This window comes from Amblyomma mixtum, chromosome 8 (genome assembly GCF_055824585.1).
Source record: "Amblyomma mixtum isolate Tamu chromosome 8, ASM5582458v1, whole genome shotgun sequence".
NCBI classification, from domain to species: Eukaryota; Metazoa; Arthropoda; class Arachnida; order Ixodida; family Ixodidae; genus Amblyomma; species Amblyomma mixtum.
In genome coordinates this window covers 97,419,908-97,564,086 of record NC_143019.1, presented here as the reverse complement: position 1 = coordinate 97,564,086, position 144,179 = coordinate 97,419,908, and the positions used below count along the sequence as shown (strand labels likewise).

Genomic DNA, 144,179 nt, shown 5'->3' with positions numbered 1-144,179 from the left:
GTGCTTATCGTCTTGACTGGTGAAAATCAGGGTGCATATTCCTAGGTAGTGAAGCTGCCTTGAGTTATCCTCTCTATGAGGCTGGGATGTAGGTTTTGGTGTCTAGCTGTCGGGGGCAATTGATGTTTAAATCACTCAGAACTTGTCGGCCAGTCCGAGTAGTGGAGAGCCGCACCACCTGCACCATAAGGTGTGCCTCTATCAGCTCATCGATCGTGTTGTGCATACACAGTCGCAAGACCCGGTCCGGCGTTGTCGCAAGAGGGAGTTCCAGGGCCTTCTTGTACGCTTTCCTGATTATGATGTCTAGGTTTTTGATGCCACGCTTCTTGAGGCGGAGGTAGGGCGCTGCGTAGACGATGCGGCTTACAACGAAAGCCTGCACCAGTCGCAGCGTATCTTCTTCTCGCATCCCTGATTCTGCGTCGTTATCCTGGCGATCATCCTGGCGACTTGCTGATGACGCATTTAAAACTTTTCTTGCGGGCAATTTATCTCGCTCAACAGAAACAACCTTCCTGGAAAGGCTCTCGAAAGATTGGCTGTGGTTTAGCTATGGTTAAACCTGGAGGATTGCCAAAGCAACATCTGTGCGTAGCCATACATTGTTGCGTGAGCTACATTGCCTGCAGTCTCGCCGTTTCGGGTGTTCCTGCACGACCATACAGCGCTTTCGCGAGGAGCAATTGACAGTGCATACATTTAGGTATGCACTGTCAGTACAGACCCACAGTGCATACCTAAATGTATCCACTGCAACGGCCCGCACCTCACGGGCACATGACCCTGCAAGGCACGGAACCCAGGCACAAAACGGCTTCAGTACCCTGCGAAGCAAGCATTCCAACAAATATACCAGCATCCGTCGTCTTGGCCTGCACTTACCCAGCCGCAGCAAGACCTCACGGGGTCCACCGCAAGCAAGCAGGATACATGGGCGCAGAAAGTGGCGCAGTCACCGCGAGGCTCTACACCGCCGGCGCACAGCACAATACAGCCAACCTCAACGCCGGAGAATGCAGCACAACGGCGGCTTCAAGAAGAAAACGCCATGCTCCTCCAACGCATCGCATTACTGGAAGCCAAGCTAAGTGCTACCTCTGGGGGACCATCCCCTTCTTCCTCACTTCCTTCCCCCAATTCTAACCCCACTCACGATCCTGTCTGACCAAACCGACAAGACAGTAACCCTCAAAGCAATGACCATCCCCCCACCACACCCATGCATGAGGACCCAGAGCCCGATCTCGAACCGCTACCCTCCCCGAGCAATAGCGCTAGAACAAGCGTAGCTCTCTCGGATGCAGACCTCCAAGCAGTGGCAGATCGCCTTGAAAATATTCTCTGTGCTCGGCTAGAAGCTCGCCTGGTCGAACGTATTGAACACACCATAGTAACTAAGCTAGAAGCAGCGCTTTCGCAAAAAATCGATCAAATGTTCGTCCAAATTTCTACAACCTTCCATAAAGCGCTGGAAGAGCATGCAGAACGCACAGCCCGCAGATTTCAGGAAATAGAAGAGCATCTGGCTGGATTTGACAGTCACCCCTATCGTAAGCGCAAACCAAAGACACCAGAGCATCAGGACCCCCCAACCCCGAATATAAGTCATACTCCTCCCACTTTAACGCAACAGGCACTCCCATCGCTGCCACATGATGGCGCCCTCTAAACATTTATGCACGGTCTGGCAGTGGAACTGCCGGGGTTTTGGGAGAAAACGAGGGATCCTCCAACAACTTCTACAACGTGCTTCAGGCCCGGATGTCTTGGCGCTACAGGAACCGATTAATCGCATTACCCTGCCGGGATATACGCCTTATTTACCCTCATCGGAGGCACCACACAACGTAGCATTTCTTGTTAAACGTACGTGTCCCGTATCGGTGCACAGCCTCCCCGTTTGCGACATTGACCATATCTGCATTGAGCTTGTACGCAATAACCCAAAATTCCACAGTCTCTTTATTCTAAATATTTATAGCCCCCCTAAAAGAGCTCTCCCTAACTTAGACCGGCTTTTCTCACTTGTAAAACAACTTGCGCATAAGCAACCCTTGCTAATTGTAGGGGACTTCAATGCCCCACACACAGCATGGGGGTACCCTACAGACACTCCAAAGGGCCGCCGGTCTGGCTGTCCGCACAGCAGGAAAGCTTCACACTTCTTACTGATTCCGATCACCCCACTCGTGTGGGAACAAGTGTGAGCAGGGACACCACACCAGATCTCACATTCACACACTCCATTCCTGATGCAAAATGGTGCAACACTAATGAAAATGTAGGCAGCGATCACTACATTATAGAGATTACGCTCCATAGCCAAATTGGCAAACCCTCCCCTAAACACCCAGCTATCACGAAGTGGGAATCTCTCAGGAAATGCCGCAGCAATAGAACGCACACATCCATAACGGACATAGAGGCGTGGACCACAAAACTACAACAGGATATACGAGCAGTTACTCGCACTACCCCCCGCCCCCCCCCGGATTGCCCCAGTGAGGCGGTAGACACACGCCTCTTGCGTTTGTGGGAGGCAAAAACGGGCCTTGAGCGCCGCTGGCATAAACAACGGTGGAACCGAACTCTTAAAAGAAGACTTTGTAGACTAAATGCAGAAATAGAGAAGCACGCAACCACTCTGATGAGGCAAAATTGGGAGACCTTATGCACTCGTCTGAATGGAAACATAAGTCTCTCTCAGACATGGCGCCTATTTAGGCATCTTCTAGACCCAACGCAGTCCAAAACGACCCAGAACCATAACCTCACTAAACTCATTCATGGCAGCACAGTTCAGCCACAGGACCTCTTACAACAGCTTAAAGACCTCTACCTTCCACCATTCCCTGCCCAAACTCACCCCGACTACGAAGGCGCCCCAAACGCACTCTTAGACCAGCCCATTTCAGAAGCTGAGGTAAGGGCAGAACTCCACAAACCGAACACATCCTCCGCTCCGGGACCGGATGGGATCACGAACAGGGCACTACGAAATCTGGACACCCCCTCTATCGAAGTCTTAACAGCCTATTTCAACGAGTGCTGGGAAAACGGTTCCCTACCTCCTCAGTGGAAAACAGCGAAAGTTGTATTTCTGCCCAAGCCAGGCAAGCCGCTTCGCCATACTAATCTCCGACCCATCTCTCTTACTTCATGTGTAGGCAAGCTCTTCGAGCATGTCATTCAGACGCGACTCAGCAACTACTTGGAGGATAATGAGCTCCTCCCTAACAGCATGTATGGTTTTAGACCAGGATTGTCAGCGCAGGATGTATTCCTCCAACTACAACATCAGATACTGGAACCCAAAACAAAGGATACGAAAGCCATATTAGGAGTAGACCTCAATAAGGCCTTTGATCACGTTACCCACGCGGCTATCCTAACGAACCTACAATCCCTTGACGTTGGACAACGCATGTACAACTTCATTCGCGATTTCCTCAGTAATCGCACGGCCTATCTCTCATTCGGCCCGCATTCCTTAAACGACATCAACATCGGAGCACGAGGCACCCCACAGGGAGCGGTTCTCTCTCCGACTCTCTTTAACATAGCCATAATGGGATTACCTAAATTACTCAAGTCGATACCCAACCTACACTTCAGCTTCTATGCCGATGACATTACACTATGGACATGCCGAGGTAGCGACGCGGAGATAGAACACCGCTTACAGACAGCACTAAATACCATTTGCACGTACGTCCAGGATAGAGGGCTCTCATGCTCCCCCACGAAATCGCAACTTTTCATATACAAACCCCACCGAATGTCTGGCACACCACCGAATATTCAGCTCGTTTTGGGCAAGGAACCGATTCCCACAGTGCCAAAGGTTCGCATACTGGGAATGTTTCTCACTACTTCTGGCTCTCACAATGACACGATCCAAGCGCTACAAACGCACACACAACAAGCAACTAGGCTCATCAAACGTGTGGCACACAGAAAATCGGGCCTACGGGAACCAAACACGTTTCAACTAACACAGGCTTACATCACCAGTAGAATAACATATGCACTACCGTATCTGCCCCTCTTAGCGAAAGATAGAGAACGCCTAGACGGCCTCATTCGGAGCAGTACGCGCACAGCTTTACGCCTTCCCCCATGCACTTCCACAGAGCGCCTTCTTCGAGTAGGAATACATAACACTTTCGAGGAACTCTGTGAGGCCACCAAAACGGCACAACTAGCCAGACTCACACGCACCCCTGCAGGACGAGCTCTGCTGCAGACTCTTCGCATATCGCCTGTCGGCGTTATACCCGGCACTGACACAGTCCCCACTCCCATAAGAGCTGCAGTTCACATACCCCCCCTCCCTAAACACATGCACCCGGAGCGCGATAAAAAGCGCAGAGAGGCCCGGGCCTTAGCACTACACAGAGCTTACGGAGAGGATCCCAATGTAGCATATACTGATGCCTCGCTCTACGCATCAGGCGCACAGGCAGCTATAGTGGCTGTTCGCAGTGACGGCCGCCCCATCACGGCAGGAACCATTCTTACCTCATCCATAACCACGGCAGAGGAGGCGGCTATCGCTCTAGCCATCTCCTCTTCAGCCGCTACCAAAATTATATCCGATTCGCAAACAGCAATCCTAAATTATAGCACTGGTCGTATCTCTCGGCAAGCCAGCAGCATACTCCGACGCTGGAATCCCTCCAGAACCGTAACGCTCATCTGGGCGCCAGCACATGCCGGACTACCCGGAAACGAGGAGGCGCATGCCCTCGCCCGAGATCTTACCCTCCGGGCGGGTGAGCACACCGCCTCCTCCGTCGAAGGGGAATGCCTGTTAAATTTCAGTGACATCCTACAACACTATCGTTTCAACAGACAGATATACGCACCTCCTCACCCTTCGCTATCAACCACGCAATCAACTTTCTGGCGCAGGCTTCAAACTCGCACACTCCCATACCCGATAGTCATGCACGGACGCTTCCCTGACCTATTCTCCTCCTCCTGTCGACTATGTGGCAAACCAGGCGACTTTCTGCATGTTCTGCTCACCTGTTCCACTTACCCGCACCCCCCTCCCCCAGAGGTGGCACTCACTTACTGGGAACAGCTGATGTCCAGTTCAGCACTCCAAGACCAACGACTCGCCATCACCAGTGCCTCTAACAGGCTGGCCCTCCAGGGTCTGGCACACCATTTGTAAGGAAGGAACCCACTGTGTGGGCCACTCCCGCAGGCCATGAGGGGGGCTCTGCCCCCCACCTGTAATTTGTCGTGGCCAATAAAGTTTACACCACCACCACACTACGTACAGCTGGAGTGCTTCACCACGCGCGCTCGTCTTCCTTTCCATAAAATGATCGGAGTGTAAAACGTTTACAACGCAAACACCAATGAACACAATGAACGCCGATGGGCTATAGCTTCAGCATCGCGTTTTTGGCACAGCCTTGTCAATGCCTGCAGCTAACATCTCTCTCTCATCACCTCACGTACCTATAAGTAATATTAAGGCGTCCACTGACCCAAGGATCCATTACGCGCACTTCCTTTCCATAAATTGAGCGGAGTGTAAAACGTGGTGAACGCCAACGCCAATGAAGAAAAAGAACGGCGACGGCCTACTACAGACCCACCTAGGAAGCCCCGCTTAAACGTGAAGGGGAGGATGAAGAAATGTACATATCATCATCATCATCATCATTAGCCTGACTACACCCACTGCAGGGCAAAGGCCTCTCCCATGACTCTCGAATTAACCCTGTCCTTTCTCAGTTGCCGCCACTGTATCCCCGCAAACTTCTTAATCTCATCCGCCCACCTAACTTTCTGCCGTCCCCTGCTACGTTTGCTTTCTCTTGGAATCCACTCCGTTACCCTTAAGGATCAGCGGTTATCTTGCCTTCGCATTACATGTCCTGCCCAAGCCCATTTCTTCCTCTTGATTTCAACTAGGATGTAATTAACCCGCGTTAGTTCATTCACACACTCCGCCCTCTTCCGATCTCTTAACGTTACACCTATCATTTTCCTTTCCATAGCTCGCTGCGTTGTTCTTAACTTAAGAACCCTCTTTGTTAGTCTCTACGTTTCTGCCCCATAGGTGAGTACCGGTAGGATACAGCTGTTGTATACTTTTCTCTTCAGGGATATTGGTAAGCTACCATTCATGATCTGAGAGAACCTGCCATATGCGCTCCACCCCATTCTTATTCTTCTAGTTATTTCCCTCTCATGATCCGGATCTGCGGTCACTACCTGCCCTAAGTAGACATATTCTCTTACTACTTCCAGCACTTCGCTACCAATTGGGAACTGCTTTTCCCTTGCTAGGCTGTTGAACATTACTTTGGTGTTCTGCATGTTAATTATTAGCCCCACCGTTCTGCTCTGCCTGTTTAACTGATTGATCATGCTTTGCAGTTCTTGTCCTGAGTGGCTTAGCAAGGCAATGTCATCAGCGAATCGCAAATTACTCAGGTATTCTCCATTAACTCTTATCCCCAACTGTTCCCATTCCAGTCACCGGAATACCTTCTAACGGACATATGGGTGGTACTAAAGAAGGAAGGGTAGCCCATAGAGCAGAGATGGCGGCAATTCGAACAGAACTACGAGAATTCATGACGCAGGTGTCGCTGCAATTTCAGAACATGAACCAGAGATTCGAAAGTATGATGGCAGAACTTAAGGCCCAGAGAGCCGATATAACAACTCTGGTGGAAAGACAGAGGACCTATGAAGAGCGCCAGGCCAGATGTGAGGAAGCATTAACTCATTTTGCAACATGGCCAGACGCACTAAACATAAATCCATAATCTGACAATGGAATTGCCGAGGGTTGAAACGCAAGCGAACGCTGGTGCAACAGTACATAGAAACCCTGCAGGAGAAGCCGCTAGCAATAGCGTTGCAAGAAACTGGCAAAAAGATAACACTCCCGGGCTATCAAGCCTCTCATAGCGATCGGGGGGAAAACTCACATTTAACAACGTTGGGTTAAAAGAAACATTGCGACAATAGAACACGAAATTCACTCGAACACGATAGAAGGAGTCTTAGTGGAGATGATTACGGGTAGGAAAGAGGAGCCCAGCCTCTTCCTACTAAACATGTACTCGAGGCCAAGACAACAAAAAGTAAGGTTCAGGGCCCTCTTTCGTGCAGCTTTGAAGGCTGCAGGAAGGAATCCTCTTGTTATAGTTGGAGATTTTAATGCGCACCATGAAGAATGGGGCTACAAGAAAAAAGATAGCAAAGGCAGACAGCTGTGGGAGGACATCCAAGAGTTAGGCCTCACGCTGCACACAGACTCTGGCTGCCCGACAAGGAAAGGAAATAGCGTAATGGCAGACACATCTCCTGATCTGACGCTCTACAAAAACGCACCTGCGATTAGATGGGAGAATACAGAGCAGGACTTAGGAAGCGACCATTGCATAATAGCAACTACCCTGGAAACAGGACTTTCGGAAGATCGCTCTCAGCAAGCGAAGATCACGAAATGGGAAAGGTTTAGGGAAATGCGGGCAGGTATCCCGGCTGAAGACATTACTGACATAGAAAGCTGGACGAGCAAGCTTAAAGAGCATATAGCTAAGGCAACAGTAGCTTTAGAAGGACAGGACGCCCCAGCGATAGCCGACAGCAAGCTACTCAACATGTGGGAGGCAAAACGCGGGTTAGAACGCAGGCTTAAAATCAAAGGTGGAACCGAAACCTCAAAAGGAGGATAGCTAGACACAATAACGAAATCGAGAAAAGTTGAAAGAAATCGAGAAGAAATCGAGAGGTACGCCATGCAGCTATGTGAACAAATTGGTGCTGCGTATGCGATGATATGGAGAAAGGAATGAGAAGAGCCAAGACGTGGAATATCCTACGCCACCTGTTAGATCAAACTCAATCGAAAACTCAAACGAACATTAAGCTAAAGAAAACTAGACATACCTACCAGGTGGAAGACAAGGAATTGATGAAGGAAATAGAACAGACCTATATAGAAAATATAACTTGCTCTGACTTGCCGGCTTATAAAGGTGTAGTAAGAGAGGAGCTCGACGCACCCATAACGGAGGCGGAGATTAGAGCGGAGTTAATCAGACTTAAAACAAAGTCCGCCCCAGGGCCGGATGGTATAACAAATAAAATACTTAGAAATTTAGATGACGAGTCCATCATTGCTCTCACAAATTACATGCAACAAGTATGGGAAAAAGGAAAGCTACCCAAACAATGGAAAGAGGTCAGCATAATTTTAATCCCCAAGCCGGGCAAGCCACCCAAGCTGGAGAACCTCAGGCCAATATCCCTGACCTCATGCGTAGGAAAGCTGATGGAACATGTAGTTCAAACGAGATTAACTCGCTACATGGAGGATAACAGCTTATGGCCTGACAAGATGGTCGGATTCAGACCAAAGCTAATCACTCAGGATGTAATGTTACGACTGAATCATGACATCATAGACTCCAATTCTAGGGATGCAAAAGTAATTCTTGGGCTGGACCTCAAAAAAGCTTTCGACAATGTAAAGCACGAGGCCATCCTAGAGGAACTCCAAGAGATAGGAGCAGGCCAAAAAACCTATGACTATATAAAGGACTTTCTGACAAACAGAACAGCGAAAATAAGATATCAAGACATAGAGTCGGAGTTTTCCGCTAGGGAGTAGGGGGCCCCCCGCAAGGATCGGTCTTATCCCCGCTTCTATTTAACCTTGCTATGAGAGGTGTCCCGGAAAAGCTCAAAAAGATTGGCAACATACAATTTAGTATGTATGCTGATGACGTAAATATCTGGGTCAATCAGGGCAGCGATGCCGAAATAGAGCATAAACTACAGGAGGCAGCGGACGTAGTGGTAAACTACGCAGCGAATAGATGGCTAGCTTGCTCACCAGAGAAATCCGAGTTTCTGGTGTATAACCCTAAGCACTTGAGACTCAGACAGAGTAACAACTTGAACATCACGGTCGGAGGAAACCCCGTGGCGATGGTGGATAGGATTAGAATATTAGGACTGCATATTGAGAGCGACAGACACAACGGGGAAACCCTGAAGAAGCTCGAGGGATATGGGGCGCAAGCCATAGGGATATTTAGAAGAATAGCACTCAAAGGACGAGGGCTAAGAGAGAAAATATTGATCAAGTTGGTACAAGCATACGTTATCCGCCGGATAAGCTATGCTACACCCCACTTGAAGATCCGCGCCTCAGAACGGGATAAACTAGACACGATCATAAGGGGATGCTACAAACGGCCTCTAGGCCTGCCCATAAGCACCTCCACTGAAAGACTCCTAGACATGGGTATTCACAATACATGGAGAGAGATTGCTGAAGCCACGAGAACGGCGCAGCGAGACAGATTAAGCCAATCAAACACAGGAAGGGCGATTCTAAGCATGGTAGGACTCCAGACGGAAAAGGGCATTCTAGTAAAGCGGGACATCCCAAGGGACATCAGAAAAAAAAGATCAGGGTAGATCCTTTACCCAGAAACATGCACCCTACAATTCACAAAGAAAGGAGGGGAAAGAGAGCTTAGGCGCTTACCAAACGCTTCGGCGAAATGAATGAGAAAGCAGTGGCCTACACGGATGCGGCTAGCGGGAAACTGGGAGAAGCGGTGGCAACGGTCGTTAGTGGCCGGGGTACAGCTGTCTCTTCCGCAACCATAGGCAGTCGAAATCCAGAGTCGGCTAAAGAAGTTACAATAGCGCTCGCTTGCGTGGGAACGGAGGCACAATACATAATTAGCGATAGCAAGTCTGCTATCCAAAATTATGCCCGAGGCAGAATAACACATGAAGCACTGCGAATCCTAGAGGGACGCAGAATAAATAGAAATAATAGTCTCGTTTGCACACCAGCTCACGAGGAAGTTCCAGGAAACGAGGCGGCAAACGCCCTGGCTCGAGATCTCTACTTCCGAGCCGCGGCAGAACCGCCCGATAACAAGGAACTGGACGAGAGACTGATAAATTACACAGAAATAGTGGAAAATTACAAACTAAACAGGAGACTTTTGCCTCCCCCGGACAAAGAGCTCGCTAACACAGAGGCTACGGCTTGGAGGAGACTACAGGCTAAAAATTTCATAGATCCAGTGTGGGCATCGCATGTCTTAAAAGATGAGGATATTGATGATAAGTGTAGGAAGTGCGGGGAGAGGGGGGCCCTCGACCATGTGATTTGAGAATATGCGGATTCTCCAGGGTTCTGAGAGAAAATAGACAGTAGAGAGGCCTGGGAAACCCTTCTGCAAAGCACAGAGCCCGTTGTGCAGAAGAAAGCGGTCCATCTGGCGATAGCTGCCGCGAGCAGCCAGAAGCTCCTTGCCTGTCTCTAGTCGCGTAGGTCCCGGCCCCTGCCCCTCGGCCTGCGTGCCGCAGGTAGGGAGTAGGGGGCCTCCATTCTGATGGAAAATAAAGGTTTATCAACAACAACAGCAAGTATATCCTGGCAGAGCAGAGCTACGACACTGACACTCTTATATACACAACAAACCACGCAGATGGCGATGCGCAATAGCTATTGCGCATCAGACAGATGTTAGAGTGGGCTTGTCTAAAAGGAAAGGAAAATAATAGAGCCCAGCCCGCACCGCTTAGAGCACAACGGGCTAGACAGGGAGAGAGAGACTGTCGGCGAGGCGATGTAGATGGCGCGGCGGCGGCGGCGGCTCCGGTGGCGGCACCGGCGCGTCAGCTGTGCGCCGTGTGACGTCACCCGCTCCTCGCGCATGCGAAGCTTGGCCTATCCAGAGCTCCGCGAAACGGCTTGGCGACTATCGTAGTGTTGCTTTCGGAACAAAACGCAACAAAGCTCAAAAGCCTTGGGTTAGAGCAGATGTGCTTAAAATGAGTTCTAAAAAAAATATGTTGTATCAATAACTTCCGTCAGACAATGTGACGCTGAGGCTTCTGCCTCATTCAAAACTTTCCGCAACAAACTTAACACTGCATTAAGAACGGCTAAAAATGCTTAGCACATAAATATATTTGGTACCATTGAAGACGCTAAGAATGCATAGTAAAAACTTACTGTCCTCCTTCAAAGAACCACTCCTAAAAGACCCCACACAATAATAGTTGATGGCAATACAGTGAGTGGTTCTGCGCTCGCGGACAAATTTAATGGCGTTTGTAGCGAGACATAAATTAACCGTATACGTCACCTACTTGGCATGCCGTCAGAGGACAAGCCGGCGAAACCGCATTGCAACAACACAGGAGGAGCCGGCGTTGCATCGTATATTAGATGGGGAGGCTCGGTGGGATTTGTCGGCACATATGGAAAGTGAGACGGAGAGATATAAAATCTAATATAAAAAAAATGAATTTCGGTTTCAAAATTGACTCACTTTAATATTGACTTTCCTATAGTTTATGCCCACTGAGACCTTCAGCAGTGTCTCAGAGGAGTGAACTCACAAGTGAGGTTATTGTCAAAAAGCTGCGCAGATTTAAACTTTTACATGCGTTTCTCTGCTTTTATGGTGACGTCAATTTTGAACTTTTAAAATCGAAACCACCATTGAATAGTTAAACTGTCTTGACGAAGTGGGCGTTGTAGTTAAAATCCATCTTCCAACGCGTGCAGAAACGTTTGTCAAAACGAATCACAAAAAAACTACTGCCTAACGAAGCATGTATATCGTACCGTTGTGCTTAAAAAAAATTGCTCGATCTTTGCTGATCGCCGTGTTTTTCCACTAGCTGTTATCACGCCAGCACAAGTCCAAATATTGGCCATATCGTAATTGTCCATCAGGATGTCATATTAAGTCCGGCTTCAAAAAGTTGACTTAAATAAGTTGCCTTTAAATTTGTGGTCATCAACAAGTGCTTGTTGCTTCTTAAAAATAAACCATTAGTGTGAAAAATACATAAAAAGGATCACGTAACTTTTTCTGCTGTATGCAGTATCCTTTCCGGTAAGCAATTTTTTCTTTTATGTACAACTCCCTTCAATAATGGGCTTTTGGTCATTTGGATATCGAACAAAATTCACGTAATTGATTTCTTTGTTTCATTCATTTCGCATCAAAAGTAATGAGTTCCTGGAGAAGTTACTGTCCTGAAAATGCACTGCTATTGTTTTTTCTGCGGAGGTTTGGTCTCTGTCGTGCGTCAGCTTTACATATTGTGAATAATTGTGAGTATAATGTGAAGGTGAACAAAGTGCTCACAATATATATATATATATATATATATATATATATATATATATATATATATATATATATATATATATATATATATATATATATATATATATATATATATATATATATACAGTTGGCTCGCGCGAGCGAGAGCCAACTAACTTCTTCCTCTTCTCGTGCATGCACTACGTCTGCCTCTTCGAATGCATGTATTACTGCTCCCCTCTTCCGCAGCATCGACACGATGCGTCTAGGAGAGAAAAGTCACCGAAAGGGGAGAACACAGCTGCAGTGAACCGCAGTTCAGTCAGGTAGCCGGTCGTGGTAAGGCTTCATGCGAACAACGTGTACGACTTCAGTTCGGTGCGACCAGCGCGATGAACAAGCTGTCGGGGCGGGAGCAACTGCATAAGTCACATAACTGATGCGGCGCACTACTTCGTAAGGGTTGAAGTATCGGCGCAGCAGCTTTTCAGAGAGCCCGCGGCGACGAACAGGTATCCAAATCCACACAAGGTCGCCGGGAGCATAACTGATGAAACGTCTTCCACAGTTGTACCTAGTGGCGTCAGTCTCCTGTTGCTGGTGGATGCGCAGGCGGGCCAGTGTACGCGCTTCCTCAGCACGCTGAACGAAGATATCTACGTCGATGTCAGAGTCAGAGTCGCAGTAAGGGTCGACGGGCAACATAGCATCCAACGGAGTGGTCACCTGGCGACCGAAAACAAGCTGAAAGGAGTCAGTCGGATTGTTTCCTGCAGGGCGGTGTTGTACGCAAACGTTACGTACGGCAGAATGGCGTCCCAAGTTCGATGCTCGACGTCAACGTAAATTGATGGCATGTCGGCTAGTGTGCGGTTGAGTCGCTCGCCCAACCCGTTTGTCTCCGGGTGATACGCCGTAGCACGTCGGTGGCTCGTGTGCGTCAGAGTCATCACGGACTGGGTTAAGCGGGCCGTGAAAGCAGTTCCCCGGTCAGCAACAACAACGGCGGGTGCTCCATAACGCAAGACAATGTTGTGGACGAAGAACTGCGCCACTTCAGCAGCAGTGCCTTTGGCAAGAGTCGTGGTCTCAGCGTACCGTGTGAGGTAGTCAGTCGCAACGACTATCCAACGCTTTTCACACGAAGACTTCGGAAATGGACCAATGAGGTCCATGCCCACTTGATGGAAAGGGGTCTTCGGTGGATCGACGGGGTGAAGAAATCCGGTCGGTTTCAATGGAGGAGTCTTCCGACGTTGGCATTCACGGCATGTTTTGACGTAGGCCCGCATCGATGTGAGTAACCTGGGCCAATAATACTTTTGTCTAATCCGCGCGAGTGTACGGCTGACTCCAAGGTGGCCGGCGGATGGTGCATAATCAATCGGTCGAGCGCGCTCAATCGGTCGAGCGCATCATCTATCCTGGGCAGCGGGTAAACGGCCTTTTTGGTCACGTTGTTAAGTTTCCTGTAGTCCACGCAGAAACGCAGAGTATTCTCCTCTTTTTTGACAAGAACCACAGGCGATGCCCGCGGAATGGAGGACGGCTGAATGACATCGTCTGCAAGTATCTCGGCAACCTGATTCTGAATGGCTTCTCTCTCCACCGGAGAAACACGATATGGGCGCTGGCAGACGGGTCGCGTAGTGTCATCAGTGATGATACGATGCTTGGCGAGTGGAGCTCGGCCGACCTTCGAGCACGTAGCGAAACAGTCCGCAAAGTCTGCTAAGAGGTCCGACAGAAGATCCCTCTGAACCGACGGCAGGGCAGGATTTATTCTGGCTGACGTGATGTGGGCCAGCATACTCCGGAGTGGGTCCTCCCACGGTGCACAAACTTGGAACCTCAGCAACGTCGTGGAGGAAGGCAATATCCATGCCTTTGGCCAGGTGCTGATATTCGTTGGCAAAGTTGGTCAGGAGGACGTGGGTGCGGCCGTCACGTAGTTGGACGAGACCTCTTGCAACGGCAAGTCCCCGCTTAAGCAGCAGTGGACTATGTCTGTCCGCTAGGCCCTCGTAGTCGTGAAAGAGGTCGTTCCGCACGAGCACCAGAACACTGCACTGCGGCGGCACCGTAACGTCGTTCTCGACAATGCGCAGAGCGTTGCTGCAGGGATCACGGGAGTCAAAGCCCGCGACGGCCTGTTTGGTCGAGAACGTGACACGTGCCTCCTGAAAGTCAATCACAGCGCCGTTCGACTGCAGGAAGTCGATCCTTGGAACCAAGTCTCTGGAACACCCGGGGAGTACGACAAATTCCCCAACATACGTGAAACCACTAATCACAACTCTAGCCGTGCACTTGCCCACAGGGGAAATTAGTAATAAGGGAGTAATTACTCATTGACGTCCACGCGAGCGCAGCCATACGGCTAGAAAGGAAAGCTATACAGCTTTCTCAGAAACTTAGCAGTTAAAGAAAAATTCGTCCAGGTCCGGGGTTTGAACCCGGGACCACCGCTTCACTGGAGCAGTCGCTCTAGCAATTGAGCTAACCGGGACGGTAAGCTTATGGTAAGGCAAGCGCGAATTGATCAATAACTCGAAGTGGGAACAGTGTTGACCAAATGATTTAGGGGAATCCCCCAAGGTGGAGTAGATTTGTAATAAGGGAAGAATTACTCATTGACGTCCACCCGAGCGCAGCCATACGGCTACAAAGGAAAGCTATACAGCTTTCTCAGAAACTTCGCAGTTAAAGAGAAATTCGTCCTGGTCCGGGGTTCGAACCCGCGACCACCGCTTCACCGGAGCAGTCGCTCTACCAATTGAGCTAACCGGGACGGTAAGCTTTTGGTGAGGCGAGAGCGAATTGATCAATTGGTCAATACTGTTCCCACTTCGAGTTATTGATCAATTCGCTCTCGCCTTACCATAAGCTTACCGTCCCGGTTAGATCAATTGGTAGAGCGACTGCTCCGGTGAAGCGGTGGTCCCGGGTTCGAACCCCGGAGCAGGACGAATTTTTCTTTAACTGCGAAGTTTCTGAGAAAGCTGTATAGCTTTCTTTTGTAGCCGTATGGCTGCGCTCGGGTGGACGTCAATGAGTAATTACTCCCTTATTACAAATCTACTCCACCTTGGGGGATTCCCCTAAATCATTTGGTCAACGCTGTTCCCACTTCGAGTAATTGATGAATTCCCTCTCGCCTTACCATAAGCTTACCGTCCCGGTTAGCTCAATTGGTAGAGCGACTGCTCCGGTGAAGCGGTGGCCCCGGGTTCGAACCCCGGACCAGGACGAATTTTTCTTTAACTGAAAAGTTTCTGAGAAAGCTGTATAGCTTTCCTGTGTAGCCGTATGGCTGCGCTCGGGTGGACGTCAATGAGTAATTACTCCCTTATTACAAATCTACTCCACCTTGGGGAATTCCCCTAAATCATTTGGTCAGGGGAAATTAGGTGGCCACCAGCGGTGCGAATGGGGGTCCCCGTCCACGGTGTCAGAACCTTCTTCAGTTCTCCAGCAAAGGCACGGCTCATAACAGAGTAATCAGCACCGGTATCGAGCAGCGCGGTAATCTCAGTGCCATCAATTGTCACACACAAATCAGATGCAGCGTATCTGATACTGTCGCTGCCTGTCTCTGTCCGGGTATCGTCGGCTCGAGGGTTTCGCGATAGAGGATCTTGACACGTCCCGACATCAGCGGCATTGCCTTCAGAGGTCGCTGGTGTTAGTTTTCACGACGCGGACTCGGAGAGCGACGGCCAGCAGAGCTACTCTGGCGGCCAGGGCTGGAAGAGCGATAACGGAGAGGCGAAGGGGAACGGGACTCGCGCCTTCCAGAGTAGGCAGGTTTCTGGCGTGCCCAGAGATGCTGCGCAATCTCATGCGGTCGTTCGCCGTTCTGTAGGCAAGGTGCGTCGGGATGGAAACCGTGAAGGCCCACTTGGTGGTACGGACAGGCGCGGTAGAGGTGACCAGGCTCCCCACAGTGGTAGCAGAGAGGCCTGCGGTCCGGTGTACGCCACAAATCCGACTTGCGAGGGCGTGGTCCAGCTGTAGCAGATACGGTTGCAGAATATGTGGCGATGTTACGGGGGTCGACGGGGTCACACCGTAGCCAGGCACGCTCGCGTGACATGTGACGATGTTGCTCACGCCAGGCGTTGGGGTAATGGGACCGTAGCCTGTCGTGCGACGTACAACAGATGCGTACGTGGGTCGGTCATCGATCCGGGACGGCGCTTCGGGGACAGGAGGTGCCTGCGCAACCTGCAGATGGATCCGTTGAAGTTCCTCCCGGACAACTGAGCGAATTAGTTCGCGCAAGGTGTCTGCAGTGCCTCCGAGACACGACGAAAAGCCTTCGGGCACCATGCAGTTGATGTCCCGGTTGTACTGGCGGGCCAGTTGTTGCAGCGTCGTGTCCATCGTGGTCGCCTCGGTTAGAAATTCCACCACCGTGCGGGGTGGGCTGCGATCGAGGCCCGCAAACAGCTCCTGCTTAACCCCACGCATGAGATGGCGCAGCTTCTTCCCCTCTGTCATGTTTGGGTCGGCGCGCTTGAAAAGACGGGTCGTGTCTTCGGTGTACATGCGCACGCTTTCGTTCGTACGCTGATTTAGGGAGTGCAGCGCAGCTTCAGCCTTCTCCCGGCGGTCAGCATTGGGGAACGTGGCCACAAGACTCCGGCAGAACGTCTCCCTGGTGGGAAGGGTAGCCTCATGGTTTTCAAACCACATCCGAGCAGACTCTTCAAGGGCAAAGTAAACGTTATTGAGCAGGCACCAGCCTCGTCGCACCAGCCGTTGTAGCGTGCGACCCGCTCGAAGGTCTGCAGCCAGTCCTCAGCGTCTTCGAACACGTCACCGTGAAAAGATGGCGGTGTTCGCGGTGGGTGGCAAAGGATCGGCGCCAGGGGCCTGGTGTCAGCGGCCATGGCAATTGGACTCGACGGTAGAGGCTGGGTCAGCGGCGGGGTCCTGGTGTCAGTGGACATGTCAGTTGGACTCGGCGGTCGAGGCTGCGTCGTCCTTGTTGGCGGGGGAAGGGGCCCAAATTCAGGCGACTATCCGCGGAGACGGCGGCTGGGTCGCTGGTGGACCGGTGTGAGGTCCGTAGTGACGCTGCACAGAGTGCGCAGGTCGGGAAGCGTACCCTGCACCTCCACCAAACTGTGGCGTGCACCGCGAAATAGAACACCGGAGCTGAGACGACAAAATTGCGGCGGTCTCTCAGTGGCCAAGCGCACGAGGGAGAGCCAACTAACTTCTTCCTCTTCTCGTGCATGCACTTCTGTCTCTTCGAATGCATGTATCAATATATATATATATATATATATATATATATATATATATATATATATATATATATATATATATATATATATATATATATATATATATATTGTAATGGCATACGACCTTCGCAACCAAGAGCGCGCTGCGGTATACAAATAAAGAAGAGGCGCGGCGCGAGCGCGAGGGGAGAGCGCGTGGCGCTAGCGCGTGAAGCAGAGAACAAAGGGGAATCGCCGCGCCGGTTATGTCTGAGTCTCCTGTGTCTGAGTCTCTGTGCCTTTCTCTGCGCGGGCCTGCCGTCCCGTAACATTTGGTGGCAGCGGTGGGATGTGTCCAGACCCTGGCTGCTGCTGCCGCGAGATGAGTGGTGGGACGAGGCAGCTCCGTCGGACTCGTCTCCAGGCTCCTCGGATTCGTCGTTCGTTGTGTACTCGCCGCTGGCATCGCACGAGCTGTCGACTCGACCTTCGCCACCCCCTGTCACAGATGCTTCTTCTTCCTCGTCCTCGGCAGCACTGGCTGCAGTCAGCGGAGCGGCCTCACAGGTCTGGAGCCAGTGTCGAACTCGGTCTGACTTGCCATCAGCGCCTGTGTTGCAGGCACTTGCATCACCACCAAGTTTTTCAAGCTCTGCAAAATCCATCAGCTCATCGCCAAGCTGTCCAGCAGCCCCAGTGGCATCATCCCCATTCTGGTCCGAGAATGGAGTGTCTTCCAGGAGTGTCATCTTGTAGAAGTCCACATTTGAGACGTTCGACTGGATGAGTGGCGATGCCTCATACTCTCCTTCCTCAAACTCTTCTCCCGCTAGCTGGTACAGAGTGGCCACACCATTGTCGATGAGACCAGAACCACAGTCGTCAATGCCATCCCTGGCCATGCCACTGTCGCGATACTCCCGGAACAGCGAAGACGGCGATGCCGGTGCCTCTGGGCTGTAGCTGTATATGCGGATGCAGTCCTCGCTGGACAGCTGCGTAGAGCTCTCGCTCGAGTAGCCGATGTCGTGGAGGAGCTCAAAGCGCCGGCTGCCCTTGCAGCCATTTTGAGGTCTGCGATGCCGGTCCGCCCCACCATGACTCCCTTCTCAAGCCGTGTGGGAGGCTGTGGCTCTGGCACGGTGGGAGGCACAATGATGGAGGACTGGTGCTGCTCCTCAGGACTACGGGGTTCCTTGTTGGTGTTGCTGCCGATCTCCATGGTCCTGTCGCTTGTCGTGCTGCTTCCGTCCCATTCACAGCTCAGGCGCGGCTGCTTGGTCTTGGGTTCATCGCCGTAACAGCAGTCACTGCCAGTCTCCCAGAGTCCCCGAGAACCCTGCAGGAGCTGCTCCAAGAAGCACTGCCACTCTAGAAGGCGGAGCCACAGGGCATGCCAACGTTTCTCGAGGTTCGCAGCAACGCGCCGGATACGATGAGCATCGTTGGCGAAAAACGGCTGGAGCGGTGCGGAGCAGTCCGCAGTATTCTCTCTGGCTGCCTGCTGTGGTGGTGCTGCCGGCGCTGGCTGTGTGGCATGGGATGTCGAGAGCTGTGGGTTCGGAGTCGAGCTCTTGCCAGTTGCGCTTGTACCCGTGCACAGTGCCTCGCACTGCCTCAGCAAGGACTTCACCTGCACGCTTCGCGACTCGATCTCCTGCTGAAAAACCTGCTGGGCGTGCAGCTTCTCCTGGATCTCGGCCTGCGTCCACGATGAAGACATGGCCATCTGGGTGGGCAGTCGTGCCTCCAGCTCCTTGAGGCAACGTCTCAAGCAACGCATCTCCTGAGCCACTTCTTGAAAAGCTTCTCCGAGCTGCCCCCCCCCCCCCCCCGGTGGAAAGATGTAATGGCATACGACCTTCGCAACCAAGAGCGCGCTGCGGTATACAAATAAAGAAGAGGCGCGGCGCGAGCGCGAGGGGAGAGCGCGTGGCGCTAGCGCGTGAAGCAGAGAACAAAGGGGAATCGCCGCGCCGGTTATGTCTGAGTCTCCTGTGTCTGAGTCTCTGTGCCTTTCTCTGCGCGGGCCCGCCGTCCCGTAACAATATATATATATATATATATATATATATAAATATATATATATATATATATATATATATATATATAGCGAAGTATACGCTTCGTTAAAGGAAACATATTTATTTATTCCACTCGACGTTTCGATCGGAAGACCGATCTTCTTCAGGAGTGATATATATATATATATATATATATATATATATATATATATATATATATATATATATATCCTTGTATCCTTATATATATATATATATATATATATATATATATATATATTGTCCTCAAGCGGCAGATTAACCGCAGTGTTATTCTTCATCACCATAGATCAGCAGCGTAAATTAACAACAAGATATAGGAACAATCTCCTGTGCACCTAGGTTGCTTTGGCTATTGGCTTCATTCCTGATGCCACGCACTCATGGAATCTTTTTTAATTAAGAAAAATTATTGAGAAACGAACCAAGCGCGAGCTCCACCTAAAATTCCTTCAAATATATCGCAAATCACAAACTGTTCCGACAAGCCTTTTTGTATCCTTAATTAACACCCTTCGATGAGTAAGCTTTCAGAATCCCATCGGCTAGCATGGAGAACAGAACTATTCAAGGCATCCATGAACCTTTTAAAAATGGCATTTCGTCTCTTTGAACAGACGTAGGCATCACTAATACTCGAAGAGAGGCGGGCGCGTCACAACATGATACTTTCAACATCAGAGGCAAATCAGCTTGAAGTATTCATGTTGAGCAAATCTGCGCAAATCAATAAACTAACGGATGAGGGCGATTACCACCGCAAATAAATAGGATGATTAAATGTGATTAAAAATCTTAGGTTGTCATTTTAGAACGCTTGAACGATATGGTTGTGACGCATGTGATTTGAGGATGTGAAGAAGTTATGAGAAGCCGTGTTTCTTCGAAATAAAAATGAGTTTAAGTCAACGCTTGTCTCTTGTCCCGGTGTTTTTCGCTATTCCATCACAATTGAGTAACCAACATGCCCAAGCTGTTGTCCTGATTGATCTACTGTGAAGGAGTGGTGGTATTTTCGGATATTTGCGTCACAGCAGGCCTTCTCTGCAAGGAACAGCAGTGAAAGAGTCTAAAGCATTGTTCAGCAAGTTTTTTCTAGAGTGCAAAATATTTTATACGCCCATAGCTCTGACAAAGTTTCGGAATATTTGTCTTTCGCATATGTGAAACGAAGCTGTTTTTTTTATTTCGCCCAAACGAAACACTCTCTGTGAAATATGTTAGCACAGGGACGGTGTAGATGGATCGTTTATTATCCATTATCTTCGACTTTCGCCTTGTGCTTTCGTTGAACTTGGTGGAAATTTAATCTCGGTGCAAAGCAGCGCACTGCAATATGTCTATTCAGCTTAGTCCAGCCTGCCTCACCTCTATTTCCAGCGTTATTTAAGGAAAGGGCAGATTCTAAAATAACTTAAAATCATTTTAATAATGTTCTTGTGATCCTATTTCTCAACATTATTGAGCTCCAGTCATGGGTAGTATCGAAGATTCTGTAAATCCTGGTTACTATCTTTCGACATATCTTGTGCATCGTTATTGTGTATCGCTTGCTGAAAATATAAGATTAGTTTCGTTTACTGGGGTTTAGCGTCCCAAAGCAACTAAGGATATGAGAGACGCCGTAGTGAAGGGCTCCGGAAATTTCGACCACCTGGGGTTCTTTAACGTGCACTCACATCGCACAGTACACGGGCCTCTAGAATTTCGCCTCCATCGAAATTCGGCAGCCCCCGCCGGAATCGAACCCGCGTCTTTCGGGTCAGCAGCCGAGCGCCGTAACCACTGAGCCACCGCAGCGGGGCTGAAAATATAAGGGTTGAACTATCGTTCTCGTAAGTACAGGTTTAGTGTATTGCGTATTTTGGCCGATAGGCAATAGCAAAAAAAAAATGAGTGCACTGCAGATTTGAGGTCGCTATGGGTCAGACTTTCGGCCAGTGAAGCTCCTTCAAGTGGTAAAGTTCTGAGAAAAGGAACTGAGTGCAATAACTAAGAGAACACGGTGCTCCCGTTTTCCGGTTCAGTTTTCTTTCTTCCTACGTTCCTGGTTTGGCAAGTAGGTGACGTATACCTTGCGCTTCTGCACGCTTGGCAAACGAAGGGATCCGGAGATAAGGTCTCCGTTGTCGCAGAAACAGCACCCCTGCATTAATATTTCAGGTTGCGATGAACATTAAAACAGAACGATTTGCGCCGCAGTTCTTAGTAGCTTACGGAATGTTAGTTGTTTACATTCTCGGCACTATAAACGTAAGGCATTGGTCAGTTGTGTAATCAGGGTCGGAACCTTGAATTGCAGCAGATGGAACATTTTTTTCTTTCAAAGAAGCAGGTGCTAAAACATACAATATTTCTCGAGGAGGTGCTAGTGAATATAGAGTTTGTGTCTGTGCGTCCTTGTCCTGCGTCTGTTTTGTTGGTTCAACCTTAGCGCATTATGAACCAACTAGCCCGACAATTCACACTATTTAACTATACTATCACGATCTTAGAGTCGATGTCTCTATATCCTTAACTCTTATGCGCTTCTAAAAGGCAACTCCATAAAATACAACACAGCACAGCGCTCGTCTACCCTGTACAGAAGCTAGTTTCAATTTCCTTCTCTTAAAGATTTGGCGAATCGTATTGTTCCTTCGGACCGTACGTTTCAGGAAATCATGTCATGTAATTAGGTAAAAGCAACTGTTAACTAACACATATAAGCAAAATATGTTATAAGTAAACATAACATCTCACCCTTTTAGTTTTGTTCTTTTTCTTCCAGGATTCAACGGGCAGTGTTCATATATATATTATTCATTGAGTGAAAGAGGACACAATTTCAATAATTTCTTCGTTTCTTTCCTTTTTTTTGTCCCTGCTGAGGTACTTACCAATTACACTTTTAAAGTAATCCGCATAACAAATAACACCGGCTGAGATTCCTTTACTTTGTCGTTAATCTTGAAGATTAGGAAATTAAGAAGATTAACATTAAGGTGGAAGAAATTCATTTTTCAGATTTCTATGTTGAACACAACTTTCAGAGAAATTTTGACTACCTAGGAAGCTAATCATTTTGATGTAAAATGAAATTCTTCACATTTGTGGTCACGAACGCATTCATAGGCAGCTAAGCAGTAATAGATTTCGAGATGTTCGCACGAGTGCAGATTTTTTCTGAGAGGGACAATTGCCAAAGAATTGGAGGCGTTCTTAAGCCAATTGTTTGTAAGTTCTAAATTGTTTTACAAGCACCTTGCTTCGACAAAGATTACCATTATTTTAATCTTTCTGACATATCAGAAGAAAGTATCTTTTTTTTCCATAAACAACAGTCATCATGAGTTGCGGTATCACCAGGAAGTTTATTTATTTTTATTTATTTATATATTTAAGTAATACTGCCAGCCTTTTAACCAAGGCAGTTCGCAGGAGTGCGCACCGCATAAACTGCACGTTGACAAGCAATGACAAGAAGAAAGAAGTTTGTTACTAAAAATTCTTAAACCATCTTGAAAAAGACTCGAGTGTTGGACATTCCGTGAGAGCGCGCCTCCGACTATTTCATTCTCTAGAGATTCGAGGCAAGAAGAAATTTTCGAAACCACAAGTGCTGCATGTAAAGTCCATTAGTGGTTCAAAAAGATGTGATCGTCTTGGGGTTCGAGAGACGTCTCGGATGTACTGCTCGCTATTCACTTTCATTTCACCATAGTAGATTAATTGCTTGTATTTTAGTCTTTCTCGTCATCTTCTTTCCTGCAGTGTTTCTAGGTTTGCGCTGCCTAAAAGGAGGCTCAGTGATGCTTCCCAGCAATATGAATTATGAATGGATCGATGTTATTTTTTCTGTGCACTTTTAAGTTTGGTAATGCTGGCTTAGGTGTACGGATCTGAAATTACTGCTGCGTATTCCAGGATGTGCCTAATAGACGTGTTATAGGCGAATAACTCAATTTAATGTGTGAATTGTCGCAGCTACCTTCTTAAAAACCTAGCTTACACATTGCTTTCTTATTTTATGTAAGTAATATTGTCAATTAGTTAAGATTTACTTAAGATCTGCTGCGGCTACGACGGCTAGGTATGTGCAGATTTCTACGAAGGATAAACGCTAATCATTAGTGTGCCATGAAAAATTCAAGGATGCTTTTTGCGTGTTATCCTGATGGCTACTGTCTTTTTCTCATTTATTTTCATCTGCCATTTTGACCAGCAGGATTCTGTTGTTAATAAGGCTACCGGTAGTAGGGAGAGATCATTTGGGCTTTTGATTTCCTAATAGAGGATGAAGTTGTCCACAACTAGCTTAACCTTCACTGGTATATGCCAAATAATCTCATTGATGAAAACAAAGAAGAAAAATGCCTCAAGCACACATCCCTGCGGTATGCCGGACTTGACTGATTGCTGCACTTGAACCTACGCCTCCAAGAAATACACTCTGTTGCCGAAAAGACACGTATGCCTCTATCCATGCAACCAATGTCCTGTTCAGCAATATGACATACAATTTTAGAAGTAGCTCCTGGCGGGACACACGATCAAAAGCCTTTTGAAAATCTAGATATGAGACATCAATTTCACCTTGCTTATCTAAAACTGCGGCTAAATCATGAATTGTTTGCCGTAACTGCCTTATTATGGAGAATCCTATGCGGAAGCGAGTTGCCTGCATTCAATTAAGGTAATATTTTCACGAAAAGCCCAGATATGCATAAAGATAATGTGTTCGAGTGTTCTGGCACAGGGGACTGGTCATGAAGTCGGCCTGTATGAACAAAGAAGTAAAGTGTTTCCTGATCTCGGCAGAGGCACCATCTTTCCATATTCCCAGAGAGTTGGAATCTCTGCTGCAATAATGTTTCATTAAAGAACACACACGTGTATTGTGCGCACCCTTCAGCATATCTGACAATGTAGGAATTAACTTACGCGATCTATGCATGACAATTTTTTTCCATCACTTTTTAGCGGGAGCAAGAACTCACCTTCGGATATAGTTACATCATCGATCGGAGCAACGTCATTATACATTTTAAAGTTTGGCCTTCTACTATTATCATCATGAGCTCTGAGCAGAAAAACATCTTGAAAGATTCTGCGATTAACGAATTATCAGTTATAGTTATTCCATATTCACAAAAGTTTTTTACTGGAGTCTTCTTTGGCCTGAAGTGCCACCGAAACTTTGGTGGGGACGAGAGGAGAAGAATCAGGGCGGACATTGACGATCTAACGTGCGGCAGACGAACGCCTTTTCGCGCCGATTTTACTGCCTCTGTTCTGTTAGTCGCTTGCGCTGTGCTTCACTACCTTTTCAACTTCGCTGCCGCCGGCTGAGTCCGGTGCTGTCTTTTTTCTTGCGCCAGTCGACATTCTTTTATGCCGTCGGTGCTCAAGAAGAGTTGGGCCCGGCTGCGAGGCTAGGCCCGCCGCAGCGCAGAGGGAGGCTAGGTTACGGCGTATTATATCATTGTTGACGTCATCAGAAGACTGACAGCTATAGTGTGACAGACGGACGGACGGATGGAAGTAATGATGAGCCATTAAAGGCTTTCGCCTTAAAAGTTTTCATTGAAACGTTATGGTATTACTCTTTGGCTTCATTTATCGATTGCTTTAGCTGCACACACGTTTCAGCAAGTTTCCTAGCCGTGTACACGGATGGGAGCTCCCGATGCTGTTTTCTTATCTTTTTCACCTTTCATCCCTGCAGCACAATCTCTTTGGTCACCCGCGGGGGTTTGTAGTCGTACTAAAGTTTTTTTTGCGCACTTCAAAACAATGTTTTTAAAGAGCATCATAAGTCATCAACAAAAATTTCGTTTGTGTGGCAAAGAACAAGGAAATAAGAAAAAGATGTAAAATGCGTCCAAAATTGCAACATCATCAGCGCGGCTAAACAATATTCCCATGCGTTCTCTGGGTTGTTTTTGGAAACAAATTTCAATGGCATTTTCAGATAAACGATACTGTGGTCGTATATGCCTTTCAGAACATTCTTTTTTGGGGCCTCATGAAGAATGCTGTTACCAACCAGGAAATGGTCTAGAATAGACAAAGTGCCACTTTGAGTCCGGGTGGGCTCTGTAACTAATTTGGTCAAATCGCGAAAAGCCAGAAGGGTGACAAAAGCTTCCGCGCTATTACACAGCGGTTTGGGGAGTTGCGTGTCCCACTCAATTGACGGAACATCAAAATCATCACCGAATTAGTACTTTTAATGGGCGATCAGAATTCATTATTCCTATCAAAAACACATTATCGGTTCGGCGGTCGGTAAAACATTATTATGATCAGGCTAAGCTCGTGCAGAAGCACCTTTACAATGACGCACTTGACATGCGGTATATCAGGAAGCCTCGTAATTTGTAAACATTCTCCAGCCATTACTCTCCATCCATAATAGGCCACAAAAACTGCCACGTTGGCCACATAACTGAATATCGGTTCAGATCAACGCAGATTGCACCTCTGAGTTGGAGGTTATTAACACTCAGCTCTGTAAACTTTCAGGCAGTACCTGGTAAAATACGTGCTCCGTGTAATGGAGCTCTTCTTAAATCAAGTGAGCAGGCTAAATTTTTGTTCACATCAGCAATTGAGAAATTCTTAACAAAAACGCCGCTCGTTCAATGCTTGTAAGGCCGCTGGACTGGCGTTATTTTTTTTTATTGTAGACTGCAGGACAGGATACTAAAGCAGTTTAGGTTGAACACCGACCGGCCGATAAATGAAGTTCGCAATGTACACTACGAATTTGCATTTATATCTTTCATTGTGCTCTTTACTGTGCAGACTGCAAACGTTGCAGTGCGTAAAGACCATTGCAGAATATACCGGGTGTTTCAGCAAAGGTGAACAAGCATTTTTGCAAAAAAGCCTATTGTGAGGTATAAAGGTGGCCTCCGTGCCACAACTGTACGTGCTTTGGCCGGCACAAAAAAAAAACAGGCGAATTTTGTTTCCTAGTAGCACCGTAAACTAATTATGATAATTTACTTTTTAACTTGCATTTGAGAACTTCGAAGATACGTTTCCGTCAATTAGTAATGGCCATATCAGTTGATTAGAATTTCAAAACCAGGCTCATCCATTCTCTATGCCTCCGACAAATTTTTAGGGAGGTCACTATTAACCTCACCAGCACTGTTATCTTCGGGGCCTAGGCCTGCATGGCCTCTGTCCTTTCCATCGGACGCAGTGCCATGCTTCCCGCCGCCCGCGTACCTCAGCTGGAGCATCTTTAGATGTTCCTGCTCCTTCCTCTCCATCTGTTTCATCCGCTCCTGAAACTTCAACTCAAGGCAGCGAATAGTTTTTGCCCTGCCTCTGAGAGTAAAACGCCTTGAAGCGTTTGCAGTTGGCGTAATTTAGAACTGAAGTTCTTACTGGCATCCACTGTTCATCGTCTGCACCCTAAGCCTCAGAGGTGGGTTGATTCCATTTTGAGATTAGGTCAAGCCTGTTTACACCCGTGAACAGCCATGTTCATCGGCAATCAAATTCGGCCAAAGTCATACCAAGGAAAAATTTTTGGGCGGAGCATGCCACATTCCGGCATGGGCCGCGTTGAGGATGCTTCATGCTACATCTTAGCGACCCATAATTCAATTTTCGTCGGTTTCATTCAATGTCACTTCAAGGTCAAAATCCGGTGGTTAGTGGTTGGTGGGTTGGTAACAATGTTCTTTAAAAATTCGGTGGTTAGAGCGTTGTTTATGCAGGGCGCACGTTCTCGACGCACCTACTGCTTCTCAGGTAGCAACCCTTTAATGTTCGTTCATTTTGGCCCAGAACAATTCAAGGACACGTTTCGGGTAGTCCATGCAATAACTGAGCAAAGACCATGCGAGTGTGTGCCATTTTACATTTCCGGCCTTCAGAGCCGTTTCCAAATGCCTTCACAGCAGTTTTAGAGCAGAGGCAAATTCGTCCACGTGAGTCGCAAGAGGCTTCACTCATCGTACGGCCTTTGCCGAGAATGCAGCTAGAAGTGCTTTTTCACGCACAAAAAATGGGGTTTCTTGCCTGACAGTCGCAAGAACAATACACTACTATTGGAACCATCCATTCATTCAAAGGAAAGATTCACTGTAGGCTGAGTGACCCGTTTACTATGCAGAGACCCTATTTCCACGCAACGGCAGTCCATACGCTCTTATAGTGTATAGAAGGTTCAGAATATGCAGCCCTGGTGGTAGACTGAGAAGTAAAGGCTTCCTAAACTACATCTACGCACACTTGGAACCGCCCGTGCACCCGTTTCAACCCAGTCCGCAGTTGTGTTATCTAAGGCACAGCCAATAGACTCGACGAGGGGAATGGTCGTTTGGGCACGCGCAGGTTAAGTTGAGGGCCAACAAATGGCACAAGAGTGAGAGTCGAGGAAGTAGAGGGCGCGTCGTACGAAGGAAAAAGCACAGGGGCGGGGAAATGTTCTTATCGGGATTTCCGCAGAAGCGCCGGCGCTAAAAGGAATGAAAAGATGGTCACTGTTCAACGGTGATCCCGGTGGGGCCATGACTGAAGGTGCTGTCGAACCAAAGCTGTCGAACCAGATATCTACGCTGAACTTCAAGTTGAAGGCTGACCGCTAGTTTGTTTGCCATAGCACAGCACTTTATTTGAATTTTAGAAGACCGAAACCCCCCCCCCCCCCCCAAAAAAAAAAAAAAAGAAATCAGAGTATACGTATGCAGCGCCATCTCCGACAGCTTCGGCGAATTGTCGGCATCATTCGGGTGGGAACTTTGAAGCCAATATTAATTCCAAGTTACCACACGCCTTCTGGTCACTTACCCAAAGGTGGGAAAAAAAGTCTCCCACCGCGGCGTTCATCTCCTTTTTGTATCGTGAGCAGCGACCGAGTTATATCTGGAACGCGCCTTTAAGTAACTCGATCCTGTGTTCCACATATAAGTTTCGTGAAAAAACGACTACTTGGCTCTTCCAGTACTATGAACGTGTTCACTTTAAAATGCACTTACAAAGGAGTCAAAGGGGCTCCAAAAGAGTGTGCCCCACTTAGAAAAAGCCAAAAAGACTTTCTATTTAGATAAAATAAATGGAACATGGCTTTAACCGGAACATATGTGTAACCTATAATTAGGGTGTATCATCGAGCACTTCGATCCCTCCGCGCGAGCGCATGTTGAAACGGGTGAAAGTGGCCCTGGCACTGATGCTGAATAACAGCAAAGGGGCCAAGAGAAGGAGTATGATAATTGGATATCCGAGACGTTTCCTAAGCTATTATGATAGCAACTACACCGTCAAAGAATAGGAATGCCTTGCACTAATCTTCACATTCCAGCGGCTTGTCTCATTCTTTTACCGACTTCCATTCACTATCTCAATTTAATGGAACTCTGTCTACCGGCTGATCAACCTTCATGATCCCTGGACAGCAAAGGGAGACAAAGACGCTGTAGACACTGCAAATGCTGGAGACAGCGCCTTTGGTTTCGCCTCACGCGAGACCAAAGACGATCTCTCAAGAGAGTCTCAAGAGATGGCCTGTCAAGAGACTGGCGTCCGGCACAGCGCCTCTTACTGGACCCTGTCGTCCGTGAAGGCTAAAACTGCTAAATATATAATGAGCTGAATGAAATGTTCTCCAGATCAATGAGTACTCCACCGAAAGACGTTATGAGTGATGGAGAAAAAGCTGAGGATGAATTTAATAATGTGGAAAGCGACCGGAAGAGTTTGTTTCTATAGAAATAAGCCATTACGAATAGCCTACAGGATTAGTGGCCTCCGAAAGCAATGCCCTGTCGCTAAGACTTGGTAACTACCTCTTCAGCCCAATACGCACTTTTCGGTAACAGCATGTAGAACATACGCCACCTGCGCACAGAAAATAAGCAGCAACACCTTGTATCAGTATTGTTCAACACCACCCTGCATTTTTGTAAAGATGTGGATTTGCACTGTGAGCTGGTTGAAGTATAAAGTGTGGTCGGAATGGTAATGAAAACGAAACAACTAATCACACTAATCATTTGCTGCGTTTTCATTTTGCGTTCTTATGCCGCGGATTGACTTGGCAGGTTGTAGGAAAGCATTTAATATACGTTATTCTTTGTTCATCATCAATGAGTTCAAAAACATATCTTCATAGGTCGTGCTCTTTGCAAGAAAAGGAAGAAAGTGAATGGGCTCATTGCAATGTTTTGGTGGATCAGCTGTGAAATGAAGTTATCACATGCAGAACCCAAAAACCATATTGCAGCAACGCAGACGCAAGAGATATATCACCTCGGCCTCTCAAAACATAGGACAAATCGGCTGTGAACGAAGTACAGAATATTGCACTTTTAATAGGATAAAAAATTGAGGATTTGTACCATGACCCCTCGCCAACAAATTGAAGTATGGCAATGGAACTGCAGGGGGCTCCGCAACAAACGGGGAAACCTGCAGTTTCACATCTAAAACCTAGGTAGACAACTGGACGTGATAGCCCTTCAAGAAGCTAGCGGCCCGGAGAAAAAACCGGGTTATAAAGCATTCATTCCCCCCTCGAACGCAGTGACGACGGCGACGACCCCGTTCACCGGAACCTTTGTGCAACGCAATATTACGGCGATACAACACGCTATAGACAGTTGTAACGAACAATATACGTAACTAGAAATTGTGCCGAGGAAAAGGGAGGCACAAATCTATTCATTCTTAACTTATACAGTTCAACGAAAGACAGAAGGCCAGTAATTCCCCACCTACTGCATAAATCAACGCGCCTGGCCGCCAGGACACAACTCCTGGTGGTAGGCGACTTTAACGCCCAAAATTCGGTTTGGGGTTATCGCAAAAACAACCCCAAGGGCACAAAGCTGCGGCAAACGATCCAAAACCTGGGCCTTACAATTCTTAACGATACCCAAGAAAACACACGGGTCGGAAATAGCGTTAGCGTAGATACCTCACCGGATCTCATGCTCTCCAAAAACATTCGCAACGCCCACTGGTCCAACACGAAACGCACGCTGGGAAGCGACCATCACATAATAGCCACGTTTGACACTAAACTGCATAGACTGCCCCGCATGCGCACCCGTATTGCCGACTGGGATAGGTTTAGACGCTGACGATAGTAGACTGCCCCCGGTCAGATCAGCAGCCTAACGGAGTGGATCGCTGCACTCACAGACGACGTCAAGACCACCACGGTCGAGACGCCTCTTGAGGAGCCGCATCAAACGACAGACTCTAAACTCCTCCACATTTGGAAAGCGCAAGCCAGCCTGCTAAATCGCTGGAAGATACAGAGACACAAAAGAAACTTAAGCAAGCGTATGGCGCTACTCGAGCACCAAATTGAAGCCTACTCACTAGAACTGCAAAAAAAAAACAATGGGACCAAATTTGTCATAATATGAATAGGAAGATGGGATGCAAAAAGATATGGCTCTTGCTCTGCCACCTGCTCGATCCAATAAACACAAAATGCACACAATGCGACCAACTCATGCGACTAATTCACCAGCATCAGGGTATAGACGCAGAGATACTCGCCGAACTGCAAAAACGCTACCTGAACATGTCGCATACGGACCCCCGACCCGCATACGAGGTACTTCCCAATGAGACCCTGGACGCAGACGTAGTAGATGCCGAGGTCTGGTTTGCTCTGGGCCAGCTTCGTACCACCTCCGCGGCGAGACCGAACGGAGTCTCAAACAAGACGCTCAGAAACCTGGACCCCAAGTCTGTCGCGGCTCTGACACACCTAATGAACACCTACTGGAGGGAAGGCGAGATCCCCCAGGAATGGAGGCATGCACGTGTTACCTTCATCCCTAAACCGGGCAAGAAACTCTCGATTGAGAATCTGCGGCCCATCTCTCTCACGTCTTGCATCCTAAAAATCCTGGAGCATGTCATTCTTAACTGATTGCAAAACTACGCGAAAGACCCCGCCGTACTTCCTCTCACAATGATTGGCTTTAGGGCTAGCTTGTCCACGCAGGACGTGATGCTCCAGCTTAAGAAGGACGTGCTGGACCCTCCACGCGGAACCGGGACGAAGGCAGTGCTCGGGCTAGACCTGAACAAGGCCTTCGGCAACGTCTCGCATGAGGTCATCCTCACGAACCTCTCCAAACTAGACCCGGGAGAAGGGACATTCAATTACTTCCGATCATTCTTATCCGAGCGGACCGCAGAGCTTGCGTTAGGTGGCCTCAAATCAGAGCGCATTCCTCTGGGAAGCCGAGGCACGCCACAGGGCTCGGTGCTCTCGCGTTTCCTCTTTAACCTTGCACTCATTACATCATCATTATCATCAGCCTGTCTACACCCACTGCTGGGAAAAGGCTTCTCCCATGTCTTTCCAATTAACACTGTCCTTTGTCAGTTGCCGTCACTGTATCCCCGCAAACTTCTTAATCTCATCCGCCCACCTAACTTTCTGCCGTTCCCTGCTACGTTTCCTTTCTCTTGGAATCCACTCCGCTAACCTTAAGGACCTGCCGTTATCCTGCCTTAGCATTACATGCCCTGCCCAAACCCATTTCTTCCTCTTGATTTCAACTAAGATGTCATTAGCCCCCGTTTGTTCCCTCGCCCACTCCGCCCTCTTCCGATCTCTTAACGTTACACCTGTCATTTTCCTTTCTATAGCTTTTCATTACATTGCCCCCAAACTCGCCGCCTTGCCGGGCCTGCAGCACACCTTATACACGGGTGACATTACCCTGTGGGTAACCACTTGAAAAGACGGCCAAATAGAGGATACCCTGCAGCAGGCAGTTGACATAATTGAAACTTATGCGTCGGGAGCGGGCCTTGAATGCTCGCACACGAAATCGGAACAGCTAGTTCTTAGGGCCAAGCCACGCGGTAGAAACGCAAACCTGACCCCGCCGACCCCTCTGAATGTATATGTTCAAGAACTTCCGGTCAAGGAAGTCCAAACCATACGCATACTGGGCATGTATATACAGAACAATCGCAAAACACCGAAACAGTCAAAAGACTCACGACCACGGTCAATCAGACTGTAATCAGAGGGATCTCCAGCAAAAGATGAGGTATGAAAGAGAAAGATCAGTGTCGACTTGTGGAGGCTTTCGTGCTAAGCAGGATCGTCTACTCCCTCCCTTACCGGTAACTACATCTTGCGGAAAGGAACAAGGTTGAAGCTACAATCCGGCATGCCTATAAGGCAGCCCTTGGGCTCCGGCACAGTACGTCTACGGAAAGGTTTCTGGCCCTCGGGGTTCACACCACACTCTCCGAGCTGTGCGAGAGGCACCTCGGTTCGCAGCTCGGACGACGATCGCGGGAAGGGCCATCCTATACGGACTGAAGATGTGCGAACAGCTGCCAGAGAGGGACGCGAAAACACAGTTACCCACGCACATCAAGAGAGCTCTTTTGATTAATCCCCTACCCAAGAACATCCATCCCGCGCACCACGAAGGCCGACGCACAGCGAGAGCTCGCGCTCTATACACCAAATACGGCCGACACGAACGTGGCGTACTTGGACGCAACGGAATACCGACAAACCCCGAGAAAAGCGCTTGCACTGGTCGCAGTGAACGGGAACGGCGCCCCGTTGGAGGCCACGTCAACAGAAACCAGCTCCTCCGAGAGTGCAGAGGTAGCGGCGATAGCCTTAGCTATATCGAAGACGCGTGCTGATATTATATTCAGCGACACCAAAACAGGCATTCGCAATTCCGCGAGGGGCCATATCACATCCACCACACTCCGCATGTTTCAAAACACCCCCCTTCCGTTTAGAGAAGTTGAATTGATCTGGGTCCCGGCCCACTCGTCGAATCCGGGGAACGAGGCGGTGAGCACGGGCAGTGAGCGCGGCCTCCGAACCGAATTTCACCAGTGACGGGTTGATCTCATTTCATGACATCACCAATCACTCTAGGCTGGAGAGGCGCGCATATCCCCCCCCCCCCCCCCCCCCCAAATCGTTAAATCGTTAACAGTAGCGCAGGAAGTTACCTGGCGCCGACTGCAGACACGCTCCCCTTTTGAATCCGGCAGTGCTTGCCGTCATGTACCCTGGCCAATACGACCCAAACTTGCATAAATGTGGCGAAAGCGCCACATACGACCACATTCTCTGGAACTGCGCAAATGATCCGCCTCCGGCGGACTTGATACAGCTCCCTTCTCCCGAGCGGATCGAGCGCGCCAATGAGGTCGCCGCCAGCCATGGGCTAGCGGCCATCTAGTACGTGTCTCCTGCAACCTGCTCTCGACGCAATAAATGTTTTCCAATCCAATTGTACTTGTTCTCTTCCTAAATTATATGCTCTAGGTATTGAGCGCCGAGACCAACATTTTATTTCGCTTGTGAACTGAAGGAAGAGCACTGGCGATGGCACTCATTTTAGGAAGGTATTGTCGCGAATTGGGTGACGCGTCGCCAACTGCCGTAGGAGAACGCTATCGCGTGTAGGTTCGAAGAAGAAAACAAACAGATCAAACAAAAGAAAACGAACCCATGTTTATGCCTTAAAAGAAAGAAGCAAACAAAAGAAACGAAAACAACAACCTAAAAACACACACGCGACACGCGTACAACACTACAGATGAAAGGAAAGAGTTCAACAGATAAGAAGCGTCCTTGGTGAAGCGGAAATGCCTTGCAGGCAGCAAGGAAACGGGTTGATCACTTGTGATGCGTCGCTGGCGCTGTGGAGAAGAAAGCGGTGGTAGAGAGACACGTGGTAAGGAGCGGAGATGAACACGGGAAGACACTTATGAACTCCTGTCAGCCGCCCCAAGTAGTTGCAGTAGCAGCAGGGAAACCGTAGCAAAGTACCATCGACCTTATCCCGAGACCCCGTAGGATTATGCCAGATATCCAGGGAAGTCGAGAATAACGGCCTGAGGGGCGAGTTGATGCATGATGAAATGAACGCCGGAGCAGCAAGGACACTAACATGTGGTGCCCCCTTCTTTTTAGTGTCCTTGTTGCGCCAGCGTTCATTTGATCCAAGGAAGCCTCGGAAGTCGGGACCCTCAATCCATCGAGTGCCACCGTCAGACGGACGCAATAGGCTTGCGTCGGTATCCAAGGGAGTCCACGGCAGCACGGACCCAACGTCCGACGGCCGCCACCTCCACGCTTGAAACGGACGCGATAGGCTTGTGTCGGTGATCCAAGGAAAGTCCACGGCAACACGGAGCCAACGTTCGACGGCTACCACCTCCACGCTTGAATGACCAGACATCCACTGCGGTGTCTTCCATCCCACCTCGGTTTGCTGACACGTCAGCTCTCCGCTCCTCGCGCCCGCCTCGTGTACCCCCCAACGCAGGGCTGGCACGCGCGGCGCTCCGCTGTCCGACCCACCACCGTCGACGCGCCGCGTTCAAAAATCCCTGGACGATTCCGTGTGCACATCACAGGTACGCACACAGTCTGACAACTCGTTCCGGCTTTGCAGCTTTTTCCCAGACACTGTGTTTCATTTTTAGACGTTGTTAGTTTACTTCAATTCATAAATCCCTGAAATCATAGAGCAGCGGTTATAAGAAGCCAGATAATTATTGCCACAGCCAACTCCCATCTTACACGTTAACGTTCCTTTCACGCCTTTTAGAATGCATATGGCAAGGTGCATCACCTTTTCCTTGCCTATTATGTGGGTGATAATTATTTTCTACATTCTACTAATTGCTCCAAAGCACTAAACATATCTTTTCAAACATTGGCCCAATTCAAAGAGCATGTGCAGAGGAAAGGTATTGCATGACAGTTCAGTAGTGTAGGAACTAAAATGAAAAGTCAAATTGCTGCCCCAACAGATTACCCCGGTAAAAAGAACGGGGTGCATTACTCCCAGCTTTTTCTTTCAGCAGTTAAATATTAAAGCAGCGAACCCTTAGAGCTGCGCACCACGGCTATTTCGTCACCACCATTCGCCACCTAATGAATAGAGAGGAGAAAAAACGTACAATGCATGGCGCCAATGTCACTCCTGCGTGCATCATTTCTTCATTAGAAGCAGAGCTGGCAGCCTTCTGGCGCTCAGCACACATGATAATCGTTTCTGTGACAACTGCTCCACGATCGAATTGACAACGTACCTCCGCTGCGGGAAATAATGCTGAATATTCATGTATGATCAAAGATGTTTGCTCACATTCCCAGACCATAACGATATGATCGATAGTTGCAAAGAAGAAAGTATTCTATGCGAAAGCCGTCAAAGCGCCAGCATGACTGGCTGAACAAAAGCGACTCACTGGCGCCGCTATATTCGCAAGCTGGTGCACTTGAATCCTCTCTGAAGCACAAACGTCGTTGTTGTGACGTGATCCCTTCTCCAACGTCCCACAATCCTTACGAAAACGCACTTTTTAACGCTGTAACTCTCGCAGAATCCGCCTGTGGTGGTCGTTAAGCAGCACGTTCTTTAATTGCTTTCAAGGAGTCAATTTAAATGAGCCATTCTGAGCAGCCATAATAAATGTTGCACTGTTTTGAAACAGCTAAACCGAGTACACGTGAAAAGCGTTTGTCCATACTGGTTGGCTCATGATTTGCTTGCCTTCGTCGTCGCCACGTCTGGCAACGATATTAGACTCAGGTTAAGCTCAGATCGAGGTCAGGCTTATAGATATGGTCGTGCCGCGCACAGAAGTTACTTCAAGACGGCGATGAGCAATGCAGAGCACGAGGGTATATTGCAATTTAACACTAGGCGCGATGGGATGCGGAGATTTCACAGTACTCTCGTGTAGAGGCCACCGAAGGTTATCTCTTCGTGTCGCCATGAGTTCGACATCCAGTCGGGGCCATATTTTATAGATGTTCAATTTTTGCATAGTCCAAGGCCACCCCCAAGGTCAAGGTTCGCAAAATACTGGATGCCGATTAGAGGTCCTTAAGTTGTGCTTACGCGATAAAAAACGAGAAATCGGCGTTTTCGTGTCAATGAACTTCGCCGTGGAACGGAAATATGAAGCAGAAAAACTGTAGCCAGAAATTTGCTTATGAGAAGCATCCTGTCATGCCTCTCGGAAAGCAACCTTCGCCAAGATTTTTCTGTACACTACGAACTCCTAAACACAAACTATAAAATAAGCACACTGCAGAAGCGCGGCGGCAGCCTGAATTGAACCTAATTTCCTATAGTTCGGCGACGGAATCTAAGGGGTCTCAAAGATAGAATAAAGCACTAGGGCTTTATTTTGCAGTCTTCTATTTGGTACAGTCCAGCAAAATTTCTTTGAGAACTATTCCTGTTCAGGGTCCTGAACAACGCAATTGGCTGACTCGGTTGTGATGGAAATTTATTGCAATAAAATTTCAATAACGAAAGGGTGTCACGCATTGATACAAAATCTCCCCAGTGCTGTTCATCGCCTATTTATAGGAGGTGTTCCGAGGCCTGGATTGGAATAGTTGGGAATAAGAGTTAATTGAAAATACACAAGTATATTGTGATTCACTGACCACATTTCCTTGCTAAATCACTAAGTTAGGCATGTAGAGCAGAACGGTAGGTCTTAAAATTAACATGCAGGAAGCCAAAGCAATGTTGAACAGTCTCGCAAGTGAACAGCAGCGCAGAATTTGTAGCGAGCTCCAGGTCTGTGGTACGGAAATACGACTACTTAGTTAAGGTAGTGGAGGGTGACTGATAATGACAGAAAATTACGAGAAGAAAAAGAATGGACTGGAGCTCATATGGCAGGCTTTATCGGGAAACGAAAGGCAGTTTAACAATGACCCTCGAGAAAACGGTTGTGAAGAGTCTTGTGTTTTACATTTCTTTCATTAATCACATTCCGCTTTGCCTCGCGCGGCATGTTTGAGAAGTCGATGACGCACGCTCGTTGATGTCAGCCCCTGACGCTAGCTCGCCGGCTGCGCAGATTTTCCTCTCCCCGCACTCGACGGTTTCCTGAGCGCGCTGCTGCGCGCGCCACGCCGCCTGAGCAGGCGAGATTTTTCTTCTCATAAAAGGTGCCGGTAAGTGCATAGAACACGGTGTGTGCTCTGCAATGTCAGTGTTTGTGAAATATTCCTAGCTCTTGTAAATTTGTCAGTGCCAAGCAATCAAAATAGCAGAGGGAAGCAATGTGGTCATAGAATGAGATTTTAAAGCACCTCACGAAGCGTAGGGAAAGAAATGTCTGCAGAGAAGAGAAAACACTTCACGAAAGTCTGGAAGAAATGCAGTACACTACATAAACTCTCACAACAAGACAGACAAACGCTAAAAACGTTGCCCGTACAACTGACGCAAATGGGAAACTCCAAGAGGAGAGACAAGCCAAGAGCTTAAAGTACTCAAGAACATCCGCCATCTGGAATGAAGGAATACGGAGGACACCGTTATTAGCAATCATTGCATAATAGAAACAGTACACAAAGCAGATATCACGGGCAAATCTAACGAAGTAAACTAGAAGATTAAGAGGCACTTAGGGGATAGCGGCACGAGAAAGATCTTAATAACATAGAAACTTTGAAAGGCTGGGGAGAAGAACTGTCTAAAGCCAAAGCGAAATTCACAAAGTAAACACCGATATCTACATAACTCCACGCTACAGGTAGAAACATTGCTCCTGAGAGGTATTCTCTCATTCTCATCGGAAGGCCATCTTCGCCTAGATTTTTCTGTACACCACGAACTTCCAAACAGAAACTAAAACAAAAGCGCGCCGCAGAAGCGTGTGGCCAGCGTGAATTGAATCTAATCTCGTTTAGCTCGCGAACGAAACTTAGGTGGGCATCAAAATAGGATAAAGCTGTAGAATGACGGCAGATTGGGCGAGTTTGTATTCCATTTTAAAAAGAAAATTCAAACAGCGTTACACAGCTGGACCAGAAAGGGGAGGAGACAAACAGGGCGCCTCGTTTTCCTCCTCCTCTTTCTGGTCCAGCGGTTTAGCGCTGTTTGAATTTTCTTGTTACCATAGAATAAAGCACTTGGGATCTTTTTTCCAGCCTTGTGTCTGGTACATTCAAAGAGAATTTGAGAATTATTTCGTTTTCAGGGCCCCCAACGCCGCAGTTCCCCGCTTTGGTGGTGGTAGAATTTTACTGCCACAAAGAGTAGATTGAAATCTAACGTTCGACGAAAACTCGTCTGGTCGGGAAGAAGATTCATGAAGTCAATAGAAGGAACGCCGACCAAAAGGTTGTTGTTTAATATGAAGACGAAGACGTTTCGGCTTCCATACGGAAGCCTTGATCACTGGGCGGAAAGCCCAAAGCACATCGCTTAAGTGCACTGCAGTAATCGCCCCAGGCATCTTGCATACGTAGGCGGGAGATTGCCTGCGTTGTGGTTAAGAGTTTTTTCTGTTGATTGAATTATTAGGGATTCTAGATACCGACGTGACAGCCAATTCTTCTCTCTTGCGATGACTGAAGCTTCTTCCCAGGCTATTTTGTGCGTCGCGGCTTCCACGTGTTCCGCAAGTGCATTAGAAGCAATCCTCTTGTTCCTGACGTCGTTCTTGTGGTCCCTCAATCGTCTCTCGAAATTCCCGCTCTCGCCGATATAGCAGTAGTCGCAATCTGCGCAGGGAATCTTGTAGATGACGCCAGGAAACTTCTCTTTCTTTATCTTGTCTTTGACAGACACCAGCTCGTGCCTCAGCTTGCACGCCGGAACGTGAGCGACGTGTACGCCGTAAGTGCGTAAAACGCGAGCCAGAGACTCGCTCACGCCCGGTACATATGGGATAGCGGCTCGGGCTCGGCGCGGGGGACCAACTGGTTCTGACGGGCGTGATGACCGTTGAAGAACGGAATCAATGAAGTGCTTCGGGTAGCCGCATTCACTCAGTTCTCAGCGCACTTGGCGTAGGTCAGCAGCCCGATCTTCTGGTCTTGGGCAGATGTTTTTGGCACGTCGGACGAGGGAAGCCACGACGGAGCGTTTGTGCCAAACTGGGTGCACGGAATTAAAATGAAGGTACCGGCCTGTGTGGGTGTCCTTTCTATTAACTTTGAAAGAAAGGCGGGGGTTATGGCGTTCGACCAAAACGTCCAGGAAAGGAAGACGGCAAGCAGCCTCCTCCTCAGCCGTGAATTGAATGGAGTCTTCCATGCTATTGATGTGATCTGTGAAGGCACCTAGCGCATCCTTCTTGATAATGCAGAAACAGTCATCTACGTAACGTGCAAAAACTTTCGGGTGCGGTTCGAACGTGGCCAGTGCACGGTATTCTATTGCTTCCATGGTAAGGTTTGCGGTTGTCACCGATATAGATGCGCCCATCGCGGTTCCGTGAACTTGCTTGTAGACTGCATCCCGGAAAACAAAGTAAGTGTTCTCAAGGCAGAACTGCAACAGCTTCAGGAGATCTGATGTTTCGATAGGGGTTCGTTCACACAATCTGTCGCCATTCTGCAGCGCTGAATGGCACACATCCACAGCCAGATCAACGGGTACGCTGGAGAACAGCGACTTTACATCAAAGGACACCATGACCTCGTCGTCCTCAACCGTGACGTCACGTACTTTTTCAATGAAATCGAAAGAGTCACGTATGAAAGTCGAGCTCTTTCCATCGAGTGGCGCCAAAACCTTGTGCAAGTAGCCCGACAAGCGATATAAGGGCGACCGTGTAAAGTCAACTATCGGTCGCATCGGGACATTAGGCTTATTGCTTCTAATGCACTTGCGGAACACGTGGAAGCCGCGACGCACAAAATAGCCTGGGAAGAAGCTTCAGTCATCGCAAGAGAGAAGAATTGGCTGTCACGTCGGTATATAGAATCCCTAATAATTCAATCAACAGAAAAAACCCTTAACCACAACGCAGGCAATCTCCCGCCTACGTATGCAAGATGCCTAGGGCGATTACTGCAGTGCACTTAAGCGATGTGCTTTGGGCTTCCCGCCCAGTGATCAAGGCTTCCGTATGGAAGCCGAAACCTCTTCGTCTTCATATTAAACAACAACCTTTTGGTCGGCGTTCCTTCTATTGACTTCAAAGAGTAGAATAATAAGGGGCGTCAGGTAAAAAGACAAATTGTCGACTAGGCTACTTAGCGCCTGTTTATAGGAGGTATTCCGAGGCCTGCATTATGAAAAGTTTGTGGTAAGAGTAATGGAAAATACCTAAGTAATTTCTGATTTGCTGTTGCTGCTGACATTGCCTTGCTAAGTCACTCAGAAAGGCAGTGTAGAAAGGTAGGGAATAAAATGTTTGGGGTGTTGAATGGGAGGGTAAATACCTTTCCCCCGCTTAACCGCAGCTGACACAGTTCGAAGCCACCGGTCCGAATCCCGTGATCGCGTACGCTACCGAACGCACGCCGACCACTGCGGACCTTGCTCTGAGGGAACAAAGGAACGACACTAGCTGACACAAACAAGGCATTTATTGCTACAACAATAGCGCCCGCTGGCAACAGAATTCGCTGAGGAATCGAGGACGTCCGGCTCACCAGCACAGTTACGAGCGAACGTTCGCCAAGACTAGGGCAAGAGGAAATTCCGAGGCGGAACGGGACGAGCTGGCGGGAGCATGTTCCCCCCACAAGGCGCCCGCCGACGAAGAGCGGATCGTCGCGCTTGAACGTGAGCGCGCTTCCCAGGCCCGCGCAGAAAAGGGCCGTCTACCCCGCGTGCAGCAAACACGCCATCCGTGGCGCTCGTGTCGCTGCGAGACCGGCGCCCTTCCTTGTTATTTCAAGTAACTAACACGACTAAGAAGGGTACCTTGCGGGGAATCGAACCACAGGGGACGAGTTTAGGGTGCATTGCGGGGAAGCGAACAAGAAGGGACGAGTAAAGCACGTCCCGCATCCCTCCAACCTTAAAAAGACCCACCCGGCTGCAAGTACAGCCGGCCAAATCTTTAGCTGGCGTGCGCGATGGCCGCGTTTTCCGTGCTCCTGCCCCTTGTGACGGAGCAAACTTGCGAAAATATCAACTCTAAACACAGGCTCACTAAGCCCGTGCTTAATAAGGAGATTTCCGAAAGTTTGCTTCGTCGTAAAGAGCAGGAGCGCAGAAAAAGCGGCCATAACGCACGCCAGCTAAAGATTTGGCCGGCTGTACATGCTACGGTGGCTTGTCCTGGCCTTCATGCACTTGAGGTAGGTCTGGCAGCAGAGGTGACGCGGACAGCGTCACCTTTGCTTCGCGAAGAAAAGGCTGGTTGAAGCAGGCCATGATTCTGCAGTAGTCGCCAGGCTGACAGCAGGCGGAAGTGACTGCTGACTTCTTGCCACCGCTGCCCCGGATGGATGCGCCAAACAAGATGAAGGCAGCTCCGTCGCAGCAGGCGGCAGCAAGACGATGTACACAGGGCAGGAAGCCTGGGTGGCTCCACTGTAACTGCAAGGTTTCCGAAACACACTTCGCATGCCTTTAACGTAGTTCACGGGAGGGGGAACGGCGTCCGGAAGGGCCTCGTGGCTCAATGCTTAACTCGCTAGCAAAACGTGTCGGGCGATTGTGCAACGCAAAGGTCCAGTGAACAAAGCCCTTTCTTGAGTTGAACGAGACAGCCCAGTTCTTGCGTGGTTACAAAACGCGTGGGCAGCAAAGTGCGCCCCCTCTCAACACCACGGACCGCTGGTCATTCCTCTTCCGACTTGGTGCAGGCAGCTCTGAAAAGTCTTAGGCCTAGATTAGGCCTAGATCTAGATTCCAGGAAAAGAAAGTAAAGTCAAACTTGTACACCCACAGGCGGCTGGATGAAATTCGTAAAGTACAGTCTGTAAAGTAAAGTAAAGTGTAAGTAAAGTATAGAAAAGCGAAATAATATTTAGGCAATTAAAAGAGGTGCTCCGACAAAGAAAGGCATCATAATCACGCAAATAACCCGTAATGTGTTAAAAACATCGCGCGAAACAAATACTTTACTTTGAAATCCTGACAAACTTATGTGTGCAGAAAGCAAACGAATACGAGTTACATCACAAGAATGGCAAGAACTAATAAACATCGATTTAGCAAAATTTCACTATTGCCTGTTGGCAACATTCTGCATAAAAGAGTGATCGTAGAACATTTTCGCATTTGTTGGTCCGTAAGCATTGCTTATGTAGCGAAAAGATATTGATCGAAGTCAGGCCTCAATAAAAATTTTCGTGCCAGAAAGGCGCCTCTAAATTCAGGAACTCGTCGGCATAGCTAGTTTCAACAAACGAATAAAGCTTACAATAATGTATCATCAAACTCGAAAACAACATAAGGATCCGTTGTCGTAAAGTACGTCGTTCATAGTGAAAATCGGTTATTTTTCAGTGCAGTACAGTCTAGCTGCGCTTAATGTTCTTATACAGACCAGGACAAAACAGGCTCCTGGTTTTCCATAGAACACAGGTATGAGTAGCCGCACGCATACACAAATAAAAAAATTACTCCGGCTTTGGCACGGCCTCCCGAAGTATTGCGAGAGCACTGTGGAATACCTGAACTTCTGACATGAACTGTACAGTAAGTTCATGTCAGGGACCGGGAAGAGCCGTCGGGTGGAGGGCGCGGGCTCAGGTGGACGAGCCTGGCTGCTGCGCAACGGGCGAATGATGCAGGGTGCCGAGCTGACAATGGACATCGGGGCAGGGGAGGCCATGGTCGGGCCGTCACCGACTGTAGTGCTGCCCGCTGACACAAGTATCATCGGTGCTGGAACGTTGCGGCTGATGTCCATGGGGATCTGACGCGCCGTGTACGCGGTCACAAGCACAGGAGCGTCCGAAACGGCTCTATGGACTGACAGAAGATGTGGTGGGACCGTCGACACTACGGTGACAGCTCTGACGATGCCGGAGCAAGTTCCTGTACTCAATCTCAGGTGCTTGGGTGAAACGGGAGTGACAGTCCGGAGCACCTCGCCAGTGTCAATGCGCGTGTGGGCATGGTCGGCTGTGGGTGTCTGCAAGAAGGTTGTGGCAGTGACAGGCCTTGTAGTTGAGACTGCTACATCAGACGGCTGGCGGACAGCTGGTGGATTGACAACTGCCGCACTACTCTGTGTGGGTAGCTCTACCAATCGTTGCTGAAGGTTGCTCAAGTCAGGCACCAAAGCAGACGCTTGCTGCGACAGTGCCGAGCTGCCAGGGTCAGACTCCGAGAAGCGGTTGACCGTACTGAGGGCTTAGGGTGGGGCCCCTTGGGCAGGCGGTGTGGCCGCCGGGGTAGTGGGGCTGGTATGTGGCATATGCTGCGGTGGCGGCAATTTCACTTCGCCTTTAGCACGATCGCTCAGGTCAGTGACTGACGGCTTTGGCGGAATGAGCGGTGAAATCTTTCCCAATAACTGTAAAATGAAGCAGCAACAGCAATGACAGCAATTACGCTTGGCAGGAGCGGGACATCTGTGCGATATCCTCTGTTTAACACTCTCCATTTATAGGTGGCGTTTATCTTTGGAGGTAATACGCTTAAAGCCCCTGTGCTATCCTATAGCTTCGTAGATAGGTAGCGTCAGTTATCATTTGTGAAAATGTCGCCTCTCAAGACACCAGCTGAAAAAGTTCTCTGCCAGCCTCTTAGTGCACGCAACGTGAAAGAAAAACATTACAAAAGTTTCTCTGAAGATGCAACTTGAAGATTAAATGTTACCTCGCTTGCTTTGTGGTTTATATCTCCTTTCACTGCCGGTCAACGCGTTCTCCTCTCTGCGAAACCAGTGAAACCATACAGCAGTGGTTGTCAAAAAGCCAGGTAATAATTGTCACAGCCAACATCCTTCTGCCGTTTTGACGTTCCTTCTACGCGCCTTTTATAAGTTATAATGCCAGGTCAGTTACCTTTTCCTTGCATATTCAATGCGTGATAATTATGTTCATACAGCATAATATTTTCTCCAGAAGATGAGCCAATTTTTTCGACTATTTTACCAATTCAAAGAGCATCCGCATAGTAAAATTTATTGCGGAGCAGTTCAGTACAGGGCGAAATGAAATTAAAAGTCAGGTCATTGACTCATATGATTATACCGGTAAAGACAGCAGGGTGAATTACGTCGTAGCTCTTCTTGCAGCCGTTAATTATTAAAGCAGCAAACGCTTAAGCTGCGCTCCATGGGAATTTCGGTTTGGTTTGGTTTGGTTTATGGGGTTTAATGTCCCAAAGCGACTAAGGCTATGAGAGACGCCGTAGTGGAGGGCTCCGGAAATTTCGACCACCTGGGGTTCTTTAACGTGCACTGACATCGCACAGTACACGGGCCTCTAGAATTTCTCCTCCAAAGAAATTCTAGCCGCCGCGACCGGGATCGAACCCGCGTCTTTCGGGACAGCAGCCGAGCACCATAACCGCTGAGCCACCGCGGCGGCCACCATGGGAATTTCGTCACCGCTAATAAATACTGAGGTGAAGAAACGTAAAATAAATAAGGCAACAGCAGCTCCTGCCATGCATCATTTCTTCATTAGAAGCAGAGCTGGAAGCCTTCTGGCGCTTAGCACACATGGTAACCACTGCTGCGACAGGTTTTCCGCGAAGGCATTGACGTCATTCCTCCGCCGCGGGAGGTCATGCTGGATCTTCTCAGAAGATCAAACATCTTTTGTCACATTCACGGGCCATGACAAGATTGATGGTTACAGAGCGCACAATGTTCTACGTAAAGCCGTCAAAACAACAGTATGACTCGTAGAAGAACAGCAGCTCGCTGTCGGCGCTTGGTTCGCAGGCTCGTGCACTTCCCGCCCGTCCGAAGCGCACCGGCCATTGTTGTGACATGATCCTTTTCCTAAGTCCTACAAGCTTTCCAAAACACGCTTACAGCGCCGCAAGACTCATAAAATCCACCTGTAGCGGCCGTTAAGCTGCACGTTGCACAAATATTCTGGGAAAAAATATTCTCGCTACAAAAAACAGGTTGCCGGTTAGAGCTCTTTAAGTTGTGCAGAAGCATTAAAAACAAGAAAGCGGTGTTCTTGTAGCAATGAACTTCGTCGCAAAACAGAAATATGAAATATAAAAACTGGAGGGAACTCTTAAGTTCCATTTTAAGGGCATGACACGTCAGCACTGAGTAAATATCCATATATGCGCATTTAATCATTCACTACTTTTCATTGATAGATTTTTGGGAGTCCTTTAAGCAATCCTCGCGCATTGGTATAGCTGTGTACGCTTCGAGCCATTACCCGCTAAGGCAGGCTGTAGCCACCTGCGGGACATCTGCGACCAAGGTTGCTCTTCTTGAAAAAGCTCTTGCTGCAAATCCTTATTCTGACTTCAGCCTCCCATGATGGGCAGTTTGCTCAGTCTGCTGCACAGCTTGCAAGGTCGTCACGTGTTTACTTGACCTGTGTAGACCACGTGAACCCAATTTCGCCTCTGGTAATCTTTCATACATTCCTTAATCAAGGCTCACGACGCCGACGCCGGTGTTTCTGCAACTAGGGACCCTTAATGGTCTCGCTAAAAGTGTGCTATAACAAAAAAGTATGGTGCATAAACTAAGCATGGATGTATATTAGATCGTAGGACATATTCTTGTCCACAAAAATTAGCACTTCATGGCGTGCGGCCGCAGCTGGAACGGTAGATCTCCATCGTACTAGATGCCATTGTCCTCTGGACGAGCGTCTGTTCATTCAAACTTGCTTCTCACATCTTTCAGCTCTCCTCTGTCTGCACGTGGCAGCGGATGTGGCTCAGCTGGAGCGAGTGGGAGGCCCGTGCGTTTTTCTTTTCATCCTTCCTACAGTGGCAATAAAAACACAACACTGTCCTCTTTACTATGCAGTCGATTAGGCCTATATCTTTGTGAACAATATCGTGTGGTGTTCAACGTCAGCGATCGGTTCTGAATTCTTTAGTGATTATACATGTTTGTCACTATTCACATTCCGCGCTGCCTGGGGCAGTAAGTTGGAGAAGTCTATGACGCACGCTCGTTCACGACAGCCACTGACGCTAGCTGGCTATCTGCGCAGATTTTCCTATCCCTGCACTCAGCGCTTGCTTGAGGGCGTTGCTGCGCGCGCCACGCCGCCTGCGCAGATGATGGTTTAGGTTTATTGGGGTTTAACGTCCCAAAGCGACTGAGGCTATGAGGGACGCCGTAGGGAAGGGCTCCGGAAATTTCGACCACCTGGGGTTCTTTGACGTGCACAGACATCGCACAGTACACGGACCTCTAGAATTTCGTCTCCATCGAAATTCAGCCGCCGCCGCCAGGATCGAACCCGTGTCTCTCGGGTCAGCAGCCGATTGCGCTAACCACTGAGCCACCGCGGCGGGGTGCCTGCGCAGATGAGATTTTCCTGAAGACTCTCGTCAGAGGGCGGCTCTGGCTCTCGCAAACACAAAAGGAGCCCACGAGCGCACAGCGTACGTTGTGATCTGGGCGCTGTTTGCGTTGGTGAATTATTCCTAGGTGCTTTAAATTTGCCCGGTACAAGCAATCAAAATAGCAGAGTGAAAAAATAGGATCCTAGTATGAGATTTTAAAGCAGCTCACGAAGTGAAGGGAAAGGAATGCCAGCAAGAATGAGACAACACTCTCGGAATGCCTGCAAGAGAGAAAGAACAATTAATTAGGTCTTACAACAAGGGAGACTAAAGGTAATAACTCAACCTCAACAACCAACGCGAATAGGAAGCTCTAACAAGAGACACAAGCCAAGACCTTAGAGTACTCAAGAACATCCGTCATCTGGAATGAAAGAACAAGGGGTACACCCTCAGTAGCAATCATTCGAGAATAGAAAAATCGATGGCAGGAAACGAAGCGAACTTAACTAGCAGACTAAAAGACACTTTGAAAAGCTAAGAGATGATCTTTGAAAAGCTGGTGAGAAGAGCTGAAGGAAAACAAAGCAAAGTTCACTAAGGAATTACAACTATTTACATTACTCCCCACTATGAGCAGATACTTTGCTGATGAGAGGCCTCCTCTCATGCTCGCAGGAAGGCCGGGTTCGCCAAAATTTCCCTGTACACAACGAAACTTCCAAACAGAAAATAAAATAACACACCACAGAAGTGCGTCGCCAACCTGAATTGAACCTAATCTCGTATATTTCGCCGCCAGAATTTAAACGGTCCTCAAAATAGAATAAATCGCTTCGGCTTTTTTTTGCGTCCTGTATTTGGTGCACTGAAACAACATTTGTCTGAAAACTATTTGCTTTTCAGGGTTCCTTAACGACGCAGTTGGCCACCTTTGTAGTGGTGGAATTTTACTAGAATAAAATTTCAATAAAGAAGGGTGTCAGGCCGCGGCACATAATCTCGCCAATGCTATTCACCGCCTGTTTATAGGAGGTATTCAGAGGCCTGAACTGTTAACAGTTGGGGATAACAGTTAACGCAGAATACGCAAGTAAGCTGCGATTCAATGATGGTATCGCCTTGCTAAGTCACTCAGGAGAGGAGGTGCAAAGCAATTTCAATAAGTTATAAAGGGTGAACAGGACGAAAGGTCTTGAAAATTAACGTTCAGAAAACCAAAGAGGTGTTAAACAGTCTCGCAAGGGAACAGCAGTTCACAATTAGTTGCGAGGTACTTCTTGGGTAAGGGAATACGTCTACTTAGGGCAGGTACTGGCCGCTGATCCATATCATGAGAGGGAAATAACCAGAAGAATAAGAATAGCGAGGAGTGCATACGGTAGGTTCTCTTAAATCACGAGCGAAGTTTATAAAATACTCTCAAGAAAAAAGTATACAACAGCTGTATCTTACCGGTACTCACCAATGGGGCAAAAACGTGGAGTATAAGCGAAAGGGTTCACCTTAACTAAAGGACAACGCAACGGTCTATAGAAAGAAAAGTGATAAATGTTTGCGGGGATACGTCGGTCGCAGCTGGCAAACGGCAGGGGTAGTTGAGATGGGAGGAGCCTTTGGCCTGCAGTGGGCTTCGTCAGGCGGATGATGATAATGATTATGTGGAATTTTTCACCTTCGTGTGTATCGAATGCATAAAGCTAAACCTGTACAGAGGCCTCACACTTCAGAACACAGAATGTAGAGATAAAATGGTGAATCAATGACTTTTTAAACGCGGAGCGCCAAAGTCTTCGACTTAAAACGCGGAGTGACATGTCTTGTTGAAAAAAAGGCGGTGACAGAGGGATGCAAGGTCCCAGCAAACATTGCTGCGCTGCTTTTGCCTGCTCGACTTGAAATGTTGCTTACGGATTATTGTGTATTATTTCCCATTAATACCAGTCGAAGAAAAACTGAGTCTTTCGCTAATGTTCGGCTTCACTTTCGGCTTCACGGCGCACACTTATTTAGTTCTCAAGTTACCGTCAGTCTGAAAAATGGGTTCACCGGAGTTTCGCGACAATGAAAGCTAAATGAAGTTCTTGAATTAAATGACCTGTGACATCTAGTGGTTGCCACATGCAAAGATGTAATGATGTGTTTTGATATCCTTCCGATGGAAGAAATGCTTTTCTATATTTAACTCGTATATGAAGAACGATTGCAAAATTACCGGCCTTAGTATAAAAGATACGCAGGTGAGCACTTTTGTCTGCAAGGCTTGAGTGGTACTCGGAAAAGGAGAGCAACTGAATTTTCAATGAAATCTACGAAAAGGCATTTGCGCTCAAAAGCGGATAAATAAACATAACTACTGCGGAAACAACAAAATTGACCCAATCATGGCAGGTGCGCCATCATAATACTTTATTATCATTTATCGCTTCCATGAATGGTCGCGATCTTTCAAAAAGACGCGGAGGAGGCATATCTTCCACCGCTTCATTACTGTTCTTTCATAATCCCCGCCGCAGTGGCTAAGAGGTGATGGCGCTCGGCTGCTTGCCCCCAAAGACGCGGCTTCAATCCCGGCCGCGGCGGCTAGATTTCGATGGAGACACGTGTCCTGTGCGATGTCAGTGCACGTCAAAGAATCCCAGGTGGTCTTAATTTCCGGAGCCCTTCACTACGGCGTCCCTCAAAGCCTGAGTCGCATCGGGACGTCAAACTGTAATAAACTAAACCAAGCCCTTCTTGAAGTACAGGAGAAAAAGCACCAAAAACTCTCCCAAAAAATTTCGCTAGTTGAGGTTAAGAGCACTTTTTGCATACTGAACAAGTGTCTTGAGATGAATGATGGTGCAATCGGTCCGTAGGAAAAAAATAAAAAGCGGGCACTGGTCCACACAAGAATTGCAGTTCCCGTCTCCTGAGATAGATTTCAGGTACCCCGCCTATCTGCAGGACCTATACTTCTTTTACGTGGTCAGGAGTGATATTATTTTCAATGCTGTCTTTCAATGCGAGATCCCAGATGCATATTCTTTCCCTTATATTAAATAGATTGGAAAATTTTTCATGAGCATAACTTTATGAGCAGAATTTCAGTCTATCCTTAAAAGGGTGAGAAATGTCAAAGCCAACTATGGATTCTTTCTCAAGAACGTTTTTAAATTTTCGCACCCAACTTGCACAGAAATCAAAGAGCTCATGGGCCTTACAACAAACTAACTTTGAAACGTGAGCATGGCTACTGCTTATACCCGTAAAGTAATTGTTACTGCGTGGTTGTTGTCTACTGCGTAATATTTCATAGTGATGGAACCTCAAGGAGGATCGTCATATATTGGCATTTGCCATTATGGTGCTAACCGGAGATGAAATATATTTGACGGAAGTGGAAACATAATGAAGAAAAATAGAAATACTCATAGTAGACATGTTCAATGTTGAAGCTACGTTGTTCGTGGGTTTCAAAGTGCATAATGTAACGGTCGCGAAGACGTTAGTGCAAAATGTGTATGAGAAAGAGAAAGACGATCACGGCTTTGGCGCTCAGCTCTGAAGGGACTTGCAGCTGGCATAGGGCGTCGAGTGTGCCTCAGCACCCGCGAGTACTTGAAGCTTGAACTCCTCCGCAAGGGCACCTTAGGCCTCATGCTGATGGTTCATTGTGCCACCACGTACCATTAGCCCCCATACCGAACCTGTCATGCGTACTGTGGCGAAGGGTTTTCGGCAAAAGGGTAGAAACTATGAACGGTAGCGTGTAAGCCGTCGTCAATCAATGGCCGACAGGCTTCCCGTCTGTTTACTAGCCGGGTACACCGGGACCTTCCTGTGAGTAATACGGTGAACCACAGGCGACATTTTAAGAGCCGCCAGCAAACTCATATCACATGAGTATTTCTGATAAATACAAGAACATACGTTCTTGCACATGAAATAAATGTGAGCCTTCCATGACGCTGTTGCGCTGCAGGATTCATCGCCTTTAACTATAGTTTTGCCATTCTGTGTTCACACCGTCGAATTTATGTGCGTCATTCGGGTAAATTGAAACGATAGATCATTTCATCCTCTACGGCCGGTGTATTGCAAGGCAGAGAATTCATTTTTCCCAGAATCGTCTCGCTCAATTCGGTCTGCCGTTTACTCTTCCCGACACACTCTCCTTCTGTGCAGACGTCAAAGAGCATGCCCTTATGCAGCTGGGTCAGCTTCTTCACAAGTATATTAATGAAATAGGGAGATATTTATTCTCACTTCGCGAAGCCTTTACATTTTTCTCAAAATTATTTTTTCATGATTATTGCATTAATATTCATTTATTCAACCAACACCTGTTCCCTTGCAAAATTTTCATTCCGATTTCTTCAAAAATTCTCAAAACTGTTTTTGTTTCTTCTGAGATTCCTCTATTTACATTTACGAGCCCCTTGAGATAAACCTCTAAAAGAGTTTTTCGTGTTTGAATTTGCAATAAGCCCTGGCAAATACCCCGCCGTGGGTATGTGCTATAATTTTTGAGGCAACAACAACACCACCAGTTCCTACCCGCTCAAAAGAAGAAGAAAGCATTCCACATTGCACCAACTCGTCAGATGCCTGCTCGAGTAGCGGCAGTAGTGCAGAAGGTTAAAGTGATTTCGAAGACAGGGGAATATGCTTTCTTCTCATGAGAAAAACATTCCGAAATTTTCCTCAATGCAAGCAGCTTCGTCGAACCTCCCTGTGAACTTTACGCCTACACAGATTTTCGACACATTGTTTGCAGAAGCTGTGGAAATTACTGTACGCGAGAGCAACTTTCTTGCGAATCACGCAAAAAATAAAATAGTGTGCAAGACAAAACATTTGAAGAAATGCGTGAGTTTCTTGGTGTCATGCTAAAGATGGGTTTTCACAAGCCTCAGAACCGAAGAGATTACTGGTGTACCGATAACTGCCTGAACATAGCTTCTATCAATTGTATCATACCAAGATATAGGTTCCTTGTGTTATGCGTGCTCTCCATGCAACTGACAACTAAACTTTACTGCAAAAAGGTGAGCCTGGTTTTGACACACTGAACAAGATCCGGCTTCTTGTTACGACAAGTAAGGTTTTCTCTAAAAAGGACCTGCAGTGTCTTGTGGCTATTATCGAATGCACAAAAGACATGCGCGGAAGGGAGCACTTTGAGCTGCTTGTGGAGGCTTGGCCAGTGCCACGACGACCCTCCATCAGGAATCCTGAAAACAATTTGGGTTTTCCTGATGAAACGAGCTTCGGAGTCACACACAAATTCCCGCAAGGGGCAACATCATATAGGCGCTGCAGATGCTTTGATCTGCCAAGAATCACAAACGGTGAAGGATGACCTGCTCAGCTCTGAGTTGTTCCCTGCTTCGCGAAGGCTCACAAGAATTAGGTCAGCCCCCACAACCCACAGGAAAGAAAATTGCCACAGCTGTGTTTTACACCGCATATAAGTTTACGCACTTTTTTGACCGGAAATGTGTTGACAGATTAATAAAGAGTGTATTCGAAGTCTAGCCGATTTATTTATTGTGCAAGCACTCTGGGCTTTTAAGGCTTAAAGTATCCACGCACACCTACCACGGGCGGCCACGACTATACAATGACAGCTGCATCTTGAGCACAGGGTAACACCCGTCTTCGCTTGGTATTTGGCAGTAATTCAGGGCAGCCGCGGTCGTGTTGGCTGGGATTTTGTGCTTCTCGTTGCGATGCATCTTCTCCCAATGATCTACTGTGTTCAGCAGTGGTGAAAAGTTAGCGGCTGCAAAGCGCCGCTCCCACGTGTGAGTACAGTGCAGCATTGTTTTATCTGTATATGCGATGCGAAGCCTCCTGAAATATTAGTACTAATGACCTGCTCGTAAAATAATTTCGGACTAAAGAGCGATCAGAAATGTCCACTGCAGTCAATAAACTTCCACTACCGCACGAGCGGAGCTTGACATTGTGAGAGGGAGAGCTGAGAGGGAAGTGCGCAAAGTTTAACCGCCCTATGTACAGCCTTATTAAAACTTCCTGTTGGGCGAGTTGGTAGTTCATCTTCAATTAGAAATGTTATAGCGCAAACAAAGACACGGACAAAAAGAGGAAACACACACACAAGCGCTAACTGTCAACTGAATTTATTCGTCGAAAGCCACACCTCTTATAGGCCGAAGGATCGTGAGAGAAAAAAATGACAAAAAAAACAAAAACAAGAGTTGTGTCAGAGCCATCAAATCGCGAGCGCATGCGCGGGTAGACAAGGGCATCACACTTCCGTTTATCTTCCATCTAATCAACAAGTAGCTGCATTAAAATAGCCAATCTCAGCCTGGAACAGACATAAAGAAGGTTGGCTGATGCACTCGCTGCCAAGTTTCTGTATGTGGTAGGCTTCTAGGCTTATCCGTGCTGTCTTGTCTTTACTTTTACCAAGAACCTTTGTCTCCTCAAACCGGGCCACGCATGCTCCACACTTACTTACATGTGCAACAAGATGCTTGTATTTATCGCTTTTGTTTACTAAATTTAAGGCGTGTTCCCCTAGACGGTCGTTGACACAACGTCCAGTATGGCCTACATAAAACTTTCCACAAGACAGGGGAATGGAAGAAACCACTCCAGTGGAACACCTTACAAATAGCTTCTGATGCTTTTTCAGGCACTCGCGCTTTTTTGCACTGCAAATGCGCGGACAGAGCTTTCCCAACTTGTTGGAAGCCGAGAACAAGTCTGGTACTTCATGCCTGCCAGCAACTTTTTTGAGGTTGTGCGAGATTTTGTGGAGGTAGGGCACAACTTCTGGCCTAGGGGCCTTTTGAAGAGCATCTCGTTCCACGTTTGAACTTCTGAAGGATGGCCTCAGAGACTGCTGTCAGAACCGACCAGGGAAACCCTGCAGCCACAAGCCGGCTTATCTGATACTTAAAGCTCTGGAACATCTGATGTGGGCACGATTTTTGGAGAGAAGATTCCAAGCATAGCGACGCTATTCCTCTCTTGATAGTCTTGTAGTGCGCCGAGTCATACGGCAACAACTCCTTCTTTGCTCGTGGGTAATAGCTCCAGCAGACGTGTCGTTCACAGAACGTTAATTTAAGGTCTAAAAACTGTAAAACCGAAACTTCGGACAGTTCATGGTTAAAAGACAAACGAAGACCGTGTTTGTTAAAAGTATCTAGGACATCACCTACTGTAGAGGGGTAGGTGATGGTCTCCTGCTTTGTTAAAAGTACTAAAAAATCATTTACATATCTAAAAACTTTTAAAACTGCCCCCCCCCCCCCCCCGCCTTGAAATTCTCATCCAGCCGCTTATCTACCTTAGCTAAAAAAATGTCGCAAAGAATAGGGGCTACACATGACCCTATGCAAATGCCGTTTCGCTGCAAAAAAAGGCTGGTGCTTAAAAACAATAAAAGTATCATTCAAGTAAAACTGCAATAAGGCTAAAAAATTATCTACAGACAATCCTGCTAATTTCTGGAATGACACGTCGCCGTTTTTCTCAATGCATTCCTTAACAGAAAGTAAAATCTGATCTTTGGGCACAGAATAAAAAACGTCTTGAATATCTATAGAAAAACCAACCTCCGTCTCCACACCAGTTAGTTACTAGCACCGCCGAGAGGCAAGCAGCTACACCAGACGCACCACACCAGGCGCCAACTCCGCAGGCACCACCACCGCAGGCACTAAAGCCGCAATCTACAGAGCACCCCCAAACCGAGGAACGCATCACTCGCTTGGAAGAAACAATTCAAGACCTCATTGAAAATAACACACGGACACGGACACACAAGGACACTAACATGTGGTGTCCCTCCCTTTTTATTGTTCCTTTTTGCGCCAGCGTTCATTTCATCCAAGGAAGCCTTGGCAGTCGGGACCCTCAATCCATCGAGTGCCACCCTCAAACTTGAAACGGACGTAATAGGCTTGCGCCGGTGATCCAAGCGAGTCCCCGGCAGCACGGACCCAACGTCCGACGGCCGCCACCTCCACACTTGAGACGGACGCGATAGGCTTGCGTCAGTGATCCAAGGAATGTCCACTGCAGCACGGACCCAACGTCCGACGGCTGACACCTCCACGCTTGAATGACCAGACTTCCACTGCGGTTTCTTTCATCACACCTCGGTTTGCTGACACATCAGCTCTCCGCTCCTCTTGCCCGCCTCGTGCACACGCGCAACGCAGGGCTGGCACGCGCGGCGCTCTGCTGTCCGACCCACCACCGTCGACGCACCACGTTCAAAAATCCCTGGACGATTCCGTGTGCACATCACAGGTACGCACACAGTCGGACAACTCGTTCCGGCTTTGCAGCTTTTTCCCGGACACTGTGTTCCGTTTTTTGACATTGTTAGTTTACTTCAATTCATAGTCAACGCATGTCCCTTCTCTGTGTGAAATCACTGAAGTCATATAGCAGCGGTTGTACAAAGCCAGATAATAATTTTCACAGCCAACCACCATCTTATACATTAACGCGCCTTTCGCGCCTTTTAGAATGCATAAGGCCAGGTCCATCACCTTTTCCTTGCGTATTTTGTGGGTGATAATTATGTTCTACATTCTAATAATTGCTCCAAAGCACTAAACTTTCTTTAACATTTCCGAAGGGCATCTAATGAAATCAGACCATGAAGGTACACCCAAAAATGCTTCGGCGACGGCAAGACGGTAAGCGCCACAGAATGAGAGGAAGGGATGGTCTGGTCGCCGCTACATAAAAACGCCACCGTCAGCCTTTTCGGGTTTTGGCACCACTTCGCTGCTAACGGTGACTGGGTGTATTTAAAGAGAGGAAAAGCGTAGCAGGAAACATCAAATAGGTGGGCGGAAAACTTAACTTTGCGGAGGTGTGATGGCCGGAGCTGGAACAGGGCCGGGCTAATTAGAGGTTATTACAGCGGTCTGTTTCCTCCTGTGTGGGTATTTTGGTTGAGAATCATGAGTGATTATTTAAATATTCAATCGTCCGTTGCCGATCTCAAATTACTTTTTTCTTCCCAGAAGTGAAGCGCATCACTTCTGTTTCCTATTCAGTATGTTATAGATACACCTTTATGTTTAATTTGCTTTGCAATCAGTCTCCTGTTTTGTCTCCTCCTTGCAGTTTTTCCTCGTTGCAGTTTTATTATATGGTTTATCAGAATGAGACGTGCTTGTAATTTATATTTTTCAGCTGACACAGCCCTGTAGGAGCTACAACCGCTTCTCCAGGATGCTATACAATAACAACAGACACACAATAAGTCCGCAACGGCCTTAATGATAGCCAAATGGCGACGCCAACTGTATAGATTTGTTTTGTGTTTATACCAATCAATAACAGAATTCATTTCATTAGGCACCTGCCGTCTCATTCCAGCACTATCATTGTTTAAGAATGGCTATGCCCACCTGGTTCGACGATACCACTGGCCGCAAAATTTTAGCAGACCAGAACTATTTTACGCACCTAAAGAATATATCACGCAAAAAAATTGCGCAACAGCAGGCATTAGCACTTACTGACAATCCAACTCCACACGCTTAAACTTGAAATCAGAAGTGGCACTACAGCCGCTTGGTGCGCGAGAGTCAATTGGGCTGCTGAGCTCTATGAAAATGTCCGGTCTTTAACTATTTCTAGCTCAATAGCCATGCCCCACGGCGATTAACTGGCCGCGCAAACGCCGCATGTTACTCCCGAGTGCACTCCACTGAAAAAAGTAAAACGCCCCGCGCGTTGAAGCGCGCGTGTCGCACAATCTTATGTGTGGCGCCGTCAATGCCTGCGTCGCCCACAGACGCATGCCAGAGCTATATCGGTCTTCAATACTTTTAAGGCGAAAGCCTTTAATGCCTCATAGTCTCGTTAGCAGACGCGTCGGCAGACGTTTCATAAGATTTGTCCGGCTTTCGGCGTCACTTCTTAAAAATAAATTGCGCCGAGAGTGGGAACCGAACCAGGGCCTTCGGCATTTGAAGCGGAGACGCTACCACTCCGCCACGCAGGCTCAAGGTTGGAGCATGAATAAAGGCGGATCTAGAGAATGCATGGGTTTCATAAATAAAATAAAAGGAAATAATTCAAGAAAAGGAAAACTAAAAAATAAAAATAAGAACAACAAAAATAAACACAAAATGAAAATAAGATGTGAAAATAAAAATAAAAACAATAAAAATAAGAAAAGGAGCAAAAATAAAAATATGAAAAATAAAACAAGTAAATAAAGAAACACAGTTCGCCAGGAAACGCTTTCGCCTTGCAGCACTTTAAAGAGACAAAGTGCCCCCTGAATTTTTTTTTGCGCCCTTAGAGCCGATGTTGAGCAGGAAACGACGCTTATCCATCCCATGTTTACCGCGAACAACCTCCTCCAGACACTGAAAGAGAAAACTTAATCGCAGCGCGAAACTCTTGCTTTGGTATATATTCGGCGCTTATAGCGGCAACACAGTCACCGATTCTCACTGTTCTCTTGCGATCTACTGTAGGGAATTAATTTCATGGCTCAAGATATGCTCACTGCGGTGAAAAACTCTCAACATGAGTGATTAAAATTACAAAAAATATGCGGCTCCGCTTTTAGATCAATGCTTTGAAAGCTCGAAATGAATTGCTCTGTTGCAGCTGCTTTTATCCACATGCATAAATCAACGTCATGCCACTGACGTTCTAGGTACCTGTTTTTAAACTTTGACGGCAGTTGGGAGCAGAAAACAATAACATCAAAAAGTTGCAAGCAATACCCATATTGGAAAGATACATCACCCGATATATATTCCATATGACGTAAAAGAGCATTTCGAAACGCTTTCTCGCTGTATATAACCTGCTGAAGTTCTTCGTCTTCCAGCATATCTGGCTTCCACACATAGCGACGGTTAGAGAGCAAAATCTAAGCACGCATATTTCTAGAGCAGATTACTATCATGGTGCCCTTTGTTAGGCTCATAGCTGTGGTTTTTGTTAGCGGTTTTCTAACATCTGCTGAGTACTACAACTATGAAGAAAAGCGTATTGACTCCTATGACAACTACCTGCCGTATCAAGACATCTACAAGGTAAAACACAAAACCGGGTTCATATAGTGTAACATTTCATCTGTCAATTATCTTTCACCTTATAGAGGTTTTTCCTGCCAACACACTGCTCTCAGTGTTTAGCAGTCAAACTTTTCTCGCGAGAGGTGTAAAATACCTCAACCTTTTTTGAGAGAATTTCGATACGAAATGCAACAGATTACAGCCGTAGAGTGTGTGCGGCGTTATGCAGTATCATCAATGAAATTTAACTACTTTGGTTATACATGCCGAAAAGAATTGCGTTAAGATTCAGTTGTATGGTCAAGAAGAAGACTGGGATGACCTTGCCCACCTGCCAGTCATGTGGAATTGAACCGGTGTTGAGGAATTCCTGGAATATGAGCGATAAGAACAGGCTACACGTTTGTTTAGTATTTTTCAGCACTTTGGCGTTGATACCGTCCACTCCAGTAGATGAGTTCTTCAGTGATTCAATTACCTTTACTATGCCGATGGGATAAAATGTGATGTTATGCATGAGCGGGTGCGTAAAATATGGTGGATCTGGGAGACTTTCAAGTGGTTCATTAGTAAAGACCGGACTGAATGCTGTGTTAAGAACATCTGCAACCTCGGTGTAAAGAAGAGGAGATCCAGAGCTACTGTTAAGGGAAATCTCATTATATTAATTAGGGCTAATGGTTTTCCAAAATCGTTTTGGGTTAGCCTGTAGCATAGATGGTAAAGTAGTAGAAAAAAACGCGTTTAGTCTGAGCGGTTAACTTGTATTCTTTTGCGACAGCATGATACTTCTGCCATGTGGAAGAAGAGTTAGACAACTTGGCCGACCGAAATAGGCTTTTGTTCTTATTATGGAGTCGTTTGAGTGATACATTAAACCATGCTGATGTTATTCTTTCTGTTATAGTGATGGTTGGAATGTAAAGACTTATAAGTCGATGCATCTCTGTTTTGAAAAGTAACCAGTTCGACTCGAGAGAATGTAGTGGAAAGTTAGCAGCGAAGGTGTCGAAGTAGTGTGATAATTCACGGTTCATGCTGGCATAGTCTCCTTTATCGTAAAGCGTGTTTTTTATTTTTTTGTTTCTTTAGTACGTTGCAATAAAAAGAAGTATGTACCGTCAAATGATCGCTGAGAGCGCGCAACAAGGTGATAGGAGTAAAATAATCAGGATGCGTTGTTAATACGAGATCTAGAACGTTGGACGAGTGGTCAGTAACGCGTGTGGGATCAGCGACGAGTTGAGTTAAACCAAAAGTCATACACGTGTTTAAGAAATCGCTAGCCGGGCTGCTTTTCGATAATGTAGCGGGGGGATTAGACCAATCTATTGTGCGAAAATTAAAATCACCGAAGAGAAGGCTGGGACTAAGTGGATATGTTTTAGTTAACACATTTAAGGCATCATGAAATAAGGGGGTGAAAGAACTGTCAGCATTAGGAGGGCGGTAACAAATACCAATGAGGATGGGCGGATGTGTAGTAGTGCATCGAAGCCAAATCATTTCCAGTTGTGAAGGGAGGTTGACAAATGAACCATGCAGATCCCGGTTAGTGGCGATCAATACACCCCCACCGCGCGAATTATCGGGTTTATCCTTCCGGAATATGTCAAAATCTGGGAGAAAGGGAAGAATCTCAGTATCGTGAACTGATGCGTTAAGCCATGTTTCAGTTAGTCGTAAGACATCGCATGAAGATGAACCTATTAAACTGCACAATGAATCGCGCTTGGGAACAACACTTCGAATATTAGCGAGCAGAAATGTTAAAGGGTGACGATTCGGTGAACGGGGTTTACAATTTGGTTTTAATGGTGGCTACAAGCTGTTCTCAAAGACCTGGTGAGAAGCATGGTCGAAATGACATGTTTTTTTCATTTGTGAAAAGCTTTTCGTTTCGCAACTTATATCGCAGTTTTCGAGCCTTTCCAAATTCGATGAGGCGTTTATGGGCAAGGCGCGTGCTAGGAGCGAGGTCTTGAGCAACCGCATATCCAGTATCTTTCAATTTCCTAGCGGAAGACAGGACTTTCTCTTTCTCTTTAAAGGGAGCAAATCTCACAATCATAGGCCTGCATCTACCAGTTTGGAAAGTCCCAATGCGATGTGCACGCTCAATGTCGCGTGGCTCTAACTGGATGTCTAAATACTGATTAATATGTGCAATGATGATATTCTCAGAATCTGACCATGTTTCTTTATCTTTGTTTTCAACGCTATAGAAGACAAGCATATTTTGTCTGGACTGATTTTCTGCATCATTTACCCGGGTAGACAGAGCATTTATCTGCGCCGTGTTCTCAGTGCTGATTCCAAAGCAGTTCTTTCAATTCAGTCTTTATGTCATCAATACCAACACATGCTGTCTCAATTTTGTCTAGTCGCGCCTTAATCTCGCAAATTGTTTTATCATGATGAACTAGTTTCATTTCAATCGTCTTTAGCTGCTCTAGCATTGCTGTCTGCCCAGACTGAATTTCTTTCAAAGCATCAAGAATCTCTTTGTTAGGGCAGGGATTAGATTCTATATCACCAGCTACCATAAGAAGTTTTAACAACATAAGCGCACAGTCATACATAATGGACTGAAAACGCCGTGGGCTCGGCAGCACCAAGAGTGCACGGTAGCGACTTGGCTTAGCGTAAAGGCAATAAGGTTTCATTGCCTGCACCAAGAAGCGTAGAACGTTAGCACAGGCCATCGCTGGCATGCTGCCGAGCCCACTGAAGGGCGCGCCGCTCCAAGCTGCCTTTTTAGCACAATTCCACGCATGCGCAGGATGTACAGGGGCTTTTCCGGCTTTCAGGCAGCTCAGGGAAAGCCATGATGCTTGAAGATATGGTCCGTGGCCGTGTAGAAAATGCCGGTCCGGGATGCGTTGTCGATGGGCTGGCCATTCGAAGCCGAGAAAGGCTCAACCGTGTGAAGTCCGGAAAGCAGGAGTGTTGCGTCTGGACTACATTTGACGACGGATGCTAGGCACGGGACCCGGAGGCTCGAAGATTCCAGCAGCTGCGAACTCGAGAGTCCGAGGAACGGCACCAAGAAGCGTAGAACTTTAGCACAGGCGATCGCTGGCGTGCTGCCGAGCCCACTTCTGTTCGAGTTACTTCTGATAAAAGTTTCATGTAGTTGCATAGACGATCGTGACGACACACTTTCTGCGGAGTGTTTAGCCCGGAAAAGGTGGAATCTCCAAGAATGCAGGACGAACACGTTTTATTTCATCTACCGACTATTAGTCACAATGATTTATTTTATTTCTTACATATTTTGCAATTTTATGCACAAAAAAAGTTTGAGTTAACATGATGTGTAACCACTCACCATGGAATAAACTATTATTTTTCTTTTGAGAACTCAGATCGCGCAAGCATGTCCTTTGTTCGACTGAGCAAAGTACGAAGTCGTTTTAGCCCTCCTTGTGGCAATGAAATAATAGCAACAGTTGCATTGCTGTCTTCCATTTCATGACAGGACATCCACTAGTTAAACTGAGTAGAAAAGATACATAGTTGACAGGACAAGAGTGCTCAGTTGTGGAGTAATTTGTACTTGCCGCATAGTGGGGCAACGTCGCTTACTGAAAGAAATGCTTCATTGGCATCTTTTGCTCCAAAGAGGGCAAATATTTTAGTTCAACACCCAAAGATAACACATCCGCCTTGAATTTATCCTAACGTTTATTCGAGCGGTATATCTCTTCTGAATAAAATGGTGAAAATCTTTAGGACTTTCGTTGCAACAGAGTGGCTGTAACGGTAACTAGCTTGCTAAATCTGAAGTATAGAGAACCGGCGATTCGTTTACACTCCGGCCCTTGTGCTTTGGGAACCTGTGCAGTGCCTCTTGCTGTAATTTATTTGGCACCTTCCCCTCATAGGATTTGGTCACGCATCAAATGATTGGAGATTGCAGGCATGATGGTACTGGGCCGGTTCATCATGAATGTTTCCATGGATTCCAGGTATTCAAACATAAAGAAAAACAATGGCTCTTTGGCTTCAATTACGACAGCCCGCATACGAAGGGGAAAAAATGTGTATTCTTCAACGTAGAGACTGTGAACGAGCAAGGAATGAATTATTCAAGCAATTTCGAAAAAAATGGATCACGGTAAGTAACACCACCAATATTACTTAATAATATACTGAATACTATTGTAATGTTAGCAATCCATAAATGCAAACTTCTCGTTGTGCTCACCAGATAATTCTTGCAAACCCAGACAAGCAGTTTTACATTGCTCTGTTCATTAGAAAATGAAATTAGCTGTAGCACAAATTTTTAAACGGTGCCTGCCTCTGTTCTCTTTTATGCTAAATTAACACGAGGGAACTCTACAATGGGCATTCAGTATGGTTGAAGAAAATATGTTTGCAACACAGACCGATTGAAAAAATCTTCCGCTCTAGCGGGAACTCGAACGCGCGACAACTTTTTAGTGTTACGGACCAACACTCCCATGCACATCAGCAAGCGTTTTGTTTCATTTTATCTGTGGACGTGAAAGTTTTTCGGATTTTAAACACCACTCTAGCTTACATAACAAGAACGAGTACTATAACTGTGTAGAGAATGCTCAACTCTACACTCAGAAAATTCTCTTACGTGCGTTAAAAGTGAAGCCAACCAAGCTCATTTTGACGCGCGAAGCATAAATGTGCACTTCCTTCTATAAAAAGCCGTCCTGTTTACTTCCACGGCTCTAAATTTCGTTTAACTGCAACTGTAGCTGTCTCCCAGTACTGCTCATAATATCGACTTCCAGTAGGCCGTTTAGGCGAATGTTTTTCGCTTGGTGGGGCGCGAATGCTACGCGCTGCTCGGTAGATGTGTGGTAGTGTCTACTCGTGGAGCTCTTCAAAGCTCACAACTTTGCGTAACGGTAGACACGGTAGAAACGCGCTATCAGTGTACACAGTGATATTACTATCAAAAGCTGACGCATGAGGCCCAATGCTTAAAATTATCACTACTGATTTATAGCACGCGCTCCTGCAATGCTCTGTCACATAATACGAAAGAGCACAGGCAAAATGTTCAATGCTTATTTGTGTAAGGAGATAGCGCCACCCAGCGTCGTTTGTGAGAAGACGAAGAAGCACGAGGAGCGCGTGCGGAGGGGTACGCCGGGACAGGTGGAAGAGGATTACGTGGCAGAGAAGAGAAGAGCGCGGTGGGCGACGGACGTGGACGAGTTCCACTGGCTCCCCGTAGTTCGGGGCTTGGGCCTCAGCCGCAGACGCCCGGGCCACCAGACCTGGACATCCATCGTCGAGAGCCTCAACCACCAGGCCCAGGCGCCACTCTTCTCCGTCCATCCGTCAGCTGCTCCACACAGGCCGCCTCTGGTGCCTACGTGGCCTTTCCGGGATACCAGACCTGGAAACCGTGCTGGGAGCCCACAGACGCTGACGCTGCGGTAGCGCTGAAGGCCAACGGAGAAACGCCGGCAACAGTGCATCGACATTGGAACGCCCAGAGACTCCCTGACTGCCCGACACCCAGCCAGTCCTCCCCGCTCGATGCTCGTATGAGAGACAAGTAGTGTGACTTTCCTCTTTGACTTTCTTGTTTCCTGTATTTTCCGCAAGGATTTTCTTCTGTTCCCCCGTGTGTTTTTTCCGTGTGTTGTTGCGTTGCTCTCTTGTTTCTTTCCTTTTTCCAAGCCCATACTGAAATTGGTTTCCTTTCCTATAAAAGCCGCCTCGTTTATTGTTTATACCTTTGTGTTTGTGTAAAATACAACCTGCAATCTCACACAGTCCTAACAATTTGCAATATCACTAGCCATCAGTACATGCTGCAAGTAGTGTAGGAAAAATGGGCTAAGAAGAGTTGATCTCTCCAAACTCTATAAAGAAACTTTCCACAAAGCATCCTCGTGTCTTAAACTGAGCGGCGCGAGTGAAAAGGAGTCGATACCCTTAACCACACGAATGGCTTCGTGTGGGTGTCTCTAGAAGACCTAGGCTGCTTTCTAGAAAAACAAAGGTGAGTATTCAGCATGCCGAGGAAGTCTTGCCACTTGCACGTCACCTGTGATAATATTCTTTGCAGGAAGGGGGGTTCTAAGGTTTTTCATATGGAGATTGGCAGCGCAAAAAACAAAATGGCAAAAGGAGGAAAACAAATACTACACGTGTGGGGTCATATATCTTCTCTCGTTGCTTCTTCCCTTAGCGCTCTATACTCCAAGAGAGCTTGCTGCTAACTACGCTTTCTATTAACATTCTAGTTCATGATGATGTCATGATTACCATACAAGCCAGCTCTTCTGCAGGAAAAAGATTTCTGCAAATCATATTTCCTTTCCTTTCTGCCTGATGCAGGGCAACCTTTCACTAAAGCGGGGACGTCGGTATTCCCGAAAACTGCGTGATCCAATCTATGAAAACTCTGTACACGCCCCCCCCCCCCCCCCCCCACATTTTGTTTACTTCCTGTTCGAATGCAACTCGTTACCCTGAGAGGACATCGATCATCTGTTTACCTCATTACAAGGAGCGTCCATGTCTATTTTGTCGAGATTTGATGCAGGATACTATGCCCTCGTGTCTGCTCCGGAACCCATCTGCTCTATTTGTGTATCTGAAGTTCGCGATGGTGCAAGAAGTGATGGCAGGCAAGTAGGGCATGCACACCGTGTGCAGAGTACTCCTGGCCCAGATACTGGTGGAGCAGCTATTGGCCACACGGGGACTAAAGGAAAAAAATTGTATAAATCTAACTACTAAAGAACGTCGGCAACAAGGTCGGGCAAGGGGCTTCTTCATCCGGAAGGTCAGAACAAGAATCATTGAGGCTATGCAGCTCAGGATTTATGCTTAACCTAAATCCTCAAAGAGGGAAACAGGGAAAAAAGCGCCTACCCTTGCCTCAGTATTACATCCAACGGCAAAGGCGCGGTGTTTTGTCTAATGAACTGCTTCAAATATCGTGCTTACACAAAGAGGCTTTGCGTACAGCCTACTTCGGGTTTTGCTTGAATTTCCAGCAGTCCTCGGGATTTTTTCTTGTTTAGCACTATAGTTGTTGCTTTTGCGCTTCGTAGGTTTTGAATGTAGACGCAATACTGCTTAATATAGAGTACATGACCAAGCAATTTCGTTCGTGATTTTTGGTTACATCAAACATAAGAGGCTTTATTTTGAGCACGTGTGCTGCACAAGTAGCCATTCTTGCTAGCCGGTAACAATTAGGCGCTTAGATTTCAAACAAACATTAGCCCTTGCAATTAGCATTTAATTATTCCTCCCTTCTGGGGAGCGTAAATGCAGAGACTCGGAAACGCTTGGCGGCACTGACGCTGCCTTATACTCGGTAGAGTTCCTTCCCCTCTTGTTCGCGCCTATTGGCAGCCAATTGTTTCACTCCAAATTTTCAGAGCAATCCAGTAAGCAAGGAAACAAATGTAGCGCTTAAAAGCAAGCGGTAAAGTAATTATCCTTATATAAAACCACAAGAACACCACAATGGCGAAATTTTCCCCGCATGTAGCTTGAAGCTAACTTTATTTTTCTGTATGAACGGGTGGACCGAGACCTTTCGAACTTTTCGTAGGTGAAGATTGGTTTGGTTTGATGGGTGTTTAACGTACCATATTGACTGAGGCTCTGAAGGGTGCCGTAGTGAAAGACCCTGGAAATTTCTACCGCCTTGGGTCCTTTCACGTGCAGTGACGTGGCACAGTACACAGGCTACTCGAATTTCCATCACAGCCGGGATCGAAGCAGCGTCTTTCCGGGCAGCAGCCGAACGCCATAACTTCTGAGTCACCGCGGCGGCTTTGTAGGCGAAGGGTAATTTGTAACAAATAATCGCTTAGCTAAAATTTTCGAGCCTTTTCTGGTTATATTGCAGAGTACTGAAAAGAGTGCCGTGCAGAAATTTGCTCTTTTTTGACTACAATTTTGTTCAACCAGGCATACAACAGAGTTTTTTCCTCCGCGGAATACCAATAAAACTTACCAGCCTTAACCATGTTATAGAGCACTTGAAGCCGATCATTGCAGCTAAATATAAAGTGATCCAATAAGAATCTTAAAAGTTAGGTGCTGTTATGTAACAATATGTCGCGTTTTGCCCCGTGCCGCCCTTAGCCTCACTTTCCCCTATCTGATTACCTTCATTGTTTGTAATAGCTGCACGGCTAAACCTTTCTACCATAGGTATGGTTTAATGTACTTGGCCCTCAATAACAGCTCTAAATGAGTTCCTGCTAATACCATTCGTAACAGTGACGTCATGAGTGCATTGTTAAGCTAAAAATACGAGGAAATAGAGAGCATTTACTTTTTTTTTAAATAAACGCTTACCAGCCACTCCCAAACAGCAACGACAGTAAATTTCAGCTAATTTTGGTTTATACACTGGAAGGCAAACCAGAAATCTGAATTCCTTAGTTCTAGCGTATGCAACAAACCAAATTAAGCAAAATGGGTTAGAAAACGGCCATATTTTTTTACGACTGCAAGAAATAAAATCACCGCGTCCTTTTTTCTGGGTAGAGTGAACCGTGACGTGACTCGACAGCACGTGTAACTGTGCATGAGCCCGTCACGTGAAAATGTTGCAACAATTTGTTTTTTCTTGCAGCGATCAAATTGAATACATCGGCAATTTCTACAAAACTGGTGTTCAAAGTGACAAAAAAAATGTCACTCGTCTGGTGCCCAACAGTCTCCACGCACGCTACAAATCTAGTATGTCTTCCGCTCTTCACAATCTATATTTTATTTTAAGCTTCTCGCCAAAGAGCTTGGTCGTGCTCCTGTGATTGTCCACCGGTTTTAGGTATCGACGAATGAAGCAAACTGTAATCAAAAGCGAGCGAGTCCCGAGAATGGTGATTTTTGTGGCTGTATTTTGCAGTGCACAAGTGTAGTTTATAGGATGACTACACAAAGACAAAAATTTGTTAGAGTTTTGACAGGTAGAGATCAAAGAGCAGTTCCTGTGGATATCGCTTGTACGCGCTTAAGCAATTCAGCTGCGGCAGTGCCTCTCTCATAATCTACTTTATAAGCTTTTGTGTGTTGCGTAGATACTAAAGTTTAAAGTATTCAGCAGCGCAGCATCTGTTCACAGCATCGATCGTGGAGCGTCCTATCACCTATCATAACGCAAGTGCCAAGCAGTGCCCTAAAAGAAATTTTGAAAGCAGCACTTCTTAATCGCACATTTCATATCCTCAAAGAAGATGCCCAAACCATAGAGGCTTTCTGGAATTAAATGTCTGGAAATAGGGTCGTTGGCCATCTGCTATATTGTTGGTATAGGGAGATATAAAACGGCCCAAAATGCAACTTTGCCAACCATGGGCATTGCGGTAATATTAGGTGCTTACAAACACATTGCACGTCTCAGGGAAAAGGGCACACCAACAGTCCGAGCAACGTGCAATCTTACATATCGTCTCGATAATTGGAAGGGATACTGCTTTCAACCGCCTCTTAAACTCGAAATGTTAATTTGTTTTCGCAATACTTCATTAGATTAGGCCTAAATTCATGCACAGTATTACCAACTCAGAAGTCGCGCTTCTCTATGTCAACGATATTTGAACACTTTTTTGTCTTTTGGAGCACGTAGGGTAGTTTGTTTGGATCAATGTACCTTCATTTTTGAAGAACTCAGTCGCGTTCCATGTTCTTCATACGCAGTTCACACCCAGTTCATGAATTCTTTGCATGCCTTTTAGGTGTATCCTCTAACGATTTTATCGTTTCTTTTTTATAATTTTGTGATAGTTCTTATTTGCACGGGTTTCTGAAAAAAAAATGTAAGTTGCTGTTCGTTTCTTCCAGTACATTTTTCTGCTCAGCATTTGTATTCAATCGTGTTGTTGAAGAGCTCATGCCGCGGATGACGGCGTTAAGTACGAAGGGTGTACAGATCTAGCTTAATACGTAATAAGAAAGATTATTTACCATAAAAGTAGGAGACTATGCGCGCATATTGTAAATTCAGCATGATTATGAAATGCAACAAAGATTTTGGTGAGCAATGCCATTTTTAAGGTTAGTCTCAGCTGGGAATTATTTGAAAATTCCAATAATTTCCCTCGAGTCCGCCGTTAGTATCACAACAGGTTGCTAAGGAAATACTATAGTTGTAAGCAGTGAGGTGCAGAAGCCTATTCTGAACCCATGCTGAAAATTATTTACGATTTAATTTGATTTCAAAAATTGGTTACTCAAGTGTGCGAATGCATATGAGCAGCTTAACCATGGTCATGCCACTGTGATGATAAGGCAATTCTGCAGCAAAACAAGGCCCCCTTTGTTCTAAGAAGAAACAATCTGGGCTGCCTTCCTGCGACCAGGCAATTTATATATACTGGGAGCAATTATGGACCAAAAACAATAACAAAGAATCATTTCAGAATAAGAAGCAAGAAATTCGTTTGGAATAATATTAGGACCACATCCGGTTGTACTTTCTTTTCAGTTTCTCCAAGGTAAAACCTTGACAAGGGCAACAAATAAACGCTTTACACGGATATATAGTCTGCTCGCAGCGTTAGATGTGGTTCGGAAATAACATAGCGGAAATTACACTTTCAAGATAGGTATTATAAGCCTGCGGCATAGTCCTCTCGTCACATACCTAGGGGAGGTAACGAAAATGTGTGACATTACTTTTACTTCTTTAGTGACTGTACCAAAGCTATTAGGCTCAATTTTCTATTAAGCCGGAGGTGACGTATTAAGAAAACAATGTTTCCAATCAGGTACTGCGCGTGCTATTCTTTGTATGAATTGTTTATGGGAATATTTTTGTGTTTTTCTGCGCTATTTGATTTGTAGGTTAGGAGAAACATGCTACATGCCATACGTTCGATTTCTTTACGGTACTTTCTCTACTTGGTGTGTAGAATTTTTTGGGACTTAGGGAGCAGAGTCCACATCGCCTGCATATACGGATATCTTGCGGCGCTGCAGAAAATCGTCTACGGCAGCAAGTACCCCGCTAAACATTATGCAATGAAGGTGGACAGCGGCTGTACGAGATCACACGCTATAGTCCGCGAACCAGTTGCTCAAGCAACTATACTCGGTTTCATACATAGCTGTCAACGCTGCCAAAGGTACGAAAGTAGTCCCCTGCAAAAAAACAAGCAAATGTATCCGTCCGCCTCGCGTCGCGGCTGAGTGTTACGAAGCGCGCGCCTGTGTGTTCATTTTACAAAGGGCATAGGTTCGACTCCCGGCTAGGGTGGTTTTTTATTACTTTTTTACTTTTCTTAAAAGATTCATTAGGTAGAAACTCGAAACTGTCAAACTCTAATACCTACTTTGAAAAACACAGCGCTGTTTACTTGTCTCGAAGGGAAAAGGCAGTGTAGTGTACGGCATACATACGATGTAACTTGAGTCGGATGGCGTTGACTGCAAAGCTCTCATATTTGACACTGCGAGAGCTAGATATGGTCACCTTGCTAGGTCGTTTTTGCGGTGATCTTATTCCAGTAGCGAGACCTTCCTTCTTGAACCTCGCAACTGTCCGAGGGCTCACCCGGTCATCTCGCCCACAGTTTCGAGAACTTCACGCACAGTCTTCTCCGGGAAGCGCTTCCTTACGCTATTACGCTAGAGTAAACGCTGACAATAACCTGCTTGGAGTCTTTCGAAATTTTCGGAGACTTCAGCTTGGAGAACAGGCGAGCAGGAGATGTTTTTGAAGCCGCAGTGGGCGAAGAAAACACGTGAGTAGGCGATAGCGGTGCCATTTTCGCTTACTCGGAAACCGAAAGACGAAAGCAGACGACATCGCCGGCCGGCCAGCCTAGCTGCGAAAACCTGATACAGGAGGAGCTGAAAAAAAAACCCAGAAAACTGTCACACTGTTTTGAAGAACATTAAAGAAAAAGCAATCTTTTTGCAAAATAAAACACCATTATCATTATACTGCAATATCAACCAACATTTACTTCAATTTTGAGTTCATTACTCTTTTCACTTTCGACGCACTACATTACGATGCGGACGAGGAGCGCGAACAGGCGCCGCAGCCTTGGCCGCGTTGACAGCTATGTATGAAACGGAGTATAATCCTTTCTAGAGGGAAATCATGGGAAATGTGTCAGCGTTTATAATCTGTGTCCTGGACAATAAGTCCCTACACCGGCCTTATATTCAACTGTTGCATCAGTTTCTCACGATCCAAGAATGTTGTGCTTCGATATTGTGGTTATAAACACAAAACACTGTACAGTAAAGAACACAGGCCAACTGTGCACATGTACGTTTATATATTTATCTTCATTGGCCGCCGATATGTGGTAGAACTGAAGCCTTTGACCTCTTCCTCGTCTCGAAAATTTATTCTACTCTCAACTTCATTGTTTGCACTGGATCTAATATCAATGACTGGATTTCCAACTTAGACATCGAGCTGCGTTGCGTCTTTGAAACGTGATTTCTTATTCATCCTTGTGAGCGTTGGCTGGTTTTTGGTTTGGATTAATTTAGGTTGTTATTCCTGCTAAGTTCTTCTGGGACAATTCATTCCCATAATTCACAAATTATAGAAAACAATTCCAATTAGACGTGTGCGAAGCTGACCATATTTTGTAATTCTCAGGGTTGGGCTCATTTAGACGGCTTTTCGAAAGCAGTGTATTTCGTGATGGTTTCAGAATAGTTGATTTTTCCTGCTTAGTGTTCCTTTTTGCTTTATTTTTATTCGACAATAATGTAAGCACGATTTCAAGGCCCAGACAGGAGTGGGTTGTACAATTTTGTTCAAGCAGACAATGCTTCATGACATAATGTAATGTGCAAAGTCTTAATAGGGATTGATACAGAAATATGGGCAGACAAAAGTTGCTATAAGAGTCACGATCAGGTATTATACAGTGCTCGTAAATTGCTACAAACAACAAATAAGTTGCTTAGTCTCAAAAGGTTTCATTATCAGTAGATTTATGCAGTGTTTTATTCGCCCATGTACTTGTCGATATGGTTTGGACTTTGCGCAATGCCTTATGAGGTCAACCGCACCAGAAGCTTGGAGGAAACCTAACATCATCTTAATCCATAAGAAAGGAGAGGTCAACGACTTAAAAATAGCACAACAATCAGCTTATGCTCCGTTGCTTATGCGGCATTAACTAAGGTGATAGGTGATCGGTGAGACAATCTTAGAGTTCAATCAACTAATTAATCAGGCAGGCTTTCGTAAAGGGTTCTCGACAGAGCATAGACCACATTCACGCTGTCAATCAGGTGAAAGAGAAGTGCGCAGAGTATAATTCATTTTGATATATATATATATATATATATATATATATATATATATATATATATATATATATATATTACGATGAAAAAACTTGCTCGACTGCTGATAACATAAGGAAAGAGTTGAAGTACACTTCTTAGAGAAACATCCACCCGTCTACGGTCCTGGCCGCGGATGGGGTGCATCCGAGTTATGGCGGTGTCGTAGCGCTTGCGTGGAACATTCACAGCCTGGTACTGACAATCCAGCGGAACAGCACAGCGCCGTGGCCTGACCACCTTCCCGCCTCAGGATGCACTACAACAGCACCTCCCACCTACGCGGCAGTAACCGAGCACCAGAACTCAGCCAACATACCGGCAAGCCACTGCTTCCTTACCCTCGAAGAGGCAAGAAGAATAGAGGATGTTCGGAGGCCGGTTACGCGAGTATTCCGGCGAACGCTTCCAGCGGACAATCCAAGTATTCGGCCAGTGAATTCTCATAGAGAAGCGGAGTCAGAAGTTGCAAAAATCTCTGAGTACGTTCGTGGATCCTCCAGTCCAGCTCAGCAGAATCATCGCCCTAATTCGGATCACCATATACATATCACCAGTACCCCAAAATTCAGGACAGAAACCAATGCCAGTGAAGCGAGGGAACCACCATTCAATTTCGCCCCATCCACCTCCAAGCCACCTGCCAGTGGGCACCAATTGGAACACTCTGCTGCGCGAAAGCCCACCACCCGAAACAGTTGTTGCGGATCACAGGAAGCGCCGCTGGATTTTGCACCTGAGACCTGCAGTCCAACTTTGAGCGTATCAGCGTCTCCTAGAGCAATTGAAGCTCAAACGGCCGAAAGACGCCGACAAACACCTGACATCGGGAGCAGCTGTGCGGAGAACCCTTCGACCCCGAAATCGAGGTATGACCTCAGGCGACGCTGCGGCTCCGCCCAGCGAGTGAGACAGGATTGACGTTGTGATCGCGCTCAGCCGCCCACTCCCCCCTCAGCTGCTGCTACACACTCTCGGAATTTTTTTAAATTAAGAAAAATAATAGACAAAAGGATCAGGCACGAGCTCCACATAAAGACCCTTAAGATATACCTAAAATCAAATACAGTGCCCAAGGGCCTTTCCGAGTCTTTAACGCCGTCGATGAACAATATCTCGAAAACCAATAGCCTAGCTTGGAGCCAAGTTCTGCTTAACGCATCCCTAAACCTTCTGAAAATAACTATAGACCATTGCAAATAGATGTTGGCATCACTGAGCCGTGAGGAGAGGCGAGCTCGTCGAAACGTGGTACTTTCGGATATGGAGACTCAAGAGCTTGAGTTCTTTCAGTCGAGCAAGAGTAAGCAAATCTGGAATAACAAATGCAAAAAATTCTCGCGTAATAACATCCAGCTTGAGGAAGGAAGATAGAGCGCCGTGGCATCGCAACAAAGAGAGGACAAATTACAACCTATATACACCCGCATGCCTGCAAGCGATCATGCAACCCCATTTAATCAAACATTGGAATGTTCGGACGTACAGGAGAACATTATTAATCTCTCAAACGCACCCCTTAGCAAAGAGGAAAAATCGGTATTGTCACGTGGACTGAAATTCTTTCCAAATACTGGCCGATATGACGAATATAAATTACTAAAGGATCTCCACAATTTTTCTCGAAATCTTAGACTCCAGGAGTACTTTTCTGATAAGCCGAACCAAAATTGTAACTCATTCCCTCCCTCTCAGGAACAGTGGACACCGAGATCCGGTAGGGATAAACATCTGGACATGTATCTAAAAGCGATTCAACGAGACATCATTCAGTCCTTCGAGGCACACAAACCGGGACCGCCGAATCTTTCCAGGGAAGAGCGTGACGCCTTGGAATCACTCAGCAAGCGAACGGACATTGTTATTAAACCCGCTGACAAAGGAGGCGGCATAGTAATTTTCATGAGAAGTAGCGGGGCCAGTTGGTTCATTTTTCTACTTAAAACAGTGCGCAGGGACAGGGCACAGTCGAGAAACACACAGACACAGCACTTATTGACAACTCTGAGTTGTCAATATTGAGTTGTCAATAAGTGCTGTGTCTGTGTGTTTCTCGACTATGTCCGGTCCCTGCGCACTGTTTTAAGTAGAATAGTAATTTTAGATAAAGAAAAGTATATCCAGGAGGGATACCGTCAACTCAATAACTCCAATTTCTATCGCTTGCTTTCATCAGACCCCACCACTGAGCACAGCAAAATTATAGAAAAAACCTTGAAACAACTCACCGATGAAGGTGAATTATCGCCACGAGTAAGTAAGGCGCTGACGCCATTAAATGCGTCTCCAGGGCGCTTTTACATGCTCCCAAAAATACATAAAGAAAATCATCCGGGTCGACCGATCGTTTCCGGCATTGGCACACTCAAGGAACCGATCTCCAGCTACATTGATTCTCTGATCAGGCATATCCCTCCTAAACACACATCTTACATTCGTGACACTACTCATTTTCTAAAAGAATTAAGTCAATTTACTGCTCCAGAAGGAGCTTTTCTGATAACCCTGGACGTGGTATCCCTGTACACTAATATACCGCATGATGACGGCATCCGGGCTCTGATCACATCGTATGAGAAATACAAAAGCCTGGATTCTCCCAGCAAACGTACCCTCGCAGAACTGACTAATCTGGTTCTCAAACTCAACTCCTTCGAATTCAACAACTCTTTCTACCTACAAACGAGTGGCACCGCTATGGGCCCAAAGGGGGCGCCAAACTATTTATTTATTTATTTATTTAAATACCCTAAAGGCCCACGTGGGCATTACATAGGGGGGGAGGGCATGAAAACAACACAATACAGATTATTGGCACACAGTAGTTAACAAATACAAAGAATAACTATATACAAATTGCAAGTACACATCACTGCAGTCGCTCAAAGATACATAGGTTGAGCGTATAAGACTTAATGCTTCGACAATACTGAAAATATCACGGTGAATTTTGTAGGCCAAGGTGCGAGGAAATTTTTGTTTGGAATTGTGATAACTCAGTTTCAGAAACTATGTCAGCCGGTAACGAGTTCCACTCTGCCATAGATAATAGTAAGGGTGATGTTTGATATTTCAGTGTTCGTGCGAAGATGGGTTGCACTTTGTGGGAATGATCAGACCGGGATGAAACATGATGGGCAGGGCCGATGCGATCAGCTTTGAACGGGGAGCCATCGTAGTACAAGGAATGAAAAAACGATAAACGAGAGAACTTGCGTCGAGTGATAAGGTCGGGAATACTGATAGTTTGCTTCAATAATGACACACTTTCATACGGTGAGTATGAAGAAAGGGTGAACCTGACAGCTTTATTTTGCACAGACTCAAGACGGTTAATTAATGAAACGCTACTTGGACTCCATATTAAAGATGGGTATTCCAAAGCTGACCTTATGAGTGTAGTATACGCGCGAAGCTTTGTCTCGGGGTTGGCAAAATATAGACGACGTTTGATGAGTCCCAGTTTCTTAAATGCTTTGTTTGTGATGTGATTTATGCGGGTGTTCCAGCTTAAATCAGCACTGAGATAAACACCTAGGTACTTAAAACAATCCGTTCTTTCAACTGTATTCTCATTAATTGTGTAGACATTAGAAGGTATATTAGTGCACGTGGAAAAGGTCATCAACTTTGTTTTTTTATATTAATTTCCATCTGCCATAGCTGGCACCATTCATTTAGGCGCACTAAGTCGGTCTGTAGAATAACTGCATCAAGGGGGGTGACTATCCTCCTATAGATCACGCAGTCGTCAGCGAACAGTCGCACGTTAGATGATATGTTAGATGCTATGTCATTAATGTAAATTAAAAATAGTAATGGCCCTAAAACGGATCCCTGTGGGACTTCCGATATGACTCGTGAACTGCTCGATGTATACTCTTTAATTTTGACGCTTTGGGAGCGATTACGTAGGAATTCTCCGATCCAACGGATGATATCGCGATGCAGTTGTAGGTTGTTAATTTTCTTCATTACTCTTATGTGGGAAACGCGTTCGAAAGCTTTTGAAAAATCTATAAATATGGCATCAGTATATATTAATTCGTGTACCGAATATGCCAACATATTCATGAACAGCATTGAATCGGACTTTCTTCGGTCATATCCAACAATACCGGCTTTCTACAGACGCTTCCTAGACGATATATTCATGGTATGGACCGGCACTGAGGACCAGCTCATCCAGTTTATCTCATCATTTAACAACATACATCCAAACCTCTCTTTCGCGCACACCTATTCGACCAATCAAATTAACTTTTTGGACGTCTTGATTCGAATAGAACAGGGCGTCTTAATCACCAGTGTCTACAGGAAGCCCACTGATAGACAACAGTACCTCCATTACAAAAGCTGCCACCCACGCCACTGCAAAACCTCTATTCCATACTCTCAGGCCTTCAGATTCAAACGAGTGTGCTCACGCTCAGAAGATTTTAAGGATAATTCTAATCGTATGCGGGAGGTTTTGAATCATCAGCGCTATCCGCTCTCTATTGTCGACGATGCAATTAGAAATGCGGAAGAGAGAAACCGTAACGAACTGTTTGGGGATCCCGCGTCAGCAGCTCCCAATGAACACCGCTCTAATCTAGTCTTAACCTTTGCGAACAACCTCCCGAATGTGAACAAAATTCTAACAAAACATTTTAACATCATCGAACAAAGCGACCGACTCTCAAAGATTTTCCCAACGGCTCCACGGGTCACCTACCGACGACCAAAAAATTTGCAAAATTATGTGGTTCACTCTACTATCAGTAAACAAGACCCTGTTGGTTGCGTGCCTTGCGGGAAGAATCGGTGTAAAGTTTGCAAGCACATGCAGAAAACGACGTTGGCTCAGAGCACAGACTCTAATTTCAAACACTACATTCGAGAGAACTTGAATTGTGACAGTAGTAACGTACTGTACATGCTCGAGTGCGGCAACTGTCAAATGCAATTCATTGGCCAGACCGAGAATTCCTTCCGAATTCGATTCAATAATCACCGCGCGCATGCCAAATCACTTCCTCTCCTCCCCCTGTCGAAACACGTCCGTCAAGAAAATCATGATTTCGACAAAATTAAAGTCACTCTGCTACAGAGCGGTTTCCAAAATACCCGTGAGCGGGAGCAACGGGAGTCATACTTTATTTTCAAATTTAATACGGTGCAGGCAGGTATAAATGAGAACCCCGGAGCTCTCTCCGCACTTCAGAAATCAGAGGCCCAGTGAGATTCACAGCCTCTTCGACTGAATCGCCTGAGGTCATACCATATTGAGTGTTTGCGTCTACATGCCGCCTGTCTCCTACCCCAATCTTTCTTTTCTTCCTTATGCCCAAACATTGCTGCTGAAACGACTTCTGCAGTAAACCATAAGGGGGCCTTCCACCCCCCCCCCTTTTTAAATGCCATTTCAAATAGAACGAAAAGAATGATACTCAATACATTACATTGGTTTGCGAACAAGGATTAGGAGTGTTGCTATACACTAATATGGTTGTGGATCACTGTGAATCGCGTTCGTCGGTCGTCCAGCTAGATAGCCCAATTTTCTACTTGCCTGCCTTACGAAGGCGCAGGGCGCTAACAAGGGGCCGTAAGTGAATTTGGGGTACTTCGTGTTTTACTTAGCAAGCCACCCTTCCCCCCCCCCCCCCTTTTTCACTTTTTTGCAAGTTCTCATGCCTCCTTTCCTTTCCTTTTTTTCTTTTTTTTTCTTTTTTCTTCTTTTGTTTTCTGCTTTTTTTTTCTTCTTTTTATTTTTCCTGCTCTGCGTACGCCCTCTCTTTCTCTCGTTTTTTCGTTGCTCTGCCCCCCACTTCACTCCTTGAAAGGGCACCTCATCGGCGGCGCAGTGTCTTTGCGAGGGGGCGCGCGGCTGACGAGTAGCAGCCGGGAGCTTGCGCTGGGTCTCCGCGGGGCCCAGCCACGGGATCAGGTTTCCGTCCGGCGTCTGGCCGGTTAACTCTCCGTCGATGTGATCGCGCCGCCGCCGTAACTCACATTCAAACAGTCAGTAAACACACTTCTGTCGGGCGGTTGGCACTGTGATGCAACGGGCGCAGTAATGTTTTCTTCCCGCGTGTTCGAACGTCCCGCTCCCGCCGAAGGAAGCCTCCGCCCACAATATTTCTTCTCAACGGTTTTCCTCGCAGATAGCTCACCCCTCTCCACTTCCGCTACAACATTTTGCCTCCTACCCTTCCCCCCACCCCCTCTTTTCCCCTTTCTTGAATTCGTTTTTTTCTTTTTTTCTTTTTTTCCTATTTTTCTGCTCGCTTTGGAGTCCTCATTGTCCCCTTAATCGGCAGGAACACCCTTGTCCGCCACGGTCTTGCTTTTCGTGTTTTGTTTTGTTTCCTCAAAGGAGAGCGTCTTTCCCTCTCCATCTGTGTGCGGTGCCGTGAGCAAGTGGATCGTCTTTGTTCATAAACAACCTTACTCTGATGAAGGACGGTCCACCGTCCGAAACCGTCGGTAAATAAATGTTTCTCTAAGAAGTGTACTTCAACTCTTTCCTTATATATATATATATATATATATATATATATGTAAGGAGCAGGCATTTGCTTTAGCAGAAACTTGTGTAGTCGTGAAGGCATTGCGGAATCAAGGTGTAGGAAAGCCTTGTGTAAAAATATTGACAGATATCTGTGGCGGGTGAACAGCTACCCCCTAAGTTTTCCATAAAGCCAGCAATAAAATTACAATAAGGGAGGGAGTCAGACATGGGGGACGGGATCTCACCAGTGCTATTCACCCCCTGTTTATGGGAGGTATTTAGAGCCATGGATTGGGAGCAGTTGGGGACAAGAGTTAATAGAGAATACCTTAGTAATCTGGAGTTCGCGGCTGGTATTGCTTTGCTAATCACTCTGGAGATGAACTGCTAGAGAAGAACGGTAGGTTTGAAAATTAATGTGCAGGAAACTAAAGTAATATTCAACAGTCTCGGAAGAGAACAGCAGTTTACAATTAATAGGGTGTGCTGCTAGTGGTAAAGAAATACGTCTGCTTAGGGCTGGTAATGACCATAGATCAGCATCATGAAAGCGAAATAACTAGAAGAATAAGAATGAGGTGGTGCGCGCATGGCAGGTTCTCCATGATCATGAATGGCAGTTTAGCGATATCCCTCAAAAGCAAAGTATACAACAGCTTTATCTTACCGGTACTCACCTATGGGAAAAAAACGTGGAGGCTAACAAAATGGGCTCATCTTAAGTTAAGGACAACGCAGGGAGGTATGGAAGAAATTATAGTTGTCACGTTAAGAGACAACTATAATTGTGGCTATAAGAGTGGCTGAGGGAAGAAACTTGTGTTGCGACATCTTAGACGAAATCAAGAGGAAGAATGGGCTTGGGTAGGGCACGTAATGCGAAGGCAAGGTCCGCTGGTCCTTGGGTGTAGCGAAGTGAATTCCAAGGGAAGCAAAGAGTAGGGAGGGGGAGGGAGGGGGCAACAGAAAGGGACGAATTGCGATGAGATTAAGCAGTTTGCGGGGACACGGTGGCAGCAGCTGACAAAAGATATGGTTAATCGGAGACATGGGATAGGCCTTCGCCCTTCAGTGGGCGTAGTCAGGCCGATGATAGTAATATAAATGCGCTTAATTCTGTTTTTGTCTCTTCAGGGATTCTCCGACAAGTATAGACTGAAGTTGTTGGGTGCCTGAAAGTGGCTGACTGATCGGTTTCTCACTCTGAGGAGTTCGAGGAACAGGTTTTTTTAACGGGGCAATGTAGGAAGTTATGGGAAGTTAACTTAAAGGTTGTTATACCCGAATCTATATGATGGTTGATTTCAACCGATGTAGTGTGTTCCTGGAGGGTTACATTAAATTTTCGTACGGGTAGCCTGAATATTCTGCTGTTTTTATATAGATTACAAAACTAGAGAAAAACAAACTTCTAGTACGGTTCCAGTAAGGGGGGGGGGGGGGGGGGGTATTCTGCGAAAATAGTCTTGCAATTGCCGACTTCCGGCTTCTGCAATTAAGACTGTCGGATATATCTGATTTTCCCAATTACTCGGGCACTTTACTCGTAGTGGCCGCTTTTAAAATACTGAGCTACACAAGTGCTAAAACCGGGAACGAAGTACGTGCTGGCTCTTTTGATGCGCTTTCTAGCTTGGGTAATCAATGTGCAGGTGCCGGACGCGCATGTCTGCGCTACCCGTATGAGAAGCCTAAGGATTCAAATAGTGCAAATAGCCCACGCTCTCCTCTCATTCTTGCGCCTACTGAACAAGGCTTCAGATGTATATGCTCGCCAGTTGGGATTTCGATTCGGACACGCTCACTGAAGTTGAGGAAAAATTACAAATTACCATTTAAACACTAGAGAAATTCCACACAAATTGCATAAGTATACCATACTATTAAAACGGAGATTTCGTTTCTCTTGGATTCTTAAGGTTTACATAGAAAATTAATTTTTCTTTTCAATGAGACGAGTCTTTGAGGTGTGTGTTTCTAGAGAAAATACACCCCTCAAGGACTCATCTCGTTGAAAAAAAAATTAATAAAAATAAACAAATAAAAATACGTACACGCCTCGAGCATCAATTTTCTAGAAAAAATACACACCATGCTCTGCTGCCAAAGTGGGCGATTGTGGTATTATTCACCCACTGAATATTTCTGTAGTCATATCGCGGATGATGCAAAAATCCAGCAGAGTTGAGGAATAATATGTCCAAGAAGCAGCAAACAATCGGTCGCTCGAAACGATAAAAATCTGCCATAGCGATAATTATTTAAGATTTTCTCGACAGTCGGTTCGGAAATGAGTGTTGTGTTTGTTTGTGTTTATAGCTTGAGTACATCTCCACAAGGCTACTCGCGACGTCGCAGGATCCCACAGAATTAAGAAAATCCAAGCTGTACCACGGTTATGCGCACAATGTGTATCACTGCGCACCGATTTAACCAGTCGAGAAGCAGTCGTCTTCTTTCCATTTCACAAGACGAATGTAGAAGCAAGAACTTTCACCCTTCGCAATTTACAACCTTAGCAAACTATTTGTCAGCAGGGCCGATTGATTTCAGCGTACAGCGTTCATGTCGGCTGAAGACTAGCCTTTTTTCTTTCACGTGACAATATTTCTTTGTTAAGCGCCGATTGTGCGCGCGGCAAAAAATACCATCGTTCCACAATGTTTGTTCCAGCTCTCGTTTCAACGCGCCGAAACGGCGGACACTTTTTTGTTGAAGTTGTCCAGGATTAAACATCAATATTACTACCCAAAGTTGCATTTAGTCATCTTTTTTGTTTTCAGTCAGAGTAAAGGTATATAAAGTTAAATAGATCGTGGCTGTGTGAGTTATCGAGCCTCAAAACACAAACTGGCTCGCTTGAAATTGAAACAATATTTCGAGTATTGTTCCTGAAACAAGACGGAGAATTACATGATAAAATTACTGAAGGAAGACAACAACATAATGGCTGCCGAAATCTGCCGAGCTTCGTGTGCAGAGGCAATAGGGAAACCATTGCTACTTTCATTTCCGGCGCAACACAGCCTAACGCTTTAGCAGATTACAAATACAGTATCCTGGGAAGAGAAAACTGCAGCATTTTTAAACCACACCTTTCATTTTACTTCGTGGAACATATACTGGCGCAGTGTATCTCGGAAACACTTGTTAACACTTTTTTATTTAAACATAGTTTGACATACTGAAACATGTGCTTTGCATCCACCTAATGTATCTTCCAAAATAAAAGCTGATCTCACCTTTCCCTCAATTGCCTCCTCTTTATTGTAGCTCCTAACAGCTGTCAAATGGAAGCGGCCTTATTTGATGCGATGTACGTGTTATTATACTACCTTTCTTTTAAAATTTTCAGATGAAAGTATAACGATGAATTTCACGCTAATTTACTCCAACTACACCGGCTGCTCGATCTTCCGTGTGCCCTTCATGGAAGACGGTAAGTATGGGCTCCAAGGCTGACCATAACGTTCTGTGTTCACGCAGCTGATGCATACTATGGAACCAACTGTGCTTGGCCCAAGTCTCTAAACCTGATTTACTTCAGAACAGCTCTACGTCTCATAAATGCAGCACATCTGTTGGACACGAAGTAGCGCAGTCAGGTTCCGTAAAGCTAACCCATTTATCTGATGTACTTTTTGGTGTTCTTACTAATGTAAGCATTTTGTTATTTCGGTAAGTTTAAGTGATTAATTTATCACTCTCTTCAAAACGATACCTCAATCTTGGGGAAGTTGGCGCAGTTGAGTGCTTAGTTAAAAGTGAATGATGAAGTAGAAGTGTGGGCAAAACGGTAAGTTGTTTACTAATTATAAGCAGAAAAGAAATCTAGAGGCAGAGAAGAAAGCACTCGACGGACGGGCATTCTCAGCGCTGCCATTGAAAGTGCCAATTACGAAACTAAAAATTATCTTGCAGGTAAAATTGGACATAGCTCTATATTTTTTTGCTCTCCGGATGCCTTTTCTTGCATAATTTAGTCGTTTTAAAGAAATATTTATTCCGGAACACCACCTGTTAATAATCTCAGCCCTTTACTAAATTATGTGGGTTGATTTTTTTGCTCGAAAACGCAACAGTGACCTATTAAAATTTAAGCAAAAAATGAACACTGCTCAATTATCAAAAGCGCTTTTATTTACTGATTCAATAAAAATTCTCTTTTTAGCGACAGATGATTGGTATGCAGGCGAAGTCACGGACCTGCCTTGTCAAAATGTTTTATGAATCAATAGATATCTAATATATATTGCAATCTAAAGGCTAGGGGTCTAATAGATAGTATATGTGGGTTCGATATCATGTTTAAATTTGCAAGCTCTTGTGCCGTCTTAAAACGTGTCACTTGCAAGCGAATTATATTATTAACCCAAAATCCTTCGCAATCATAAAAAGGAACACCAAGGAAGCAAATTATATTAAGGAATGACACTGTTTTGGAGTATTATAAAAATACCATGCCGGTTTTTCGTGTTATTCTCCGCACCACATCTTTTGTCCACACTGGCCGAGTGTGCCCACACGCCAACGTTCTTCCTTGTTTTTTGGGATTGCATACTTAGTATTTTTACAGATATCTGTAATACAGACTATTCTTCATTTAGTAATATATATATATATATATATATATATATATATATATATAGTAGGTCTTGTGCCCGAACGTCGTGATCATTTGTCTATATTCATGAATTCAACGTTATGCCTTTAGTGTTCTGCAATGCCCCAGCTGCGTTCGAGCGCAGTATTGATGCAGTTCTCCGGGGCCTCAAACGGCAAACTTGTCCTTGCTACCTAGACGAGGACGTCATCTTTTAGTTTACCTTTACAGACCACCTTAAACAGTTCGATGAAATTTTAACCACGCTTGCAGGGGCTGGCCTTCAGCTCAATTCTGGTCCTCACCGACAGACATTCTGGTCCTCACCAAAACCTGGCTGAATTCAAAGATTTCTAATGATGAAATACTAAACTGTGAAAAGGATTTCATTACTTTTCGATGTGACCGTGGAGACAGAATAGGAGGCGGTGTTCTGATGGCGGTCGCTGAACATCTGCATTCTTCACACGTGTCACTTGTTTCTTCACTAGAAATTGTATGCGCCTCTATACGCATTAATAATCGAGACATAACCTTCTGCGCATGCTATCGCCCTCCAATTGCTCCATCGTCTTTTTGTAGTGAACTTCATGATGTGCTCAATCACATTTTAGTTAGGTTTCCTTCTTCGCCAATCTTTTTACTTGGCGATTTCAACATGCCAAAAATAATTTGGTCTGGCGCGTTCCCTTCCACTCTGGATTCGTCACCTGACACGATTGACTTCATAAATCTGTGCACTGACTTCAATTTTGCTCAGCTGATTACCCAGCCAACCCGTACCACCACTACTAGCGCTAACATTCTTGATCTTCTTCTAACTACGGTCCCTGAGCTAGTTCATTCATTGGCATTTCTACCAGGCCTCAGTGACCACTTCTTCATCCAGTTTGACCTTAAAGACACTAACACAGGTGTGCGACCCAATCCCAAATATATCAGAGATTATTCAAAGGCAAATTTTCCGTCGATTAGCGCAGAACTCGAAATCTTCTTAGGTGAGTGCATGCCAAACTTTTATAACCGTACTGTGGAAACGAACTGGCGCCTTTTTAAAGAAAAAGTTCATTTCCTCGTCCAAAAACACATACCTTTACGCGTCATATCAGGCAAGCAACGTTCCCCGTGGTTCACTGCCGCATTAAAACGCCTTTTAAGTAAAAAAAAAAAACGAGTTTACCGCAGAGCGAAAGCCACCGGTTGCCCTGATCACTTGGTTGTGTATCATGCCATAACATCTGAGTATCGAAAAGCCTTAAGAAACGCCAAGCAGGTTTTTTTCCAGAGTACGCTTCCGTTTTTGTTGATTGATAATGCCAAAAAATTTTGGAACATCATTTCTGGTCCCAAGCATAAAGCAATAGCTCTGAACGATAGAAGCGGCGCAGCCATTCCTTCATCAGTGTCCTCAAGTGCTCAACGACGCCTTTTCTAATGCTTTTTTACAGCAGTCATCTGTTTCTCTGCCCTCTTTTCAGCCTGTGCAGAATCCATTAATGGACCCAATTGTGTTTGACAGTCTTGGTATAGAAAGTCTAATTAATAATCTCAAAATTTCTTCGTCTTCGGGAATCGACGACATAAATTCTAAATTTTTAAGAAATACAAGTGTTTATTCTTCCATTTACTTGTGTGCACTGTTTTCGCAATCTTTGAATTCAGGGCAGCTACCCGGGGACTGGAAGGTGGGTAAGGTGGTACCAATATTCAAGTCTGGTGATGCTCATTGTGCTCTTAATTACAGACCCATATCATTAACGAGTGTCCCGTGTAAACTGTTTGAACATGTCATTTATTCTAATCTGGTTAAATTTCTAGAAAATCATTCGTTTTTTTTCCTTCATCAGCATGGCTTTCGTCAATCATTTTCTTGTGAAACGCAACTGATTTCCTTCACCCATGATTTATTTGATGCATTAGACAAGGGATTTTTCATTGACTGTGTATTTTTAGATTTTCAGAAAGCATTTGATCTTGTTAATCACCAACTACTTTGTTTTAAGCTCGGTAAACTAAACATCGACCCAAACATTCTTTCATGGATCGAGAGTTTTTTGCGTAACAGAACTCAATTCGTCACTGCAAATAACGCTGATTCCTCACCACGCTCTCTTACCTCCGGCGTGCCTCAAGGTTCCGTGCTCGGGCCGCTATAGTTTCTAATATACATTAACGATCTGCCAATTTCTATTAACTCTAAAATCAGACTTTTCGCAGATGATTGCGTTATTTATCGAGTAATCAAATCCGCTTCAGACTCATCCTTACTTCAAAGTGACCTAAATAAGGTATCTATTTGGTGTAATATTTGGCTCATGAGATTGAATACTAACAAGTGTAAGGTCATGCGTATTTCACACCGGTCTGCTAACGAAAATCTTATTCCCTACAATTTTTCAGGTTCTCTCCTCGAGCAAGTTACCACATATAAACATTTATGGGTTCATATAAATGCTAACCTTTCATGGCAGGCACATGTCGATTATATTGTTAACAATGCTAACCGCATGCTTGGCTACTTGCGTCGTAATTATTCCATGGCTCCATCTTCTTTAAAACTGCTACTCTATAAAACCTTAGTTAGATCGAAATTAGAATATGCATGCTCTGTGTGGGACCCGCGACTTCAAACTCTTACTAATCAGTTAGAGTCAGTACAGAATCGTAGCGCCCGATTTATTTTGTCCAACTTTTCCCGCACTGCTAGTGTAACTACAATAAAAAATACTTGAACCTTCCTTGCCTTCCCCTTCGTAGAAAACTCGCGCGAATACTAACTTTTCACCAGATTTACTACCACAATCATCAGCTAAAACTGGATCTTCTATCTGAACCATCATTCATATCACCTCGCACAGGTCATCGCCACAAGGTACGCATTCCATACTGCCGAAGCAATGCATATTTTAACTCGTTTATACCAAAGACGGCGAGCGATGGGAACCACCTGCCCACCTTGGTTGCCGACATTTCTGACACCTGTTTATTTAAAAATGCCGCGGAAAACTATGTGTTTGACTAGGCTGTTTTCTTACGTAATCTGATTTGTATTTTGTTCAAGTTTACGTTTTTTCATTCCTTGCTGTATTACATTACATTTTCCATTTACTTTTTGTTTTCATTTTGCTGCATTTTCTTTACTTTTTTATCCACTCCCTTCTGTAACACCCCACTGGGGCCCTGAAGGTATTGTAAGAAATAAGTAAATACTAAAAATGTCGCTTTGCCTCCAAACCCATTAAAGTGCTTCGCCACGTCGTCAGCAAGGATGGAAAACGACCTGACCCCGATAGAATTGCGACTGCTCTCCATTTCCCACGTCTATCCAGTGCCAAAGAGTTTCTTAGTTGCCTTGGACTGGTATCGCTCTTCCGTCAGTTCATCGGAAACTTCGCGTCTATCGCGTCGCCTCTAAACTTGCTTCTCACTGCAGGAATAAACTATGACTGATCTATGCATTGTAAGGCAGCATTTGCAGAATTAAAACGAGCCCTGACGTCTGACCCTGTCGTCTGACATGTTGATTACTCTGCTTCAACAATTACGAACACCGACGCCAGCGGGCACAGACTTGGCGCTGTGCTTCTCCAGCGACAAGTTTTTTCTGCCGAAAAGGTCGTTGCCTACGCGAATTGTACGCTGACTCCAACCGAGGAGAACTATACCATCACCGAACAGGACTGCCTCACCAATTGCGGGCCGATCAAATGTTTCGCCCCTAACTATACTGCCGGCACCTCATGACTCTAACCGACCATTACCTTCTGTGCTTGTTGTCCTCCTTAAAGAATCTGTCTGGACTGCCGGAGTGCTGGATTCTCCGTCTGCAAGAATTCGATTTTACAGCCACATACAAATCTGGACAACAACATGAGCGCGCCTACGCTCTTGTTGTTCATTCACTCCTCCGCCACCTCGACCCACGTCGCCTCCTTCGTCACCAGGCCTTCCTGAGGATACACCGCCTCATGCTGTGGCGACCACCTCCTTTGATTTCGTCTCCAATCCGTGGCCAGGGATCTCGTCTCGACTCGGCGGTCCAACTGTAGCAGCCGAACGCTCAACGACGAACTTACCGGTGCTACTTCGCCACTGAATGCGGGACTGCGCCATGAGCTCACCAATTTCACAATAAGGAATAGCACGCTGCTGTAGTTAAACTACAACCCTCTTGGCCGCTCCTGGGTTCCTGTCATTCCTCGCTTCCTTCGCCGTCATCTGTTGCAAGCATTCCACGATGACCCGACTGCTGGTCACTTCGGTTCCCGAAGACCTACGATCACCTTAAAAGCCATTACTTCTGGCCGTGCTTTTTGACTAGTGTTGCAGAAAACGTCGCCTCCTGTTTCCTGTCCACTCCTGATACGGTCAACGTCTCCTCCTGCGGGCCTCCTCCAACCCGTTCCATGCCCATTTACCCCGTTTGAGGTTGTCGGCATCAACCTTTACAGGCCTCTACCGTTAACAACAGCGGGTTAATCGTTGGATCATGCCGTGGACCACCTCACCATATACGCAGAAAGGCTGCTCTTCCTTTAGGCTCCACTGCAGAGATAGCCCATTTTTTTGCTGCAGACCATTCTTCTAGGTCACGGAGACACTCCTGTTCTCCTCAGTGACCACGGCAGACATTTCCTCTCTGCCATTTTGACGCAATTTCTGCATGCCTCGAATACCACCAAAAAAAACCACATCCCCTTTTCACCTCAACCAATGGCCTCAAAGAACGCTTCTATCGGACCCTTTCGGATATGCTTTCCACCTACATTCAACCTGACCATACCAACTGGGACTCTCTGCTCCCGTTTGTTACCTATGCTTACAATACTACGCTACAGTGCGCAATCCTTTACTCGCCCTTCTTTCCTTATTTATGGCCGGACCACTACCGTCGTCATGGAGACATCTTTTCTGTCTCCGTCTCCTCTTCAGCACTCTTCCACGATCAGTTTACTACCCGTCACGCCCAATGCCGTGAACTTGCGCGATTGAACACAGAAGCTTCCAAGGCCCCCTGCAAACGACGCTGTCCTGACCACTGCGCCGTATCTTTTTCCCTGGTGATGAGTTTTTGCTGTGGACACCTGTGTGTACTTGAGGGTTATATGAAAAATATATGAGCAGCCATACTGGTCCCTGGACAGCGCTTGAATAAACGTCCCCCTTTGACTATCGTGTTGCTCCCGTTTCACCTTTTATGGACAGTCGCTATCATGGCATCGAGATCGTCCACGTGTCGCGCTTCACGCCATTTTCCCGTCGCCCTTCATTCCTCCAACTCGCAAATAGGATGGTTGCCTTTTTCCGGGGTGGGGGGATACCAGTTAGTGCAAGCACTGTGGGGCGAACCTCATCTTCATTTGTCTATATTCGTCATCATCTCCATCGCCGTGTTCGTGGCGTATACGCCATTCCCTCCGGTAGGAATAAAGCCTGCCCCGGGCGCATATATATATATATATATATATATATATATATATATATATATATATATATATATATATATATATATATATATATATATATATATATATATATATATATATTGTAAGCAATTTATCCCCTTCGTCATCGTCGCCTCTCTGGCTGCGACTTCATTCTCTTTCTCCTCAAGATTCACATCGTGATCGCTTGAGGCTGTTCGCTTGCAAGACGTCTCTGGCGAAAGGGCTAGAATAAACTTCTCCGTGAAGTCTTCCCTTACACGTGGTGGAGGTGCTCCTTGCATTCCCCGTATCCTCTTTCCACGCTTCCCCCTGGAGCTGCGTTCTGATCGCCGCTTGTGTACTCTGACCGTCATATCTCAAGAGGAGAACACCGCCGACCCAGGTTCCTCCCGCTCGCCTTCTGCTGCCCCCACAACTTGGACCGTGAGCAGCCCCCAACGCGACCCTCAGATGTTTGCTGGCCTCCGTGGCGATGACGTCGACGACTGGCTTCACCACTACGACCGCGTGAGTTCTTTCAACCACTGGGACGACCCTCTTCAGCTGCTCAATGTGTCCTTTTATTTGATTGACGTCGCACGCACATGGTTCTTAAATTATGAGACGGATATCCCAGACTGGAGAAATTTCAAGCAGCAGTTGCGACAGATTTTTGGCTCTCCGGCTGTTCGCTCTGAAGTAGCCAAGAAAAAGCTCGCTGACCGCATCCAGCGCCCTGCCGAGTCGTACACTTCTTATATTGAGGATGTACTTGCTCTCTACCGGCGTGTCAATGCCACAATGACCGAAGCTGACCGTGTTCGCCACGACCTGAAGGGTATCGGCTCTATGCTGTTCAATGCTCTTGCTGTCCAAAACCCTACGTCCGTCGATGCCATCATAGAGACCTGCCAGCGCCTCGATCAGCTGCAATCCATCCGTTTGCAACCTGACCCGGCTACCTCCCTTTTGCCCATCAACTCCGACCTGCGTAGCCTGATTCGAGCGCTCATTCGGGAAGAGCTTCTCACCCACGGTTCTTCCTGCCTGTCCGAACCGGCGCCTCCTGCTCCGTTATCTGCTGGTGCTGGCCTCCCCAGCATGATTAAAGAAGGGCTGGCGTCAATAACCTGCTCTCTGGCACCCCACACTCCTGCTCCTCGCCCAACACCCACGTACGCTCAGGTCGCTGGCATGCCACCTGTCTATGGCCCGCCTCCGACGCCACAGCCGCCACGTCACCATGTCACAGCTTTGGCCCCTCCAACCTCAACGTCCTACACGCCCTGGCGCCCCAGCCGCCCGATTTGTTATTATTGCGGCTTCCGGGGCCATATTTCCCGCTTATGCCGTCGGCGCCTTCAAGACGAACGTCGCGGGTATGAAGCCTTCGAAAATGCCTATACACTTAGTGGTCCCTCTCATTAGCGCCGTTCCTTCACGGACTCTTCTGACGTTCTTCTTTACCTTGCACCAGTTCTGTTCAGCCTCGTGATTATCGACCCACCAGAGCTCGATCCCCTTCGCTGTACCGCCGCTCTTCCTCTCCACTCCGACCCGCTTCTACCGCACCTGACATTCGCTCGGAAAACTAGGCGCTGCAGTTTTTGGAGGGAAAGCTCCACGCTTTGGACACAGACAAATACCTCCGGAGCGCCCGTCCAATATGGTTTCAGTGTGGGTTGAAGGTTTAATACTGCAGGCTTTGATTGACACGGGCGCTGCAGTTTCTGTTATTCATAGTGACTTATGTTCTCGCTTGCGGAAAGTAAAAAAAGCCGTACGATGGGCCTCCCCTGCGTGGAGCCAACGACGTCATCATTTTCCCATCCGCTAAGTGCACTGTCCGGGTTTCTATAGACGGTGTCCGTCACCATGTACAATTTGCCGTGCTGTCTCCTTGTGCTTACCTTATGATTTTTGGCTGGGATTTCTTGTCTTCCGTCAGTGCTTTTATTTCTTGCCGTGACCGCATCGTCCAAATGACCGAGAGCGACCCATCATCGGAAGTCCCCGAGCGCTGTCATCGCCTTATTGCCGCTGCAGATTCGGTTTTACCCGCTGTGAGTCAAAATCTTGTGACGCTTACTTCTGATACCATCGTTCATGGGGATGTGCTCATCGCGCCTTCTGATCGACACCTCATCAGGGGACTTGCCTTGACGCCTAGCCTTGTTCGCTTTGAAAATGGATCTACCATCGTCGCTGCCTTGAACACTTCCCGTGAACCTCTCGTGTTACCCAAAGACACTTCTTTTTCCTGCACGTTGGACATGCACCCGGTTTCCCTCGTCGTGCTTACGGCGCCCTTCTCCCAGGCGCGCCCTTGAGCGGACGTTTCTCTCTCCATCCTTTCTGCCACCATCAATCCTGACCTCCCGGCGTCGCAACGACAAGAGTTACTGGACTTGCTTCGCAAGCACCAAGACTCGTTTGATGTGAGTTCCGCTACCCTGGGCAACACTTCTGTTGCCGAGCACCGCATCGCTACTGAAGGTACCTCGGTTGATTGCCGCCGCCCGTACCGCGTTTCTTTATCTGAACGCAAAGTCATCGAAGACAATGTCAGTGATATGCTCCGCCGAGACATTATTCGCCCTTCCGCCAGTCCCTGGTCTTCCTCGGTGGTTTTGGTGAAGAAGAAGGATGGGTCAGTGCGATTTTGTTTTGATACCGTGCACTTAACAAAATTACTCGTAAAGACGTTTACCCCATGCCCCGGATAGATGACTCCCTCGACTCTCTCCAGGGAGCTGAATACTTTTCCACCCTAGATCTTCGTTCCGGTTACTGGCAGATTCCCATGCATGAAACGGACAAAGAAAAAACCGCGTTCGCTACTCCCGACAGCCTTCACGAGTTTAATGTTATACCGTTTGGACTGTGTAATGCTCCTGCTACTTTTGAACGAATGATTGATACAGTTCTTCGCGGCCTGAAATGGAAAACCTGCATATGCTATCTGGACGACATTGTTATTTTCTCTTCAACTTTTCGGGAGCACTTACGCCGCCTCGATGAAGTGCTCGCTTATCTCGCTTCTGCTGGCCTTCAACTTAATACGAAAATGTGCCACATCGCCAGGAAAGAAATCACGATTCTGGGCCACCTCCTCAGCCGGGACGGCATTCGACCCGACCCTGATAAGCTTGCCGCTGTCCTGAACTTTACCCGTCCCCAGCAGACTAAAGAACTGCGTAGTTTCCTCGGACTGTCCTCTTATTTTCGGCGTTTTATGTGAAATTTCGCTACCATTTCCGCGCCAGTGCATCAGCTCCTCACTGCTCACAGTGCCTTCGTTTGGACTGAGGAATGCGAAAGTGCTTTTCAAGCCTTGAAGCAAGCACTCACCTCCGACCCTGTCCTTGGCCACTTCGACGATGCTGCTCCCACCATTCTACACACTGACGCTAGCGGCCACGGCCTTGGTGCTGTTCTCCTGCAACGTGATAGTGCTTCTCGTGAAAGAGTTATTGCGTTCGCCAGCCGCACTCTCACACCTGCGGAACGTAGCTGCACTACCACTGAGAAAGAATGCCTTGCCGTCGTTTGGGCAGTTCATAAATTCCACCCCTATCTTTACGGCCGCCACATCACGGCCGTCACGGACCATCATGCGTTATGCTGTTTGTCCAGCCTCAAAAATCTGACTGGCCGCCTTGGGCGCTGGGTTCTTCGTCTCCAAGAGTACAGCTTTGGCGTCACCTACAAGGCCATTCGAACGCACCGAGACACCGATGCCCTCTCTCGTTGCCCGCTCCCGAAGTCTTCGTGTCGTTATTCTGTCCCACCTTCCACCTGTCATAGCGACTCCTCTTCGTCGCCGGTTCTTCTGCACGTCGCCGCCCTCCCCTGCTTCGCATCTGACGACTTGACCGCCCTTGTGTCGGATCAACGCAACGATGCTTATTGCCGCTCCATAATCGACCATCTCTCGGGAACTTCCTACCCTTCTACCGCTCGGCTGCGTCGGCAGCTTCGGCAGATCGAACTCGACAACGATGTGCTCTGCCGCTACGTTTACTGCCCTGATGGCACCCGCTGGGTTCCAGTGGTACCACGTACACTTCGCTCCCGTATTTTGAAAGCCCTCCACGATGACACGACGACCGGTCACTTAGGTTTTCACAAAACCTACGACCGCGTCAAGAGCCGTTTCTTTTGGCCTGGCATTTCCTCCAGTGTCGCTAAATACGTCGCATCTTGCCCGCTGTGCCAGCGCCGAAAACGACCGACTTCACCTCCTGCTGGACATCTACAGCCTCTACCATGCCCCGCCACGCCGTTCGCCGTCGTCGGCATCGACCTGTACGGCCCGCTTCCTCTATCTACACGAGGTAATCGCTTGATAGTCACTGCCGTCGACCATCTGACACGCTACGCCGAGATCGCAGCCTTGCCTGATGGATCGGCCCCCGAAGTTGCTACATTCTTTCTACAATCCATCGTACTACGCCACAGCGCCCCTCGGGTGCTTCTCAGTGACCGCGGCCGGACATTCCTTTCGACCCTTCTTCCCGAAGTTCTGCAATCTTCTTCTACACTTCACAAGATGACGTCCAGCTACCACCCCCAAACCAATGGTCTTACTGAGCGGTTCCATCGCACCCTGTCCGACATGATTGCTTTGTACGTCGAACCTGACAACCGGAATTGAGACGCAGTCCTTCCCTTTGTCACTTTTGCCTACAATTCCGCGTTACAAAGAACCACTGGTTACTCCCCGTTTTTCCTCGTTTACGGCCGTTCTCCCACTACCATTCTCGACGCCTCTTTCTTCTCGACGCCTGCGAACTCTTCACCGCCTGTCCCCGACCAGTTCCTCTCCGGCTTGGCCCGGTGCCGCCACCTTGCTCGCCTGAACACGGAAGCCTGTCAGGAAGATCGCTAGAGTAACTACGACACGACGCACCACGTTGTCTCGTTCAACCGTGAAGACGAGGTCCTGCTTTCTACCCCTCTGCGGACGCCTGGTCTTTGCGACAAGTTCCAGCCCCGTTTCATTGGTCCCTACTTCGTGCTCAACCAAACTTCTCCAGACAGCCGTCGCCGTAGCTCAGCGGTATAGCACCGGACACGTAATTCGGAGGTCGTGGGTTCGGATCTCACCGGCAGGATGTGGTCGGTCTTTCTGCTGCTTCTCTAATTAATTAGCTTTAAGCGATAACATATTCACTAAAATTCTAAAGTGATCAACACCACAAAATAGATAAATAAACTAAAATCCCCTGTGTCCCTTGGTTGGTTTCTGGGGCTGTTGGCTTCTATCTCTCTCTCTCTCTCACACACACACAGACACACACACACACACACACACACACACACACACACACGCACACGCACGCACACGCACACACGCACACACGCACACACGCACACACACACACACACACACACACACACACACACACACACACACACACACACACACACACACACACACACACACAGGGCGCTCCACCTAACTTGGAGCAAGATTTATTAAAAAAAAACAGTGGTCTTCAGAACTGAAATCTCATGGATGTTGTTAGGGTTTACCTACAGTTACAGTACTATTTTCCGCTCCTCCTATTTGAATAGTTATTCCAGATAAATAAATTTACTTTTTAAATATCGCTTGAAACGTTGAGGCGTCAAGAGGAAGCTTACGGAGCTCCATAAATATTGTCCAACCCAGGCCCTACTAACCAGATTTGGGGTGGCCGTTTTTTTTTTGGCAGAAAAAGAAAGTCCGTGGAGTTTAAAAAATTGGAAGTGATTTACCTCTGGTTAAACCTGGAGGATTGCGAAAGCAACTAGGAGAGAGAGACAGGCGATGGAGAGCGCGCGGCAGCGGCGACGGCCCCGGCACGCTAGCTATGTGCCGCTACTGTGCATGCGCCATTGGCGAGCGCGGCGGCGGCACCTCTGAGTCACCCGCGCAGCTGCGGAGGCGGCGCGCCAGCTGTGCGGCGTGTCACATCACTGCTCCTTTCCTCGCACATTTGCAGTAGGGCCTTGCGTTAGCTAATGCGAAATGGCTCCGCGACTCGTTAGTCCCACATGCCACCGTTGGGAACCGAACACACGACTACTGAATTATCGGATCTCCGGTGCTCTACCAGCTGAACTACGGTGACGGCTTTCAAGTCTTCTGCTTTCGGGGGTATTTATGTTTACAGTTACCCCTCTGTTTAATCGAAAAAAAAAAAACGAAAGCGCACGCAGTCTAAAAAATACCACGTGGTAGCGCGCTCCGTGCGCCGAATGCGCCACGATTACAGCGCTCTCATCCGTGTTTGTAAAAAAATCACTCGCTTCGCGCCTTTCGTGCTGCCCAAGACAAGGCTTCGCGTTGTGCTTGGTTCCAAGATAAGCGCCGGTGGCCACGGGCTGCAGTCGAAAGAAAGCGCGGCTCCCGTTTCTGCGGCGATAATTGCACTCTCACGTTAGCAGAATGCATGCGGAGGAACGCTGAAAATGTCATGAGTTCGAATTTGGGAACAAGATCCCAATAGGCAAAAATGCATATAACAAGCCTGATAACCGTCGTTTGAATTACGCTGAAAAACAGGAGCCGCGCTGTCTTTCGATTGGCGCCCGAACCCACTAGCTCTCATCATTGAAACCAAGCACAACGCGAAGCCCTGTCTTGGGCAGCACGAAAGGCGTGAAGCGAGTGATGTTACTTACAAAGCACGGATGAGAGGGCAGTAATCGCGGAGCATCCGGGCACACGAACTGTGCGGTCACGTGGTATTTTTTAGACTGCGCGCGCTTTCGTTTTTCCCGAATACAAAGAGGGATATCTGTAAACATAAATACCTCCGAAAGCAGAAGGCCCGACAGCCGTCGCCGGAGCTCAGTTGGTAAAGCACCGGTGCTCCCGTAATTCGGAGGTCGTGGGTTCGATTCCCACCGGCCGCATATGGTTGTTTTTTCTTCTGATTTTCTAACCAATTATTATTAAGCTATAGCATATTGAGTAATATTCTCCATTTATCAACACCACAAAATAAATTTGAAAAATCCCCCGTGTTCCTTGGTTTCTGTGGTAGTCGGCTTCCCTCATGTATAACGACCCTCTCATCCCCTTCATTTGTCATATGTATATACAACATAATGTCCCCAGAAATTGAAAAACATAACAGGATTTAATTCACGACGTTTTGGCTGGAGTATCATCCTTTCTCGAGTGCCGAAAAAGGCTGGTCCTCCAACCAAAACTTCGTGAATTAATCCTGTTATGTTTTTCAATTGCAGGTGTCTTAATTTTATACTGATTATTCAGCTGCCAAGAAATAACTTTTAATAAATTTCTGTGTGTGTGTGTGGGGGGGGGGGGGGGGGCATTCATTTCACAGATGTCATGCGTGCATGACGGACCACAAACAATCACGTTGCGCTGACCGCTTGTGGAACCAGTCAAAGCTGGTTCCAAAGAAGCACCAAAGCTAAAACAAAAGCCAAAGAAGCACCAAAGCTAAAATATGCGCTTTACTTTTGTTGAAATAAGACGTCATAAACTTATAAATCGCGTTCACTCTTACTGTTAGTCATTCGTACCACTAGGTAACTCCACAATACAAGCAAACATGAACACTTCCCATGTACTGCTCGGAAAAGTTTTGTTATTCTCAAATGCATTGAGAATGCACATCGTAATCGGCGGCTTTGGAACCAAAGCTACAACATTTAGTCGCCTGCCTCGGTACCGCCATTACAAAATGGCACACCTCACATGCATTCTGGCTGTCAATTACTTCATAGGTAGCACGGAATAGACAGCGGCTTTTAACTTTAAAATTATAAATGGTTAGAAATTTGCAAAGAGAACTGAAAGTGTGTTTCATGAATGACGGTGACATTCCACTGCATTGTATTTTTTTCTTTCGTCTGTTACAGGAAACGGCTGCATGTTGCTTCTCACTGATGCTGTCGTGGATACTGGCTTGACCGGAGCTTGCAAGCGCGTGTATCATAATGCTTGCAACAAAACCCATAGCTTTCATCAAACTTTTGAGAGGAAGTGCAAAAATGGTGATGCTACAGTTGCTTGTTAAAAAGCAGTCTAGTAAAATTCCGTGATTATTAGCAGCTAACTCCCTTTCTCTGAAATAAACTATCATACGATGTTGTCGCACAAATGTTTTCTTTGATTTCTAAAGAAAGCACTCATTGTGTAAACTGTTCCACGCTATAATCCAATTGAAGAACACCGCTAAAGTTCTTTTTAATGTGTTTCTTCCGCCCTTGGAATAGTGCCAGAAAACACCAAAATCAGAAGAGAGCTGGTGCAGGAAAATTTTCAAAGCACCAAAAATAATACTGCCGGACAGGTCGCAGTACTGGAACGAACTGAATGAGATATGTTGTAGATCATGAAGGAGATATAATATCGCATAGCAGTCCTTATTGAATAGCATATCTATTTAATTATTTATCCACATCACCATACTTCCAAAAACATTACAGTTATTGGGCTGTACACGAAGGAATACGCGAGTTACGCCACCTCTCCAGTACAGCGCAGTGAAAACTATACAAAACAAACAAACAGAACCTAAATCAAGTCAGACTGCACTTTCACATTGAAACCATTGAAAGCGGGTGCTACTAGACGAACACCCGCAACCCTCCTCGGCGCGAACTACGCCATTTTGAAAAAGGTTGCGGGAATTCAGTGCATATCTGTGGTTGTAGTGAATTCACTCACCTTGCAATTATTTTGATGGTGGTTATACTGCAAACAGGTTGCTGACCTTATTTTTCGGGACGCGTATATCGGTCGTGATCAATCGAACAGCTGATTGAGAAATGGAAAGGAAAATCCTACGATAATTTCTTTCGGCAGCTGTGCAGAAATCCGTGATTGAGCGCCATCATCGACTATGACGAACCTTACCACACCCACATGTGCTCAATGTACATAATAAGAGGGTGTTTCAGTCTGTGGTGTTTCCCTCTATCGCCTCGTTAAGGTGAATCCGACGTCATACACGCGTATTCAAAGCCCGACCTAATATAAGCCTTTAGTAAAATGTGCGGACACTATAAAGAGAAGGAAACCAAAAAGAAAAAAAAAAATCTATAGAACGGGCAGCACCTCCTCATTGCTTTAAATTATTAAGAACTTACACAACGCCTAAATTTTTAACCGGTGATAACGAAATAATTATTAACCTTCAGTCATGAAACGAAGACCGAAAATTTTTGAGGTGGTATAGGGTTACATCCTCGAAGCAAGCATCGTCATCATCATCATCAGCCTGCCTACGCACACTGCAGGGCAAAGGCCTCACACATGTCTCTCCAATTAACCCTGCCCTTCGCCAGTTGCGGGCACCGTATCCCCGCAAAATTAAGCTCCTCCGCGTACGCAACCTTGAGCCGTCCCTTTGTACACTTGCCATCTCTTGGAATCCATCCCGTTGCCCTTCAGGGCCAGCGGTTACCTTGCCTTCGCATTACATGCCCCGCCCAAGCTCACTTCTTCCTCTTGATTTCGACTAGGATGTCATTAACCCGCGTAAGTTCCCTCACCCACTCCACCCGCATCCGATCTCTTAGCGTTGCACCTATCATTTTTGTTTCCAGAGTTCGCTGCATTGTCCTTAACTTAAGCTGAACCCCCTTTGTTAGCCTCCACGTTTCTGCCCCGTAGGTGAATACTGGTAAGATACAACTGATTTCTCTTGAGGAATATTGGTAAACTGCCATTCATGATCTGAGAGAAACCACCATATGCGCTCTACCCCATTCTTATTCTTCTAGTTACTTCCATCTCATGATCCGGGTCAGCTGTCACTCCCTGCCCTAAATAAATATATTCTGTTACTACTTCCAGCACCTCGCCACCAATTGGAAATTGCGGTTCTCTTGCCAGAGTGTTGAATATTACTTCGGTTTTCGGTATTTTAATTTTTAGCCCACCATTGTGCTCTGCCTGTCTGACTCAGTAATCATGCTTTGCAGTTCATGTCCTGGATGACAGCAAGACGATGTCATCAGCAAATCGCAGATTACTTAGGCATTATCCATTAACTCTTATCCCCAACGGTTCCCATTTCAGGCCCCGGAGTACCCCCTGTAAACAGGCGTAGAGTTGCATAGGCGAGATCGTGTCTCCCTGCCTGACAGCTTTCCTTATTGGAATTTCATTGCTGACTTTACGGAGGACTAGGTGGCTGTGCAATCGTTACAAATAATTTGCAATGTTTTCACATAACGCTCTTCCACACCCTGATTTCGCAATGTCTGCATGAGTGCTGAGGTTTCTACTGAGTTAAATGCTTTCTCGTAATCAATGAACGTTATATATAGGGGCTGGTTATATCCTGCACATTTCTCTATCGCCTGATTGATAGCGCGAATATGGTCTAATGTTGAGTATCCTTTACAAAAACCTACCTGATCATTTGATTGATTGAAGTCTAAGGTTGTATTGACCCTATTAGCGAATACCTTCGTAAATAGCTCTTAGGCAACAGAGAATAAGCTGATCGGTCTGTATTTCTTCAAGTTCTTGACGTCTCCATTCTTCTGAATCAGGATAATGTTGGCGTTTTTCGATGCTCTAGGTATGCTGGAGGTCACAAGGCAATGATTATACAAGGTGGCTGGTTTTTCGAGCACAATCTTTCCTCCATCCTTCAACAAATCAGTTGTTATTTGATCCTCTCCACCTGCTTCACCCCTTTGCATGGCTCTAGGGCTTTCTTTACTTCCTGCTTCTTTACTGACGGGAGGTCCCATTCCTGTGCTCTACTGCCCCTCTCAGTAACATTCTGATTGCAATCGCTACTTTATAGATTAGTGCAAAACTCTTCGGCTACTTTAATTATCTTATCCATATTGCTAATGACATTGCCCTCTTAGTCTCTTATCGCATACATCTGTTTCTTACCTATGCCTAGTTTTCTCTTCACTGCTTTTAGGCGACTTACGATCCTTAGAGCATGCTACATTTTCTCCATGTATAACTTCCTGATGTGGGCTACCTTTAGCTTATATATTAACTTCGACAGCTCTACTAGTTCTATTCTGCCTATGGAGTTAGATGTCCTCGTGCTTTGGCGTATCTTAAACAGAACTTTAGTCTTCTGAGACAGCTTCCTGGTATCCTGTCGAACCATCCCACCGCCTACTTCTACGGCGCACTCCGTAGTGATATCTGTGAGACGATCGTTCATTGTTTCAACATTACGGTCGTCTTCTTCAGTTAAAGCGGAAAATATGTTCTGCAGCAAAATCCTGAATTCCTCTACTTCCCTCTTAATGCGAACTCGTTAATAGACTTCCGCTTCACTAATTTCCTTTGTTCCCTTTTCAAATCGAAGCTAATACGAAACCTTACCATTCTAAGGTCGCTACAACGGACCTTTCCGAGGACCTCGACATCCTCTACGATGCCTGGGTTAGCACACAGTATAAAGTCTATTTCATTTTTAGTCACGTTATTGGGGCTCTTCCACGTCCACTTCCTGTTGGCTCGCTTGCGGAAGAAGGTATTCATGATCGGGTAATTATTTCTATCTGCGAACTCTACTCATAACTCTCCCCTGCTATTGCTACAACCTATGCCATAGTCACCTACAGCCTAGTCTCCAGCTTTTTTCTTGCCTACCATCGCATTGAGGTCGCCCATCAGTACAGTGTACTGTGATCTTATTTTGGTCACTGCCAATTCCACGTCTTCATAGACGCTTTGAACAATCTGGTCATCATGGCTTGATGTAGGCGCGTAGGCCTGCACCACCTTCAGCTTGTGCAATCTTATTAAGCCTGATTACGATAGCTGCCAGCCTCTAGTTATACTATAAAACTCATCTATGTTGCCAGCTATATCCTGTTTGATGAGGACTCCCACACCAAGTTTTCGTCTATCTGCTAATACACAATAGCTGAGTACGTGCCCGCCCTTTAGTACTGTATACCCCTGATCTGTCCTCCTAACCTCACTAAGCACAATGACATCCCATTTAATACGAGCTAATTCCTCCAAAAGCGCTGCTAAACTAGCTTCACTGGATAACGATCTTGCGTTAAACGTTGCTAGGTTCAGTTTCCAATGACGGCCTGTCAGGAGCCAATGATCCTCAGCACCCTCCACTGCGTCACAGGTCTGACCGCCGCTTCGGTCAGTTGCTCCGCAGCCGCTGGTAACTCAGGGCCGAGGGTTAATTGGGTTGTTCATAGAAGGTTACGGCCAAGTACTACACCAGGGTGGCCAAATCCTCATCTCATTCAAACTTAAAAGGCACTTGACAAGGAGCACAACGTGTACACGGAAGCTATTTCGTAATTAAAGGTTTCTGTCGAAAACGCCTAAGATATAGTATACAAATTTAAGAAAAAGAAATAAAGAATAACAGGGGACACTTCAGCTCCGCATTAACGATATGACGCGATAGCCTTAACGAGGTAATGCCCATATATGCGGAATTGGTCTTTCTCAAATTTACATAATTTGCCTCTGCTTGAGAGGCGCTACCTGGTTCAGTCAGTCATTCTCGGTGCCTTCTGGTACCTTTGCTATACTGTTAAACCACCTCTCCGTGTCATAAGGCGGGTGCAGACTACAGTTTTTTCTTTTTTTTGGTCAGGCGGTACCGAGCTTGTGGCTCGTGCTGTTCTTGGACAACCACGGGAGAGAGGAGGTTTTGCCTTCCCAAATTTGTCTGTTACGTCCTCGCTGTTAGCTTTAAAGGGTATTTTGCGTATCCTGCTAGGAAACGCGTCTCCGGCGCGAACCCTGACTCGGTACTTTTTGGGCCCTTCTTTCCGCTTTTTGGATCCCGCGGCCCCTGTTAATCATGGACCTCAGTCAGAGCAACCTTCCGCTTTCTATGCCTCGTCAGTGGCCTTTTACAGGCATGTAACAGCAGTAGCACCTAATGTCAACATCGTCGCAGACCGTGTGGTGGACATTATGGGCTCGCTATTGTTGCCTGTTGTGCCGGCGGCTCGCCGCTCACTTATGCGCCGCGTTCAGTGGGCGCGCTTAGCGTCGACACCTCTCCCAGACCATCTACGCGACTTTGTCTGGAAACTTGGCTGGGCAGTGCTCCCTACTTGTGATCGGTTAGAGCGATGGGGTGTTTTACGCTCCAGTACCTGTCCGAATTGCCCACTCCCGGAATCTAATCGCCACGCTACAGTCACCTGCGTGGTAGCGCGTGTCTTTTGGCGCGCGGTTCATGCGGGATTCCGTGGGCAGGGCATTTCGTACTTCGTCTCCCGTGGCCGATTCCCAAGCGGCCGTTTTGCTCGCCTGTTAATTGTTGCGGGTCTTTTTAGTTTATGGCGCAGTCGATGCGCCGCGGTCGCTGGTGGCTTTCGACGCCGCGCTGTGTGGCCGATTCTCGGCCGTCTCCGACGGGAGCTCATCAGTTTTTTGTCCGAGGAACTCTTTTTCTTGGGTGAGGAAGAGTTCCTCCGGCAATGGTCATGCCCATTCATTTCTGTGAATAATAGTCGTCTTGTCCTGGTTTTTAGGCCAAACTGGCGCTAAGGTGTCTTTTTAAATAATTCAATGTCAAATTATTGCCTTTTCACTCTTGTGTCAATAGGTATTCTATCCTGTTTTACATCGCCCACGAGCAATTCATATTAGTTAGAGATGTTTATGGTAGCTGTTTAATTGGCTCGCCTTACATGCTTATTGTCATGTGTTCTTCAAAATGTCACTGTACCTGGTAACCTTGGCATGTGTACATATGTAAATAAAATTTTTTCTAAACACATCCATATGTCTCTGGGAATCCTCACGCCACTCCTTCCGTATTGGTGCAGCGGTTAAGGGATGCGCGTTGGCCCTGCGATGGCAGGCGCTGCCACCGGGGTGGCTTGCGCGACCAAAGTTGCTCTCCCCGAGAAAAGTCTCCCTGTAAATCCTTGATCTAACAGCCACCTGCCATGGTAGTTTGTTTGCTCAATATCCGGCAGTCAGATTATGCTGATGCCACAAGGTCACATGACCTTGGTGGCAATCCTAGATTGCTTCTCTGGGGACGGCCACTTGGGCGTCCATGCGCCACGCTATTTGTTGAGCATAACGGCGGAGCCGCCGACATCAGATTTTCGGCTTAACGTGACCTTTAAAACCGTCTTGTTAAATATACCAGCTCCAGAACTCGACACTAAAGAAAAGAAATAAAACGCAACTAAAAAAGGCACGCGCCGGTTCCAATTAAGTCTTATAACGTAGTATTTGCCTCAAGTGCGGATGAGCTATTCGGGGATAAAAGAAGAGCAAGGAACGGTTTTACACGTCCGCCTCCAAATCTTAATATATTATTCCTTGTCACGTTTCATATCTGGACGTCATTATTAGGCAAATGAACAACTATATAATCGAGAGCAGAGCAAGCAGCTGGCCTGGATGGTGACAGTTCACAGATGGTTATGAAGAGTGACACAACGACAGAACACAAAAAAATCTCGCGTACAAAGCGCTCAGCGGCCACGAAAATTTATTGCACAAAACGCCTAACGAATTATAAAAAGAAGTGGTTTCTCTGCACTTTTTTCTTCCAGTAATGTAGGTAACTTTTACGGGTACTATTTCAGGTGCCATTGCACTTTATTTTCTTTAAGAAATTTCACTTTTTAGTTACATGGACATATAAGAAGCAGATCGTGTGTGATTGTGACGCCCGATACTACTTTTTACATGATCATAAAAAAATGTAAGTGGCGAAAAAACAGTCAACAAAGCACAGCTAAACACACACTTCACGATGCAAATAACACAGGGGCACGCCAGAAATTATTGAATAAAATATAAAAATATGTAATAAACAATATGCAAATCCAAGAAATGAGGAGAAACAATAAGCCACAACATTAACAATATCAGATACATGATAGCAACAAACAAAAAATTAAAGTGACACTTCAGCTGGGCCTTAAGGGTATGACCCGACAGCGTAATGGTTTAATTGCCGTATATGAAGAAGGTCACTGTGTACTTTACATTAAATATTCGCTGGGAGTCATCATACTGCTCGTAGCGCAGTAGTGCTGTAGTTAAGCGATTCGCCACTGCCCTGATGTTGGTGTGTGCTGCCAAAGGTTAGTCTTGTCCAATCCAGGATGTTCTTCGTGTGTAACGAATCATTAATTTACTGCCACTTGCCACGGCGGGAAGTTTCCTCACCATCGGGTTGGCAGGTTACGATGACTCCGCAAGGTCACATGACGTAGGTGGCCCACCTACGTCATGTGACCTACGTCATGTTGCTCTCTCCGGACCACCTGCGATAATTTTTCGCTTACATGCCAACACCGAAGGCAACAACGCCGACACCAGATTTTCTGGAATACGGGCCTTTAACCCTATAGAGTTACGCGTTAAAATGAATCCGAGGACACTGACAGCTCTAGCCAAGGCAAACAACAACAGACTTTACTCAAGCAAAATATTCAGGGGGCACTTTGACGATCTAAAATGGTCGAGGCGAAAGCCTTTCCACGCCACTTTGGCTGACTGGAAGTGTAGGCTGCCATGCCTCCGCACTAGGCAGGTAGTAGTCGTTTGCGGAACGCACCAACACACCCGAATACCTCTAGCTATCAGACTGTGTGAGCGCTCTTCCGTGCTTCGCGAGAGGCCGTGTAGTATCGGTGCAGAGCACGCAATCTTCTGAAGCGAAAGCTTTGCCATCCCATGTAAAGCCAAGGTCGAGGACTGCAGGACAATGACCTTCAAGTGAGCCAGACACGTGACATCTGCCGTGAACAACTGTAAATATAAAAGCGGACGCTGCCACATCTAGCGGCAGGCTCAACAGCAGCGGGGTGGTGGTGAAAATATTGTAATGGAACTGTTTAGGAGGCTGTAGCGGCGGGTCGAGCTCTCAGTCCGGAACACCATTGGCGTAGGCTTCTGTCCGCGCTCTTTCGATGAGTTCTTTTTGACTCGTTTCGTCCGAGCTGGTCAGAGCTGGCTCCCACCCCTCCTGTGTTGGCAGGTTATTGACAGTGACCGCCTTATTTCGTTGGCAGGACCATACCATATGGTACAGCTCCGCCTTCTCCCCGTAGAATTTGCAGTGTGAGTAAAATGACTCCGGGTCTATTGCGTGTAGTCTTCGTGGGTTGTTGTAAGTGTTGGTCTGTAGCATTCGGAGGTGTAGTTCCTCCTCTTTCTCCAGTGACTTAGCCGGCGGAGGTTATACCGGATGGGATAATCTTAAGTGCTGAAGTATGTCGTTGTAAGTTAGTAGTGGGGTGGGAGGTTCTACGGCATCAGCAATGGGTGCCCGGGGGAGAAATGCTCGGGCTGAGGCATGTGCGCTCTCGTTCCCTGGGATGCCCTGGTGTCCTGGTGCCCATATTAGGTGTTTGTGTGTGGGTTGGTAGCCACGGTTGTAGCTGTCTTGCAGGATTTTATCTGCTAGTGGTGCGATCCTGCCCCTGAGGTAATTGCGATACGCTGTTTGTGAATCTGTAAGAATATATTCGGAGCTAGTGTGTGTTGCAGCTAAAGCAATCGCCACTTCTTCCGCAGCCAGTATATCCTGGCTAGCCAGTACTACTCCGTCCATTTTTTGGTTTTGGTGCACTACCGCGACGGCCGTCATTCCCTGCTCGGGACCCGCAGGATCAACATAGAACACGCCCTCGCGCTCGCCGTAGTGCCTTTTCATAGCTTCGGCTCGTGGTTGCCGTCTTGGCTGGTGAAATCGGGGTGCATATTTCTGGGTAGTGGAGCTGCTTTGTATTGTCCTCTCCATGAGGCTGGAATGCCATTTTTAGAGTCTAGCTGTCGGGGGAAATTGATGTTTAAATCAGTGAGGACTTGCCCGCCAGTCCGAATAGTGGAAAGCCGCACTACCGGCGCTGTGAGGTGTGCCTCTATTAGCTCGGCTATCTTGTTGTGCACTCCGAGTCGTAAGAGCCGGTCCGTCGATGTCGCAAGAGGGAGGCCCAGTGCCATCTTGTAGGCTGTTCTGATTATGACGTCTAGGCTCCTGATGTCACGCTTCTTGAGGCGGAGGTAGGGTGATGCGTAGACGACGCGGCTTACGACGAAAGCCTACACCAGTCGCAGGGTATCTTCTTCTCGCATCCCTGATTTCCACCTTGTTATCCTGGCGATCATCCTGGCGACTTGCTCGCTCACGAGTCGTAGTTTCTGGAGGGTGAGGAGGTTATTGCCATTGTTATTTATGTACAGACCTAGTATCTTGAGGGTCTGAACTTCCTTGATGGATGAGTTGTCAATGCGGATGTTGATGGTGTCCAGATTATACTGTTGACGGAAGACTATGAGTTCAGATTTTTCGGAACAGCAGGTAAGTGCACACGCAAGTGCATAATTTTGAACTATTGTTGCCGCTGTTTGTAGTTGTTCTTCAATCATTCCCATACTTCCCGTGGTTGTCCAGATGGTTATATCAGCAGCGTACAGGGCGTGGCGTATGCCCTGTACCTGATTGAGAACGGGTGAGAGATTTAGGAGTGCAATGTTGAAGAGAAGTGGGGATAGTACTGCCCCTTGCGGAGTGCCTCTCGTGCCTATCTTCACTTGCGTTGTTTTTTTTGTTCCGGTGCTGATGTTTACGGTTCTGTCTGTAAGGAAATCGCAGATGTATGAGTAAACTCGCTGGCCACAGTTAATGCCGTGGACGTTGTTTAGGATCGTGCAGTGCTTGACATTGTCAAACGCTCCTTTGAGGTCGAGAGTTAGAAGCGCTCGGTCATTGTTTCTGCGTGCGGGATCAATGACTTCGCGTTTGAGTTGCAGAAGCACATCATGGGTGGACAAGTGTGCCCTGAATCTAAACATAGTGTGTGGCAGTAGCTCATTGTCCTCAAGATCATTGGAGAGACGCGCGTGGACTGCCTTTTCCATGCTTTTGCCTGCGCACGACGTGAGCGAAATGGGTCGCAGGTTTTCGATGCTGATTTTATTGCCGGGTTTGGGGATACAGTGTATATTGGCTATTTTCCATGTTTGTGGAATGGGGCCAGTAAGCCAACATTCGTTTATGTAATCCGTTAGTTACTGCAGAGCCTCCGTGCCGAGGTTGGCCAGAAGACCGACCGTAAATTTGTCTTCTCCCGCGGCTGTGCGTCAGCGCATATCTGCTAGTGCTGCAATGATTTCCTCTAAAATTAAGCATCTATCTAGGTCTTCGTTCGATTCCCCACGGTACTCCTTATTGTAGGGTTGTGGGTCTCTCGCGGTGCAGATATAGCGACGCGTGACTTCACGTGTTCGTGGTCCGTGCCTTGAAAGCTGTGTAGGCCTCGATGCAAATTTCTGCGTTGTTCACTCTTCGCTTTTGGAGGGTCTACTAGGCATCGCAGAAGGTTCCATGTAGCCTTGGTGACTAGGCGTCCTTTGAGTTCGAGGGATTGAGCCGTAGCGCTGTATACGCCGGATTCAAGCAGCGTCAAACTATCGGGCTGTCATTATTCGTCGAGCTGCTGCCTTACAGCGAGCGCGAGAAGACGAGAAGGCCAAGAGGAACGCCGAGTCGGACGAGGAACGAGAAGTACGCTGGGCCGAGCGTTGAAACCAGGCACCCGAACGACAACGGCGGCAAACGTTAAACTTCTGCAATATTCTGACGCAGCATTTCTCGAGCTCTTTTCTTCTTATGCCTTTATTTATTATTTTTCGTATACTTATCCTGACTATTTTTCTATTATTTCTTATCCTTCTTAATATTTTTATCTTCATTCTTTTCTGCGGTCACGTTGAGCGAAAACGTGGCAGTTTGCAGAGACATTTTCTGATTTTCCTCACCCCGTTTTGTTTTTGCGAAAAAAATTTGTTGATTTGCAGCCTTAACGATCGAGCATTTGTTCAGTTTAAAAAAATAAACTATCAATGGGTATTACTCAAATAAAAAAGTATTATCGTGGTTTTTGTGCTCGTATCGAGCGGAGAGGCAGGACTTTTCAGAGGGTTTACTTGGATTGCCTCCCCGCACTGCATCGCAAAAAAAGAAATAATAGGTTTTAAAATCAGGCGACCTTACCATGGGACACACACGTGAAGGAAGTCAATGCCAAGGAAACCAAGGTGCAATTTTTCTCTTCTTTTAATTTGTTGTGTTGATCAATGGCATAATAATACTGTTTTATTATGTCGCTCAAAGAGAAATAATTATTATTGTAAAAAAGAAAAAATAACCATGCTGTTGGTGGGATCCGAACCCATGACCTCCGAATATTGCGTCTGGTGCTCAAGGAACTGATCTACGCCGACTGTAGTGGTGGTGAAAAACTTTTTTAATGCTCATACGGATACGGTGGCCGCAGCTGGAAAAGGACAGGGTTAATTGGAGAGACATGGGAGAGGCCTTTGCCCTGCAGTGGGCGTAGTCAGGCTCATAATGTTGATGATGATGATGACTCAAAGCGAGTTTGGGAGTCAGAAGACCCCGCTATATGGTCGCTATCCTCATTACGAGACACTGCACGACAAGGCATTGTCTCTGCGCCCGCTTTACTAGAGCCCTTTGGGACTCCAGTGTGGGCCAGCTGAGGAAGGTATCTCCCGTGCCTCTCGGGTGTGGGTGGGAATGGTGGAAGGTGGGGATTCTGAGTACATGCCCACACGATGTGAAAGATATCGCCGGTCTCTCCACAGTGCGGACAGCGCCCATCTATGTTTGAATCAAAGTGTTTGGGGATGGCTGGACAGAGAAGAGTTCCTGCCTGCAGACGCCGCAGAGTTCGCTCCTCCGCCTTACCCAGCCCATTGACAGGAGCCGGGTAAAGGCGGTGGCTGTCGCATTAATGAATTAAGATTTCTCGGAACCGCAGAAGTGGTTTATGAGCTTCTGAGCCAGGAGAGCTAGGAGACATAGGAAAGCTTCTGCTTTCGGAGGTATTTATATTTGCGCGTAACCGCACCTTGAGAGTCTTCATCAATGGAATCTCGTCTATAGCGACGGATGTCGTACGTCTTTTATTACCACGAGTGTAACATGGAACGCGATCGAATGGTGAGTGCAGAAACTGTGCGAGAACTTTTACACTACCTAGAGCGCCAGAAACGATACCCTCGTTAATCTATTTAGCAGACAAGGGAATGATAATAAGGGTAAGTTGCTGGGCGAGTTGGTTCCAATATTCCGTGAATACAGCGCAACGAACGGGACAAGACGAAGATCAGAGACAGGGACACAGCCGTGTGTTGTGTCCCTGTCTGTGTCCTTCTTCTTGTCCCCTTCGTTGCGCTGTAGTTATGGAGTATCGGAATCAATTCGCCCCGCAACTTACCGTTTCAAATTTCATTTCTCGTACGAGGGGCTCTTTTGCATGTGACTTTGATCTACTTCAGTTCGTGTCAGCCGTCGCCGCTGCGTCGTGCATAGCGGGAACGTTCGGTTTTTGCGTCCGAAATAGGATCCTTCCGCCTGAAGTCTTGACCCTACTGGGTAGCGTTCAGCCCTCGGGTGGACACACTAAAAGGATATGCAAGTTACTGCGAGCGGAATGGCAGCGGCAGGTGCGTGTGCACAGGGAGCACATCAAGCTTCGGGTGCAAGTCTCTTCGGGACCGGTACACCCATGGAAACAATGGCACCAAGTGTCTCGGTGCACAGACCGCACCACAGAGTTCCTTTGGCAGCAAACTCTTCCGAGACTTCGTGTGCTACTGCCGAAGAAGAGCCTACCAGCCGCACAACAAATCCGCACTGCGGAGAACATTTCTTTCCCGGGGAACGTCAAACAAGTCCTGAGTCTTGGACCCAAGTTTCCGGTCGAGCCAAAAAAAATCCAGAGCGGAGTTCCTGGCCATGGTGAGGGAAGTCTCTAGGCAGGCCGACAAAACTGAGGTGGAAAGCTGAATATCTAATGGTGTAGACGTATTGACTAGGTACAGGCGTTCCGGGAAGAAGCTACCTTTGCAGAGGACCGTTACGTGGCTTAAAGATAGCTCGTACTCATTGTTACCTGCCGATAAAAATGGTGGCTTTGTTGTTCTGGACAAGGACGCGTATGTGTCGAAAGCATCATATGCTGTTAACGCCATGTTTGACAAATGCAACAATGTTTTAATTTCTAAGGTGAAGACTAAGGCGAAAATACTTCTGAATAGGCTAAATCTGACCAAGCTAGCAAGTGCGATATATAGTAGCCGCAGCGTTTGCCAGTAGATATTTTGTACAGCAAAAACCCACACGCCGGAGTGGCCGTTTCGTGTGATAATTTCTTAAACTGGAGCATGGCGAAGCATGTCGCCAAATTTTTTCAAGAAAAACTGAAGGTTTTAACATTTGACGACCCTTTCAGAGTGAAAAGTTCAGACGAAGTAATAGCGTTTCTAGAATGCAATTGCAATAAGAAACTTCGGGGATTTTTAATTGATCTTAAAGACCTTACAACACTATTCCTCAGGCTGAAATTATGTCTTCTGTTAGTCACTTCATTGACCAGTTTAGAGCGATTGCATTCCAGAATGAGTGCGGGATTTCCACCGGCAGCTTTCTCGAATTCTTATCTTGTTACCTGGAGTCTACTTTTGTTGACTGAAATGGTGATGTATATATTCAAAAAGATGGAATCTGTATTGGTTCATGCCTTGCACCCATCCTTAGTGACAAGTTCCTGTCTTTGCGCGACCAAATCATGAATGAGCGGTTCAAAGGGTCCTGTGTCTGTGGCATTTTTAGATTTTTAGACGGCTATTTCGTGTTTTTAGAGTCTGACAATGTCGAATTCGAGCAGCAGTTCCTCTATGTTTGTTCAGTGTTCCCTGAGTGTCTGAAACCCATGATTTTAACGCACGAAGTACTACTTAATAATTCCATCAGGTTTTTAGATCTTTCACGTCAGTTCACTTCATCCCATGTGTGTTAAGCTTTTGAGCCCCCTGGTCAGAAATCCATCCTGCCATATTCATCAGCCCATTCGAAGCTCGTGAAAAGAGCAATTGTGCATTCAGTTTTGAAAAATATTGTGAAGAAAACATGTGAGCAAAGGTTGGAGCAAAGTTTCCACAACCAAGTAGATCGTTTGACACAGGCCGGTTACCCTTCAGAAGTTTAGGTCTCCGTCGTAGAAAAACTGCAGAACAAGTTGAGGTGTGATGTCAACAGCAAAATTGAAAAGGAGGAAAATAAAAAAGTCGCCGTTGTACCGTATCTGCATCAGGTCTCGCATAACCTGAAGAGAACTGGGAAGCATGTGGCGGTCGACATCGTGTTTTCGGCACCTATCCGATTGTACATCTTGGTGAAAAAAGTAAATTTGGCGAACAGCGAACCGCACGGCTGCTTGAAAAAGCATGCAAAACAATTTCTCCCCTGCCAGAAGGGAGTCATCTACTCTTTGCCATTATCATGTGAGAAGCAATACATCGGCCAAACAGGCCGATGTATCAACGAAAGATTAAAAGAGCATGATTATAATGTCGCACGTGGGCCTATCGTAGGCCACGTAGCGAAACACTGCAGAAACTGCAAAAGTGATGATGTTGATGACGAAGACGACAACGATGCCTGCGAGCCATAGTACAACGAGTGCGTTCTGATAGGTAGGAACCGCGATTCGCTGACAAGAGAAATTACACAAGCACACATGATAGCAAGGCTCCTGGAAGAATCCATAAGCGCGCCACCTGTATTGTTCTCAGGAAAAGAAAAACACTACCTCGAATGTGAATGTTGACACGCCTGTGCTTTATTTTGGTTGTGTAAGAAAGAGAGTTGGGGTTTGCTGCCCCAGCGGCTAGCGCCGATGAAGGAGAGGAAGAAGACAGAAGACGAAGCCGACGAAGCTCGGGTGCGCGCTTGCGAACGCCGGCCAGCTGAGAAGCACTGCTCGAACAAGGACTGTGGCCGTCCACACTACCTGTGCCAGTCCCCACATTAGTTGTTTTGTTTTTTGAATTTTGTGTTTCCGCTGCATGATTTGTGTTCATTGCATTCCATTTTTGGCTGCTAGTTAGGTACTTATTCCGGCTGGCAACTAATGAATATTTCAGTTGTGAGCCAGCGCTGTGTTGTGTCCCTGCCTGTGTCCTTCTTCTTGTCCCGTTTGTTGCGCTGTAGTCATGGATAATAAGGGGCTCCTTTGCCTTACATAAGAAATAAGCAAACAGCCACCGAAAGCAAGGTGCACACAGAATTCCTTTTTATTTGTGGTCTTGATGAATGCGATAGTAATATTTTGATTAATCTGTAGCCTAATGATAAATAATTATAAAGAAGATGAAAAAACAACAATGCCTTTAGTGGGATCTCAGCCTAAGAGTGGCGCTTTCGAACACACTCAATGCTCGGTTACACGCAAAGTTAAATACTCCAGAGGATGGGACAGCCGGCGCCGTAGCTCAACTGCTAGAGCACCGGACGCCAAATTTGGAGGCTTTGCGTTCGAATCCCACCGGCGACCTTTTTTCTTCTGTTTTATAATTATTTGTATGTAAGCGACAGATTATTTCCCTGTTGATCAACACAACATATTAGCGAAATAACATTTCCTAATGCATATTGGCTTCCGTGTCTTTAGGCTTGCTTCGTATTGTTACAGGTTCTATTAATAAAGGCTTTTTACATAGGCAGGCCGACCCGAGCCTGGTGCATCAGCGGCAGGATACTGAACTCCATCTTTTTCTGCGTTCTTACTTCATTGTTCCTTCAGGTCCCATGCGTAGCGCGTAATACTTACCCATTTGCAGACGAAGCCCTCTGGGCCAGCCAATCAATTTGGGTCCCGAGTGTGGAAGGGCTTTAGCCGTGCGACATGCACGACTAGGGTTTTCCTTGAGCAGCGTCCTGGCGTAGATTGGGGAGACACCAAATAAATCAGGTCACTGAGGCTAGCTAGAGCGATGAACGGTTAGCTGTGGTGGGACAGGAGCTTTTGGGATAAAACAGGCTTGCGGAGAGGCGTCCACAACCATACAACGTCACCGAGCAGGTGGCAGACATCCTTGCGCCGGCGGTCGTAACGCTGCTTAGAGTGATCCTGCGATGCCAAGGTGCGTATCCGGGCAATCCTACGGGCTGCTTCAGCGCAGCATATAGTGCTTGTAATAGAAGTCTCGGTGTCGAGAGAAAAAAGAAAGATGGTGCAGAGGGAGCTTCGAGGCGCACGTGCATTAAGAAGGGAGAACGGGTGTAAGCAGTTGTTTCATGTCTTGACGTATTATAGTCGCATGCAATGAAGGGAAGCACGTCGTCCCAATTCTTAAGCCGGGAATCCACATACATGCCAAGCATGTTGGTAAGTGTCCGATACGTACAGGCGCGGACAAAAGTAAACGGAGCACGCAACTGCCTTTGAATATTTTCACGCGACATCTAATCGAAATTTCCAGCAGTGGCACGCGCATGCTGGTAGCGGAGGTTGGTGGGCTTTCTTGTAGAGAAACAACGCTTCTTCATTTCCAATAGAGAAGGCGTGATTGCACTTCGAACGGAATAGCGTGCCCCGTTTACTTATGTCCGCACCTGTACGTTCAACGAGCCCATTCGTCTGGGGATGGTACGGCGTCCAGTGACGAAAATGGCATGAACAAAGGCGCAGAAGCTCTTCCACAACGTCTGCTGTAAACTGGCTGTCACAGTCACTGATAACGATTCGCGGAGGTCCATGCCGGAGGATGACAGCATGAAGAAGGAAGAGAGAGCTTCAGCGGCGGAGGCGGAAGGTAGATTGGCGCTTTCACAGTAACGGGCGAGGTGATCAACGGACACGATGACCCAGCGCTTACGCATGAACGAGCGGGAAACAGGCCGAGCAGATCGAGACCCACTCGTTCATATGGCGTGATTGGAGGCCTCACTGGGCGCCCGGCGTCCCGGCGGAGAAATTGTGGGAAGCTTGAACAGCTGACACTGCACGCAGGTGGTCATGTAGCGCTGAACGTTGCGACGCGTTTTTGGCCATTAAAAGCGTTCTTTGGTGCGGTTAAGGGTCCTGGCAAACCTCAAATGCCCAGACATGAAGTCATTGGGCATCGAGTGCAGAGCAGAGGAATACAGAGTAGCCGGAACTACGTGGAGAAAGCGCGCACCTCAAGACGAGTAATTCGTTCTATAGAGTAAACCGCCCCGAATGCAGAAAGGGCTTGCGGATGTTTAGTCGCGGGCTCCGGCAAAAAGCGGCGCCGAGTGCTGATCCTTGCGTTGTTCTGTCTGGAAAGTGCCAAGACCCGGAAGAGGAGGAGAAGGATAAACTCGTCGACAAATGTATCTGACGGTGTGGGGTTACAGCCCCATCAAGTGGTCATGAGCCCGTGGCGTTCGGCGACTTCTAGGGCTCTTGTCACAACTCGGATCTGTGTGTCCAAATCAGAACTGAGCAATGCGGCCTCCCACTGGTCTGGATTCGAGAGCTGCAAGCCTGGAGGGGGGGAGTCCCTAGGGCAAGCCCAGAGTATGTGGGATAAAGTGGCATGTTGGCCACACAGTTTACAGGAAGGGGAGTAGACCCCAGGGTATATGCTGGCATATATCGCGGGGTTGGGGAAAGTGTTCGGGGTTTGGTGAGAGAACTATGTGCGGGGGATATAGAAGTCTACCTAAGCGGTAGTGCATGGTTATGTCATGAAATGTAACCATACGATCTGTCGCCGCCCGCAGGACGGGCGACACCACATCCCGGTCGACGAATCCTCGGGCATAATTGTGGGCCGCCTCATTCCCTGGATGCGATGAGTGCCCAGGGACCCAGATCAATTGGATCGGGCGGAGTTGAAGTTTGGTGGAGTGGAGGAGAGAGAGGGTGACAGGGGAGACCCGGCATTTGGCGAAATTACGAATCGCAGATTTAGAGTCGCTGAAGACCATCGCCAAGGCTATGGCCACCTCCTCAGCCTCTTCAGGCGATCTGACGGGAATGGAGCACGCAACTAGCGGCCGTCCACAGTAGTTTACAACCGCAAGCGAAAAAGCTTCGCGGTAGGGGTATTCGGCGGCGTCGACATAGACTGCTGTCCGATTTGTTAAATACCTTTTGTGCAGAGACTTAGCCCTGTGCTTGCGGCGAGCGACATGATACTCTGGGTGCATATTTTTAGGAAGAGGGGTAACGATAAGGTTACTGTGGATATGGTGTGGAAGCTGGACCCTGTCGGGTGCGCTTGTTTCGAAGCGTATTCCAAGCTTGTCGAGTATGTGACGTCCCGTGGAGGTGTGAGTGAGACGTTCGTACTGCGAAGTGAGATGAGCTTCCGAGAGCTCCGTCACAGTGTTGTAGACCCCTAATGCCAGTAGTTTATACGTGGGGGTCCGGTGGGGGAGATGAAGAGCCGCCTTGTATGCCTGTCGAATAAGGCAGTCAACGCGGTCCTGTTCCTGGCAGCTAAGGTAGAGGTAAGGGAGGGTATATGTGAGGCGACTGATAACAAACGCCTGAACAAGACGTCGGAGGTCAGCCTCTCGCATACCTCTACCCTTACAAAAATGGATATCAACTTTCTTTAGAAATTGTATTAACACTCTATTGACTCTAGTAACCTTGTATTAACTTTTACATTCTATCAACAATTGTTCATACAATGTTGGTAGAAGTTACTTCTTTGTATGTACCCCTGTCAATAGAAAGTTACTATAAAATAATTTTTACATTCTATGCATACAAAGACTAAGTTTAGCTAGAGTGTCGGTGTTTTTCCGATTGCTCTGGATGAGGAGCCCCAATACCCTAATGGTAGATACTTCGCATATGGGCTGACCACTAGCAGTAATGCGGATGGGAGGATGACCGTGGAGGCCGGGTTGACCTCGGATGAGCAGCAGCTCGGGTTTCTGAGGGGAGCAGGAGAGGTCGGCTGCGGCTACATGGCTCTCAATGACATCGACCGCTTGTTGAAGAGCGGATTCAACCTCAGCATCGTTCCCTGTTGAAACCCAGAGGGTAATGTCGTCTGCGTATAAGGTATGGGATAGCTAGAGTGAGCAAGGCGACATTGAAAAGAAATGGGGAGAGAACGTATCCCTGGGGGGTACCATTGCTACCGAGGTTTATAGGGTCTGAGAGGAGGGAGCCAAAGCTAAGTTCAGCTGTACGACCAGAGAGGAAAGTACGTATATACTCGTAGGTACGGTGACCAGGATTTAATAGGGAGAGGTTAGTGAGAATAGCTCCGTGCGAGACGCTGTCAAATGCTTTAGTTAAATCAAGCCCTAGAATAGCCTTTGTGCCCGCTCTGGTAGAGGGGCACAGTATCTCTCGTGAGAGCTGGAGCATAATGTCTTGCGTAGAGAGATTTGAGCGGAAGCCAACCATGGTGCGAGGTAGGAGATGGTTATCTTCAACGTAATTATTCAGACGGTTGAGAATGACGTGCTCCATCAGTTTCCCAGCACAAGAAGTGAGGGAGATGGGGCGGAGGTTTTCGAGAGCTAGTTGTTTGCCTGGCTTCGGTATGAGTCACGCGTGCATGTTTCCATGCTGCGGGGATTTTACCCTCTCTCCAGCAATCATTCATAAAGGCAGTGAGGGCCTCAATGGACGGGTCACCTAAATTACGGAGAGTTTTGTTGGAAATGCCGTCCGGTCCCGGGGCAGAGTTAGGACGGAGCTGAGTTAGAGCGAATCTTACCTCAGGTTCCGAAATCTCCTGATCGAGGGCAGGGTTGGCACCGCCCATGTAGGGGGGGAGAGGGTCCGGGGAAGTAGTATTGAGATAGCGTACACGGAGTTCATCGAGAAGATCCTGGTCTGAGCCGGGGTGCTGATGAACTATGCGGGAAATGCTGTCTCGTTCGGATGTTTTTCAACCGTCTGGGTCTAAAAGGTAATGGAGAAGGTGCCAGGTGCGAGTTAGCCCGAGCTGTCCACGCATGTTGTCACAAACTTGACCCCATTGCTGGGTAGTCAGTGCGATAGTGTGCGCCTCAATCTGTTTGTCTATCTGAGCTACTCTACGCCGAAGCGTTCTATTGTGGCGCTGTTTTTTGGAACGGTTTTGCAGGCTTTCGCGGGCCTGCCATAGGTGGAGGAGACGGCTGTCTGTATTGGATTGATCAACCGTGATAGGTGACTCTTGAGTAGTAGCAGAGACATCAGCCTGCAGTTTGGAGATCCACTCGACCAGGTTATTAATTCGAGTAGGGGCGTTCTGAGCACGTAGGGAACGAAACTTGTCCCAATCCGTGATTAGGGTCGGGCGACCTCTCCGGCGGAACGGGGACATGCTGAGGGTGGTCGCGAGGAGATAGTGGTCGCTGCCGAGGGTATTCCCAGTGCTGAGCCACTGATCGAACCGTACGTTTTTGCAGAATGTCAGATCAGGTGAAGTGTCAACAGACACGCTGTTTCCTACGCGGGTGGGGGTGTGAGGGTCAGTAACAAGGGTGAAGCCCAGTTCCTGTGCTCGCAACCAGAGTGTTACCCTTTCGGTTGGCGGTGCGGTAACCCCAAGCGAGGTGGTGGGCATTGAAATCTCCCACAATGAGGAGACCGGAATGGTGCGCGAGCCTGTTGACCCGGGAAAGAAGGGTGGTGAAGCCGCGTCATCTGTCTTTTGGAGGGCTATAAATGTTAAGAATGAAGAGGCTTTGGTCGCCCCTTTTACGATGGAGGAGTTCGAGCAAGACGCAGTCTACCCCAGCGTCGTCTAAGGAGTGTTGGACGGCCGTTGGTTGCGTTGAACCAAAATAGCGGTGTCGGGAGTGGTGACATCTAGGGGGGAGTATGGTTTATAGCCAGGTAGTTTCACTGGGCCATGAGTTTCCTGAAGGGCGATGATATTAGGGGGGATGTCGGAATTTTGGACATACTGCTGCAGGTTGCCTCGCTTGCGGCGAAACCCCCTGAAGTTCCATTGGCACACATTAATTAGGTGGCGGGGCGCCATGATGAAGTGTGGGTGAAGCTAAGATGGGTTGGGTGGTGGGAGCGTGCGGCAAGCGACCGTATGGTTTACCGCGCGTCGTGTGAAGGGCGGCCGTTGCGTCTCCCCTAGCTTCAAGGCCTGTGACGCGTGTTTGGATCTGTTGCACGAGGGTGTTAAGTTGTTGTTGGATTTGCTGCTGCATTTGTTGTTGGAACTGGAGCATTTGCTGTTGGATTTAATGGGAGAACTCAGCAAATTTCGCTTCCAGCTTAGCATCAATTTTAGCCTCTAATTTTTCCTCTAGGCGAGCCTCAAATTCCTCGAGGTCGGCAAAATTAACGTAGCGTTCTGAGCGGGAGGTAGCTTTCCGCTTAGAGGGAGGACTAGAGATAGTATCTTTGGGTTGCGGGGAATAGATGGGGGCGCCTGAGGTGAGATGGTAGGAACAGGTTGAACTGGTAGAGTGGGATTTGTTTGAGGTGGTGGATCCGGTGCAAAGGGTGGACGCTTTAAAGAAGCGTTTTCTTGTTGGAGTCTATGATTGCTAGCTTTAAGGGCTGTTATCTCGTCGCGCAGAGCTTGCAGCTCTGAATCACGAGACTGAGATTGCTGAGAGTGAGAAGCCACAGCTGCCCAGCTCACCTGGCTTTTCGTGGAGGGCTCTCGGTGAGGAGACAAATTGGAGTCCAGGGATGGGAAGGACTGGGAGCGATTCCGGCTGGAGCGCCGGTAAGAGGAGGAGGAGCGGTTAGAATTCATTTTGGCCGAGGTGTTTCCAGACCCTTGGCGACGGGTCCGGGACCGGGAACGATGGGAGGTGGAGGCACTGTCTGAGTCAGCTTGTAGCTGGCGTTTCAGTACGGCAGCAGGCACTTTGCAGCGGCGTTTACACTTGGAGGAACCAGTCTGGTGAGGACCAGAACAAACTATACAAGTGGGGGTGCATTCATGAGTTTCGTCAGGGTCGCAAACTCCCCAGTGAGGACACTTGGAGAGCTTGGGAGACGGGCAAACGTCCTCTCGGTGTCCCGTTTTGCGACAGTTAAGGCAGGCTTCCACTTTGTTCTTGAAGATGTAGCAGCGCACAGCACTTCCTGCGTAGGAGACTTGGCGGGGGACCTTTGTCCCTGCGAAAGTGATAACAATAGATTGGGTCTTGCCTAAACGGCGGGCGCAGAGAATGCAGTGTTCTGGATTCTGGGGTATCAAGTACTCCATGATTTCCTCCTGGGTCTCATCGACGTTTTGGTGGTGAATGATACCTCGGACGTATGCGCCTGATGGGGCCAAATAGGTGGCAACTGGGTAGCTTGTCGCACCCAGGATGATTTCCTGTAGCTTCGTGTAAGTGATGGCGCGGTCCCGGTTCGGGGTGCTAAAGGTGAGGGTGTTGTGAACGAAATTCACCCGAAGGCGTTCCTCTGCGGTATCGGAGTAAGTCAAACGAAGACTTGAGGTGATTGCTCTGCGAAGAGCGTTCTCGCCCCAGGCACGCAGATTGAGGCCACCACGAGGGCGAATGATGGCTTTAAAGTCTTCAAGAGGGAGACGTGGCAGTGACGGTGCACCTCGAGGTAGCTTACGTGACGTGGAGGGAGGTAGCTGCTGGGACGCGGTATGCTGGGCGGACGCGGAAGGCGTCTCCGTCAGCGGTGGCTTGGGAGTGCGTTTCGATGAAGAAGAGGTGGAGCCGCGTTCGTAGCAGCGGGATACGTAGGTCCAGTCCGTGGGTATATAATCTTGAGGGGCTAGATCATCCCCCTCCACGGTGACAACGTCCATGCTTAGCGAAGCACTGGGCCCGGCTGCGAAGCAGAGCCTATCGCCAGCGGCGGTAGGCTTAGCGAGGCTGGCGCTAGGCTCGGTGGAAACAAGTGTCCATGCAGGTCACAAAAACGGAGTGCCGGTCCCGAAATTGGGCTGGGCAGGTGCCGAGGACCTTCGTGAACTTCGGGAGACACAATAAAATTCGGCGGAAGGTCAAAAGTCGGTCAAAATAGGAGAAATGGCCGGCGCCCACACGCACACGCGTCTGCACACCAGGCCAGGAACGCCGACTCTCCCAAGACCCGGAAAATCTTTGGAAACGGCAGCGAGATAGTCGTCAAATTTTTCATCGACGGATGTAGTAGCCGCGAGCAGCAGCCGCGAGAAGCACTCTGTGTTGGCTTGTTGGCGGCCACTTTTGTAAGACACTTTAATGTAGAACTCTTGCAGGCGCATGCCCAGCCGGCCAACCGACCGCAGGGGTCACGCAGATTCACAAGCCAGCCATAAATCGCAGTGCTGTTTATACCAGGTCTGTTAGAAAAGTATCCAACTTTATTTTTTTTTGTGCGAACACCTGATGGATATGATACAAGCGCTCGTGCATCAGGTGACCTTGAACCTTCGTGCGCATTCACGAATTTTTTCCCGCCTGCTGATAGCGTCAGTCGCTGGGACGCAGCATTTGAGTGAGGCAGTGCGCAGTGCTCTCGTCGGTTTTTTATTGCAAGGAAAATGGCGGAGCGACAGGAGCAGCGCTACTGCATAAAATTTTGCCATCAACTGGGCGACAGCCAAGTGGAAACCATTCGGAACATTCAGATGGCTTTCGGTGACGATGCTATGAGTAGCACACAGGTTAAGCAGTGGTACAATTCATTTAAAGACGGCCGCACATCGGTGCAGAGCGAGCCACGCTCCGATCGGCCATCAACATGCCGAAATGACCAGGTCATTACGAAGTGATTGCTGTGGTGATGCGGGACCGTCGCGTAACTATCCGAGAAACTGAGGAAGAGGTGGACATCAATTTTTTCGCACATCCATTATCCCTGATGATTTAGCTATGGAGAGAGTTGCGGCGAAATTCGTGCCGAAGCTGCTCACGGTGGAGCAAAATCAGCTTCGTGTTGAAGTCTCACAGGACATCCTGGATTCCACAAACAGTGACCCCGACTTCATCAACATCATAATCACTGGTGATGAGTCTTGGGTGTACGGGCACGACACGGAAACCGTCACAGTCGTCACAGTGGAAGCATTCCACGTCGCCAAGACCAAAGAAGGTCCGCCAAGTGCGCAGCAATAGAAAAGTGATGCTGACTGCTTTCTTTGACTCCCTCTGCGTGGCACACCACGAGTACGCACTCTACAGGATCAAACAACGACCAAAGAGTCGGCGCAAGAAACCGCAGTGGAGGTCAACAGGAAAGTGGCGCATCCATCACGACAATGCTCCTGCACATTCCTCGCACTTGATTCAAACTTTTTTGGCGAAAAACCAGACTCCTGTAGTTCAACAGACTCCTTACTCTCCTGATCTGGCCCTTGCGATTTCTGGCTGTTTCCCAAAATCAAGAGGCCATTGAAACTTGCGCGATTTCAGACAAGAGAGGACATTATGGCTGCAACGACAGCTGAGCTAAACTCCATTCCGAAAGGGGCCTTTTCGGAATACTTCCCACAATGGCAGCACCGCTGGGAGAAGTGTGTGGAGTCCCAAGTAGGCTACTTTGAAGGTGACTAAGTTTGCAACGCTTCAGTTATGCAAGTTTTTTTCTTCGGCCAAATGCCGGATACTTTTCTAACAGACCTCGTATAACGATTTCAAGTGTCTTCAGCGCCGACATTTTGGCCCAGAGGTTGCAAATGGCGGCTGGATAAAATAATAAGAGTGCTAGAGATCGGGCTTGCCTTTGGACTTCTGGCCGGTTTTCCAATCTGCGTCTATTACTGCTGGATCCTGACCTGAAGTTACGGCTTCCAACCGGCCTACCACGACGCGAGGCAGCTTTGCTGTGTCGCCTGTGGCTTGGTGTCGCATTCAGAAACAACTTTTCTACGGTGGTCGGCATGGTTGATACTGTGGTCGCAATGTGACATCTGAGGCCGTGATGACACCATATCTCATATTCTTTGTGAATGCCCAGCGTACAGTTCTGCAAGACATTCTATGCGCCTTCCGCTCGAATCTACCGCTTCGCGCCCTCTAACGGAGTTCCACATTCTTGGACACCGGCTGCGGAGGACATCGGTGGTGAGGGACTGCCAGGCCCTCCCGTGGTTTTTGCGAGTCTTCGGCCTTTTACGACAGGCCGTAACATTGCCGAAGCCTTTTCGCCTTGTACTTTTTCTTCTCTCTCCCTCTACTCGCTCACCAATATATTCCCTCATCACTTTCTCTCAATGCCCGGTAGCAAACTGGTTTCAGCTACCAGTTAGCCTCTCCGCCTTTCCTCCTACTTTTCTGCTTCCTCCACTTTATGTCATGATTCTAATCAGGGGATGCTGCTTGGTCTACATTCATGCACTTCCTAACTATTTCAAATGGCTAAAGAATGTAAGAAAATGTGTGTGGCTTGCGTCATAGGATCAGACAAGATAATAATATACGGTGATAACTCCATATACTGACAAATGTACAGACTAGTGAAACTGAAATTTTTGGAAATACTACGAATAGCCTAAGCACTTGAGTCTCCTCCTGTCTTGAAATATTTCAATGTCTTGCTCTCTTAGAAGTTCGCGGTATGATTCTATTTATTGCAACTTAGAGACATTACTTAGCAGCTACTGTTGTTTATAGCTGCAGTATGTTTTCACAATTCCTGATAAGTTGCCGTAAGCACCAATAAGCGCTCCTGCTGCAAGCTGCAGCTAAGGATGCGGGACTTCGCTGTAATTAACGGTTCATAGTCTAAACACGCATTTCCATGTTTCGCCAAATGCTGACTGATGAGGAGATGCTTAAGAGGAGATGTACACTCTGAGGTTCTGTGATTTGTTTTTATTACTGTGCATAGAAGTTGAGCAAAGTATAATTATCTGAAATACACAACTCAAAAACCTCACAAAATTTTATACATCCAGCTTTGTCTTACATTAACCCGACTGGTGCCTTCTTCTTTACTTTAGCTGCTTCAGAGAGACTCAGGCGTAGAATCCGCACTTTTTTGTGGCGCCCATTGTCACAGTTCAGATACACTTTTCCGAGCTGCTCACTTTCTGCCGCGATACAATTGTATCATATTCAACACAAAATTCAGGGTTCAAATAGTTAGTAGCACACTACATCAGTGCAGGCGCAATTTTGCAGTACAAAAAGATGTATAAGCCAAACTATCTCTTGGCTTTTATAGAACATTTATTATAAGGTTGCCCCCTCAAATGTTATTGTTCATATCTCACGTCATCACAAAGCTTCCTGAGTCGCCTGGAAAACTGTAGCTGTCGAACGACCAAAGAGTCTCCTCGCTGGAGAAAAAAATGAAAGACGCACCATGGTAGCGATTAGCGGAGCACAGTGGAAGATGTTTTATCGTTATTGTTCTCTCTTATTTCCTCATTTTTTTATTTGCTCGTTAGCCATATCTGCAATGCAGGGGCTCGGAGGTGAGAGGCATATGTGGCAGAACGCTTTCATTAAACAGCTTCTATTTCTGTTTTAGCTCCATTACCCGCTTGCTACGGGCTATGGTCGGCAGCCCCCATTTCTTCGAATATTCAGCCACTCATGGAAAATCAGTAACTCAATGAATAACCCACGATGTTCGGCTTTCAGTTACTACGAAGCTTTTCTATAGAAAAATACTTAGCTGGGTACAGCTAGAGAGCCTAGGTGTTTTCGCATTAGAAATAGCCTGTTTCAGCCGCACTATCGCACCGAGATGGCATTAAAACCAGCATTATCCTCCCGGCTGAAGCCTGGGTTGACAGGTGAAAAAGAGGAGAGAGAGAGACATCCTAAAGCAGAAGATAGAGAAAAGACGAGTAGTTGGTAGGTGGTGACAGGTGGCCAGCGGCTAAACGGAAATAGGGAAATTTCCGTCTCAACGTGCAACGTAGAGAAGGAAAGCGGACGCGGGAAGACGAAGAGAGGATAGGAGCCGAATGGTGGCGGAGAGTGGAGAGAGACCACAGCGTGTCACAGGCAGATATACGAACTGGATGACGCCCCTCGAACGCAAGGCCTTATGCCTTCGTCTTTCCTGAGCACTAACTCCACGTATACTTTGGTGTCGGAATAACAATTGAACACTGATAATTTTTTAATGGAATATAACGATGAAGAGGACTACATGTGTTCTCTTGATCTATCGACTTTCTCTCCGCTTGTTTATCCTTTCAACTACGATGCCTAAGAGTTCACCTGTTCGCTAGTTTCTTGTAGCGGTGAGAATGTGGCTGGCATTTTTTTTTGTTCGATTTGAAGCAGCGCAAGGCCGAAAGCCAAAGAAGAGAGCACAGCTCTCTTCTTTGGCTTTCGGCCTTGCGCCAACTCGCCCAACTCGAATAATAACTCGAATAATTGAATAACCAACTCGCCCATCAGCTTGTGCTTTCAAGCTTCATTTCTAGTACAAAGGGCCCTGTTTTTTCGTCTTGGTTTCAGCGCTGTGTTGTCCATTTCTTTCTCTGCTCTCTTCTTTGGCTTTCGGCCTTGCGCTGCTTCAAATCAAACAATGAATAACCAACTCGCCCATCAGCTTGTGCTTTCAAGCTTCATTTTTTTTTGTTACAGGCACGATAAATACCTCACATATTTTTGCGAAGAAGCAACGATATATTTTCGAAAATTTTCTCAATATCAACGACTTCAGCAGTCTGAAGAGCAACCTTAGATTAGCGTCTTGTTTTTAAACTCCCTTCTTCAAACCTTACGAATGTGTACAATTTCAATCTAGAGTTCAGTCAGAAATTATGGACATAAATGTCAGCCGATATATCCACCGGAGCTTTTTGCAGTTTAGGAGACGTAACGAGCTAATACTTTAGGATGTATCACATTTTAACTGGCTGTTTAAGTAGCAGCACTTTGGATCTCATTATCACTTCGCTCACAACCAGATTTCAGGGCGGTTTATTGAAACTTTCTCGCTTGTGTTATCTTGTGCACTCTTCAAGTGGCTCTGAGGTGTAATGAAAACACTTTTTTTTAACTCTCATTTTAACAGGACTCCTGAGTAGCGCTGTATTGTTCAAAGTACTCAGAGATTTACTCAGTAACGTATCCAGTTATAAGTTTAGTTTTATAACATTTGATATTACCTTTATGGCGTCCGTCCACTTGGTTTTATGACACAAGTGTTTTAACTTTTGTTTTTGTTTCTTGTTGTTAGTGGCTATTTATTAACAATGTAACAATGGAAGGAAAAGATGGTGCTAGACGCAGCAGCAACCATCAAAACCTGAAGTAGCTCAGCTGCGGCTGGTAGGAATAAAAGGGCAGGGACAGCATATAGAGAGGGAAAGAAAGGAGTAATGATATTGATAAAGAGTAGGGGCAGGCCGCGAATATAGACTATGTGCAAATACACGAGTATGGAAATATTTTGCTTTTGTCTATATAAATTTTCCACCAACTGTAGAAAAGTTTTTCTTGTTTGTCACGCTTCCGAAGCACCCAGGCTCATCATTAATGACATGAAGAACAAACTAACACATGAAAAATAAAAACCAGGGCACCACGTCAGTTTATTTATGCTCGGAGCATGCTGGGCTGGGCTTAAATATGACAACTACACAACCGATCGTGCTCACCTGATACGAGCCGATCAAAGGTCAACGGCTGCGCGATTGGATATCAGCGGCGGGCTTTCTCTGCAGTCAGCTGCTCCGCTCTCCCTCGGCAGAACGCGTCCTTTTCATAACATGTATCTTGTGGACACACGAAAGCGCCACCTGTCTAGGACATCTTCTAGGATATTCATGCTGTATGCATTCTTCAATCAACTTTTATTTCGTAGAGTTAGGCATATTTTGTTTTCAATGATGCCCCTTTTTCAAACCCAGATTTACAAACCATTAAGATCATTAGCTTTTTCAATGGTCTTTGATGTAATGAGATTTTATTCGGAAGAGAAAGTACAAGCGCTTAAAACATCTTGCAAAGAAATCTAAAGAGTTCATTCCTTGTCTAAACGATCACTCTATATTTTGAATCATCAACAGCGCGCATGCCTTGAGGATTTCTTCCGGACCGCCGGTCGTTCTGATCTAAAGCCTCAGATTAATATCAGTATGCAGGTATGGTTTCAGTACCACATTACAAAATTTTCCGTTGTGTTTTATGCGAAAGAAAACAGAACATTTTATATACTCATTTCATTTATATGACGTCGTATTTTCAACATATTGTATCCCATGTCATCAATTTTGGTACATACTTTTGTGCATTTCATATTCGTACCATTTTTTGCCATTCTCATAGTCATGCTTTTATTGAATCTGGTATTGAGGCAGAAGCCAGCAATGCAAAGAGCGCTACCTAGATATTCATAGCTTTCACACTGGAAATTGTTGACATCTGAAAACAATCTCTACTCAAATCACCAAAGAACAGCACAAGTTTATTAATCCAAAATTTCGCATACCAGATTGGAGAATAGTGTGTACAATATACATCACAGTTAGATATAAGACACTTCGGATATTTTCTTTTGGATATGAAGTTAAGTGACGCCATTTTCGAACCTACTGCTATGTAGACAGTGAAATTTGTTATCATTTAGGCGCTTTTTAAACACCGGTTAGATATATGTTACTGCACTGGGTGAAGGCGGATTGCACACCGAGGAGGACATTTACTTACTCGATTGAGCTCCACTAAAAGACAATAAATTCGATAAACATGACAAATAAACTTTTCAATAGCTAGTCATAGGGCCCAAGAATATATTTTGACACTGGAGGCTGTCAATACCAAAAGGGAACTCAACTCTGATATTTTCTCTAACGGCATCGTGGTTCCAAGTATCCAAGTTGCAAAGTCCGCCTTTAAAGCCGACTAACTTCACTTTTCTGCGACGTACGCTGATAAAATGACGTTACTCGCATTTTAGCACAGCAAATACAGACAAAGTTTGCCAAATGTTTAGGGTAATCACCCAAGGTGGAGTAGATTTGTAATAAGGGAGTAATTACTCATTGACGTCCACCCGAGCGCAGCCATACGGCTACAAAGGAAAGCTATAGAACTTTCTCAGAAACTTCGCAATTAAAGAAAAATTCGTCCTGGTCCGCGGTTCGAACCCAGCCCCACCGCTTCACCGGAGCAGTCGCTCTACCAATTGAGCTAACCGGGACGGCAAGCTTATGGTAGGGCGAGAGCGAATTGATCAGAAACTCGAAGTGGGAACTGTGTTGACAAAATGTTTAGGGGAATTCCCCAAGGTGGTGTAGATTTGTAATAAGGGAGTAATTACTCATGGACGTCAACCCAAGCGCAGCCATACGGCTAGAAAGGAAAGCTATACAGCGTTCTCAGAAACTTCGTAGTTAAAGAAAAATTCGTCCTGGTCCGCGGTTCGAACCCGGCCCCACCGCTTCACCGGAGCAGTCGCTCTACCAATTGAGCTAACCGGGACGGCAAGCTTATGGTAGGGCGAGAGCGAATTGATCAGAAACTCGAAGTGGGAACTGTGTCGACCAAATGTTTAGGGGAGTTCCCCAAGGTGGAATAGATTTGTAATAAGGGAGTAATTACTCATTGACGTCCACCCAAGCGCAGCCATACGGCTACAAATGAAAGCTATACAGCTTTCTCAGAAACTTCGTAGTTAAAGAAAAATTCGTCCTGGTCCGCGGTTCGAACCCGGCCCCACCGCTTCACCGGAGCAGTCGCTCTACCAATTGAGCTAACCGGGACGGCAAGCGTATGGTAGGGCGAGAGCGAATTGATCAGAAACTCGAAGTGGGAACTGTGTTGACCAAATGTTTAGGGGAATTCCCCAAGGTGGAGTAGATTTGTAATAAGGGAGTAATTACTCATTGACGTCCACCCAAGCGCAGCCATACGGCTACAAAGGAAAGCTATACAGCTTTCTCAGAAACTTGGTGGTGCCTACAGACAAATACGATATAATATGCCGAAAATTTCTTATAATATCAACATGCATTTTTGCTTCTTGCTCAATTCTATTCTTAAAGTGATCAGCTTAGTTCTAGAAACTGCTTGAGCTAATTTTCAACGAATGACAACTTTACAAGTGTTAACTCCGAGAAGTGGGATTTATGATTCATTACTCCTATTGTAACTTACAATTTAGTCAGGAGCCGGTGCGGTGGCTCAGTGGATATGACGCTCAGCTGCTGACCCGAAAGACACGGCTTCGATCCCAGCCGCGGCTGTTGAATTTCGATGGAGGCGAAATTCAAGTGGCACGTGTACTGGTGATGTGAGTGCACGTTAAGAAACCCTAAGTGGTCGGCCCCGCCGCGGTGGCTCAGCGGTTACGGCGCTCGGCTGCTGACCCGAAAGACGCGGGTTCGATCCCGGCCGCGGCGGCTGAATTTCTTGGAGGCGAAATTCTAGAGGCCCGTGTGCTGTGCGATGTCAGTGCACGTTAAAGAACCCCAGGTGGTCGAAATTTCCGGAGCCCTTCACTACGGCGTCTCTCATAGCCTCAGTAGCTTTGGGACGTTAAACCCCAATAAACCAAACCAAACCTAAGTGGTCGAAATTTCCGGAGCTCTTCGCTATGACATCCCTCATAGACTGAGTAGCTTTGGGACTTTAAACTATTATGAACCATAAACCTTTGTTTCCCCTCTAGCGTGTTGCCATTTTCTTTTGTGCTGTAATGAATAGCTCTGCTTTTTGCACAGTGGTTCTTATATGCTTCTTTTTGTGCTTTCGACCTACGCGAAGAAATATTTTCTTCGCTGTTTCTGTGCTGAACTGCCATGTTGTAGTAGGTGGCAGGAGTTTTAATAAGCTTGCAGACTCTCAGTCCTGTACCTTTCTGTATTCCGAATAAAACAAAAGTCAGATTCATTCATTCATTCATTCATTCATTCATTAATTCATTCATTAATGTCCTTAATAATGCATTATCTACCAGAAGAAGATGTGCCGATGTATCTCACTGCTTTTGCAATAAAATCTGAAAAGTGTGAAAACGCGAGCCTCTATGCCACCATTAGGAACACAAAACTGTAACCCTTCAGGCCGGATATAACCGGTTACAGCATTCCAATTAAAGGAAGCACTGAGAACAATTCATCTGTTTCCAACAGAAATGATTTACTCGTCTTATATACAATCTGCTTCTGGCATTTAGAGAAAGCTGCTACAATGGAGCGTTTTCCGAAGTCCAAATCGTTCTGTGGCTGATGTAGCTTGAATGAAATTCTCTTCACGTATCTTTGTTGCGCATATGTTAAAAAACTTGCGCGAAATCGTGTTTACTCTCTCTGGGAGCCGCCTTCCCGTAAATGTGTCACACTAATCTCTGGCAAATGTCACATGTGCGCCCAAATGGCCCTTCTGAAGTTTTTTCAGCACTTCCAATCAGCGGTAGTGGAAGGTAATCTAAGAATGATTATTTGTTCGCAGCCTGCATAGTTTATTTTTTGCGCCCATACATTACTGCGCATTTATATTCCCGCTGGCTGTTCGTGGCGTTGATCCTGTGGGGCTGCTACAGTGTTTACTAGCCTTGCCGCCTTAGTTGCGTTGAAGCAGTTATAGCTGCAGAGTGCTCAGGCCAGCTTTGGCCGTGGATTTTCGAAATCGAGGCTGCACAGATTTTTTTTGCAGTTTTTCAGTGGTACGCGTACTCCACACAACAAAATAACACAATAATTTTCCAGGTGCAAGCTGAGATAGCGGGGCCAATACGTCCTATCGGCAACAATTTATTGTAAGTGTCGCCATCTGGAGCAAGTATCGCGAAGTTTTACAAGAACGTACCACCGCTACTCGAAAGATGGAGCGGCGGCATGCTGAGAGAGTCAGCACAGCTGTGTTTCTTAAGTGCAGAGAGTGCAGCTGAAATCTTATTAGAAAGAAATGACCACCAAACGATAGAAGATGCAACTCATTTATTGAAAATTTCTACAAGAAAAGCCTTCTCTGATATTTGGTAAAAGTACTTGGGCATCAGGCAGGTCAGTATATGCAACAATGGAATTTGAACAAATAAGACCGCAAAATCCTGGGTCGAAAGACGCGGATGGTTGGTTTGGTTTGGTTTATTGGGGTTTAACGTCCCAAAGCGACTGAGGCTATGAGGGACGCCGTAGTGGAGGGCTCCGGAAATTTCGACCACCTGGGGTTCTTTAACGTGCTCTGACATCGCACAGCACACGGGCCTCTAGAATTTCGCCTTCAAGAAATTCAGCCGCCGCGGCCGGGATCGAACGCGTGTCTTTCGGGTCAGCAGCCGAGCGCCGTAACCAATCAGCCACCGTGGCGGGGCGAAAGACGCAGATGGTGTGAAAGAGATTACTCACATGTAAGAGAAACGGATAATAAATCAGATCCAATCAGGAAAAGAACAAGACGAAACAAATTTCTTACATGATATGCCAAGGGGATTTCCCCTCTTATTTGATATAAAGACAGGGTGCCTTAGGATGGCCATGCACAAGAACGCTGCTGAAGATAATCTGTGCAATACTTGGATACTTACTTATTGACCTGACTTGTAAATCTTCAGCTATGCTAATCTCTTTGCAGTGAAGTTTTTTTTTTCTCTCTCTCTATTTAGGGGTGACCCGCTGAGTGTCCACTGCAGTTTAGATTGAGGTTGGCTAAACTAGCCTTTTTAAATCCTTTCAGACTCTCATGATGTTCGACTATCTAATAAAATCTAATTTTTTTTTCTCAACAGTTTGAACTCCTCAGTTCAAAGCAATAACAGCAATGACTTAAGAGGTAAAAAATTCACGCACGCAACAAAATTCTATGGCCTCGAATTTTCAACCTTAATCTTAAAAGTAACGTATACATGCCCAAAACACCATTTTCCTATATTTCCTTTTAGATTGCTTTGTTTTCCATGGAGTCAACTTCGTGCGCATTCTCTCCAAGAACGAGTAATATGTTCGTTTTTGTAGAGCCGCTCATTTTCTCGCCTGTGCTGTAGTATTTTACCGCATGTGGTGTGTAAAATGCGACACTCTCAAGCTTATCATTTTGTAAACCGTTGCTTTGTTCCTGTTTAGCTGGCGCTTTCGTTTTGTAGGGAATAATTTTAAATATATTTTTAATGCGTTGGTATTAGAAGCCCCACCCTACTGAAAAATCCGGTATGAATTTTAAACCGGAACCGCATACAGGGTTATTGTACAGGATTTGCGATACCGGATTACTGGAATATCCTGTATAAAACAGGACAGTCCTGTATAATACAGGACTCTCCTGTTTTGTACAGGATACTCTGGTAATCCGGTATCGCAAATTTCATTTCATTTCATTTATTGTTCCCTTAAAGGCCCGAAGGCATTACATAAGGGGGGGGGGCACATATTGGTTTACAACGGTGATGATGGGAACATGCATAACAATAAAAAGAACAAACATACAAACAAACATAAAAGGGGTTGTAATCACATCAGGGTTTCCCAGCAGGTTATACATCATTCATTAAAGATATATGAAGCAATACTTGCTACAAAGAGCGCAGAAGTGATCATGATCTATGTCAGGTGATTTTTATTTTCTCGCGGAATGTTTTGTGATCAGTGCATGCAGCGATGTCGTTAGGCAGTGAATTCCATAATGCTATTGCGTTGGGGAAAAATGAGTTGTTGTAAGCAGACGTGTGGCCACTGATGCGTGCTATCGGGTTACCGTGACTAAGCCGGGAGGACGTTCGTAGTAAGGCGGTTAATAGAGCGTGCCGTGATCTTGTGTTATGATAAAATGTATGAAGTAAGCATAGGCGGGAAACGACGCGGCGTGATTCCAGTGTTGAGAGACGGAGGGACTGCTTGAGGGCGGTGACACTGGCTTCTCTTGAGTAACATGAAGTGATGAACCGAGCTGCACGATTTTGGATCGATTCCAATTCGATGGTGAGATACGATTGCCATGGGTGCCAGATGGATGATGCATACTCTAATTTTGGCCGCACAAATGTTTCATACGCGAGTTGTTTTATGTTAGGGGATGCAGATTTCAGATTCCTTCTCAGGTAGCCAAGTGTGCGTGAAGTGTCGGAACAAATGTTTCTAATGTGGGTTACCCAAGAAAGTGTTGATGTGAGATGTACACCTAGATATTTATAAGATTTTGCAACGGTTATAGGGACTGATGAAATGCTGTAAGTGTGATTCGTCAAGGTGTGTTTGTGAGTGAAGGACAACGATTTGCACTTAGAAAGATTTAAAGGCATCTGCCATTTTTCACACCATGATGCAATAAAGTCAAGGTCCTGTTGCAAAGTGAGGTTATCGGTTTGGCTAGTTATTGCATTATAGATGACACAATCATCCGCAAAGAGTCGCAATTTGCATTGAATATTAAAGGGCAGGTCGTTGATGTATATTAAGAAGAGTAATGGTGATAACCCGGCCCCTTGAGGGACACCAGATGTTACATCTGTTAAGGGTGACTGGATGTTATTGGCGGACGTGAACTGCGAGCGTCCTTTTAGAAAATGTTCTAGCCAGCGTATCAGATTAGCAGGAATTCCCAGGAACGAAAGTTTCGCAAGCAGATGATTGTGAGGTACGCGATCAAATGCCTTCGAGAAGTCTAAGAAGATTGCATCTATTTGGAGGTTATCGTCTATGGCCTTAAGGATGTCTTGGGTGAACTCTGCCAGTTGGGTTTCGCATGAAAATGATTTCCTGAAGCCATGCTGAAGAGGATTAAAGAAATTAATTGAATCAAGGTGTGACACTAAGCTTGATGATATAATGTGCTCTAGAAGTTTAGAAGATATGCTAGTAAGGGATATTGGACGATAGTTAGCTGGGCATGCGCGATCACCTGTTTTGAAAATGGAAACAATTTGGGCTATCTTCCAATCGTCAGGAATGATTCCGGTGTCTAATGATTGGGTAAATATAAGGTGTAGTATCTGGCTTGATAATGATAGAGTGGTTTTAAGTAGTTTACTGTTTATTTGGTCATATCCTGCAGATGATGAGAGCTTGAGTGAACTGATTAATTTGGAGATTCCTTCGGGGCTAATGTGAATTTCCGGCATTTCTTTTTGACTATTGATTTGCAAAACTGTGGGTGTAGAATTGCTGACAGGCGAAAACACAGATGAGAAGTAGTCATTTAAAAGTTTTGCGCATTGATTAGTATCAGCTGGTTCGCCATCAGGTCCTACAAGATCGAACCGATTAGATTTATGTTTAGGGGAGAGGATACGCCAGAATTTTGTGGGATTTGTTCTGAGAATGGATAGCAAGTCAACAGAGAAAAATTTATCTTTTGCAGCACTCAATTCATTTAAATATTTACTCGCGCAGGCGCGTGGTATCTTTCCCATGCTTCTTGTTTTTGGCTTAGTTTAGCGGAACGATAAAGCCGTTTTTTCCTACTAAGAAGGTGCTTCAAGTTTTTGTTAAACCAAATATTGTTGGAATCTGACTTGACGACAATGGTTGGGATGTACTTATGTTTTAGTCGCAGCATTGTTGACTTGTAACTTTCCCAGTTTTCGTGAACTGTGTTGGTTAGATAAGAACCTAGGAAGTGGGCGAAAAATAATGAAAGTTCCTTATTTATGGAATCGAAGTTACCTCTCTTATAGTCGGTGATTAATTTTTTCGTAGGTTATCGTCTATTTGAATGTAATGACGTGCAAATGTGCAGAAACATGTGATCGCTGAGGCCCGGAAGCAGAGTTAGACTGTGAATGTTGTCAGGGCAAGATGTCAGTAACAGGTCAAGAGTGTGAGCACGTCTTGTGGGGCGTGTGATGGCTTGATGCAGGTTGAAGTCCAGTGTTAAGTCAAGAAATTGTTTCGATTCTTTGGAAGGTGAATGACTAGAAACAGAGAGGGAAGCCCAGTTTATATGTTGGTAGTTAAAATCACCGAACAGAAAGATGTTCGAATTCAAATATGTGTTTTTAATCGCCGTTAATGCGTCATGAAGGGAGTCACAGAAGGATGATGAATCGCTGTCTGGTGGCCTGTAGCAAATACCCCATATTTCTTTCAATCCAAAGTTGTGCACGCATCCTGTACAATAACCCGGTATGCGGTTCCGGTTTAAAATTCATACCGGATTACAGGACAGTCCTGTATTCTACAGGCTAGCCCCGTATTATACAGGAGGGCCCTGTATCACAGGACAAAGGCAGGAATAAAATGCTTCAAATATATTCCACTTGGACTAAATCTGCCCAAAAACTGGGGCCATAAGTGTACATGCCAAATGCTGCAATATACAGAGCCTCAGAAACTGGTAATCTGCGATTATCAGCGACTCGTATTGCAGTCGATGTGCAATTGTGTTATTTGCTCCCAGCTTTTACCAAGTATTGGTAGCTTGGTGAGTATTGTAATGCATCAAAATTCCAAAAGATGTTTATTTTTTTCGCATATGTCTTGAACCAGCTCACTGAGGTAATAATTGAACTCTTTGCGACGATCTACCGGCGCTGGGGTCTCTACAGGGTGCTGGCCAATGAAGTAGTGAAAAGCACCTGCAGAAAAGAAAATATGATTGGTAGTACATAATGCCCCCACCTTATCATTTAATTGGGCACTGACACAAAACATAATGCATTGAGCACTGTGACATGCAACTTACGGCCAATGGCTTGTAGCTTTTCAGGGGTCATTGGCTTCCTGCCCACTGTCGAGGCTTCTGACTTCAGGTTCCGATGGCAAGCTTGCCCTGTAACGCTCCTTTCCAGGAGTTGTGGAGTCGTCCAATGGCTGCGTCCTTGCAGAAACGGGAATCTTTGGGTGCCACCATAACTGCTGCCCACGTTGCCGAAAGAATAAAAATTCCATTCCCAAGGTGAACCTGTATGCAATAATCACAAATGCTTACCCCAGTAGCACAAACGGGGCTCTGAATTGCGGGCCCTCTTGGGCCCAGACAAGCCACAGACAAGCAAGGCGTCTCAAGACTCCAGGCCCTGAGCATTGGCAATGCTCAGTATCGTGAATGCACCTCACGCCTTCCATATTTGAATCAATAATGTTGAAAATCTTCGTCGTAACATTGTTGGTGTGTAAACAGGTTGCTCGGACGATTCCGATGCTTACGGCACATACCGCAGCATCGATGCGATGCTTGATGTTTGTTCAAGGGCTTGAGCCACTCCCCCTCAGGACGCTTATCGATGATTGCTCTCGCACGTGTACACCACATGCCTCTGTAAAGAAAGAATACAAACTATAAAACTAATTTTAGTCGTGTTATCATGAAGGACAAGCAATTTCGGTATGTAACTGAAAGAAAATTTTTCGCTATTCCGTCCCTCTACGCTGTGCAATCTACAAAGTTTTAGTTAAAAAGACACTGGACAGTTAGAACGTTTCTGTTGACGCCGAGCATATCCCCGAGATGGAAGGAGTACTTAAAGAACAGAGTGATTTAAAATGCGTACTTACGTCCTAGCAGCACGACGTCACCGTCATAAAATCCGCCTTCACTGCCGTGGCCTCCACCAGTCAAATATGTTCACCACTCACGTCTTTCGGAGCGAAGACATTCATCACTGAGACAAGGATGATAGGGTTCCACCATATTTGCACTGGACGTACGCATGAAAGGCGATGTCATCTTTGATCATGGATTGATCAAGGCAACACGAAGAAAGGCGCAAAAAATTGTATAACACAAATTCAACGCCAACGAGCGAGTGCCAGCGTGTTTTCGAAGCTACCTTCATCGCTTGACACTCAATTTCCCAGCCGCAGGAGAGAAAAACCTGTTACAAACAAACGCAGGAAAGGCGGGGGAGGACTTCTGCATAAAGTCACCGCGCTGCGACCGGGCACAGTGAACAAGCAGAATCGGAACCTCCTCGCCACTTCATGGAAGCCTCGCGGGTAGCGTGGTCGGGAGGGCGGCTTAAAATGCTCGGTCGTGGGTTGTAGAGTGAGCGCCTCCGCGCCGCTTCGGGGAACGGCACTGGAAGGGACAGGAAGAAAAGCCAGGAATGCGCAGGTTTTTTTTTTTTTGCGACCGGACCCAGGAAAAGCAAAGGCGGTGAGGAGAGAAAAGAAAAAAGCTTTTGAAAAAAAATTGCGCAAAGACGGGTTACTCGTGTAAGGTTTCTACAGGTGGTTTTTGTTTTTATTTTGTTGTCTAGAGCGCTGTATCTTTTAGCTAGCACGAAGCGTCGCCCTTAAAGGGCAACTGCAACACTTCTTGGAGAATTTCGCGATATTCAAGGATTCAAATCTATGTAAGCTTTAGGTAAAGCATGCCAAGTGTTTTTGCCCTAGCATTTAAAATAGTGATGTAATAGACGATTGCAATTTGCGCTTCTCCTCAATGCAGTGGAGGAGTGCAGGAAAACTCAGCGTGACGTCACGGAAGGTATGATTTCAAATTACCGCTGTCGTCAGCCACACCCTGCCCTGACGCGTTAGACGCTGCCGAACAACTCTCGGCAGGGTTCGCCTTCGGTGGCGTTGGTTTTTTTCCTTCAAAGCAGGCGTTTGTGTGTTGGAAATGTACCGATACCTTCGATGACGTCATCATGCGCCCCCCCCCCCCCCCCCACGTGGCGTTGTGCGCTGCGGAGAAGCTTGAAGGGCGTCCGGATTTTAATCGACGATTACTTCACTATTTCAAGTGCCAGCCCAAAAAGACTTCGCATGCTTTACCTGCAAGTTTCACACATTCGACCCTCTTAAGCTCGTTGATTTCTAAAAGGTATGCAGTTTCCCTTTAAGGGAACACCTCAAGCTGCCGGCTTCGTTGAATTAACCTTTTCTTGTTTGTCGATAGAAATGTTCTGGACGATTTGTGATTAGTATGTGTTCCTGATAGAGTGAAGGGTGGGGCCGCTCGCGATGACGCTTCGACAAGTTGCGTTATCAATGGGCGATCACTTGCAGAAGAAGTGCAAAGAATTCCTGCACGAAAACCAAGAATTTTCTTTCTTCATCGATGCGTCGCTAGAGGCTGCCGCTAGCGAACATTAAGAAAGCTGCTGGAATTAACGCGACAGTAACAAACCTTTTTGAGCCTCTGGCGCAGTCACCGGAGGCTCGCCATGTTTATCAGCCAGTCTTGAAGTTCTGCACTGTGAAATCCAGAGTAATCTTCGAAGGACTTACGAAGGCTGCTGGCGGATATATACTAGCCGGTTGCCCGCACACAGCCGCCCTGGCTTTGTCAGGGTGCTGCACGGGAAGGCAATATGGCGGTTGCCCGCAATTCACCTTCATGCAGCCCCCGCCTTTCATGCACAAACTGCATGTTTTGCCACTGCGAAGCTCACGCTTAGCCCTTTTCTTTTCCTAGACCTTTCAACAAAACCGTGTATGTGTTAATTATCGCACTTATGCGCACGCTGCCCCCTCCCCTTCCCCTAAAAATATCTGCTGGCGTACAACAGTCAATCTGCAGACCAAGCACCAGAACCGCAGCACATATCGCTCTGAATACAGGCTGGTATGTCCGGTTTGAGCTCCGTACCGGACTAGTCTGTCCGGTTTGAACTCCGTACCGGACTGGTCTGTCCGATTTGACCTTCGAACCGGGAATGGACTGCCCGTTATCAGCCCCGTACCGTAGCGGTCTGTCCGGTTTGGGATCGATACCGGACCGGTATGAACCGGTATAGCCATCAAACCGGACGGGTCTCGCCGGTATGAAAGTGATACCGGACCGGTATGAAACCGATATGTTCCGGTAAAATGCGGTTTGCCGCGATACCGGATTTTTCAATAGGGCACTGTGAAAAAAAAACCGCCCGGTGTCGTCCGGCGGCTTAGTATTAAGCACACTTGCTAGCCGTTCGCGCGAGTCGTACGCGGAAGAGCCATCTCCCGCCTTCCATAGTTGGTAGGGAGCCAGGTGATGACAGGATATTACACTCACCCCATGTGTATGAGAGGAGGGAGAAAGGTGGTTAGGACTATGCATAAAATGCCTAAGTGCTTGAAACATGGAATTCTAGGCAGCAAGGTGCCTAGTTTGATCTACGTAGCTACGACGGTCAAGAAGCGGTTGCGAATCAGACAAGCAAACTGGTTGTTCAGCAGAGAAGCAAAGAAATACATGACAATGTATGTAACATATGAGGGGGATATAAGTGGCATAAGAGAAGCAATAAAGAGCAAGCAGAATACATAACTTAAGCGCATTATCATATCATAATTATAATATAGCGCCCCCGTAATTTAGTGCCTGGAGCGAGAACATAAAGCACACGGCTTGTAATATTTCCTCGCGTTTTGCCCCACCCTCCCGTAGCGGCGCATAATCCGTCAAGACTCTCATACCTGTTTTGTTTCTTGGGAGCTCATTTCAGTGTTTAAGAGCTGAAAGCAGAGGCGAGAATTTGAAAAAGTTCGCCCCACAAAGCGGGAGATATACTTAGAATGCATGATTAGTGTATCAAGATATACAGGGTGTCCCAGCTAAAGGTAACCAAGCTTTTAAAAAAAGAGTAAGTTCCCTAGCCCAGCGAGACCAACGGGGGGGGGGGGGGGGGGGTTGACAGTCACGTGTCCTAGTCTACAGTATTTTTTTCATTATGCAAACTTGATTAGTTCGCTGAGACTAATTAGCGAACTTTTTTATTATTATTGCCTTCAGGAAGAAAGTGTCAATGCAGGAGTTGTAGATCCCATAAAAAATAACCGTTTGCCGTGTTTGCAGCCAAGTACCCCTGATACGGCTGCTTTATTTGACTTAAAAGAAAGCCCGCGAAGTACAAAAAGAACCACGTGATAGGGAAGCAGTTTCAGCGCTCCCAGACGACCGGTCAAGCAACGACATCCGCTTATGTTTGCAACGCTGTCCCGAACAGGGTGCGACGTTTTGAGGTGGTGGCGAGATATGCGCCAGGAAGTGCTTATGCGTCAGGGAAAGTGAGCGGGTACTGCTTTTCATGGAAGTGAAGCGCGGCTCGGATGGAGCGCTTTTTCACGCGAAACCTCACCTCGAGTGATAAGCATGTGACCGTGCCGCGAACCTGAACCGTGACGCGCTGAAGAAACGGTCGCCCTTGCGCCGATGCGAGAGTTACTGGCGTATATCTCGCAACCATCGCAAAACGCCGAACCCTGTGCGGGACAGCGTTGCAAAGATAAGCGAATGTCCTTGCTTGACCGGTCGTCTGGGAGCGCTGAAACTGCTTCCCTATCACGTGGTTATTTTTGTATTTCGCTGGCTTTCTTTTAGTTCAAATAAAATAAGCTGTATCAGTGGTACTTGGCTGCAAACGCGGCAAACGGTTATTTTTTAATGGGGGTGTACAACTCTTGCATTGACACTTTCTTCCTGAAGGCAATAATTAAAAAGTTAGCTAATTAGTCTCTCCTAATTAACCACGTTTGCATAATAAAAAATACTGCAGTCTAGGACACGCGACTGGCAACAACCCTTAGTTGGTCTCACTGGGCTAGGGCACTTCGTCTTTTTTAATAGCTTGGCTACATTTAGCTGGGACACCCTATGTAATGCAGATCAACTCTGTTCGAGTTGGAAAGTGAAAATGGTACAACTCAAGACGTGGCTTCTTTAGTTCTTCAGCGATTCATTCTTCAACATGGTGCTCCGCGTGAACTGCTCTTTTCATAGGTCGTTAAAGCCCAGCTAACCGAGTGCAATATATTTCGCGCACGTGCATAGCCTACCAACCCCAAACAAACGGCCTAACCGAATTCTGGAATTAAACTGCCTGTGACACGCCCCACCGGTATGTCACTTCTAACCACACGAACTGGGCCACGTTCGGCCCTATATTACATGCGCCTACAACACTGCTATGGAAAACACTACAGGTTTCTCTCCATTCCTTCTGCTCCACGGCCGGCATGCATTTGGTTCTATCGATGCAAATCCACTCTACCTCCCCGGCGCATCTGAGCGTACAACTGTGCCTGGAGCTGCCCAGCACGTGGAAATATGCTACGAGATCAACACAGCCACTCACGACAGATACTCAGTAACGCAAAAACACCGCTATAACGACGACGGACTCCTGTGGATATGTGATGCCAACAGTACTTGCCGCCTCTTCAAGATACGTCCTGCCAAGAAACGCGGCTTCTACCGCATCGTAGAGCGCAAACACCCTCTTAACTACATTGATGAGCCACTCACGCTGCGTCTCGATCTCCGCTGACGCATCATCGAGACTCTGCAAGTTGACGCCTCAAGCCTACTACGGCGCAGTTGGCTTGCCCTCTACAAGAGTCACCATGATGGCTCGTCCTTTGTCAAGCGGCCATTTGAACCTCAAGGGGACAGACGTTTGGGTAGTTGGTTCATAGCAGACACCTACAAGCGCAAAAAAACACGGATAAAGAAGAGACTTGGACAACACGAGCGCCCGTGTTGTCCAAGTCTCTTCTCTGTCTGTGTTTTTTTGCGCTTGTACGTGTCGGCGATTTGAAAGAAGATGTGCATTCCTATACCCGAATTGCCATCGCTGAACGCGAATGTCTGCTCCACCCTGCACACCACGGACCGTTTTCACCGTTGCTCCCGGCTACCTGAGCCTCGTAAAAAAAGCCCCTATTCCCAAATAATCAAGCGCAGGAAAAGCAAAACATCAGACGACGATTATCAAAGAGGAGGCGTGAGAGTGTATGCTGCTTTGGTACACAGCACATAAACAAGGAAGGTCATCCTGAAATTAGCGGACCGATAAGTCGCACATTCAACCCACTTTCACTTTGTAACTCAGTACGATAGGCAATGTGCTCCAAAGCACAGCAGAAAAAAATCAGTAACACAAAAGTGGCAACCCTCATTCATTATTTTAATTAATGAGATAGAACCAGATTAAACTATTTCGTTAAAATCTGCATTAGCTATTGAAATTTATTGATCAAGTTTCCTCGGGGCTCATGCAGAGGCAGTGAGAGGGGAGTGAGCGGTTGCAAAGTGATACACAAGAACAATGCTGAACAGGTTTCCCCAGTTATCATGAACACATGTATAGTCAGATACAACTTAAGAAGGCAGGGGCTTTTCGCTGTCAAAGAACCCCCTTCCAGCCAATGGCGTCGGCCGATGCTCATTGTCCTACTAGCGTGACAATGCAGGGAGTGGAAGATGAAAGAGGACAGTCCCCTCCATCCATAGTCCCGGCTGGACCCCTCTCTCCATAGCGTAGCCGCTCCCTGCATTGTCACCCTAGTAGGGTCATGAGAATCGGCCGACGCCATTGGCTGGAGGGGGGTTCTTTGAAGGGGAAAAGCCGCTGCCTTTGTAAGTTGTACCCGACTATAGATTAAATTATTGCAACATCATATCATACAGGATTAAGAGGCAAATGACATACACATCACACCTTGCTATAAAAAAATACGCAACGTACAATGAAGGTACTAGGCTAGTACAATAAAAATAGCGCTTAGACAAGAAAGATAGTCTCAGCGAATAAATTCAGTGCTACTGGCAATATTTGCATTCATTTTGCTCCGAGACGAGTACGTGCTTCTTTTAATGCATTAATTTATCACTGAAATAATGAATTCGCTTGAGCTATTTGATGCACTTAATGACATGTTCATATATTCAATTTGCCGAGTTCACTAGTCAATTCGTTTCACTTGTGGATGGATCCACGAAATTAAGCACAGACAAAACAAAAATACGTTGATGCTGCCTTATCTGTCGAAGACTGGATAGGGAGCAGATTACCTCCCAGGCGCGAAGACGACAATATATGTCGTCCGTGACGACAATACATGACGACAAACCATGACGACAATATATGTCTACCACCTGCCCATCACCTTATGAATTCAATGCAGCGAATCGAAACCACGTGCGCCCGTGCCTCGCATGTAGTACAGGCGCGGCCATAAGTAAGCGGAGCACGCTATTGCGTTCGAAGTGCAATCACGCTTTCTCCATCGGCAATGAAGAAGCGTTGTCTGTCTACAAGAAAACCCACCAACCTCCGCTACCAGCATGCGCGCACCACTGCTGGAAATTTCAATTAGGTGACGCGTGAAAAATATTCGAAGACAGTTGCGTGCTCCGTTTACTTCTGTCCGCGCCTGTACGCTAAAGAGCCTTGATATTCCGAGCTGGCCATGTTACCGACAAGCCGACGCGAGGACGGTTTTGGCGCACTAGTTTTCTTTTCGCCGCAGTCAATGCGTACAGTGAGTTTCCCTCAAAACTGAAAGTGCCGTCTCGATAATGACACCGCCGATAAGAGATGAATGTATACATACCTTGAAAACGAGCAGCACCCCCGTCGTCCGGCCAAGAGGTGCTGCGTTGCTTGCTAAACAGTTGCAGCGCGCTTGTATTTGCAGTCGCCTCCAGACAATGTCCTCTCCGCGCCCTACTAGACTTCGTTAGAGCAACCGCGTTTGTGGCACTCCGCGCTGCGCACAGCGGCTCCAGGGGTGGTATTACTCCGCAGGACAATAATGTCCCCAAAAATATAAAACGCCATTTCCGTCTGCGAACAGCCTGCATGCGTGTGACGCCTCAAATAAGCGTGCAGTCGCTCTGCGTAGCGCCGAACACAATAGCACGCAGATACGAAGGCTTTTTCGCTTTAGTTCCGCATTTCTAAATTGCGTAGCAGTTCCCGTTTCGAAACAAGAACTATACTTTTGCAATCGTGCCAGCGTGCGGGGCGAGTTCCGTTCAGCTTTTCCCGTAGATTTACAGAATTTTCTAACAGTGTGGGGTCCCGCTGCGGGACGGCACTGGTGCAAGTGAATGGCTGCGACTGGGCGGTGGGCTGTTGCCTGGCATTGGCCGTTGACATCGGGATGGCGCTTTTGCGAAGGTTCACAGTGATGGTGGAAAGGCAGACGCAGCAACCTCCAGCAAATGTAGAACGGTTTATTGGTGCGTTGAAAGCGCCGGCGACGAAGAACCTAGCTAAAGTAGTCTAAGAACCAGAGAGTCGAGAGACCGGGACACAAGCGGCAGTTCTCCAGCACAAGCACCCGACGGGCGGCGCTAATGCTTCGTATTTGTTGGCGACGGTGCTGAATTTTCTTCTTCGTTTCAATATATATAAAGAGAAATTCACAAAAGTCGAACACACATTGGAAGAGACGAAAGTGATAGTGGGGGGTTAAATATTAAATTTGTGGAGACGAATCACAGACACCAGCCGTTGTCGGGTCTCCACAAATATATTTGGCTGTACGCGCTCAGCCAGGCGGGAATGGGACAGCCTGCCGCCGGCATGCAGTTAAGTAGCCACGAAATCCAGTCTGCGCTTACATGGCAGGCGTGCTGGGGCTGTCGTCGTCTTCTGCGGCCGGCCCACGATAGCGAGCTATACCCCTCCCCCCCCCCCTCCTCTAGCGATGGAGCCATGAGCGAGGTGTGAATGGCGAAAAGCGGATGGTCTTGGCGCAAATAGTGCGCGACGAGGACTGGCACAGTCGGGACGGAATGCAGCGGCACAGTTTGCGATGACGCCGGTGTCTAGGTGAGCTGGTTTAAGGCGGTCAATTGAGGTTGTGTCCTCCCAGCCGTTGATGAGCAGGAGAAAGTGCTTAGAAGCACGCCAGGGCACTTGGTACGGACCATCTTATGGTGGCTGTAAGGGCGGGCGTACGGCGTCATGGCGAACAAAAACATGAGTGCACCACTGAAGGTCGGGGGGGGGGGGGGGGGGGGGGGCGTGGACACGACGAGAATACTGGCGCTGACGTGGGGGAACGTCAGTATTCATAGCTCTACGTAGGCGGTATGCGTAATCTGACACGTCAGCAGGCCTGGGTGGCGAGGTCTCGAAGAATTGGCCAGGGACACAGAGAGTAGTGCCAAACGTTAGCTCTGCTGCACAGGTAGAAGAGTCACTGTTAAGTAGGGTGCGGAGACCAAGTAGGACGAAGGGTAGGCGCTCAATCCATGGCGAAAGAAAAGCGGACGCCATAACTGAAGCTTTCAGTTGCCGGTGATAACGCCCAATGACACCGTTGGAAATCGGGTGGTAACAGGTCATCTTGACGTGATTGACTACTAGGAGCCGAGATAGGTTGGCAAGTAAGGCGGAGTCAAATTGACGACTACGTTCAGTTGGAATGGTGCAAGGGACACCGTAGCGGCTGATCTAGAGTGTGATGAGTGCTCTTGCGACCGACTCCGCCGTTATGTCCAGAAGAGGCATCGCTTCAGGCCATCTATTGAGCCTGCCAATGCAGGTTAACAGGTAGCGGTGGTTCCCGCAAGGAGGAAGGGGATCGACAATGTCGACGTGCAGGTGGCTAAAGCGGGCGTCCTGAGATGGGAACGTGCCGAGCGGAGTCGCAGTGTGTCGATGCACTTTAATTTGCTGTCAGCTGAGGCACGTGCGCGACCAGCGGCGAACGTGGACGTTGATGCGAGGCCAGACATAATGAGCCGTGACAAGGCGCTGTCTTTTGCGGATGCCAGGATGGGCCAAAGAATTGAGGGCATCAAAAACGGTTCCTCGGTATGGTGGAGGCAAGTAGGGGCGAGGGCGACCGGTTGACGTATCACAAACGAGAGGAACGGCGCAGTCAAGGAGCAAGCAGTACTCCAAAACCAGAGAAGGGTCGCGCCTGCGAAACCGTTGCAACTCGGCATCGGCTCGTTGAGCAGCAGTCATAGCCGTGAAGTCAATGATTGACCGTCCATTGTCCGTCGCATTGACTTCAGCACGAGAAAGAGCGTCGGCAACTATGTTCGACTTGTCGCTGACTTGACGAATGTCGCAGGTAAATTCGGAAATGTAGGCGAGCTGCCTGATTTTACGAGGACCGTAAGAGGTACTGCTGGATGCCAGCGCGGGCGTCAGAAGTTTGTGGTCAGTGAGGATATGAAAGGTGCGTCCTCGAGAAAATGTCTGAAGTGCTTCACGGCTGAATATATTGATATCAGGTCTCGGCCGAAGGTGCTGTAGCGGCGCTCAGGGGCGCAAGCTTCTTAAAACAGAAGGCGATTGGCTGCAAAACACCCGCCAGGAACTGTTGCAAGACCGCGCCGACAGCATTGTCTGATGCATCAACCATTACGGACGTGGGCGCGTAACCTTTAGGATGAACCAGCAGCGTCGAGCCGGCATTGGCTGCTTTAATGCCGCTGAAGGCACGATCAGCGGCATCGGTCCAAGCAACAAGAGCGGTCGGCCTGCTGTGGGCTGGGAGAAGGTCGTGGAGAGGCTGCAGTATTGCGGCGCAGTGAGGAATGAAGCGCCGATAATACTTGACGAGGCCAAGAAATTCGCGCAGTTGTCGGGTGGTGGTGGGCCGGGGAAACTGAGTGATGGCGGTGACACGGGCCGGTAAGGGGCGAATGCTATGGGCGTTGACGCGATGGCCGAGAAAGTCCAACTCAGCAACGCCGAACCCGCTTTTCGGTCCGTTGACCACACGAGACCCAAGCGGCTGAGTCTTTCGAGCACTTGACGCTGGTGGAGCTTGGGGGCCCCTGCCGTAAGGCTGAAGCCAAGAATGTCGTCAAGATAGGCAAAGCAGCACGTCAAGCCGCGTAGGACTTGGTCAACGAAGCGCTGAAAAGTCTGGGCCGCGTTGTGAAGACCGAAAGGCATTCTCAGGTATTCAAAAATGCCAAAAGGTGTAATAATGGCGGTCTTCAGGATATCCGACCGGTCCACAGGAATCTGATGATATGACTTCACAAGATCAACTTTGCTGAAGATTGTGCAGCCATGTCGGGCCGTTGTAAAATCCTTGATGGGGGGAAGCGAGTAGCGGTCAGGGACTGTGGCCTCGTTGAGAGCCCGGTAATCGCCGCACGGGCGCCAGTTGCAGGTCTTTTTGAGCACCATGTGGAGGGGCGACGCCCAAGGACTGGAGGAGGGACGGATGAAGCCAAGCTCTAGCATATGTCCGCAAATATGCTAGAGCCGCAAATATGTCCTGGGATAATCACGTCAAGCATGTTCTAAGCAAAATAAGTCAAATAACTGGTGTAATAGGTCGTTTAAGGTATATCCTTCCCACACGCATCAAACGTTTGCTTTATCATTCACTCTTTCAGTCACACTTGAACTATTGTCAATTAGTATGGGGGAACACAACATGCACTAATATTGAACACATCCACCTGTTACAGAAAAAATATCTCCGACACACATATAATGCTTCTTATACTGCTTCCACCTCAACTTTCTTTAGCAACTCTGGTGTAATTCCAGCTCACAATCTATATA

The 144,179-nt window shown here is 47.0% G+C and overlaps 1 protein-coding gene across 1 annotated transcript; it reads left to right on the top strand.

Annotated features, from left to right (window-relative positions):
* The first annotated feature begins 31,372 nt into the window (after positions 1-31,372).
* On the top strand, positions 31,373-95,513 carry LOC149333647 (uncharacterized). The gene is made up of 6 exons (XM_089557770.1): positions 31,373-31,608; positions 54,776-54,866; positions 61,588-61,736; positions 66,222-66,328; positions 80,761-80,844; positions 95,319-95,513. The coding sequence occupies exons 1-6, from the start codon at positions 31,373-31,375 to the stop codon at positions 95,474-95,476; spliced, it is 825 nt and encodes a 274-aa protein (XP_089413896.1). The 3' UTR covers positions 95,477-95,513.
* The last annotated feature ends 48,666 nt before the right edge of the window (positions 95,514-144,179 follow it).

What these genes read in the sequence shown, in the direction of transcription:
- LOC149333647 (XM_089557770.1), top strand. Translation starts at nt 31,373, where the DNA reads ATGATTGGCTTTAGGGCTAGCTTGTCCACGCAGGACGTGATGCTCCAG. An exon ending in CCACGCACGCTACAAATCTA is followed by an intron (nt 66,329 to 80,760) that starts GTATGTCTTCCG and finishes TAAAATTTTCAG; the next exon opens with ATGAAAGTATAACGATGAAT. An exon ending in TGTGCCCTTCATGGAAGACG is followed by an intron (nt 80,845 to 95,318) that starts GTAAGTATGGGC and finishes CGTCTGTTACAG; the next exon opens with GAAACGGCTGCATGTTGCTT.